The sequence below is a fragment of the Adiantum capillus-veneris genome, chromosome 6, assembly GCF_014529385.1.
Source record: "Adiantum capillus-veneris isolate H3 chromosome 6, ASM1452938v2, whole genome shotgun sequence".
Lineage (NCBI taxonomy): Eukaryota > Viridiplantae > Streptophyta > Polypodiopsida > Polypodiales > Pteridaceae > Adiantum > Adiantum capillus-veneris.
Window position 1 is genome coordinate 65,194,876 of NC_140936.1, and position 144,179 is coordinate 65,339,054.

Genomic DNA, 144,179 nt, shown 5'->3' on the forward strand with positions numbered 1-144,179 from the left:
GATTTTGTTGGGCCAATACAACCACTTGCAAGTTGTAGAACCCAAGCTCAATATATCATTGTAGATACGGACTATTTGACCAGGTGGGTACGTGTTCACAAGATGTGGACTGCCAATAGAAATAGTTAGTGATAGGGGAACTCATTTCCTCTATGAGGTAATGGAGTACCTGCTTAATGAATTTTTGGTCATCCATAACAAATCAGCTTATATCACCCATAAGCAAATGGACAAGCTAAGCATATGAATTAGATTCTTAGCTCGGTATTGACTAAAGTGGTTAGTTCAGGAAGGAAATATTGGGAAATGAATCTCCATGCTTCTCTGTGGGCTTATCAAGTTTCATTCAAAACAGCTTTAAATGCTACACCCTTTAACTTTGTTTATGGTCTTGATGCCATACTACCAATAGAATTTCTGTTGCTGACACTAAGGGTAGCAAAGAATCTTGAGTGGACTGGACATGAGTTGCCAGAGAGACTTGAAGATTTAGAAAAGCTAGATGAGCAAAGGCTAACTGCTCTAGCTCACATCTATGCACAAAAGCGAAAACAAAAACAGTTTTTTGATTCCCATCTAATTACAAAAATCTTCAAAAAAGGGGACTTAGTTTTAGTCTATTCCCTTGAGCAACACATTTCCAAGTTTAAGAAAAAGAGAAACGGACTGTTTATCATTGAAGATGTATCTCTAAGTGTAGCAGTTAAGTTGTCCACCCTAGATGGTGAACCAATGGCTAATTGGATTAGTGGATGTCAATTAAAGAAGTACAATTTTCCACTAACCAATGAATTTCTAGAAAGGATGCATGCAACTAAGCAAAGAAAGATGAAACGATAGCAGGTTATTGATGAAGCCCAAGAGGAAGCTCGGCTTCGAGTACTCAAAAGGAAAGATGCTCTCAAGAATCAACAAATACCTATTCCCATCAACACTCTAAAACCAGATGACCAACAATGGGAATTGTAGAAAGATGCACTGTCAACAGATGATGAATGGTTAGATGGAATGGACCTTCCCATCAAAGTATAACTGAACAATCATAGCACGAATGCATTGGCCGACACAGGAGCTCGAGTAAATGCAGTTAGTTATTGCACGTACAAGAAAGCAACAAATTAGCCTTTGCCAGCAGGAATAACGACTATCAAAGGATGCAACAAGAACCCAACACCAACATTGGGAGTAGTCAACTTAAATGTGATAGTACATGGATGTTTATTCCCTCATCAATTTGTATGCTTACCAAATGAACACATGAATGAGAAAATGATTCTTGGAATCTCATGGATGCAGACATACAGGGCAGTGCCAGATTGGGACTCCCAATCATCTCAAGCTATCACCTAAAGGCGGACAACTCATTGTTCCAATTGCACCAAGCAAAGAGGAATGGAAAGTAAGTTACCAGCAGAGAAAACCATGAAGCGATCAATCTTCTCCATCCTATCGACAAGAAAATGCTACAAGTAGCATGCAAGGAGTCAAGCAAAGTTGGGTACCAAAAGCACAGCTTAAGGACAAGTCGATTCAAATATGGGTGCCTAAAACATCATCTACTGTACCGGAGATGGTTCCAAGGTTCAAAACACAGAGAGGAGAATCTCCGAGCAAGCATCCTAACACAAAATGTATTTGGAAGAAAAAGGAGCACTTATCTTCTCTGCAAACTGTAAAACCGATCAAGCAATGGAGGGTTAAGCCTCAGAAAACTCAACCACACCATTTTGACCAAGACAAACCAAGATATCAATGGCGGATAAAATCTTGACAATAATCACTAGTGATACCAGCAGCTCAGGAAATCAGCATGCTAAAGCATCCTGATGGTACAATCAAGAAAAGAGCACACAAGCTACAAGATTTTCTCTTTGGAAGACAACATAATAAAAGCTCGACATCAGAAACCCTTGAGTTAATTACTCAAGACCCAACTCATGCACAACATAATGGTTTGAACTGCATTCATCTTCAAATCATGGTAGAGCCAACCAAGGCTATGCATAGACATGATTGTTCAACCCATGCACACAGTTGTTCCGGAGTACGCCATCTAGGAGGGGTGGAAGGGCACTAAGTAATTAAGGGCAATGTTTGAAGAGGAAGGAAAAAGTTTGATGTTAACGTGTGATTTTTTGCAAAATTACCTAATAATGCCCTTATAAATCATCAACATGGAAAATGTAACTGATAATATCTCCTCGGTGAGTGTAAATACTATCGGAAAATCATAAAAAATAGTCCTTTTTTGTTATTTTTAATCATCTACAAAAACAATAAAGATGTGTTTTTCAATGGATTTTCCTAATTATTGGATTTTTACTTTGCTTTTTTAGCATGTTTTGTTATTTTCTTTGATTTTTTCAATAAACATGTCAAAAATTAATAATAAATAGCAAACGAGCTTAGATGGAAAAACTGAAGACATGTTGATGATCAAAAAGACAAGGTGGACATACACAAAAAAATTCAATCAAATTGGCAGACGGAAGCGGGAAGCCTAAATTAAACGGCCATACCTACAAAATTCTTGCAGAATGAGCTACAGGAATCCGATTGGGAAATTTCTGACTCTAACATAGATTTCATGGCCTAGCAGGACTAACAAGGGAGTTTGGGGAAAAATGGTTTGGGAAGTCCGAGTATAGATACCCATGGTAGGCTAAAATCACCTTATTTCCACTTGTTGCCTTTGGAGAGAGAGCTTTTTGACCTTCTTTGCGCGCATTTTGTGGAGTCCACAGTCGCCTGTTTACAGTGTCGTCTCACAAAAGACATGAAGGGTAAGCTCTATACTTATCAATGATCCATTCTGTACGGGCGGTAGCTAGTTTAAACCCCTGGAAAAAACCCTAGAATCCGAGAAGTGCACGAAGACCTACGACCAAAAATTGACCATAGCGGCTTGTCAGCTCAGCCAAATCAGACGAGACTTGAACTATAGCATGCCCCTAGATGATAGAACACTTCTATATCAACAGTTGACCATTCGGCAAGGGTCAAGAGGGGTCCCGAGTAGAAAAGCTAAGTTTTTGGCAGATGCCAAAATTGGATTCTGACTCCATAGACAACTTATTGACTGGGTCTATACATAATGTATATGGTTGGTTTCATAAAATCAATCAAGGAAAGTCCTCAAAAAGCAAAAAATAGCTCGAAGCCTACAAAGCGTCAGATTTGAATACGAGGTAAAACTGACTCCAAATGGGCCAAAATTGGATGAGTTGCTTCAGGACTATGTAGCGGACAAGTCCATCGCCTCAAAAGTGACTAATCAACTCCACACGCCATGTAGTCACAAAAATCGATGATTTTAGAGTCGACAAAGCACGAAGTGATGCCGGCAAGACGAAACTTTACCTAATTCAATTTAGGACTTGTTTAGGTGTATAGAATATATTTGGGTCAAAATTTTCAAGTTTTGCAAAAAAGTGTTGACTGCTATAAATAATCGTGATTATTTACTTTTACAATTTTTTGACTTGAAAATGGTATCATCACCTCACCTATCACTTGCGCACACCTATTACATGCCACATTTCAAGCATGAGCCAAAATGATCAATGGTAACTTGGAAAATTGTCAAAAAACGCAAGAAGTCCTTTCAAACCAATTTCTGAGTTATGAGTCACATTTTTTGATCCAAGTCAGCTCATATCACATACACAAGGTCAACATCATGCCTAGAGCCAAGTTGCACCAAAAAATGCTCATTTTGATGAAAAAGTTAATAATCACGATTATTTACTTTTTTGCCAAGATGGGGGAAATTTGCAACTTTGCCCTCATGAGACCAAAGTACATGATGTCCAAAGCTCACTAACCAGTTCAGAGATCGAAAGACTAAATCTAGCACCATTTTCACCCTGTGTACTCAAATGAGCCCACACTTCACTCAGAGTATCTATTTGATATATATTTCAAGCCCATGATGCCAAAATTGCAAAAAGTTGAAAAAATTCATCAGTTGTAAATAATCGTGATTATTTACTTTTGTTGCATATTTTCGCTTGGAATTCATGATTTTGATCTTTACATATATGTTTTTATGCATCTATACATGTTCAAAAATTGATTTGAAGCAAATTGGACTCAATTTCTCAGCAATACAGACTGAAGGACATTTCAGAGCGGAACCTGCCAAATTTTCTAACCTTGGCACTCTATGCACTTAACAGGAGCAATGCAAGTTGCAGAGAAGGCCAAGAAGAGGGTATCCAAAAACGAGAAGCTGCAAGAGCTGCCACCATACCAATTGGACCCTAGTTCAGTAAAAACAGCCAAAACAACATATCTTTCAAAAGAACAGCTTGAGGAGAACAACACAATGGTTTTCACAGGCAGATTTAAAAGTGAAGAAGGACATTAGATAAAACTACAACTTCTGCCAAAAGAAGTCTATGATGTCGCGGCAAAGCTTGAAATGAAAGAAGCTAGCAGAAGGCTTGGACTCAGAGAATTCTACGACCAAGAGCCATGTGGTGTAGACTTCCAGAAAGCCTATGAGCTTTTGGCTACAATCAAGGAAGATGGAACAGCCCAGATTACTAACCAGCAAGGGCAAAAAGTAGAAGTGGTAATTACAAAAGAAATAGTGGTTGAAGCTCTCAAGTTACTGACAAAAGGGATGATGATGAGAGCTAGAGACAGAAAGACACTAGGTACCTTCACCAAGGAAACCACGGCGGCAACATTTGCTGATCTCATCCAGAAGCAAGTGGAAGAACCCACACAATAATATCACCAACACTTCCACTTTCTCGCAAAGAGACCACCAAGGTACACAACACCCAATCATGTAGTTGCGACTACATTTACACAAGTGTTAAAGTTGACAACCAGGCAACCCATCGATCACGGACAGTATGTGTTATCCACGCTGAAGGGTACCAAGAAAGAGGGCAAGATAATCTATCAGGGAGCACATGAGGTACTCACAAGAATAGCTTACCATGCTATTGACATTGCAGACAATTTGCCACATGCCCTAGATCAATACACATGGATAGTGTCAGCACAACCATCTCCAAGAACCACAAGGTCGACAAAAAGAGTTTACAAATCTAATGAGGAGTTGAAGAAAGCTCTGATAAAGCACATAGCAGCGAAAGCTCAGAAAATGAAGAGAAGAGAGCTTGAAGAGAGGAGATGAAGAAGAAGGTAGTGGCTGCACATTAGGAAGAACCACAACAAAAGAAATCAAGGTTCGAACGGAAAAAAGAGACATATGAAAGAAGTCGCCAAGCTGTAGGTGAGGACCCAACATGATGGGCTCCAAGGGATATAAAGGCCCCGGAACCAAGAATCCTGCCAGGAAGGAACGAGAATATTCCAAGGATTCCCTTAAATGCATGTACCAGGAAGCAGAAGCCATGAAGCAAAAAGAAGCTCAAGAAGAAGAAAGAAAAGCAAGGGAAGATGTGGCGGATCAGAAGAGACAAGCGAAAGAGGCAACAACACAAGGAGAGACCCAGCATGAACAAAGTGATATGTCTCCCAGACCATCCTCACCTGCTATCTATGGAGCAACACGACCGCCCCATGCCAAGCCCTCCACCATCACCAACAGATAGACCCACAGAGGGTGCACAAACTAAAGAAAAAGAGCCTATATAGAAAGAAGCAGCAAAATCTACACAACAGGCAGCAACTACTTCTGAGCAAGGCAAAGCAAAAGAGCCAGAACCAAAAAAAGCAGCAAGTCCTGAACCAAAGGAGGCAACAAGTTTTGAGCATCCAAAGACACAAGAAACAGAGGCCACACCGTCTACCACCACCCATCAAGAAACAATCGAAGCAACCACACAACCACAAAGCCCCGCAACCAATAACTGCCACAATCCCACCCAAGGAGCCATACAAAGAGACTATTGAATTATCTAAGCAATTCACAGAAATCATAATACTGGCAGACAAATGATGAGGTAATTCTCCAAGTTAATGAATACAAAGCATATACAGGAGATGATAGAAAAAATGCGATCAGTAGCACTTAGCCGCAGTGCTAAGGCTAGAGAGTTGGAAATGGTGATAGACGCTCTTTAAGAAGAGCTAGAGGACATATTAAATGTCATCACTGATTTGCAGAAACAAGTCCAAGAGTTGAAAGCTGAAGCTGAACAACACTAGTTAGGCAGAAAAAAGCAGCAACGGAAATTGAGAAGCTAGGTGAACTTCTCACGAAGTTGTCAAATGCCTGCAAGACCAAGGACAAATAGCTGACAGAAGCTACCAACGAACTCTTAACTAATACTCTGTTAGTTCAAAAGATCCAAGTACAGTTAGACGTAGCAAATGCTTCATTGCAATATTCAAAGCAGAGGATCAACGATCAGGCAACCTTCTTGCGACACATAAGAGAAAATCTCCACAGTTTCCTCGATCAAAGGTACAGACGAGTGTATAAAGAACTGGAAAAAAAGAATAAAGATCTTGAGCTAGAGCTAGAGCTAAATCTAAAGCAGCCACAATGCAGAGACCTTGCATTAATGTGGGTACAAAGAGAAGAAGAACTGCTCAAGGAGATAGCAGAGGTGAAGAGAATTAACCAGTTACTGTGAGATAGATAGCAAGAGACGTAGGAAGAAGCAGGTACATCAGAACAACCCCACATTGATATTCCCTTAGTCTCTTTTACTACGATGGAATCACAGTCGACAGAGGGGCTCGGGGGAGAAGAATAATTTCAAGTACCAATAACAGATGCCGATCAAGTGCCAATGGTCCAGCTGTCAAAAGCTGAAGAAGATGCACTTAAAGAGAAGGTTGTGTTGGGATTAAAGCCCAAGTGGCCTCTTATGCGGATATGGCCGCCCGCCCGCCTAACTCACTTACCTCTAACTCTTTGTATATACTAACTTATACTTTGTGAATACTAAGGATTTGGGAGATAACCCTTCTAACAGTTCTCTGCGTACTGTACTGTGTAAGCTCACTGTGTGTGTGTGAGAGAGTCGACCCACGCTCCGCTCCACGACTTCAATTGGTATCAGAGCCTTGGTTCAGTGCGGATTTGCGCAATCGCGCGCGCGCGCACTTTTCCGGCAGATTCTGGATCCGGAGTTCGAAAATTCACACTCGGCGTTCCGGGAGCGTTTCCATCAGGCGACCTGGGGTTTTACCCCCCTTTCGAAGCCGTTTATGCCCTCAGAATTTTGTTCTGAACACTACAGCAGAAGATAGATTTCAGCCGCAAAGAAATCTGTCTTGTGTAGATTGGCAAGCAGGAGGTGGTCGACTTTGACATACATCACTTATTAGTCTTCAGAGCATCATCTATAGACCAGGTACACATATATATCATCAGATATATATATTGCAGTCTGCATTGCTACTTCTTGTGCTTGCCAGGTTCCAGGGGAGGTGTGGCCATACGACGGCTTGACACCATTGGCATGTATTGCAGATTGATGTACTGTGATTGTGGGTCTGCTAGTTGTGAGTCACGCTAGCAGACAGACCGCCGCAGCGGTCATAGGACAGTGATTGGTCTATTATAGGATGTATGCTAGTTCTGGGCAGTTTGCTGAGCCATCTGAGAGGGTCGTGTGTGAGGTTTTTTGAAGCCAAGCACTGGGGGCTGGGTTACCCAGTGTGAGGTGGATTAGGTTGCTGGAGTTCCCCTCTACACGCATCTTCTTCAGCGACTTTTATCCCTTAGGATGTATGACTTTGTGTAGACACTGGATTGCATCTTATGCGTCAGGCCGTTGAGGCATTGTTCAGGGTTCAGTCTTGAGACAGATACAGGTTCTGTCATCGCCCAGAGAGGAGACAGTGTATGCTTACAGGATTTGTCACTGGTCAGCTATTTATGATTGTTTTTTGAGCTATCTTTTGGTTCCCAGAGCTCAATTTACAGGGGAGACTCTGTCAAAAATTTTCAAAATACTGACAGTTCCTGAGGAGAGGTGTTCAACTTGTTGATTACAGCTTGTTTACTGTGTACAGAGGCCAGTTTACAGGGGAAACTCTGCCGGATTTTTCTCAGGAGTAAGCAGTTTGGCAGATATGGCATCTTCTCAAAGTGAGACTCTTTACAACATAAAGAAGCTGGATGGCACAAACTTTCCATTCTGGAAGAAGCAGATTTGGCAGGTTTTGGTGCAGAAAAAACAAGTGAAGCCACTGAAGCTCAAAGGGGAGAGACCAGAATTTATGGTTGAAGATGAGTGGGAAGAGCTTGACGAGTTAGCTTGTTCCACAATCATGCTGACACTGGCAGAAAATGTTTACTTCAATGTAGCAGAAGAGACTACAGCGTATGGCGTATGGCAAAAGCTATGTGATATGTACGAGAAACAAAGTGCTGCTTCTCAGATTTACTGGCTCAAGAAATTGGTGGATTTGAAGATGAAGGAAGGGACAGCCATGTCAAATCATCTGAATGAATTTCACACAATTTTCAGCCAGTTAACAGCACAGGAGATAGTCTTTCCAGATTCAGTGAAGGCTATGTTTCTCTTAATCACTTTGCCAGACAGTTGGGATACTTTTCGTACAGCGTTAAGTAATTCTGTCGCGCCAGAAGGTCTTACAAGTGCCAATGTCGAAGGCAGCTTGCTCACAGAGGAAGTGAACAGGAAGAACATTGACAAAGGCAAAGGCAATAGTGCTTTGGTCGTTCGAGGGAGACAACAGTTTAAAGAGAAGAAGGGTAAGAAGGCACAAAACCGAAGTAAGTCTCGTGATTCGAAGTCAAAGGATGACATAGAATGCTACCATTGTGGCAAGAAGGGTCACATGAAGCGAGACTGTACGAAGTGGAAACAAGAAAAAGGCAAAACAAAGAGTTTTGAGCAAGATGAAAAGAAGAGTTCAATGAAGATTGAAGAGGTGAATGTCACAGGATCTGGTTCAGACAGTGATTCTGGTATAGCAGCTGGTGACATCTTCCTTACAAGCAATCTTGATTCTGTTTTCTTGACTGTAGAGGATGGACATGCTATGAGTGATTGGATTATCGACTCAGGGGCATCTTTACATGTTTCTCCGCACAAAGAGTGGTTTACATCATATGTGGCTACTAAAGATTATGTCAGACTTGGCAATGAGCAAGTTTGTGACATACTTGGAGTGGGAGATGTGCAATTGAAGTTTCAGAATGGCTCTTCTTTATGGCTCAAGAATGTCAGACATGTTCCAGCAATCCGAAAGAGCTTGATTAGTACAGGGAAGTTGGATGATGCGGGTTATGTGACAGTTTTTGGGAACAACGCTTGGAAGATCTCCAAAGGTTCGATGACTGTAGCACATGGCAGCAAGTCAGGAACTCTGTACACTTTACATGTTTCAGAGGTTAAAAACCATGTAAATAATGTGATTGAGCAGCCAAGTGTGTCACTGTGGCATCGTAGGTTGGGACATATGTCAAAAAGAGGAATGGAAATACTTTCTCATTATGGTTATTTGCCTGGCTTTTCATTTCAAGATTTTGAGTTTTGTGAGCATTGTGTTTATGGTAAGCAAACACAGGAACCGCACAGATCAAAGAGGAATCGTAGGGACGAACGGTTAGCTCTTGTACACAGTGATCTATGCGGACCAATGCCTAGTTTGTCACTAGGGGGAGCAACGTACTTTTGTACATTCATAGATGACTATTCTCGCAAAGTATGGGTTTACTTCTTCAAGCACAAGGATGAGGTGCTCAAGGTCTTTAAGACATTCTTGCAGCTGGTGGAGAATCAAAGTGGTCAGAACCTGAAGTGCTTGAGAACTGACAATGGTGGAGAGTACGTTTCCAAAGCTTTTCAAGACTTTTGTGAAGAAAAAGGGATTAAGCGGGAACTTACTACACCATATAATCCTTCACAGAATGGGGTTGCAGAACGTATGAATAGGACCATACAAGAGAAGGTCAGAAGCATGTTGTCAAATGCTGAGTTGCCTGATGGATTTTGGGCGGAAGCAGTGGCTACAGCAGTCCATTTGATCAACAGGTCTCCTAGTAGGGTTCTGGATAAGGGTTCTGGATAAGAGTGGAGTGGCCGAGATGCTATGGACAGGCAAGGCACCTTCGTATAAGCATCTCAGAGTCTTTGGTTGTGAAGCTTATAGCCATATTCCTAAGGAGTTCAGAAATAAGTTAGAACCAAAGAGCAAGAAGTGTATATTTCTTGGCTACGGAGAATCGGGCGAGATGGGTTACCGGCTTTGGGATCCTGAGTCGAGAAAGCTTATTCGTAGCAATGATGTGCATTTCAATGAAGCCAAGTTTCACGCTAAGCCAGAGAAGACAGAGGAGATCAGAAGAGTTGTTTTCAGGGAAGATGGACCTAGTGCTAGCACATCAAGACAGCATGGTCAGGCTCAGGAACAGCCTATAGTGGCTAGAGAGGCAGAATCAGTTGTGGTGAGACGTTCTGAGCGTGTCTCCAAACCACCTGATCGTTATGTGCCATCTCTAAATTATGTCATGCTCACAGATTGCGGAGAACCATCTTGTTACAAGGAAGCATTACAAGTGGTTGACTCGAAAAAATGGCAGTTGGCCATGCAGTCAGAGATGACAGCTCTGCATAAAAACCAGACATGGAAGTTGGTTAAATTACCACAGGGCAAAAAGGCTCTACCTTGTAAATGGGTTTACAGGTATAAGATCACCGCTCATGATAGTCAGCCAAAGTACAAAGCAAGGCTTGTTGCCAAGGGCTTTAAGCAAGAACAAGGCATTGACTTTGATGAAGTCTTCTCTCCAGTGGTCAAGATGACTACATTGAGATGCTTTCTTGCATTGGTTGCTATATTGGATTTGGTGTTGCACCAAATGGATGTCAAGACAGCGTTCTTGCATGGTGATTTAGATGTGGAAATTTACATGCAGCAGCCAGAAGGGTTTGTTGAGAAAGGCATGGAACATTTGGTATGCCAGTTGTTAAAGAGTCTTTATGGCTTAAAACAACCAGTTCCACCAGTTTATGCTTTCTCAAGGCTACAAACGTAGTGAGTTTGATCACTGTCTATATACAAAGAAGGCTAAGGATGGCAGTTGGCTGATCCTTATTTTGTATGTGGATGACATGTTGATTGCTGGCCAACACTTGGAAGAAATTTCAGCTTTGAAGTCAAAGATGGCAAAATCGTTTGACATGAAAGACATGGGTGAGGCAAGTCATATACTTGGTATGCGCATTGAGAGAGACAGATCAAAGAAGTTGATTTGGTTATCTCAAACAGAGTATATTGACAAGGTTTTGCAACGTTTCAATATGGAGAAGGGAAAGGCATTGAGTGTTCCATTGCCACCATATGTGAAACTTAGCAAACAAGATTGTCCTGTGTCTGAGGAAGAAAAGGCTGAAATGGATAAGATTCCATATGCGTCTGCAGTGGGTAGTTTGATGTATCCAATGATTGCTACACGTCCGGATATTGCATTTGCAGTGGGAGTGGTTAGCAGATATATGTCAAATCCCGGCAAGAAACATTGGGAGGCAGTGAAAGGTATCATGAGATACTTAAAACATACAAAGAGTATGCGCATATGCTATGGTAGTCAGGATTTGAGTGTCAGAGGATACACTGACTCAGATTATGCAGGAGACTTGGATAAGAGGAGATCTACATCAGGCTATGTCTTTACATTGGCTGGAGGTGCCATATCATGGCGATCTCGATTACAAGATTGTGTTACGCAGTCTACTACAGAAGCTGAGTATGTTGCAGCAAATGAGGCATGCAAAGAAGCTATTTGGCTTGGTAGATTGGTTGCAGACTTGGGAATCAATGCAGATATGCCAGAGTTATATTGTGATAGTCAAAGTGCTATACAATTGGCAAAGAATCCAGTGTTCCATTCGAAGACTAAGCATATTGATGTGAAATATCACTTCATTAGGGAAGTACTTGAAGACAAGCAGATACAACTGCTGAAGATCCACACCAAGGACAATCCTGCTGATCTACTCACAAAGGGACTTCCAGGAGAGGGCTTTGTGCATTGTCGTGAGTTATTGGGCATTGGATAGATGGCAGCCATGTAAATCTTTGTACATTTATGTTCATAGATTTACAGTTACTTAAAGTGCCACATTGGACTTTAAGTGGGAGGTTGTTGGGATTAAAGCCCAAGTGGCGTCTTATGCGGATATGGCCGGCCGCCCGCCTAACTCACTTACCTCTAACTCTTTGTATATACTAACTTATACTTTGTGAATACTAAGGATTTGGGAGATAACCCTTCTAACAGTTCTCTGCGTACTGTACTGTGTAAGCTCACTGTGTGTGTGTGAGAGAGTCGACCCACGCTCCGCTCCGCGACTTCAGGTTGCTTAGGAGATGGATGAGGAGTGGAAAGCAACGATGGATTGGGACTTGAGAATTCTTCATTTTGTCAATGTTACTCAACTCACTCCCAACCAAATCAATGCACAATGGCATCGGCAATCACTTCCATATCCCTTGATCAAGGTTGAGCTGTAGGTTAAGCATTAGGAGAAAGTTGGACTCACTTTTGGGCCTTTTAGTTCTACAGAGAGAGTGGTGCTCGACCAATGAGGAAGATGCTAATTTACATTGAGAATTGACATTTTTGAGCCAAGGCCTTTTAGAAAAAAGGGAAAAATTATTATTTTTGTTCATCAAATTGCAAAATTTCACGCTTTCAAGGCATAAATTCCATAAGTGTACTAACTCTGTATCGACAAATTTCAGACCTTTCATTGAAGACTCTATCTAGTATCTATGTTCCTGCCCAAATATGACTTTGAGTAGATCTACTTCCCTCTTAAAACTTCTTCCCTTTTTCATATTTGCGATAACCTTTCTATGTATTCTAGTGCACACCATGACTACTTCTCGAAGGCTTAGCACTACCATTGACTCTTCTAGCATTTTTAACAGTTATAATACATATGATCAAGCATGGATACCATCTCGAATAACTATCAGAAGTTGGGTTCTACTGCAAACTAGGAGGAGGAAGAGGAGGCAACGTAATGATTTTGTGGAGGCTTTCAAGGGACAGGTTAAAGAGTTATAAGTGTGTGCACAAATCAAGCGGGTGAAAGATGTCCTCATACAACATGCTTTCCAGCATGCAGAATTAAGGTTGCAAACATCTCCTCCAAGTTTTCCATGGCATCGACCCAATTGCAAGTTATTTTGAGCATCTCACTTAGTGCATGATTATATTCAAAGTTTAAGTGGTGGAAATCATCTTTGGTATGTTTAAGATATTTATCCATCGAATAGGAGGGATTGGAAACCAGTTGAGAGCATAGTTGGGATTTTTGATGCTTTCCATGCACTTATTGGTGAGCAAATGTACCGAGGAAGACAACACAAGAAACTTGCAGATAATGGAATATTCTTTTATGATATGTCATATTTGGAACCGAGAACTTCCTTTGGTTGGGGTCGTGTAGCTCCTATGTCACTTCCATCCTTTGATAGCAAGGATTGGTCTCTGCCAACTTCGCAAACTAGTCATGAAAGCTTTAGAAATAGGTTGTTTCAGGTTATACAAAAGTCCCTCAAGTATTTAATTGCCACAAAATAGTTCGGTTCGCACTATTTATGCCTCTTGAAGTGTTTGTAGATTTCTTCTTTGATGAGCAAATAAGAACTACCGCAACAATGTTCATTTGCAAGTTTGAGAGCTATTTGGACTTTTTAGATGATAATTGGGATAGGAAACAGTCACATGGCAAAATCTGTATTTTGCAAAAGAAGTCCATAATTTGCAAGTTCATTATAAGCTCTCAAAATTTCATAGTGTCGTTTTACTATTTTAGATATCATCTTCTTAGTGGGCAACTTATTCCACTCGACCAAGATATAGAGTCTAGCCTCAAGAATAAACCTTTATCAATGGAGCTCTACTTTAGAGATAACCTACTTATTATGATGGAGACAATGTCAAGCACAACTCTTGCACAACTCAGGGTAGATCTTACATGTGAAGAACTTCCACTTTTGCCGGAATTGTATGCATTCAGTCTCAACAATAGAAGGGTGCTTACTAAATGGATGAATTTTGATCGTCTTTCATACATTAAGACATAGAATCTAACTCTTTCTTCTTCTCAGATTCCAAGACGCAAGGAGAAAACAACATTGTGCAAGAAGTCACTCTCAAATACACTTCACTTAATTGCTTCCACCGGAAGCTAGGTCACATACCTTGTGAAGGCAATGAGCTTTGATGCCATATAGAGACATTTTGTGCCGCTCAAACAATGTTTAGAAAATGTACACTTTCATTGTCTCAAAACTTTACAAATTGTGTTGTTTCTGTCAAGATGTATACAAGTTATTGCTCCCTTCCCTGCTACTGCTCCCCTATCCTCTCCCATGGTTTGTGCCACTGGTCCCCTGTCCTCTCCCCCGGTTGCTGCCACTGGTCCCCTGCCCTCTCCCCGGGTTGTTTCCACTGCTCCCCTGCCCTCTTCCTCTGTTGCTGCTAATTCTGCCTCGGGGGATGGTGGTCTCGGGCATCCTTTTGCGTCGTTCAAAATCATGGGCCTCTTCCATGGCTTCCCATGCATCTTGCACCCGTGAAGCTTCCCTCTATTCTTGCTCTTGCCGTTGATGTGTAGCCCATTCCTCTACTTCTGTGACATCCGCATAATATTGATTTATTGCTTCTTGCATATTTCAAACCTCTTCTTGAGTCTGATTGTAGAGCTGCATCATTCGTCAATGCGATCCTGTTCAAACTCCTCAACTCTTGCCCCTTCCTCTCTTGTACCTCCATTTACCGAGATTATATATGCTGGATGGCCATTACAAAAAAATGTCGCACGTCGTTGGGTGTGTAGTTATGTAATTGAAGTTCCTATAGAAGCGTGATAATAGGAAAGTAAGTAAAGATGTGGCTTCCTTTAACACAAATGTTATAGCAAACAAACAATGAAACAACACGACTATTTACGTTTGGTACATCCAAAATTTGACGGAGGAGCAACAAGGCATTCAAACAATTTCTCCAGCTACAACTATAGTCATCAACCTACGTGGGCACGATTACCCGTTCGTGCCAGATGGCAGTCCCTAGATCATGTTCTAACAAAACATGCTCTACACAGCATACAAGTTTTTCCGCGGCACTACATAGGTAACCACTTGAGTCATTAACACATTACAAAGAGACACTACTTCCAAATGTACCTAGATGTGCCTTACGTTTTTACACAATCGTGAAACAACCTGCTTTGCCTGAAGTTTGTGTAGTAGATAATCTTATCTTCAATGTCAAATAACAACAGACTCCAATGATCACTACACCAAAACCATCAAAGACGAGGAGAAAGAAGAAAATCACAATTGATTGTATGCAGTGACTAGAAAATGCGCTATATCAAAATTGACTCTGCTAAACCAACCCATCGGCGCCAACAAGGAAACTCCGCTATTCTGCAGCATAAGCGAGATCAATGGATCTATTACGTATATTTAGATTTGAACCTCAGCGAGCAAAAGCGAGATAGTGTACCTAGCATGAATCAATGGCAGAGATTAGAATTAAGATATTTCAGTGGGTTGTCATTGCCACAAACCCATGACTCAATACCAAGCGATTAGTGCAGCTATCGAATTCCATAAGCACTGACTCACTTGGTATTGACCCATGTCTTAGCGATAGTGATCCATCTAATAAACCAAGCGTGACTTATAAAGAAACACTTGAGACGTTACACAACAATGTTGACGACTGCCGTGAAGACATGGGTCAATACCGAGCGAGTGGTATCACTATCCAATTCAATAAGCCACTGACTCGCTTGGTATTGACCCATGTCTTAGAGAAAGTGAGTCATTTAATGAACCAAGCATGACTTATAAAGAGCTTGAGAAGTACCACAAAGCAATGTTGACGATCGCATCCATTGCGTTGGAGTTGGAGAAACTGCACTTGCATAGGAAGTCTTGTTGATCAAGGTTGAAAATGCAGGCCTCCTCTGACCTTCTCAGCAGAAGTATCTGTGCATGCAGAGGCACTGAGCTGATCAAAACTTGCAACTCCTCTTTGTTCTCTTCGTTGATTTGCTCTAAAATAATCAACTCCTCTGATAAAGGCTCCTCATCGGATGGCCCTTGTGAAGCAGAGCCTTTCCCTTGCCTTTCTTGAGCTTTATCCGTGGCTGCCTCATTCTCCTTCCTTAATGGCACAGGCTCCTTCCTAACAGGCACAAGCTCCTCCCTAATAGGCAAGGGCTCCTCCCTTACAAGCACAGGCTCCAGATCCTCCATGCCTTGCTCATTTTCTTTCATAACTGGTTCCTCCACTGTCTCTGTTTCTTCAATGACCACCTTAGGGTCCACCCTGCCATGCTCATGCCCCTCATTGGTTGGCTCAGACTTCCCATTTGTGTCATTCCTCTTGACCCATGATCGTGTCCTTGTGCTATTTAATCCAACCCTAGAAGGCTCTCTCTGTTGTGCATGAGTATGGAGAGGGGGGATGTTAAGAATATCCATGGTTCTACTATCCCAGATAGGTACTAACTAAAGCAGCCCATCATAGCGAAAGCGCAGCCTCCGAAGAGTGTCAAAATCTCGTGGCATGATAGTAACGCGGTGTGCATGGCAGCCAGGGTATATCCATCATTGAAGAATTCAACAAGGTAGTCTTCTGCAATTTCTTGCAGTCAGAGAAGTGCACTGCTAGCCCATCGCATGCCGAATCTGCTCTGCTCACAAATCTCTCGTACTACTCGGTGGAAAGAAAGACATGGAATGGCCGGTTGCACGTGTCATTTGATCCTTCGCAGCTCTTGCAATACACCTCTATGTGCCTCATATCGGTGTCTTCTTGCTTGAGCATTCAAAGAGTCACCTGTTGCCCTTCTAGGCGTGGCCTTTGCACGAGAAATCTCTATAAATAGCATAACGAAAAATGACATGACATTTGTTGCACAAGGGACTGAAGATTTCTAGGGTCAGCACGAAGCGAAGAAGTGCACCACATACAGTTGTATTGCCTCTACTCGCTTGGTACTGACCTCAGAAAAGTATAATAGCAAACATCATAAATAAAGACGATGGTCAGTACCAAGTGAACAGGTGCAACAAACAGAGTTTACCTTCCCTTATTCGCTTGGTACTGACCTCAGAAAAGTGTAATAGAAAACATCATTTATATTTTTTGACGTCAGTACCAAGCGAACAGGTGCAACGAATAGAGTTTGTCTTCCCTTATTTGCTTGTTACTCACCTCAGAAAAGCGTAATAGCAAATAACATTTATATTTCTTGAGGTTAGTACCAAGAAAACAGGTGCAACGAACAGAGTTTGCCTTCCCTTATTCGCTTGGTACTGACCTCAGAAAAGTGTAATAGCAAACATCAATAATATTTTCTGAGGTCAGTACCAAGCGAACACGTGCGACAAACATGGTTTACCTTCCCTTTTTCGCTTGGTACTTCGTCATAAAAGTGTAATAGCAAACATCATTAATGAAGATGATAATCAATACCAAGTGAGCAGGTGCAACAAAGAGAGTTTGCCTTCCCTTATTCGCTTGGTACTCATCACACAAAATACAAGTGCACAAAAGTGTAGTAACATACCTCTTCATTGTGTGTAGAGTTCTCCGTCACTAAAGTAATGCAGAACAGGAGTAAGAGGAGGATGCACAAAAAGAACGAGCAGTAGAGAGTAAGAGGAGATGCGCAAAAAGGGTTGGGAGCACAAAAGAGATGGTTTTCTTACCGTGTAGCATCGACGGGGGCAGAGTTAAAACGCTGGGTAGTAGAGGATACAAAAAGAGACAGAAAAGCGCTCATCTGGGGCAAGGATATAGTTAAAATGTTTGGCGGGGGTACTGCCTCTAAACTTAGAATGCTTACCTCGACGAGGGTGACAACTTCACTTATGCACATGATTACACCCGAGATTTTGGTTGGTAGATTGTATTGCATGGGAATCTAAGCCCGTTTATTACTGGTTATCCTTGTGAGCACAACCCACGTGCCTTTTTAAGGTGTCCGTTTAGAGTCACACGCTGATCGCCATTGAAGTTGCCATCTCCATCTCTAAGTAGAACAAACAGATTGCCGTTGCCTTTGCCTTTTCTGCACTCTTCCCCATGGCCACCTCTCACGATCTTGCGTTGAGCGACCTCGACTAGTTTGAGTCCTTTGCTTCCGCGTCACCATCGCCCTGGCCTTTGCCTTTTGTTCCTCTTCCTCATGGCCACCTTCTGGTTCTTGCTCTCAGCAACCAACGACATCACCATCCAACTCCCTGCCATTGGATATTGCAGAGACAGGTTCTTTCTCCCTCTCTCTCTCTCTCTCTCTCTCTCTCTCTCTCTCTCTCTCTCTCTCTCTCTCCCCCCCCCCCCCCTGCCTGTGTGTTGTTAACTGTGTGCGCACCAAAGCCACTGCGTTACGGGGTTAGAGCACGAGGGGAACAACACTCCAAGGGCCAAGAGTGGTTGTTAGGGTAAGATTAGAAGTCTCGCACCACATGGTTGGAATAATTACTCCTTATGTGACCGTGCGTGAGTTGTTATTCAATGCTATGTTTGGGCATACTGAGTGAGTAGGCCTATATATCTTTTTGTGATAATATTAAATGCTCTGCTCCAATCCACTTGTTCAGAATGGACGTGTGTACAACGTAAATTCAACTTGGGTCAGAACCAAGAAAATAGGGCCCTTTGAAGATTCTTGGGGCCCCTATTCGCCTGGTTCTAAGTCAAGTGATGTCACCTATTCTTGGGGCCCCTATTCGCCTGGTTCTAAGTCAAGTGATGTCACCTATTATGAAATTAGCTCACATGACAGAACCAAGCAAATAGAGACCTTGAGGGATACTCAAGGCTCAATATTTGCTTGGTATGACACCAATTACAGACCAATTTTGAGTAGTAGTTTTGGCTTGCTTTTTCTTTCAATCATGGGGATCATAGTCCTGGAGACAGATGATGTGGGCAAGGATACAGAGAATTTACTAAAAACATTAAATGCTCTGTTCCAATCCACTTGTTCCCAATGTACGTTGGTACAACGTAAATTCAACTTGGGTCAAAACCAAGCGAATAGGGCCCTTCGGAGATTCTTGGGGCCCCTATTCACTTGGTTCTGACTCAAGTGACGTCACCTATTATGACATTAGCGCACGGGACAGAACCAAGCAAATAGAAACCTTGAGGGATTCTTGAGGCTCAATATTCGCTTGGTTATGACGCCAAATACATACCAATTTTGAATAGTAGTCTTGGCTTGCTTTTTCTTTGATTCATGGGGATCATAGTGCTGGAGATAGACGATGTGGGCGAGGATACATGTGCAGAAAAACAATTTACGTTCTTATACAACGCCTGTGCTCATCACCGTGCCCCACCACCAACATTGTCTTTAACCACTTTATGTAAGTGTTTCCATTTGTTAAACATGTTTCTCCTCTCTTCTCTATCTGAATCTTTGAGGCTAAACCCAAGAAACCTTCTGGCCTTCATGCCGCCTATTGATGCTTTCCTAGGTACCTTGTAACGACTTTGAAACATCTTAGGGTCCTCTTTGATTTTGACATTGCCTCCATGCAAACCAATGTCTGAGAACACTCCCTCTAATGCTTTGATCACTCTTTTCGACTCACTCTCTGGCTTTAATGTCCATGCAAAACATATGTACAAATGAACTACCATTTCATTTATTTGACAAAGTGCATGAAGTGTACAAACGTGAATTCTACTCAGAGGAATATCAAGCACTGGCCTAAAAGTTTTATCTTGAAGATGTTTGTTGGGAGCTGTATTCCATTGCACACTCTCAAGAGATTGTGCATCATCCATTCAATATAAGCATGGATTTTCCACAGCTGCTCCGTGTGTTATGTTGTACATACACTTAAGAGTCTTTAAGTCACCTGCCATGTGCCATTCCACTGTATAGTCACCAAATCCTTCCACTAAAAGAACGACTTTGTTTCTTTGTTCACTAATAATAGAAGGAATTTGGGTTTGACTAAAAACCCAATCGAGGATTTGAAATTTTTTCTTGTCAACCTATAGCGAACAACAAAAACAAAAAATCAACAAAAAAATAATCAATATTTTTGTTATTATAGAGTGAACTAAGTATACCTGAAATGATCCTAGAGTTAGAATGTTGCTTTCGGATTGCACGCTGAAGTATCGTGGATCCTCTTTCGTTACTGATGGATTCAGGGCTATGTTGATGAGGGTAATGGTGGCTCTCTCCAGCTTCTTGTTCTTCAGAACCTCTCACTCGTCGAGCTTCAAAACAAACTTGAGAACCCCACCGCACTCCTTTTGAACGATGTCAAAGAAGTGAACTGCATACATTTGCAATGCTTCAAGATCAACAAAGAGGTTGTTGTGCTCATTAAATTGTACCTCTCTACCGCCCTTGCCTAAGAACGCTGCTTCAATATGGAATGGTGATGAAAGTTTCTCAAACACCTCATTGTTTATGTGCCGGCGAGCAACCTTTACATGTGATGGCTTTGGCAGCAATGATCCTCACTTTAGTTTATTTTGAGACTTTTTAGCTAATGCTTTGAAGAGTGCCCTGTATCCCATCTGCGAGATGCCACTCTCATCAAGTATTGCTTGCACTTCCATCGGTTCAAATAGCTTCTCGTTCATGAAGGAGATAAGGAGCCTCCCTTTCAACTTACGAATTTTTTTTTGAGTTATCATCTCTTCAACTACTTCTTTTGGAACTAGACGACTGTAATGCACTCCAGCATTGAAGCCTATACCGTTCAAGTTTGGATGCAGTAAAGACCTACCAAAAAATCACCATGCGTTATGATCATGTATAGGAAAGTGTATCCGTTTCTTAGTGAAGCACATTGAAGATACAAAAGCAGAAACAAACTTCGAGTTACCTCAAAGCTCGTATTCGTTTTTCAGGCCACCACTACCACTCTTCATGTTCTCAATGTTGCACAAATGTTGTTTTCTTTTCCGACTACCAAGCACGGTGTCTTTCTCTCGCAAACTTGTGATCTTCTTCTCAAGGCCTTGGATTGTCTCTTTGTTTGATGAAATCTTCCGAGGGCATGCTTCATTAAGTTTCTTCAGCTGCATGTTCTCCATCGCCAGGAAGTTTCTTTGCCTTTCCGCATTCAATCCTCTCATTTCCAAATGTTCGGTGTATCCCAATAGCCCATCCTTGCCATCACCTGTGAAATGTAAGAGGTTAGTGATATAAGCAAAGGAAGGTGGCACATTTGTTGTAGGATCCTTTGGATAAATAGACCCATCAGTCCACAAATCCAAATGATGTTCCTTGTTTGTCCTTTTAAGTTCTTTCTCACATTGAGATAAGAAAGATTCCCTCCTATGTTTTTGCAACGGTGAATACTCTTGCAATAAATCAACATGAAGTGATGTGTGTTCTTTCTTTGGGTAAGTGTTAAAGATGAAAGGGTTGAGGATTGGAAGTTCAAATTGGTGTTTTCATCAGAAAAAGAAGCTTTCTCCATTCCTAGAGTTGAGAGAGAAATAGCAGACACTTGAAACTCATGAAATATCTCAGGTTTTGGGAGGGAAGGCCATATTCTCATGTTTAGAGTTGATAGAGTTTGTGTGGCTTATGTTTTTGGAGGGAATGCTTGTAAGTTGGAATTTCAAATCATTAGTTATACGGGTAGTTGGATTCCTAACAAGAGAACAAAGAATAAGAATGATAAAGACGGCGGCTACCTACCAAAGAATGTCATTTTGGCTTTTTGTTGGCGCAAAAAAGTATTACATAAAATACACAATTTAACATTTTTATTTTCTCTCTCTGAGCCGACGTGGAACTTCTTACAGGGCCCAAAAGTGAGTCCAACTTTCTCCTAATGGAACGACTATATAAAGACATGCAAGCAGAAGACGCAAATGAAGTCCACCCCAAGTGGAGAAAGAGCTGGATGAACAAGAGTCCTAGATACTTGATTTTGTTCACAAGAGCACCTGCGGTACTTTAAAAAGACTCAACTTTTTGTCCCGTACCAAGAGAAAGGACGTGGCAAGCACACGAGGCAATGACAAAGAAGCGGCCTACATGGCTAAATTATCTGAGATTGCCAGCTCCAGAGAAGGGAACGCCGATCGAGGAATACATGGTGAAAACTCTAACGGGTGCCATGGAATTCTTCAAATGCCTCCTTGATCTCTCATATGCTATGATCTACAAAATTTTCCGAATGCTAGTCATATGCATTGAAGCCTTTCATGAACCAAAGAAACCAGGAGCATTGTGGATATCCTTCCTCGAGGGAAATAAGGGTTTATGCTACGATCTTAGCGGCCAACCTTCCAAATAAGTCCTTTATGGATTCTATGTCCACTGCATGTTCTTGCCATGTCATAATATGTTGGCGTTTGAGGAAGCGTTCTACACAGGGTTCTTCACTTGGCAAACGAAGATTTTTGGGCCAGTGATCAGCAACCTGACTTCTAGATTTGTAGGCTACTCTGCTGTTGAGCGAAATAATAGAGTCACTATGCAATTTTTGTAGGTTCCATGCAAAGAAAGAAAGATCAAATATGAAAAAAGTTTACATGCACTTAAAGACGGCCTCGCTAGCCGTCAACTCAAAGATTATTTTAGCCCATAAAGTTGTGTCAAGGGATGACACAAGCCAGGAGGGGCCGAATGTTAGCAACAAGATAACTCGGATACCATTTTTCGGAGCTCTCATTGTAAAAACATTTACTATTTTGATGAATCGGGAATATTGTAACTCCTATTTTCCGGATAAACTTTGTAATTGATGAGCCGGGGCTACAAGCTTCTAGATTGTATAAACCTGTCTTTACCTTTCTTTAGTTAGAGTTCTCAGATTATTAGTTTTGACCACCAAAACCTTGGCTAAGGTATAAAAGACAATTTTTGTAAGTTATTACTAAGTTTTGGATAATGAAATATACAGTGTGAGCTAACAGCGCTCACTTCTCTCCTTCTGGCACTTCCTACTCTCTCCCTAGTTGTCACATTGCAGTTGCGTTTGTTGCGTTGCAACCGCAGGTAAGAGCTCTATGCATTGACATAAGCATTCAACAGTATTTTGTAGCTTTTGGCGTTGCCAACCCGCGGTCTAATTTCATCATAAGTAGAAATTTACACTTCAAAATAAAAAACTAAACATAGGCGGGGTATAGGGACATCGTTGTTAAGCATTTAGATGCATTCTGGGTCGAAAACGACTAGGTCAAAAATCCATTGCTGTTAATAACCCCGTAATATTTTCACTTGACCTAAAGTGGGATTTGCGACCATAAGTATGTGTGCTTAGGTCTTATAAACATGTCCTAGAAGTTTCATTACGTTTGGATGTCATTTGATGCTGTAACAGATGTGATTTGTTTGCCGATGAGAGATTGGATTTTGGTGATTTCATTCACTTGAGTGGCTTGAGTTAGATGCAAGTTGTTTGTTGTTTTCCAAGAGAATGACAATCTCTTGTAGCCTCTATGCACTAGTCGAGTCAGCTTCGACCCATGGATTGACAATTTAATCGTGGTTCTTGCTACGTCTACAATAAGATAGGAGTGAGGTTAGACACCCGTCCCACATAGATCTATCTCAACACGGGGCCAATGGTAAAGGGGCCCAAATGAGAGATGGTCTGTCAAAGAGAAAGGCTAACCAATGGAGCATAAATACCTTACGGTTAGCTTCATTGAAGACCTCCAATAGTTAGTAGTAAAAGTTCTTTGACCTTAGGTAAGCTAGGGTTGTGCATGAGGTGGGAAGCCGACCTAAGCTTGAGGTGCTTATCATGCCTCTGAGGTGCTCGATGATTGAGATGCTTGAGGTGCTTGTCATGCTTGAGATACTAGGGATGTACTTGAGGTGAGAACCCAGCCCGAGCTTGAGGGGCTTATGGACCAAGCTTGTGGTGAGAATTAGGCCCAAGGTTGAGGGGCTTGAGGTGGCAAAAGTCAAAGTGAATCCCTACAAGGAGGGGGTGAGCCATGCAAGAAGGGGGGGGTGGTTGCTTGACTATTGTCTCTCCCAAAGGGCACCCCTTGCCCAAGAGCCAAGTAGGACACATGTCACGCCTTATCTAGGTTACCCTCATGGTGTGTGGCCTATTGGTTGGCCTTCCAAGGGGTCCAATGATAATTTAGTGGAATTAATAAATTGTTTTAGCATTTATCAATCCCTCTCTCTCAAAGGGGAAAGGGGGACACTTGTTCCAAGGCTACCCTTGTTGCTTGGTATGACTCTTGCTTGTGATTGGCTAGACCTAGAGGGGTCCAATGAGATTTAAGAATGAGCTACAAGGGTTCGACCAAAGCAATTAGAGGGCTTGCTTAGGGGGTATACTCTCCCACACACACTCACACACACTCTCATTTCATGAAGTGCAAAGTGCAAGAACTCCCTCTCCTTCTCCAAGCAAGTAGAGTTTGAGAGCTTACACCATCACTCTTGGCTATGGAATGCAAATCCAACCAAGAGACATGCTTCAATGCTTAGGCTTTCCATCTTCTCCATCTTCATTACTATGCTATTATGTATGCTAGCAAGAAGAGTGATGATAAGTGAGGAATTAATTATTTCTCCTATGAAATGTTTCTTCTTCCTCCTCCCTACCCTCATTCCCTGCTAGCTCTCTCCACCTTCGAAGGTGTTTGAGGTCTTGGGACTGAGGCTTGGGATAGTTAATGCTTTCCACAAAGTTTATGTTATGTTTGTGATGCATGAAGCTTTTCATCTTAATTGCATCACCTAGGTCACAAGGCAGACAAAGATTGTATTGTAACAAGTCTCTCTTGATGGGAGAAATCATAATACAAATGCCTATTGGAGGGGGAACCGGCTCCACATAAATCAGGTCCTCAATTGTTTTCATGTTCTGTAAATTTTCTCTCTTGCAAAAGAATTATTCATTCCAAGTTAACTAAATGCTATGTTTATGTTTCTAACTTCATTTACATTCACCCGTTATGCTCACAAAGTGATTTTTTAAAAGTACTCTCTCTAATTTTCGCTACTCTCAAGTTAATAGGCCAATTTCACTACATTGGTATCCGAGCATTTGGTTTCTCTTTTCTTGCTTAAGAAGAGAGGTCCTTATGTAGCCTATAAATGGTTGATTTTGTTAATTATATTAGGGTAAGTGGGACTGCGATCTATTATCAATTTTGTTGAGCCCACTATGTGGGATATGGTGCACACCTCGGGAGCTTTGGACTTAATAATGGAGTGTTTTTAGACTTGCCTATGGCTTTACCATTATTGAGCCATAAGAAGTCCAAAAGGAGCTAGCCCTTGGCAACTCTGTAATATTAGACCCACTCCACTACTCTCTATAATTAACTGCTTTGAGCCGTGGGTGTAGATACTTAAGAGTCAATTTTCAAAGTCTAAGAAGAGTGGTAACTAAGGTTTTGAATTGACAAAGGATACAATAAGTACGTACACAAATTTTGTTAACATAGCTGACAATAACCAAGACAGTAGAATGAACATTGATAGATTTGATTTTTCACATGAAGGTGCTAATGATGATGCTTCCATGTTTGTCAATTATCTCGTTACTAGGTTGCAGCAAGCTATGGGCAACTTTGCTTTGCAAGACAAAGTTACTCAACAACTTCGCGCTTATGGGGTTTCCTTTCCTCTCCAAGAGGAGAGAGAGATTAGGAGGCCTCTTGAAGAGACCCCCAAAACAATACTCTCTCCTATATGAGAGGAGGAATTTAAAGAGCAAGAAAGCAATGAAACTTTAAGTTCCTCTGAAGATGTGGCTCCACGAAGATGACGGTCTACACGATTGCCAACTCCTCCCAAGAGGGAAAGATCAACACATAGTCCTTCTCCTTGTCACCTTGAAAGGGAAGAGAGGAAACAAAGGAAGAAAAGGGCAAGAAAAAGGTCACCCTCTTATCCTTCTTCTTCACCTTCCTCTTCTTTCGATGAAAGCTATGGCTATTCTCCTAGATAGTACAAGAGGGGAGGACATCGCAAATTATACCCTACATGGTGAAGGTCACAAAAGCAAAAGAAGTTCAAAGAGGGAGGAAAGAGTATCTCTTTTCTCACCTATGATGGCGCCTTTGGTGCTATTGACAAAGTGTTGGCCTTCATCCAATAATTTGATGCAGCCTTTGGAGACAAGGGCTTCACAGAGTCCTCCAAGCTATGACATGTAGCTATACACTTCCAAATTGGCTTGTCAATGGTGGGGTAGCCTTCATGGAAACGGAGAATCCCCAAATATCGACATGGAAAACTCTACGAGTTTCCATCATGAAGCAATTCCTTACAAGCGATGCAAAGGACAAAGTGCTTACAGAAGAGTGCAGCTTGAAGCTTCTCTCTCATGACTCTATCCACAAGTATGTAGACAGGTTTTGGGATTTACATCTCAGTGTTTCAAAAGATAGACTTTGCCGAACAAAAGCAACAGTTTTGTGCGGGATTACCTGAAGATATGTCCAAGTATGTCAACTCTCATTGGCTCTATCACTGAATTAATCCACCACACCATGGTTGCTTCACTCATCAACTTCCAACAAGGGGCTAGACGAAATGTCAAGCCCATGTAAAATAAAGACAAAGGTGATGCCAAGGGGAAAATCAATGCCCAAAATTCTTCCCAAGGCACCTTCAACAACAACAATTGGTCCAAGAAGAAGGGAGTTTACAAAGGCAAAAACAAACTCTGTCCTGAAGAGCTTGAAGCTTTTCACAAGGACCATAAGTGTTTAAAGTGTGGGCACCAAAGACATGGTTATCGTTTTTGCCCCAAGAAGAATGTTTGCAATGAGACTCCTAGAGATTTTTCGAAAGGTCTCTTTGAAAATCTAGGAACAAGATTGAATTTCTCTTCAACCTGTCACCCACAAATGGATGTCCAAAGCAAGATAGACAATCTTACGATACTCGATCTACTAAAGAGTTATGTTACAAAAGTAGATCAATGCTCACAATGGGAAAAGTACTTACCTCTTGTAGAGTATGCCTACAATAATATTGTACATACTTCTACAAGAAAATCACATTTTGAGATCATTGAGGGAGGGCCTAAAAGTCCCTTGCTACTCAAAGTACATGGGAAGATCTTCTCTGTATAGCCGTGACCTACAAGAATCTTTTCAAAAGATTAAGGAGGTTATATCCATCTCTCAACAAAGACAAAAAACTACTGCTGTTGCTGACAAGCATAGAAGGTCCTTAACATTCAAAGAAAATCATTGGTCTTTCTTAAGTTTCCTAAGGCTCAATTGAGGCAAACAACGGTCAAAAATCCTACGGGTCATCAAAAGTATTATGCTAAGCTAGCAAAAAGATACTATGGTCTTTTCCAAATCTTGAAGCCTATCAATGAGACAGCTTATCAACTCAAGTTGCCCAACCATTGGCTCATACACAATGATTTTCATGTGAGCCTACTGTTGGAATTAGGGTTGCAGAGAAATGCACCAGCTTGGAGAAGACGAAGGAAGCTCAAGGCAATCAATAGAGAGTGTGGTACTTAGTGTGCAATGGAAAAGATAGATAGCCCTAGAGTGATGGGCGTATATACAATGCACGGGGAAAAAAACCTCCTAAAGAGGGAAAAAATGCCTCGGTGTTCCTAGTGTGTTCACACACATCACTACCACATGTATATGGTAACAATTCCCCCCTGGAGTGATGCGGTGAACGAGAGCTGGAACATGAGTAAAGGGAAGTGCCATGCCCTGAGGACATGATCAATCCACAAAGGGCAGTAAGCCCAAAGCTTTGCGGAAATATTTGAGCTTCTCATGAGACAAAGCCATTGTGAAAAGATCTGCAAAGTTGTCATGTGTTGGCACATAATCCAAGCTGATCTCTCCTGCTGAGAGCCTCTCCCTGACATAGTGGTAATGCACCTCAATGTGATTTGTGCGAGCATGAAAATTGGGTTCCTTGCAACTTCCAATGCACTCTGATTTTCAGTGTAGATAGTGTTGGCAGTGTTCTGTCCAACACACAAATCAGCCATAAGGCGTTTGAACCATACACACTCAACCGTAGCTGTGAAGACTGTCCTGTACTCAGTCTCACAACTCGAAGTGGCCATAGTAGGTTGCTTCTTGCTCTACCATGATATACATGAACTACCAATCATGAAACAAAAACCACTTGTGGACACTCGCGTGTCAAAACAACAGCCCAATCTGAGTCGAAAAAAGCATGTAAGTCTGGCGGCAATGATCCCCCCTTGGGATAAAACAAGCCAAGATGTAAAGTGACACTGAGGTAGCAAAAAATCCTCTTGACAGCCTGCCAATGCTTAGACCCTGGGCTATGCATGCATCTCCTGACCTGTGAGACTGCAAACTAAATATCTGGCCTCGTGTTGCATACATAAATGAGGGAGCCAATCAACAGTTTGGTAAAGAGTGACCTCAGCAGGATTGCCAACATTGGTGCCTAATCTTCATCTTCACGCATAAAAAGTCTAGCAGTTTAGCTCTAAATCATGGCCCCTTATCCGAAAGTAGATCCAGTGGCACCCCAAACTTGCAACATATTTCATCGTACAAAATTTTTTCCACATCCTTTTTAGTGATTTGTTTTACTGCTATAGCCTCTACCCATCTAGAGAGATAGTCCACTGCAGTCAAAATATAGCTTTTGCCCCTACTTGTGATAGGTAACGGGCCTATTGCATCAATCCCCCACTTTTCCAACACATCAACGCTACTATGGTTTTTCATAGCTCTGGCTTCAACACTCTCTCCCCAAATGCTTGACACCTATTGCAAGACCTACACCAATGGTGAACATCCTTGTGCGAACTAGGCCATACATACCCCTCTTGCAAGATCTTATGCAAGGTGATCTTTAGAGCAAAATGTCCACCACATGCGCCTTCATAATTCTCTTCCAAAACTTTGTAAAGCTCATCCCGCCAAGGTACATGTGTCAACACTAGATCATCCTCTTTCATGTACAAGACATCACCAATCAATTTGTACATGTATGCTCTACGCACAAAACCATACTTCTTAGACTTATGAATGTCCTTCAGAATGATTCCTATTAGCAAAATCTCCTCTTCTTGAGCCAAACTTTCCCAGCCATGATAAAGAGGTAAATTGGTCCTCAACACAAATAGCGCCCCAATCATCCTTTGAGCTGCTACATGTGCCTCTCCATTTAGAGCATGTTCAATGTGTCTGATGCTCCATGCTTTGAAATTTTTGAATAGGCCTTTAATTTTGAAACACATTTCCTTCAATGAGGTGTCCTTGCTCTTCCACACACCCAACACTTGCTTCATAACTAACAAGGCATCACCTTTTATGTTCAACCTTCTAATCCCATGCTTCAAACAAATGTGTAATCTAGCTTCCAAAGTTGCATATTCAGCCTCATTGTTACTATGAGCATCCAATTTGAACCCTCTCTTGCATACTAACTCCCCCTCTGGATCGTAGAGTGCTATACCCCCTGAAGCTGCATCATGGCTCTTTCTATATGAGCCATCAAAGAACAACACATGTGCATTGCTGATCCGTGGCACTTCTTCAACTACCCTTTTCACCACCTCTTCCTTAACAAGAAGGGGATTCTCCTTGTAAGTCAACAAATCAGCTAGGGTCGCTCTTGTACTATCTTCCACTAAAAAAGAGAACTCAAACCCTTGCAGCTCAATTACCCATTTATTGACCACATTTGACATGTTAGTGCCATTAATTAATTGTGTCAAAAGGTTGTAACTCGTTAAGAAAACAAAAGGTCATGGTAACAAGTAATGACCAAATCGTCGACAAGCAAATATTACACTGGCCATCACTAGCTCTACTTTCGAGAATTTTCTCTCTGCTACCAACTTCACTCGGCTTGACAATACACTGGCCTCATATAATGGCTGCCCTTCCCCTTTTGCAATAGCATGGCTCCAATGGCATCATTCCCTACTGATGGATTTATGTAAAACACTTGCTCCCAATTAGGAGCCTGCATGGCTGACAACCCGCCTAACACCTCTTTCACCTCTTGAAAAACTTCTTCACACTTGTCATCCCATTGCAATGGGTCATGCTTTGACACTTGTTGTAATGGATAAAGAATCTGTGAAGACAATGGAATAAACCGTGCCATGTACTTTACTTTGTGTATAAAGTTGCCAATTTGCTTTGTACTCGTAGGTGATGGAAGAAGAATAATAGACTTAACCTTGTCTGGATCATCCTCAATGCCATTTTCTGACACCATATGGCCCAATAAATTCACCCTTGGTTGTGCTAAATGAAATTTATTTGGATTTAGTTGTCCTTCACATTCATCATATCGAGCCAATACCATCTGCAGCTTCTCATGGTGTTCAGCCCTACTACTGTAGACACAGAAGTCATCCATAAAAGCTTTAACACAACTACCAATGAATGGTTCCAATACCCAATTTGCTCTCTCTTGATAGAAAGATGGTCCATTTGACAACCCAAATGGCGATACCGTGTAGCAATAGAAACCCCATGGCGTAATGAAAGTTGTCTTTGTTCGGTCTTTAAGAGCAATCTTCAATTGAAAATAGCCTGAAAAACCATCACACACTGTACCTCTCATAACCTACCATTGAATCCAAGATCTGATCGATGAATGGAAGAGGATATGGGTTCATCCTAGTGGATCCATTCAAGGGTTTAAAATCTACACAAATCCTCCACTTCCATCCTTCTTTGGGATGACTACTACTGGACTCACCCATTCTGTGGTTTCCATTGGGACTATGAACCGTGCCTTCAATAACTTGTCCACCTCTTCCCACAAGGCTTCCATTTGCTCTTGACCCATTCTTCTTAGCCATTGTCTCACTGGCTTAGCAAACTTCTTTCAGCTCTATATGCATCTCTTCTCCTTTGAACCCTCTAATCTCTTCATATGAAGTAATGAACAGATCAGGAAAACTAGCCAGCATGTGCAAATATATGTCCTTCTCCATAGCTAAGAGGTCTCCACTGATCATTTGTGTCATCAATTCTTGCTTCTTTGACAATTCAACCTTGGTTTCACTACAAGAGGCTATTCATATTAGCGACGCTGACACAGCGACGCTCAAAAAAAAAAATTCCCGGCGTCGCTATGAGTGTCGCAAATTTACAAGTAAATTTGCGACGCTCATAGCGACGCCGGCTGGGCTAAAAAAAATAACAGAGAGCGCCCAAAAACTCAGATCTCAGATCTGAGTTTTTCGACGCCCTCAAGCAAGGAGCAGGTAACACTCTCCCTCTCTCTCTCTCTCTCTCTCTCTCTCTCTCTCTCTCTCTCTTTCTTCTTCACACACACACACACACACACACACACACACACACACACACACACACACACACACGAGGAGAGGAAGGAGAGCCAGGTATGCTCCTTCCTTCTCCTCACTCTCATGTTCCCTTCCCCTCTTTCTCTCTCCCTCTCTCTCTCTCTCTCTCTCTCTCACACACACACACACACACACATAGTGTTTTTGAGAGAGAGAGAGAGAGAGAGAGAGAGAGAGAGAGAGAGAGAGAGAGAGAGAGAGAGAGAGAGAGAGAGAGAGAGAGAAGAGTACAAACATAAACAAAAACGAACACACACATACATAAACAAAGAATGCACACACACATTGAGAGAGGAAAAGAGAGAGAGAGCATGCATAAACAAAAAACGCACACATTGAGAGAGGAAAAGAGAGAGAGAACATGCATAAACAAAAAACGCACACATTGAGAGAGGAAAAGAGAGAGAAAACACGCACACATGTATATATATTTATGTAAGTTTCAAGAACTTTAAATACCCTTTTGTTGAACTCACATGATAGGTTACATTTTTCTTAGGTGACCTCCCCGGGCTGTCCTTGTAGAAGACCTCAACCCAAAACATGACATGCGCAGTCTCCCAAGGCTGAACATGCCCAACAGATAGATACCTAGGACACACAGGCTGGTAGCCCGACAAAGACCAACAATTAGACAACTGAAGGTTGGCAACAGGTGCCTCGCCATCATTGACAGGGACAAGCTCGTCACACTGCTCCCCTTGGTGGCCGACCTTCCGCAGCCCAGAGACATTGGGTTTCAATTGGGAATCATTTTGACCCTCTACAGGAAGACCCCCTTGAGGAGCTCCCTCCACATTAGTTCTGCCTCCCACCCCCCACCCTCAGACGCCTCCGTTTTCCTCCTCCTCCTCCAGCTTCACCTCCTGCTCCTCCTATCTCCCTGATAGGGCCCTCAACCTCATCTCCCGACCCATCCCACTTTCCTCATGAGCTGGAGGAGACTGGGCACACATCTTTAGTGATATGATCTCTTGGTGGTGCTTTCTCTACGAGTCATATGGCTCGGGAGGGAAAACCCCATCTGAGGCCACCTATTTTGGTTTAGACCTCTCCTTTTGCAGTAGTCCCTCGGAGTTTGACTAGCTTTGACATTCACAGATGATGGGACTTCTTTGACTACAACTTCACACGCTTCCTAGGTGATTCTTCTCCTGACCTAGAGGAGGATTGCTTTTGAGTCCACATCCTCTTTCTAGCAGCCCGAGGCACTGGAACTCTGGATACAACGATAGGTCACTACAAGAGGCTATTCATATTAGCGACGCTCACACAGCGACGCTCAAAAAAAAAAAATCCCGGCGTCGCTATGAGCGTCGCAAATTTACTTGTAAATTTGCGACGCTCATAGCGACGCCGGCTGGGCTAAAAAAATAACAGAGAGCGCCCAAAAACTCAGATCTCAGATCTGAGTTTTTCGGCGCCCTCAAGCAAGAGCAGGTAACGCTCTCCCTCTCTCTCTCTCTCTCTCTCTCTCTTTCTTCTCCACACACACACACACACACACACGAGGAGAGGAAGGAGAGCCAGGTATGCTCCTTCCCTCTCCTCACTCTCATGTTCCCTTCCCCTCTTTCTCTCTCCCTCTCTCTCTCTCTCTCTCTCACACACACACACACACACATAGTGTTTTTGAGAGAGAGAGAGAGAGAGAGAGAGAGAGAGAGAGAGAGAGAGAGAGAGAGAGAGAAAGAGTACAAATAAAAACAAAAACGCACACACACATACATAAACAAAGAATGCACACACACATTGAGAGAGGAAAAGAGAGAGAGAGCATGCATAAACAAAAAACACACATTGAGAGAGGAAAAGAGAGAGAGAACATGCATAAACAAAAAACGCACACATTGAGAGAGGAAAAGAGAGAGAAAACATGCATAAACAAAAAAACGCACACACATTGAGAGAGAAAGAGAGAGAAACTAATTTAACGTCGTAGGAAACTAATTAAAATTAAAAGACCTAAAGATCTAGCCGACGAGGAGTTGATCTCAAGACCTATTATTCAAGAGGGAAATGGCATAACCAATCTATCATACTTGGCATGGGTGATAGAAAGGTTATACCATTTATCTTTTTTTATTGGCACACACATCCACACACGCGCACACACACAAGAAGAAGAGAGTTATAACGTCGTAGGAAACTATCCTAAAAGACGTTAAAGATTAGGTTAGATGTAGACTTACGTTAAATTAGATTTAGGTTTATTTAAGTTAAATTAGATTAGGTTTAGGTTTATTTTTAGTTAGATTTACGTTTATTTACGCTAGATTTAGATTTACGTTATATTAGATTAGATTTAGGTCTCCATAGACTACGATGCCTGCATGAAGCGGGTGAAGAAAGCCCTCAATGGAATATAGGGTATTGCTGCCTTCACTCATGGTGGGCTCTGTCGATCCAAAAGTACTGGTGAAATGTCTTCAGAAGATAGGGAAGAAGGTGGATCTTCAGGGCGGCAAGAGTCACTACATCCCCGACAATGACCATCTAGACAACCTCTAGTCATTCAACAGCAACTGCAAAGTTAGTAACAAGAGCAAGAACGGTCCAAAGGGCCAATTGCTGTCGTCAGATGTGGATGGAGATGAGGCAACGTCACCGCCGGAAGTTAACTCTCACATCTTTAGTGATGAGAATGCCAACTCTTGCCAAGTTATGTGAAAAATTATGTGTGAAATCAGTTTTAAGGTTCTTATAATCCCTGTTAGTTTAGTTCTTTGTTTTTAATATAACATAATTTACGTTAGATTTAGATTTATGTTATATTAGATTAGACTTAGGTTTATTTAGGTTTACCCACACACACACACACACACACACAAGAAGAAGAAAGTTTTAACGTCGTAGGAAACTATCCCAAAACACGTTAAAGATTAGGTTAGATGTAGACATACGTTAAATTAGATTTATGTTTATTTTTAGTTAGATTTACGTTTATTTAGATTTACGCTTATTTACGTTAGATCGAGTCCACGCAAGAATTACTTACGGTTTAGGGTTTAGAGTTAGACGAACAGTGAAAAGATCTACTGTGAAAAGATGTTAAGATGCTGTGAAGTGCTACAGCTAGAGAAGAGGCAAAGGGGTTTTGTCCACTACATGCAGTATCATGTAGACGTGGGTCTGTAGATTTCTTGTACCCACAAATATAGGTATTGACCAATAAAGACGAGATTATAACCCGGTGGTTTTGATCTCCGTGCACCTCTAGACCTAGGTGTGCGGGGATTGGACATGACTAGAGAATGTGAGGTAGAGAGAGAGAGAGAGAGAGAGAGAGAGAGAGAGAGAGAGAGAGAGAGAGAGAGAGAGAGAGATAAGACAAAGAATGCCAATAGAATATTAAATTTGTTGTCCAGGTTATAAGATTTTTATCCTCATTATGAGTAGTGACGAGGATGTGGGACCGTCCAACCGAAACACCTATCTCTCAACGAGGGTCTTATGTCCTTGTAATCTATGCAAGCATGCTGTGCGACGGACAAGACGTGTTTCTTTGCAGCACGTTCGCGAATTTTGCGAGTTCGATCCATCTATTATAGATCGAGTTGTTGCCAATTATAACTCATCGGACTCTGACGTTGGCCAACAAGCAGCAATCTTGCAACCCAATAGACGTGTTCGCAGGCGCGTTGGTCAAGCAGCATATGTGAGGCCACAAGATGTAGCCTCTGACAGCTCGGGGGATGATCATGCAGAGCACATTCCCAACGAGGCAATGTTTGAGCCCGAGATTGATGAAATGATCGAGACGATCATGGATTCAGAAAGGCTTATCTATGATGATATGAAAAGTGAAGCCGATACGCCATTGTATAATGGAGCACGTATGTCTAGATTGAAAGCACTCCTTGTTCTTCTCAACATGCAGGCAAAGTTTGGATGGAGTGACACTAGCGTCACAGCGCTTTTCAGGTGATCTATTACAATTAGTTTACTTTAATAAAACTCTAAATGTATAATGATCTGATAGATTTTTACACGACTGTATCGTATTTTTATGTTGTGTAGATTGCTTAAAGAGCACATACTACCAGCTGACAATGTGATGCCAGATTCCCGAGATGAAGCAAGAAAGATTTTCCGAAACTTGGGGATGGATTACAATTCTATCCACGCTTGTCCTAATGACTGCATTCTTTTCAGAGGGGAATACATAGACATGGAGAAGTGTCCGAAATGTGATTCCGAAAGATATCGAGTAGATCTCCACGGGACAAAAATTCCACAAAAGGTTTTGCGACATTTTCCTCTGCTTCCTCGCATCAAGCATTTCTTCGAATGTAAGTCCATGGCCGCCCTAGCATCATGGCATGAGGAGAATAAATCTTTGGATGGTGTGCTACGAATTCCTGCAGATTGCGCAGCCTGGAAAAATATAGATGGAACATGGTCGGATTTTGCCAGGGAAGCTCGAAATTTGCGCTTAGGCCTGGCTATGGATGGTGTAAATCCATTTGGTCAAAGATCAACATCTTACAGTGTATGGCCCGTTGTCATCGTCAACTACAACATTCCCCCGTGGTTGACTACGCAGAAGGGGCACCTATGGCTAAGCTTGATTGTGCCAGGGCGATATAAAGTGGAGAATATGGATGTGTATCTTCGTCCACTATTGGAAGAGCTATAACAATTGTGGATTGGCATAGAGGTGGTGGATATGAGCCGACGCACAGGACGACGGAATGCTTTGATCAGAGGCATTCTAATGTGGACCATGCATGACTATCCCGGGCTAACAGAATGCTCAGGTGATCTATTGACACTCCTTACTCAAACACTGTAAATCTTGTTTTTTCCCATGGTTGATCTATTGTCATGTGTATACATGCAGGGCTTCAAACAAGCGGATACAGAGCATGTTTCACATGTGGACCTAGACTGAATGCACGTAGGGCGCCCTCACTGAAGAAGCAAATCTACGAAGGTCATCAAGCGTATCTTCCAGAGAATCATGTGTTACGCGACGGCTTTTTGGGAAGAGAGCCACCAAGGATGTCTGCACAAGCATGGTTAGAGCAGAAGGAGATGTGCGATGACGGATTGCCTCCAGGGATGAAGAGACTATCTCTATGGTACGAGTTACCATACTGGCCCCGACTCATGATCAATCACTTGCTCGATCCAATGCACATATTCAAGAATGTGGGTAATCTACTATGGGACCATCTGACCAGCAAGAAAGATACTTTGGGAGCCAGAGTTGACCTTAGAAATGTGGATCGTATGGAGCAATATTTGCCGCAAACAGCGTCTGATGGATCGATAAAACTCCCTAAAGCACCATGGATTTTCACAGGAGCCCAAGAACGCAAAGTAAAAGAGACCATTCGATCTTTGCGGACCCCCACTGGCATAATGCACTCGCTCCGAACGTGTTTTACTAAAGAAGGAAAGCTTACCGGTTTGAAGTCACACGATTGGCATAAAATGTGTCAGGTACGTTCATAGTGGACTTTAATATCATTGCATAAAATGTGGACTTTAATATCATTGCTGCACATACTTTACAGTTTATTTTACCGGTTGCCATTGAGGGATGTTTGTCTCTCGACATCTGTAACACAATCTACAAACTTGCAAAGCTGGTGCAATGGATCTCACAAAAGGAGATCAACGTAGACTCCATACCATTCGCCAAACTAAATGCTGTGGAGCTTGTGTGCATGTTTGAGAAACATTTTCCTACTACCATGCTAACCATTCAGGTGCATCTTCTTGTTCACATAGTTGATGAGGTGGAAATAGCTGGCACAGTTCATTCCAGATGGATGTTCTTCTTAGAACGTTTCATGAAAACGCTTAAGGGATATGTGCGTCAAAAGGCACGTCCAGAGGGTAGCATGGCAGAAGGTTGGTTGGTATCAGAGTCCCTAGTGTACATTGGAGAGTGGCTAGATGGATTTGATAAAGCCCGGGACACGCTATGGCGAACCATAGATGATGAGCGCATATCTGGGATTGTCATGTGCAATCTCGGTGTTGAGAAGAAGATGACGGAAGATCTAGAGGCTAAAATCAACCGATTTTGCATGCTTCACAATCCAGTGATGCAAAAGTGGATTTCACAATATGAGGATGCAAAGCAAGAGCGACAAAGGGCACGAATCGAGTGGAGACGGGGAAGACGACCACCGATGGACTATCCGACGGGTCTGGAGAGCCTACCAACATTCATGAGCTTAAGATGGTTGCACAACCAATTGAAAAGCGCACAACAATGCGGTGACGAAGTGACTGAGGAAGAGTGGGAGTACTCTCGGGGTTGCGCGACCAAGGTAAGTTTGCAATGTACGACTAGCTAGTGACTTTATTTCTAAACGTTTGAACGGCCACTCATAATCTTTGTTCGTTGTAGTATAAGTCATACACAGCAGCATGGTGTAAAGGTCGACATTTTAGGGTGGAACGGATCGACAAAAAGCGTTTTACTCAAGATTGTGGAATCATGGCAAAATTTGAACAGTCTAGTTGACGATGTTCCTCTGATGCAGATCCTGTGGTGGCGGAACTCACTTACTTCAGCACGCTACAAGAGATTTTGAGGATCGATTACAGAGGATTTTTTGTCGACTTGTTCGACGTGCAATGGTTCAAGATAATCATGGAGGGTCGCAACGCTATTGTGCGTAGAGGAGAGTCTGGTTTTCTTGAGGTGGATTCTACTAAGAAATGGACTGACCTAAGAGACACTTTCGTACTACCCGAGCATTGTGAACAAGTAAGTATGTAAATAGTTAACATCCCCCTTTTACAAGTTATGTGCTTGAAAGCTCTCATGTAAGTTATGTGGCTCTGGCAGGTAATATTTCATCCTACAAAGTCTACATCAAACTAGTGGTACGTCATAGAGGTAGCCCCTCGTAGTGCAAGGACGTATGAAGGCTACCATGTGCCAATCACAACGGCATCAATGGAGGAGATCAGAGAAGATGCTCAATCAGAAGCCACTGCGGTGGTGCCAGACGAGCATCAAGATGCTACTACTCTATATGGGGTGCATGCAGAGGAGCTACAAAATGAAACAGAGGATATGTGTTTAAACGGAGAGCTCTATATAGATATAGGAAGTTATGCTGAGTTATGCGAGGATGAGAGAGAGATCTCTTAAAGCCACAAATATTGTATTTGAACAATTTTGCTCCGTGTTGTAAAAGCTCTGGCTCTCTAAGTACCTTCCATGGTGTATAACGCTCTTTTCTACTCGCACTCACATCTTTTGATTGAAAATTCTGAGTTTTCGACTTGCCTCTTCTATCACTCATTTCATTGCGTCATTGTATTTATATGCGTCATTACGTCATTGTATTTAATGGTCTTTGCGTCATTGTCTACTCTATTCATTCAATATTAAGTTTAAATATTCGTGTGTTTAATGCAGGTATGGATGATGAGGAGTTTCTTTCTTCTTTGTCACCGCAAAAGAGACACTGGTACGTCGAGCGTCATCGCTCTGGCGCATCATCGCGCATTTCTACTCCATCCGCATCTCCCTCTCTTTCGGAGCATTCGGCACGCTCCGAAGCTTCGGTGTCGACGAGACTATCTTCACACTCGTCTAGACACCGGCGCTCTAGTGGTGGCGGTGGCGGTTGTTGTGGGGATTCCGCCGTCGATGCCTCCACACCGCCTCGTGTTCGACGAGGCTCTTTACCCTCCCCTTCTTTGCCCGCCCCCACACCAGCCCCAGCATCGCCATCTACGCCAGGTTTTGCGCGGCTGACTGTTCCTAGCAGCTACACACCTCTACCTACTCCGCCAGGAGCCACCCCACTCGACACTCCTCGCTTCGGGGCCCAGATGCCGGTGGAGACACCTGACGTCCGTACCCCCATCGACACGCCGCTAGAGACCCCTGTCGGGACACCCAGGTTCACGCATCACCAGCCAGAGGGCTTGCCTTACTCCGTCGACTTCAGCGGCGGCATCATCATGGATGATGACGGCAAGAAGGTGATCTCGCGCATGCGTGGTCTTTGCTCTCAGCTTTTTAGACACTACAATCTAAACAAATGGAGTGAAGTACCAAGTGATTTAAAAGCCAGAGTCATCAGCATACTTCATGATTAGTTTCCCGTTCCAACACGGGATCAGCGCTTCAATGAAGACCTGATGAAGATTCGAACGCGCGAATACTGCAAACACAAGCGTTCCGAAGTGCAAAAAGCAATCAAGCATGGGTGGAACAGGCCAGATTGGCTGGCCAAAGAAGATTGGAAGAATGCGAAGAAAGCAGCGCGCGAGAACCCCGACAAGTGGAAGCAACAAAAGGATGCAGCCAGAGCGCGAGTAGAGGCAAGGAGCTCGCACCACTTGGGGAGCGGTGGATGGGCATCATTTGAGGCGGATTTTGTAAGTGTTTTCGCATTGCTCTTTATGTTCGATAGTTTAGGGTTTATGAGTTTTTTAATTCTAACATAATGAAATCTTTGTATGTTTTGACAGTGGTCGATGACAGGATGTGATCCCACACCGTACGAGCGCGAGTACGCAGGCAGGAAGGGCTTATACGCCCTGATGGACATTCTCAGTTCTCGCGGCGGCATGGTTAGTATTAGGGTTTACTCTTTTCTATTTTTTGTATTGTTTTATAAATGTCGTTATATGTTTATACTTACTGAAATCTGTCTTATTGTCTTTTTTTGCAGAATCCAACAGATACGCCGCTTGGACGCGATGAGACGTCTGACTAGACGACGTCAGTTTAGCCGTAGCTAGATAGCATTAGTTTAGGGTTTCTCATAGCTTATGTATCATGAGACGGATTTTATACGTCTTTTTGAACCATGTATATTATTACATTTGTCACCGCAGTTCTTTTTGCCAATCAATTCTTTATGCCTATAGATGTTGTACAATTGTCATTATTACATTTGCCAATCAATTCATTTTGCCTATGATGTGTACAATTGTCAATTTTACGCTTGTCAATTTTGCAAACAATGCGTCTTGTGGGTGACTATTTTGGGTCTATTATCTACCCTTGCACTTTTTTAAAAAAGTGAATCAAGTACAATATGGTTGATGGGTGGCAGGGCATTCAATGCCCTGTCACCAAAAAAAAATTCTCTCGGGCGTCGCTATAACCGTCGCTATTTATGGCTCTATAGCGTCTCTATGAGCGTCGTTATAGACTTCTGTGTAAACGTCACTATAACCGTCGCTATGACCGTCACTATGAGCGTCTCTATATAGCGACGCATATAGCGATGCATATAGCGACGCTCTCGTAGCGACGCTATTAGCGACGCCGGGGATTATAAAAACCCAATGTATTTCCGTCGCTAACAGCGTCACAAGAGCACACAACCTCTTGTAGTGTTTGCATTAGCCCTTCAATCACTTCATAAGGCCCTTCACTTTCATCTTCAATCTCATTTGCAAATGCAACTAAACCAGACTCCTAGATTTCTTTGTCCATCAAAATAAATGCAACATCAACATCCTCATCAGTCACTGTGGAATAGTCTTCATCACTCATCCTCATCTTCATAAAGATGTTCCAATACTTTCCTTGTGTCCATATTATATAGCTTCTTGGCACCTGTCTTTCCATAGAGGCTAATCGTACCACGTCTCCAATCTTGAATAGCTCCCACTGCATGTAACCATGGTCTACTCAGTATAATAGGATATGCTCCCAACCCCGCTGGCATCACATGAAAATCAACCACTGCCTTTGCATCATACACCTCCACTTCTAAGATTTTTACAACACCCAGAAATTTTACTTTTTGATGGTTTGCCAATCTGATCCGAAAGCTTGACACCCCAGTCACTGTAAGACCCATCTTCTCAACGCATGAGTGTGTTATGACACATATTTGGGCTCCAACATCCACATAACCTTGTCCCATATTTTTTTCTTTTGTGCCACATATCTACTAATGGGCAAATGTCTGGTAGCTCATCCATCACCAATACCTTAACTGAACCTCTCTTTGGTTCTTTCTCCATTGGGTTAACCATCCTCTTCCACTGTCGCTTTAGCTTAGGAACCATCTCTATACACTTCCCAAAAGTAACATCTGATTTCCTGCTTGTCAGATCCTCGTTCAAGTCATAGCTCAATTGCCCATCTCCTAGTGGAAAATCTGAAACATGAAACTTGCGACGAGCCCTTCTTTTCCTCTTGGCCTTGACATCTTCGCCTTCATGGCTCTTTCCCTTTTTCTTACTAGGACGTGGGGCACTTCTTCCTTCCTTGTCCTCTATGGTCCTCTTCCCAATAGGCACCACTAATGTATCCCCTAGCTTTGCTGCCTTCTCCAAGGTGACCACACTTATCACTTTTGTCTTTCCCTTTTGCTCTTGGGTTAATCCATTGGTTCCTTCTTCTCCCTTAATTTCAATGCCATAATCATTTGACCTAGCTAGCACCTGCCTTGGCAATGGATACATGTCTCCCCCCATCCTTGGTCGCTTATCACATTGCGGGTTGATGTGGCCCAACTCTCCACAATTATAACACATGGGCATCTGCCTCTTGAATCTACCATTGCTTTGTCCAACGCCATTCTTGGGTCTTTCCTCACCTCTTGACCGATTTGCAAACCTCCCCCGACCTCGATTATTTTCCACATTACCTAGCATGTTTAGGCTGAGATTCTTCATTAATCTACCACTTGCCTCATGTCTTGCCTTAGCCCATCATCTTGCATTGTTGTAGTGACCATTGCTGGCATAACTTGAGGAGTAACAAAAACCATTGGTTCATGATGAACCCATGGCATGCGACCTTGTAAAGAGTCCATAGGCTAAAACTCAGAACTCCTGGACAAAGACTCCACCCCTAGCTGGTTCATTTTCCTTAGCTTACACTCTTTGTTCCTTGCCACCTCCAATGCATCTTCATATGTTCTAGGCTTCTTTAGCTCCACTCTCCAACGTATATTCTCCCAAAGACCAGCCAAGAATCTGTCCTTTTTCATGATGTCAGGTGGGGGTACTTGTGGTGCTAATGCCTTGTACATCCGCTCCCATGACAATGAAAACTTACGTATGTAGGCATCTACTGGCTCACCTTTCTTTTGCATTAAACCTTGTACTTCTTGCCACACTTTGTCAGGATCTTTTGTCTTCACAAACTCCACTTTCAATCGATGCCGTAGATTATCCCAACTTAATCTCACAGGTGGATTGGCCACACGCTGTCGTGTTGTGGCACGTATATAGTGGGAACCATTAGAAAATTTTGGAGGTCATTTGGAGAGCCTTGTAAGAAATTGTATTTCTCTCTCTAGAAACTTTTTTTAAAATGCACTTGCACCTTGTGAGTACGTCCAAAAGGACAACCAGACACTCTAAAAAGTAGATTTATATTCCCAATCGTCCTTGAAAACGGTCACTTTTTTATTTAATGCAAGCGTCTTTTTCAGTAGGCAGGTGCGGCGCATTTAATGCAGCTTACGTCATCACTGAAAGTTGAAAAGTCACAAATTGTAAAATAGTGATAGATTTTGAGGATTTTGACACCACCAATGCATCCGGAACGCCAAAATACCCTAAAAACGAATGTCTACTTGTCTCATTCCGACATCCGGAGAGGCAAAAAATGTCAAAAAACCCCCAAAAATGGACTTTTTACTTGAGGCGCGCGAGGAGGCATTCTAAAATTTTAGAATGCCCCTCTGCGCGCCGTTAGTACAAAGCTCTTTTTAGTGATTTTTGGACACTTATCTTTCCAAAAAGCCCCTTTTTAGAGGTTTTTGGACATTTTCCTCTCAAAAAGCTCCCTAAAAAGAGGAAAAAAGGGCCTTTTTACTAACGGTAGAAGGCATTCCAAAATTTTGGAATGCCCCCTCGCGCGCCGTTAGTACAAAGCTCTTTTTAGTGATTTTTGGACACTTATCTTTCCAAAAAGCCCCTTTTTAGAGGTTTTTGGACATTTTCCTCTCAAAAAGCTCCCTAAAAAGAGGAAAAAAGAGCCTTTTTACTAACGGCGCGCGAGGAGGCATTCCAAAATTTTGGAATGCCCCCTCGTGCGCCGTTAGTACAAAGCTCCTTTTAGTGATTTTTGGACACTTATCTTTCCAAAAAGCCCCTTTTTAGAGGTTTTTGGACATTTTCCTCTCAAAAAGCTCCCTAAAAAGAGGAAAAAAGGGCCGTTTTACTAACGGCGCGCGAGGAGACATTCCAAAATTTTGGAATGTCCCCTCGCGCGCCGTTAGTAAAATGTTCTTTTAGGGGTTTTTGACATTTTTGGCCTCTTTGGATGTCTGAGCGAGGCAATTGGACATTCATTTCTAGGAGATATGTGCGTTCCGGACGCATTGACAGTATCAAAAGTTTCAAAATCTTCCACCACTTGATAGTTTTGTGACTTTTTGAGTTCTAGTGATGACGTAGTGCGTATCAAATGCACCGCATCTACCTTCTGAAAAAGGTGCTTGCATTAAATAAAAGAGAGTGCTCGTCTTCAAGGACCACTAGATTATTAAATGAGGAGAGGGACACCTTTTATATTTTTGTTAATATCAATCTATTTTTCTACGTAACGTAGACTCTTCTCTCATTGGAGGAGCTTATTTTCCTCTCTCTACCAAAAGGCCCTCCAAAAGACCTCTGAAATCTCCTAATGGGGCATTAAACGATTTATCTTGTGACTTTTTGACGCATAAGTATACTTCATATAATACTCATATGCATAAATAAAAGCTTTCTACCATACCTTAGTATTACCTTTGAAGTAATATAAATGTACATTACTATTAGAAAATACTGCAAGAGAAGTATCAATATTGTGTCTCTTTTTGTCTGGGGGAAAAGCATTTGTATATTTCTTCTAATATCTCAGCTATACCCTACCATATATAAATTATTTTCTTCTTTTCACATTTATGTAATAGTATAACCCTTCAATAATGCATACCTTCTTGGATACATACAAGAGGGAAGGGCCTACTAGAAGACTTTATGAAAAGGAAGATCCAAAGCTTCTTGGACCATCCCAATTTGAAAATCTCAACTTAAGGGCATGGAGAAAAGGCCAAAACCAAGTCAATCTCTTTTAGTAGGCCAATTTTTCCTTTTGAAGCATGTCAATCCGAATTACAGGTCAAAAGTTACAGGGAAACCAATGAAAAACCCTCTCACAACTACACTGCAAGAAGAGATGGTAAACAGGTGAATCAAGTGAAAAGAGGTAATCTTGGTCTTTTTCCATAAAATAAGGTATTTGGAGATAAAAGACACAAGCATGTGAATGTGACACCTCAAAGATGCCTTGAAGGACAAGATAAACAAGTTGGGACCCCCTGCTGGAGCCACACAGAAGATGCATAGGTGGGGCCCACATACATCATGCACCCACATGGAGCCTCAACGACCAAAAATGCTGAATTTCATGATATTTTGAGTCCTAATATTGCCCATTTTAAGAAATATCCAAAGAACATTTGATTTGGGCTAACTCTTTAGCCTAATCAAGTGATTATGTAAAACATGGCTCCCTCACCTATAAAAAGGGAAACCTTCTCTTCATTGAGGTAAGTTATGAGTGAGTGAGAATAGCTCAATTCCATAGTGACACACTCATCTTAGTGCCACACTTTCTCTTGAAGAAAGGCTGAAGTCTTGCCTCATCTTCTCTCTCCATTAAGGTGGTGGCGATTGCTCTCATGTAAGATATATGTTGCTAGTTTTACTTTCATTTGCATATCTAGTCCAATACTTGTCTCTAACTCTATCTCTATCTCTCATTATCTATCTTTAATACCACCACCACACTTAGATCTATCTCTAATTCTATCTTTACTCCTCCTTTCATCTCTCTTTTTGTGTCCTAATTGTTTCATTGGAAGGTATTCAAGCAGCAACCTTGTCAATGTAATGGGTACAACCTTCTTGCGGGAAACAATTATGTGCACAAGGTTAGTAACCATATCTTCATCTTCCACAAGCATCTCTCTCTCTTAAGGTTCTCATTCTCTTCCACAAACTCTATAATATCCTTGCTACAGGTACTTCTCTCCCCGTAGTATCCTTATTGTCTAAGGGCAACAATAGGGCTTGGGATAGAAACTCTCTTCTTCTTCTCCTTTCACTTATTTCACACCTTTATCTTTAAACATACTAAGTATATCATTGATGAATAACCATAATCCACATAGAGGTAATTTCTTTCAATTCCATTCAGTGCAATCTATTAGGGTCAACATTTGGATTAGTCGAAAGATTCACTTTCAGCAACGCATAGTGTTTCTATTTGGTCCTGAAAGGCTCAACGAAATACTTCTCTCACCAGATCCCATCATACTACCTATTATTGACTATGACTTCTCTTTTGATGTGAATGTGGTTATTTTATTATGAATCAAGAGGATTTGTACTCACAACTAATCCCAATCGCTAGACAAAACATATACATTATAGTAAGCACAAAGCTACAGTTCCAAAGAGAAATCCGCAGCTTATTTGGACAACAAGATTAAATATCATTAACTCATCCATTAACCCTTTTATCCTACCCATGATACGATATGATCGTAATCTCGATGTTTTCATTTTTGTTTTGTTTTGACTATCTTTCATGATTTCTCTCCATCACGTGTGTGTTTGTAAGGAAAAGTGAGCGGCTTCTTTGGCTACATTTCTTCTTTAGCTCTAGAAGCTATGTTATCTACATCTTAGCTCTTTCTCATAACCCTTGATCTTCCTCACAAACTCTCACAGCAAGAGGTCCGGGGCCTTCCTGGCAAGACCGCCTACTTCTTGACAACGCAACTCCTCTTCAAATGCTTTGGACCAAACTTGTGCATCACTCTTCAAACAAATCTGGAGAAGATGTAACATCTGTGCCGGGTCATGAATCTGGTTGATAATGCAAGCAACCTCCATCTTTTCCAAAAAGTCTTCCACATCTTCATCATTTCTTCCATGAAACTTCGAATAAGAGAAAGCCATGGCTACCCAAGTTTCAATGCTTTGAGAACCCCTTCTAACACACATGCAAGAACCCAAACTTTTTATTGACTCAATCCCTAGAAACTTCAATGGAGCTTGTCTTTAGATAAGGGAAAACACATGCACATCAAATGAGGTTTTATAGTTAATCATCAAAATTACAACATGCAAAGGGCATTCCAGTATCTCTCTTAATCTTCTTGGCTCAAACATAAAGACTATGCGCTGCTAGAAAAAAATCTTCCTGGACACATGAACATTTATTTGGATTCTTTGTGTTAAATGAAAAGGAGTGAATTGAGGTCCGTTCTAATCATCCATTAAAGCCAACCATGCATCTCCCAAGAAGGCACATCTGACTTATCCTCTGATTTTGCCAAAATTTCAGCAACATAACAGCATAAATGGCTTAAACGACCAAAAACCAGCCATCACAACTTGGAAAAATTTTGGCAGAGTTTCCCCAGAAGTAGATCAGTAAGAACCCAAAATATAGATTGTATATGTATGCATAACCTGCCAACAATAGAACCTGAGCATCAAGTAGGAATCACTAGTACATAGCCTATGATGAGGACATGAAAAGGGTGCTCTAGCCACCTGTATCACCGAAAGGATCTCACATTTGAGAATCCCCTAGCTCGATAAAACCTCAAGCTATCGACCCTCTCACGAAAGCTTATGCAAATCTTGTATAGTCAAGTCTTATAATTGACTATCTTTTAGACCAAGTCTCAGAAATGACTATCTTCTAGACCAAGTCTCACAAATGGCTGGGTCTGCCAAATAAAACCAAGTATGGCTCACAAAGGCGTACAATGTCAGCCGCCACAAGTAACGTACAATACAAGACAATGCGCTCAAACAGGCACCAATTGATGCATACCCACGACACTGCAAGTGAATCCCACTTGCTAGTGTATCACTCTACTCTAGCTACCTATACCTGTGTGAATCACCTGTATATGTACCTGTACCTGTCCCTGTAACCTGTAATCCCGAAGCTGAAGGTACTCCAAGAAGATCCTCTGTGGGGGAACCAAAATAATGTAAGCAGGTTGGAAACACACACAAGCCTCTATGATAAGCCGACACACAATCTTGGAATAACACACACACACATTATGGGGCACCACTCGGCTTACACAACCCGCCTGTCCGAGACAGGAAACACACAGATGGAGTGAGAAGAGAGAGATTTCCCACTTGCCCACTCAACACTGACACATACACACTCACACACACACACTATCAATTTAGCTCAAAGGAGGAAAATTTCTGTTGTTTAGACTCAATGAAGCTCAGCCCAACACCAATGGGGCAACTAGTTTACACAGATTGAGAAAATACACCACATACAACCACAAAGTTAAGTAGAGGCTTCACTCACCGGAGAAGATTACACCAAAAAACAACAAAAAATCTATGAGTAATTTGGAAAATGGATAGCACCATTGCATTTGGAATGGCCAAAAACCCCACCCTACAATGTCATAGTGCTCACACCTGACCTTGGATGAGCTGTTTAGGGCCAAAAAATGCTCCAAAATGAGCAAAAATTGAGCTGCGGGTATTGCTCCTCTTCTCCAAGTTTTTTCTGGTCTTTCTCTCAGGTTTTTTAGTTCCCACACTTAGATTTATTACTTGGGCACTTTTGGTCTGTTAGTTGACCTCAAACGGACCCCGAACAGGCCAAAAAGTGGCCTCGCAGTGTATAGTTGTCACCCTGCTGCATCCATCCGCACACGTGGCCCTCAACTATTCTCAATAAGGCCATAGATTTGGTCCTACAACCACATGAAGTAGCCCCAAAATATGGTCCTCATGATGACCTTTTGCATAATTCATCACAAGAAAACAGCCCTGCTGTGTCTTCACTTACCCACGTGCAAGACTTGATCCCATTTGACCTCTTGATGCCACTCAATGCCATCTAACGCACGTGTTTACCTCATGGCATGGGCTCGCCCATAGCTTCCTCGAGAAGGTTTACGCACTGTAAACTCCTCTTATTATAGAAAAACACACTGATACTCATGATAATGAAAATCGATGCAGTATGTACACCTTACCCTATTTGTACACATGTAGGCCCCACGTAACCACCCGGCTCTGAAGAATGGGCAATTCTTTAATTTATGCACCATGCATCTGTATATACATATGCTCAATCCCTTGCTCCAAAACCTCCTATCACCACCTCCAGTGTTAGGACCACAACCCCCACATTCAAGAATCACTTCTCTGAATCAAGTGGGTTGTGAGCCATCTATTGCTTGTTTGGAAGGCTGTGAGGAAGATATAGACCCCAATATTTCCTATGGCATTGATGCACTTGAAGAAAGTCCATAATACTACATGTAGGACTATTGGGGACAAGTCAAACATGTCTATCAGGTAGTTGCTCTTGTGGCAAGAGGCCAAAATATCAATTTCATTGCCAAGAGACCACCTCTTCAATGCTATGAGTGTGGGGGTCCACATCATGTAGCCGAGTGTCCTATTAGATTACAAAAGAATGCCACACTAATGCAAACCAGTCTAGCAAGCACATCTACAATGCTGATACTCATGTGTAATCGATGTGGCATAGATCATTTGATTTCCAAATGTCCTAATAATCCAAATGCACCAAAGATCACGCCATTTAATTTAATTGAGGTTATCGAGGAGCCATCACAAAGTACACATGTGGTACCAGTAAATATATTCACACGATCGATGCTCCAAAACCAAAATAATATTCTTGAAGAAAGAGACACAACATCAATTGCCTAATCTCAGAAGAAGAAGAAAACACAAAGGAAGAGATCACAAAAAGCAGTAAAGTCAAACCCTAGTTCAAAGACCAACATAGGTACTGGTGACAACCCCTTATATATGAACGACGATGAAGAGGATTCTGATTCAGGTGAGACCATGGAGACTAAAATGACCATTAGAAAAGAAAAAAACAAGGAAGATCAGCATGAGCCACAATGACCAGGACCCAAGGTACAAGAAGAAGATATGAACATACCCAAACACTATAGAGGAGATCAAGCGAGTCAAGCAATTAATGAGTTTGGTAGAAGAGACCCAAAGGGATCTAGAGCCAACACCTAGGCAGATCCAGATTACTGACACAGTGTTCCCTACACAAAATCAACCTCACAAAGACCATAGACCACTAGCCATACCTAGTGTCATCCAAGAAGAAAGTGAGTTTAAGTCATTGGAAAGTGGGCGTACTCCCTTCTTGTTGGAGAAAAGGTTTAAATAGGAATTACCTGAAGCCCAAAAAGTACCATCAAATATTGCCAAATTGATGATTTCATGGCTTCAGAAGTTAGAACCACCATCATGTCTAAACTATATGGAGACCCCGAGCTATCCTTAGCTCTTTGAGCTTTCCTCAATGGAGAACTGAAAGTCGGGCTACCAAATTTTCACATATGGATGGAGCTAGGGAGTTGCCAATAGAGGAGGAACACTTAGATACACAACCAACCTAGATGAGAACTCTGTTGTTGAAATACCTGTTAACAAGTTGGGACAATACTTTGAAGGAAATGAATCCAATGTGACCATACCAATCACTACCAAGGGTTTAATTGTGAAGGGAATCCTTGATGGTGGCATTGGGGTTAGCATTGTAACTAAGAATTTTTGGGAATCTATGGGAAGAACTCACCTTGGGACTAGAAACATAGTGGTAAAGATGGCCAATGGGACTATTGTTAAGCCTATTGGGATGCTAGAAGATCTCAAGATCAAAGTCTTTGGACACAAAATAAGGGATACCTTCATTGTTATGGATTTTTCCAAGCACACTATATCATTTGAGATCATCCTAGGACGTCCTTTCATGATGAAAGAAAAAATGATGCATGGTTGGTCTAAAAACCATGTAGTTCCAAGACTCTGTCATACATTCGAGTTGATCTTGTAACTGGTCGAGCACATCCTCTAGGAAACGGATTTATGAGTGATCATAGATCTAACACCACAATTGACTTGGCCCCATTGCAGTATTGTTACACATGTAAAAGGGACACTGATGTTGGGAGAGATTCCCCTTATATGGATGTTCTACTTGGGATAACTGAGTCTAAAAATGTGGATTGGGTCTACCTAGTAGCAACCATATACATTTGGGTAAATAAGGGGACAACCTAGGTAACACATGAGGGGGATGAAATGCCACCACTATACCTTTAAATATGATAGGAGCAATGCATATAGCTTCTGATGACCTACCAAATGAAGGATTGACTAACATTGGAAGGAGGAGCGCCACAAAAGACTATAGCCCACACGATTTGGAGTTAGAATCATCAAATAAAATTGACTCTAAGGACAAATAATTTGAGTTAAATCTTGATGCAAATGTAGGGACAAACCATTCAAGGTCCAGTGGAACCCTAGATGACAATCTATTCGGGAGAGGAGAAGACACAAATAGTGATTCATCTAGTGACTCCTCACAGAAGGAAGGTCGTAATCAAAAATTAGACAAGAGTAGTAAGAGATATAAGATGCAAGGATATCGAGCAAATGTGCATGTTAGAATAAATGAAAAGAAATCTATTGCAAAATGGATTAATTTTGTGGGGCATGTGATGCTCATTGGAAGTTGGTAGATAACTGGGGTGAATACCTTCAAAGCGTCATATGGTGTAGTCAACAATCCATTGAAAACTAGAAGCTACAGAGAAGCCAAAATTAAGCCGTACTGTAAGGACATTAAAAAATTGAGAGCTAGCTCAACAACAAAAGGAAGAAGAAGAGAAATCACAATCTGCAGAACAACAAGACCCCAGAGATTTACATCCTGCACCTAAGCATTTCAAATCCAACACCATAAAGGAGTGTAAGGTTGTGTATACAAAGGCCCAAAGAACACCTACTATTGATGGAAGTAATGGAGTCTATGATGGTCCAAGGATAGTTAAGAAAATAGAGTTAGCAGATCTAGGTGAGGAGTCCAAACATGTTTTAATTGCCCAAGATCTGATAGAGAATGAGGAATATGTAGTTAAGGAGATTCTCAATAAATTAAAGGATACATTCTCTTGGACATATCATGATATGAAAGGTGTTCCACCTTTCGTGGTGCAACACACAATTCCCATGAATAGCATGGATAAAATCGTCCAACAACGACCCTACCCAATGAATCCTAAGTGTGCAAAGATTTTTCAACAAGAGATTGAAAAGCTTGTCAAATGCGGATTCATATACCCTATTGAGAACTTAAAATGGGTGTTTCCAATAGTTATTGTGCCAAAAAAAAAATGGAAACTCAAAGTGTGTGTGGATCTCAAGAAGGTCAATGACGCCACTAGGAGAGACCATTACCCCTTGCCATATTTGGAACATGTGCTTGAAAGAGTTGCATGGAAGGAAGCTTATAGCTTTTTAGATCGGTACTATGGCTAGAATCAAATCACAATCTCACTAGAGGACCATGCTAAAACTGCTTTATAACCAAATTTGGAGTCTTTGCATTTTGTGTTATGGCTTTTGTCTTAACTAATGCCCCTGCTACCTTCCAAAGATTAATAAACACTACTTTTAGGGGATATTTGAGGGAGTTTTACGAAGCTTTCTTAAATGACCTTGTGTTTATTATTCTTGGAAAGAACATCTATCATGTTTATGGAAAGTGTTTGAAAAGTGCAGATTGTATCGCATCCCTTTCAAATGTCAATTTTGGGTTAAACATAGAGTCATTTTAGGAAATATAATGTCCAAAAGTGGGATTTCCACAAATAAGAGAAAAATTAAAGCCATTTCCAATTTGCCACCAGCTACAAACTATACAAGAGTGCAAAGGTTCATGGGCCATATTGGCTATTACCAATGGTTTATTTTAAACTTCGTCAAGATAGCTTGCCCATTGTACAAGCTTCTTATTGAGTTCCACTGAACCGCGGGGTGTGACCATGCTTATGAGATATTAAAAAGGGACTTAACAAGTGCTCCCATTCTACGAGTGCCCAATTGGAATGTAATTTTCCATGTGCATATTGATGCATCGAACATTGCTATCGGGTGTATTCTAACTCAACAAAGAGAACATAAATTGGACTACCCCATTAGCTTTGCAAGTCCTCAATTAAATGATGCTGAGAGAAACTACACCACTACACTGGGTAAGGTTTAGCCATGATTTATGCAGTGAAGAAATTTTGCTACTACCTTATCCTTATTGCCAACAATGTTTTTTTCTATGTGGATCATCAAGCATTGTTATATCTAGTAAATAAACCTTGTTGCACAGGAAGAACTATATGATGGTTATTAATTCTTCTTGAGTTTTATTTTACCATTGTAGTGAGGTCTAGTAAAAGACATGTCATGGTGGATCATTTGTCTCGTATACGCAATGGTGAATCCCCTACTGGAATTGATGATGAATTTCCCGATACTTCCTTATTCCTAGTCGAGACCATGCTTGAATGGAGTGAGAAGATTGTGAACTTTTTGTTAATGGTTTTCCACCCAAAGAGCTTCGTAAGAATATAGCTCAAAGGAATGTGAATCTTATTCTCTAATTGCAAGAGCTCTCTACAAGCTAGGGAAGGAAGAAATTCTCAAAAATTGTGCTCGTGAGGATAAGTATTTATGCATACACTAAGAAGACCACATGGGTATAGTCAGAGGTCATTTTTCAGGGGAACTAACTGCTAGAAAGGTGTTGGAATTAGGCTATTGGTGGCTTACCTTATTCAAGGATGTATCCCTTTTTGCAAAAGGGTGTGATGAATGCCAACATTACAAGATCACACAATAAAAGGATAAGATGCCCTTACATCCTATTCAAATGACTCAACCATTTGAAAAATGGGGTTTAGACTTTGTAGGCCCAGTTAGTCTGGTAGCTCATAACACTCAATCTCAATATATTATTGTTGTCACTGACTATGTAACAAAGTGGAAGGAAGCCAAGGAGACATGCAAGGCTCATGCAAGGTCAACCGCCAAGTTTCTCTTTGAGAACATTATTACGCAATTTGGTTGTCCCTTTGAGATTGTGAGTGACAAAATTCATGATAGACCATCATAAGTCTACACCTTATTATCCACAAGAAAATGGACAAGATAAGAGCACTAACAAGACCTTAATTTCTATCTTGACCAAAATAGTGGAAGCTCATCTCTCAGATTGGGATTTGAAGCTACCGTCAGCTATATGGGCTTATCGTTCTTCTTACAAAGTGGTTATTAATTGTACACCTTTCAAAATGGTATATGGCCAAGAAGCAGTTATGCCAAGAAGTTTGTAATTCCTAGTCTGCGGGAAGCTTCACAAGAAGGTTGGGATGGTAACCCTTTGGTTGAGCGTTTATATATCCTTGAGAGGTTAGATGAAGAAAGACAATTGGCTACAAAAAATGAACTTGTGGAGAAAGATAGGAGAAAGAAATGGTTTGATCAACATTTGGAGAACAAGGATATCAAGGTTGGGAATAAAGGCCTTATGTATGGAGTGTGTAACAAGAAGAAAAAGTTGAAATATACGAGAAAAGTGCCAAATAGAATATACAAAATCACCCCACAAGGTACCATTCATGTGGAAACTCTTGATGGAGTTGAAACCATTGGATTCCTTAATGGGAGTAAATTTAAAAGATACTACGATCCTTTTAGCCAAGAGGAGGTATGTGCCATCCATCAAAAAAAGGCAGCCAAGGCACAAGCAGAATTGAAAAAGATACAAGCTCAAGCTGAGGCTAAGGAGCAGCAAAAACGTATTAGATGCCAACGAGAGGCCAACCTTGGAGTCATACATGCATTTCAAGTTGGAACAGAGGATGAATTTTTTGGACTCTGACACACCTCTACAATACCCTATTGAGTTAAATAGCACCTATGGAAAAGTGCTATATAATGCCTTACTGGATATGGGTGCTAAATATAATCTACTATTATATGGAGTGTGGTGTCAATTATGAAATCCATCTCTATCTGAGAGTACCATCCAAGTCAAGGGTATCAACAAGAAAAAAACTACGATTTTTTGGAACCTGGCATACTTCTGTCAGTTATGACAACGGGGTCATAGCTCAAGAATTTTTGGACATGCCTACTGGAACTATGGATGACAATATAACCTAGGATTCAAGTGGATGCTAGTGACCAAATGCACTATTTATTGGGGGACTAGGAGTGTCACAACACATAAACTAACTCTTAGTCCTGCCACTCAAGAGATAGTCCTTGAGATAACACCTACTGAGGAAATACAACCCAAAACATTGCATGTCCAAGAAGTTGAACCATCTGTACCTATAGCCCAACCCTCTAGAGATTCAACATCTGTTGCTGAAATAAACATGAGACACACAAGACTCATCGTAATATAACAAAGAAAACATACAAATGGGTCTCTAAATCTTCTTTAGCGACTATTTTTTACGCTAAAAAACAGAAGCCTTGTAAGAGACGCCCCACTCGCTCCAAGAAATGTAAGAAAACATTGCGTTGGATTCCTAAACAACTATTGGAAGGCCAAGGCTACTGTGAAGGGAATGATCAAATTTGGGTGCCAAAACGTAAATTGTGTTCTTACCTATTACATACACACCCATGTGAGTCAAATCCTGTAACAATAAAGCCAATTGAAGATCGTGGGAAGGAAAATATTACAGAATATTATATACATGATCATGAGCTAGTTTGGGTACGCAAGTGAGAATGACTTGTAGCACTCATCTCAAACATAGAAAGGACAAATGATGCTTCTTGCTCTTCATGTAGTTCTTCTATAGAAACAGAAACTTCTTCACAACCTTGACCTACCATTGCAAATATCTATACTAACAAAAAAGAATTTGCACATCCCGTTGTAAGTTCACCAGCTACAACAACATTGCAGTTAAAATAATGGGAGAGTACCTTACCACCCTTGCAACTAGATGAAATGCCTAGGGTAGTGAAAAACTATTGGTCAAAGGCTTCACCCATTACAACTTGGAACAATTGGTTTCAAAAGGTGATAACATCATTCCAAAAGGTATGATCTACCCAAGGAAGGGGGGAGTGTTTGCTAACATCTATCATTCACTTGTTCCCCTCCCAACCTTCATCCTTGACCTCTTAATCTACCAATCTTAGGATATATATTTATATATATCCCTATACTCAAGAAAACAAAAATATAAAAGTGAAAGAGTAAGAGCCACCAAACAAAAAATTGGAAAACTATAAATTCTAGTAAATGACCCAAAAATCATAATAACACGCTATGCACAAGAACACGACCTTTTGACACGACCTTTATCATATTTTGACACTAACCAAAATGTATATGTGTATAAAGATATGGTTAGTATGCTAGAGTCATCCACTCCTACCTTGGGTGAGAGGTACCCTCTTTACTTTTCACAAGTGTTTCACATAGTCTACTCGGTGCTTGTTTGTGAATGGGATTTGGTAGATACTCTAGCGTGTGAGAAGAATTTTGAGGAATTAGAATAACTGATACGTCTCTTGACCACGACTGATAGAGAACGTCTCTCCGATTGCACAAGCTTACTCTTTTGAGAAAGATGACTATACATGCCTAGTGACATTCTTAGTGAACATATGTGGATCTAATGATGAAGAATATGTACATGATTGCATGAAAGGCATGTATGATCTCACAGATGATGACTTTATTTTTCTCGATGATGACAAGGATAGGGTTTAAACTTAGGACAAATTATTAGATTAGGGTTCTTTATGTTGTTTTAATTATGTTCAATAAAGGTTGGTGTCTCTTCCCACTGATGTGCCTCCTAGAGGTATTCCTTGTGTTTTCTAGTGTGTACAAGAACACATTGCAGTAGTTGGGATTTTGAACTTCATGCAATGTTTGTTTAGTTCACTTTGTGAATCGAGTGCAATCATCAACACGAACAGGTGTTTCTTGTCCATTATCATTGCCTTTTGTCTTTTTAGAATCCATGTTTGTCTGCTTTAACTGTGATTGGTAGCACAATATATTCAACATATCTACTTAGCATTAAATATTAGATTCAATATAATTTTATGTTAATAGTCTCTTGTCTAAGTTTATGAACCAAGCAGTCTGACTAAGCTAGATCCTCTTGACCTTTAGCTTAAGTATTATAAAGGGAGTTTACTATTGTGATGAGCCTGGGGAGGATAACAATGTCAATATGAACCCCAAAGTTACAAAATTAAAATGCAGTGAAAAACAAACAAACAAAAAAATAAAAGTACCAAAAAATATAAAATTTTAAGCTAGAAGAGAATCCCAGCTTGATTTGGTACTTCACTCACATGTATTTCCTTAGGCCTATGGTACTAGAGCCCTAGAGGTCCCCAATGTGGGCTGTAAGGACATGGGTCCTATGGGCAAGGCCAGATAGTGTGTACGCTAGGGGAAGGCTATAAGATAGCACGGTTGGGTGGAGACTAGCACACGCATTACCACCACCCTTTCACTGGTATCCGAGCTATTTCTGGGAAGAGGCGAAAAGCGGGTTGCATATACATGTGACACCATGCTTCTCCCCCACGTTCCGCAGACAACGACGTTTCTGCTGTGCAACAAAAGAAGACAGGCACGCTTTCCCCGGCCGTGTCCCCCCCACCTACGTCCCATCACTCACATGTATTGCCTTAGACCTATGGTACTAGAGCCCTAGAGGTTCCCAGTGTAGGCTGTAAGGACATGGGTCCTATGGGCAAGGTCGGACAGTGTGTACGCTAGGGGGAGGCTATAAGATAGCACGGTTGGGTGGACACTATAAGATAGCATGGTTGGATGGAGACTAGCACATGCATTACCACCACCCTTTCACTGGTATCCGAGCTATTTTTGAGAAGAGGCGAAAAGAGGGTTGCATGTGCGTGTGATGCTCTGCTTCTCCCCCACGTTCCACAGACAACGACGTTTCCACCGTGCAACAAAAGAAGACAGGCACACTTTCCGCGGCCGCGGCCCCCCCACCTATGCCATCCATAGCGGGCGACCAAGGCAAACTCAACCGACAACTCGATGGCACCGAGGCTTCGAAGGCTTCCACTGGCACCGTTGGTTGCGTGCATAGGAAGGTCCACTTAGCCCTTGCATGAAGGAGGGTTGAACCCACGCCATGAGGGTAAGAGGCCAACAATTTACCATCAAGCTATTGAACCTTGTTGTGTATAACAAGGAAAGATAGCCTATTTGTATTGAAAGGAAAACTAGATGGAAAGGGAAAGCTTCAAACTTCAAGGAAGTAACTTCACCCTTCCTTTTCACTTCTTGGAGAAAGGAAAGTTTTTCTCCAAAAATTATTTTTTCCTCAAGGAGGTAGTTCAAAGTGAAGAAAAGTTTTCACAAAAACGACGGGTTTTTGTGAAGAATCATCAAAGGTGTTCTTACAACAAACGACAAGTGAAGCGCTCAAATTCTAGCAAGGCGAGGTTCACATGCAACGCAAATCGTGGAGCATACAAAACACAAAGACTTCAATTTATCAAGGTACAAGTTGTCGTTTTCTTTTCTCTCTTTGCATTAGTGTGTGTTTACCATGGCCAGTGAGGATATCCCACCTACACACACGTTTGATTTTGAGCACGTAGATCAAATTAGGGTACCATGGGTTCTGCTGACACTAATTTATGCATGATGATGATGATCTAGGAGATCATGGGCTTGTAGATATGGCTTCTTTCAAGAATTTGTAACATCACCAAAGCGTACTTGAAAGCAACCTCTCTGTATTCAATGCAAATGTTACCAATCTTACGGAGCTACTTGTGAAATTTATGAATTCACAGACGAGTCAAGGAGCCACAAGTGTCACGGTTCAATGGGAACCAAGCTCGCACGACTCAAGGAGACCAAGAGACAAGTGATGTAGAAGATGCAGACTGTAGCAATGCATTACTTAAGAATATCACCATTCTTGAATTTCATGGGGAAGAGCGTGATCGCAACAAGGATGTGGTCAATACGTTCTTACACAAATGGAGTGATATTCATCGATTGAGACGCACCCCGGATATAAAGACGGCTGTGGAAACAAGTCTATCTCTTAAAGGACTATAAGTGGTGGATGATATTTCTAATAGATGCTCGTCCTCCGTCTTGGGCTGCATTTCAAGCTTCTTTCTCCAAAGAGTTTTTGGACTCCAATCAAGAAGATAAGAATTGGTTAGCATGGGATGCATGCCGCATGTCTGGCCTCTCTCTCACACAGTACCTTTCAAAGTATCGGGAAATCATATTAAAACTAGAAGGTCTAGATGAATTTTAAAAGATACGGGGTTTTAATAGGGGTCTTGACAAAGACTATCGTCTTCATGTCAAGACCCAACATCCAAAAACTTTGGAAGAAGCCATCAGTCATGCCCAAAGATATGATGATGACCAAGAGAGGAAAGAAAATGTTCCCTACACTAAGATTAATTTTGCTAAGAGCAATGTGGCTAAGAGCCAATGGTGAGGTAGATCTCCCACACGTTCCAAGAGAAATAAGATACAATCTACCTCTCCACACCCACAAGAGGATAATAAGCCTAAGCACTTACAAGATACTCCACGTGGGTCTCTCAGCACTACTGATTTTGAGTGTGCAAAGAAACACAATTTTTGTTTTAGATGTCTTTCGGACCAACATAACAAAAAAGATTGTACTCTTTTGCAAGGCAAATAAAAGGACATGCACATGGTGCAACGCCTCACATTAGATTCATCTCCTAAATATTGGGATGTAGAGGTTCTTCATATGGAAGAAAAGCAAAAGTGTTGTGTGCCCGCTTCAATGTGGCAGCCCACCTTTGGCCCCCATGATTTGATTCGCATGCATGTCACTATTAACGGACAATGTGTTCATATTTTAGTGGATGATGGTGCAACTCATAACTTCTTGAACTATAAGCTAGTCAAGAAATTGAAGCTTACATAGACTCCCTGCTCTCACAAATATGTGGTGGAGTAGATGTCTGGGAATGATAAAGAAGTATGGGACACGGTAGTTCAAGGGGTTGAGATTATTGTTTAAGATCATACGATGACCCTTGACTTTCAAGTTATGAACATGGACCGTGCTGATGTAGTTTTAGGATAGGAGTGGCTGCATGGTTTAGGAAACACATTGCACACTAGCTATGTACACAACTCCTTATCCTTTATGGCCAATGATAAACGTGTGCTTTTGATTGGTGAGAAAAATATACCATCTTCACCTCTTATATGTATAGCCGAGCTTTCTATTTTGCAGAAAGAAGATTTAATAGATGAAGTCTTTTTGTGTTACTGCTTGTCTCCAAGTCTTGTGAATTCTCAAGAGCAAAGTGCGGTGAATTCTAGTAGTGGTATGCAAAGTGCAATGAATTCTACTGATAAAAAAAGTGTTAACAAATCTAATGAGCAAAGTGCTCTCAATTTTAATTCTATAGAGCAACGTGCAGCTGCTGTAAAATAAAAATTACAGGAATTACAAGATTCTCCATCCCAGCATAACTCCAATTTACTTTCTCTTTTGCACAGCAAAAGTTGACTCACTTACTCATGGAGTATAGTGATGTGTTCTCAAGTGATTTACCACCGGGTTTAGCACCTACACGTGATGTGTAGCATGGCATAAATGTCTTGCTAGGAACTAAACCGGTGAGTTAACCACCTTATTGTATGAGTGCTAAAGAAGCGAAGGAGGTTGAGAGTCAGTTGGATGACTACCTGGCCCGTGGTTTCATTAGACCTAGCACTTTTCCTTGGGCATCACCAATTCTATTGGTAAAATGGAAAGATGGTACTATGCGCATGTGCGTAGATTATTGCGGATTAAACGCCATAATCATAAAGAAGAAGTATCCTCTTCCAAGAGTAGATGATTTGTTTGATCAACTCCATGGGGCAAGATACTATACAAAGATAGATCTTCATTTAGGATACCATCAGGTGCATATCCTTTTACAAGATATCTCCAAAACTACCTTTAGAACACGGTTCGGGTATTTTGAATTTTTGGTTATGCCTTTTGGTCTAACCAATGCTCCCGCTACATTTATGACACTCATGGATAGTGTCTTATGTATTTATCTTGGAAAATTTGTTGTGGTTTTCCTTGATGCCATTCTCATTTACAGTAAGACTGAAGATGAACACATAGAACACTTATGATTAGTGTTTGAACAGCTACGAGCTCACGTGCTATATGCTAAGCAAACCAAGTGCGATTTCTTTAAAACAGAGGTACATTACCTCAGTCATGTGATCTCTTATTCTGGCATCAAGATGGACACTGACAAGGTCGCTACCATTCTTCGATGGCCACATCCCAACACAGTTGAGGAGCTTCAAATATTTTTAGGCATGGCTGGATTTTATTAACGATATATTTGTGACTATGCCAAAATCAATGTTCCTATGACGGATCAACTTAAAGCAAAAGGTAAGGCCTTTTCTTGGGAAGAAGCTCAAAAGTGCAGTTTTGAACAGCTCAAGATAACTATAGCCACTGTTCCTATCCTAGCAATTGTCGACCCACTTAAGCCGTTTGTGGTAGAGACTGATGCTAGTGATAAAGTCATTGGTGTGGTACTTCTCCAGGAGGGAAGACCTATAGCCTTTGAAAGAAAAAAGTTAGATAGAGCTCAACAAAATTATTTTGTTTAAGCAAGAGCTCTATGCCATAGTTCACGCTTTATGAAAGTGGCGACACTATCTATATGGTGCCAAGTTTGAAGTAGTTTTTGACCATGAGAGTATCAAATGTTTTACTACTCAAACAAACTTGAAGGGCTGTAAAGCTAGATGGGGAAAAATCCTTCAAGATTATGATTGTAAGCTCTTAATTGGTAAATTCTTGACCTAGTAATTTCTTATTTGCCTATATAGGAATGATAACTTTTTCCACAACTTCCCTAAGGGTTTTCTAAGCTCTTCTAATTTTCTTGTAATTTTCTATATCTTTTTCCTAATTTTCCCATCGAATTTTTAAGCTTGGAATCTGCTTATTTTGAGCTTAATATTATTTCTATTTATTTTCTCTCAAAGATTTCATTTCCTCAACTTTATATCATATGTTTACACTTACTATATTTTTTCTAAAAACTTTTGACCGCAAACTTTATTTATTTGAATTAATCTTTTACTAAAAATAGGACTTTTGTTCAGTTATAATTTTTTTAACTCACTAATTAACTATGGTATAATTATCAAAAGTAGATAAAGATACTTTTGACCTTTTAATTATCTTTTAGTTTTCCAACTTATTTATCTAGTTTCTATCTTTAATTTTTAGCTAAAATTAGTATAATTTGACTTAGATAAATATTTATACTAATTTTTTGACCTTGACATAATTATCACAACCTCTTTATTATGTAATCTAACTCTAGTAAATAGAATGTAATTATATAACATGATTTACTAATTTCCCCCTTTAAATTTCAACTAGAATTAGTATAATTTGACTTACATAAATACCGATGCTAAGTTTCTAACCTTGACATAATTATCACGGCTTTTTCATGATGTAATATAGCTCTAAAAGATAGCATGTAATCATCAAACATGATTTACGAATTTCCCTCTTTACTTTTTCATCTAAAATTAGTATAATTTGACTCAAATAAATATCTATACTAATTTTCTAACCTTTACATAATTATCACAGCCTCTTTATCAAGTAATATAAGTCTGATAAATAGAGTGTAATCATATAACATGATTTACTAATTTTTCTCTTTAAATTTCAGTTAGAATTAGAATAATTTGACTTTGATAAATATCTATACTAAGTTTCTAACCTTGAAATAATTATCATGGCTTTTCCATGATGTAATATAGCTCAAAAAAATAGCATATAATCATTTAACATGATTTACTAATTTCTCCCTTTACTGTTTATCTAATATTAGTATAATTTGACTCAAATAAATATCTATACTAATTTTTCAACCTTGAATATCTATCACGGTCTTTTTATTATGTATTTTAACTCTGATAAATAGCATGTAATAATATAACATGATTTACTAATTTCTCCCTTTAATTTATCTTCAAAAATAGGGTCTTTTAACTAAGATAATTAGCTTAACTAACTTCATATGGTTTAACTAATTATCATAGGTCTTTGATGATTCAATTTAACTCTAAAAATTATCTCAAAGCTATTTAATCCAATTTGCTAATTTTTCCTTTCAGTTTACCCTAAAAAACAATGTTTTTCTACTAAGATAATTAGTTAAAGTAATTATCTATAACTAAAATAATTATCACGGGTTTCCTAAGATGTTTTTTATCTCTAAAAATTTTCTCAAAGGTTTTTAGTATAATTTTCTATTTCGCCCCCTTTAATTTTCTCTTAAAAATAGTGTTTTTCTACTAAGATAATTAGCTAAACTAATTATCTGTAGTTAAGATAATTATCACGAGCTCCCTAAGATGTATTTTACCTCTAAAAATTATCTCAAAGCTTTTTAGTTGAATTTGATTTTCCCTCCACTAATTTTTCCTTAAAAATAGTGTTTTTCTACTAAGATAATTATGTGGTTAAGATAATTATCACGGATTTTCTAAGATGTATTTTACCTCTAAAAATTATCTCAGGCTTTTTAGTCCAATTTAATATTTCCCCCCTTTAATTTTTCCTTAAAAATAGTGTTTTTCTACAAAGATAATTAGCTAAACTAAATATCTGTGGTTAAAATAATTATCATGGGATGCCTAAGATATGTGTTACCTCTAAAAATTATCTCAAAGCTTTTTAGTCTAATTTGCTATTTCCCCCCTTTGATTTACCCTTAGAAATAGTGCTTTTCTACTAAGATAATTAGCAAAACTATTATCTGTGGTTAAGATAATTATTACGGACTCCTTAAGATGTATTTTATCTTTCAAAATTATCTCAAATATTTTTAGTTTAATTTGCTAATTTCCCTCTTTACTTCTCTCTTGAAAACAATTTAATTCTATTGAAACAATTATAAAAATTATTCAAAAAATTAAGAGATAATTTTCCTAACATCTTGACAGTTTAGTACAGCATTGATAATTATGTTATCTCAATCTAAGTTTAATTAGTATAATTACCATTAATTTATGATAAAATTGATTAATTTCAATCCTAATATAGCATAACAATTAATTAGATTAGTATCCCTAAGCTTAACCTCAATAATCAGTAGAGAATTAAGAATTAAGAGAGAATTTTAAAGTGTAAGTAAGTTTAATCTTCTTAATTAATTGGATTAATTAAAAAAATATAAGTAGTTCAGCATAATTTTGCTAACTAAAATGGTTTAGTGCTAATTACCGTGGATTAACCAACTAGAGTTTTACTCTCTAGTGATTTCTGAGTAGAAATCTCTTTAGGTGAGAGAGAAATGGCTAGGACTCCAAGTCTATTCAAAATATGAAGCAAGGGGTCTTATTTATAGGTTTTTGGGCACTCATAAGCTCTTATAGGCTGAAAATGGTAGTTTCTTGCAACTCAAGAAGCCCTACAGCACAAGATACGTCCCCTACTGCTAATTGTGTCCCTGGTAGGTCAGTGATGACCCCTTCCATTACCTGCCAGCTTTAAAATATCAATTCTGCTATATTTTGACTTATTTTTTCTTAATTGTTAGATATCTAGGAGGCCTTTAGTAAAGTCTATGCTTAAATGATTATTACAACTATTCAATTTTTCTTAATAATTTAATTTACATTGAATCTTTCAGAAGGACTAGCGGGGTTAGTTTTTATCCGAATTTAAACCTGAAAATTTTTAGCCTGGGGTTTGCTGTGCTCAACCAACACACCTGTGTTAATGACATTATTATTTTGTTACCACCGCCCTTTCATGGGCTCTTTTCCTTGAGAAGCAAAAATCCCAAGGCATACAAAATAAGCACACACGTCAAAAATTTAATCAATGTAAAAACACTTTGGGCGATCAAACAAAGGAAATAATTTAGGTGATGATTTCTTAAGCAATTCCTTTTATCGTAGCTTAACTAGAAGGTCTTCTAGGTATAGCCTCTAGTCAACCCTCGGACATGAAATACTTTGCTCTTCCGATTAAACAGCTTAATTGACCAGGGATAATTGAGAAGCTTGCCCATGGCATTAATAGTTGACCTTTAGTGCCTCTCAACCATTAAATTAGCGACCCCAAACTTGTTTATTTTTTACCTTTATAACTGCGTATGTGTTTGATTATATTACAACCTTTAATGTTTATTGCTGCGGAAAATTGTTTAATATTCTGTTACCAATCAATTTGTGTGCCTACTCACTGCATATGCTTTTTGATTATATATGGGATGCAATTACTGTGCCATTTTTGGTTGATTTTGTAGTGTTTGAAGAAAGCTAAAGACATTCAATCTCAGATTCTCTTCCACCTTGACGAACGGGCTTCATCTCACTAGCTTTTGAGGACGGAATCTACATCAAGAAGGGGAACATGTTAACCACTTACGGACACCCTATCACCTTTGGCGGACATCTTATCACTTTATTTGTGTCATGGACCAAGCTAGTCAGTCCTATAGGTATGTAGGTGATCGTCGATGAGAGACACACCACTTATCTTATTTTTATAGTATTTTTGCAATGATCGGCCACTGTGGACACCCATGTGTGAATGGACCAGATTCTTAAAAAAGGTCCTTTTTGACCTAAAATCCTCATTCTCGGAGGTGCATGCTAAAGAAGTTCTCTTGCTCTACGTCTATCTTCTTCTCTATCGTGTGCTCACGTGTGTGTGTGTGTGTGTGTGTGTGTGTGTGTGTGTGTGTGTGTGTGTGTGTGTGTGTGTGTGTGTGTGTGTGTGTGTGTGTGTGTGTGTGTGTGTGTGTGTGTGTGTGTGTGTGTGTGTATGCTTGAGCGTGAGAGAGAGAGAGAGAGAGAGAGAGAGAGAGCATTGCGGCGGCGAGGCGGTTGAGTGCAACGATGGTTGCTCCCTCTTCTTCGTGGCATACTATCCTTCATGACGGAAAGCATTGAGCGGTGAGTGACACACCATAGCCCCTTTGAGCTTGCTAGGATAGTCTAGTTGTGTGCTTGCAGCCATTTGTGGCTCGCACACAGTGTTTCACAACTTCTTAGCCTGCGATATGTGTGGTAAAAGCGCATAGTGGATAATTGTGAGGAATATAAAGAAAAGGAATATAAGAGTCAAGAGGACGACACATTCTCTTAGCACAGTGATTCGCAGATGAATGAGTCGATTGCGAACCCAACGTCACCTATCGATCAAGAAAAGTTTATCAACGATAGTCAAGAGATTAACTGCTTTTGTAAGGTTGATTTGGGGGAGCCTAAGTGGTGCAAACCATATGAGGGTAGAGTTCTACCATAGCATGGAATATGCTAGGAAGAGGTATGTACAACCTATTCCACTAGCACGTCTACTCCACCTAGATATGTTACAGAGAATGCACCAGGTCGAGTAGGAGTTTCAAGGCCACAATATATCTTAGGACAACAACCTCCACTATCGAGTGCTAGAATTCCTATAGACATGAGATACACCGATGATGGAAGCATCTAATAAACAAGCGCTAGTACCAACTACAATGTATTATAAGAACCAGAGCGGGTACTTTCCTTCAAAGCCATAGAAGATGAGAGAAACACATGGAGTGGTGAGGCCGGTACAATCTCCAATTCTTGCGTTTGGACCTGAAGAAAGAAGGTACGAGATGGACAAAAGGACATTGCAATTCAGTGTGAATAGCGGCTTAGCTAGGTCACAGCATGTTTACAGCCAAGAGGAGATGCAAGAAGAAGCTCCTCAACCAAATAATCGAGATGGATTGTCACAAAAATTGTGACAACCACTTGGTCAAACAATGTTCTTAGACGGAGATCACTCAAGTAAATGCCTATTTTCTTGAATGTGGTGGCTTCCACCTAATCCCCAACTTCCCAAAAACCCCAAATTGAGTCAATAAGATCACAACGAATGTCTCAAGAATTGTTCAGCTACCTAGTAGCTTGAAAAACAAAATGTCATACCAGTTCAAGTAGTTACAAGAGTGTAAGCTCAAAAGGAAGCTACTGAGAACCCAGAGATAGAGAAAACAATAACTGATGCAAGTAGACCGATGTACCTAGTCAAAAAACCAAAAGCAAACGGAATAGTTGGAAATCTAGAAAGGCTACGATGAAAGCATGTAGGGAGCGAGAGCAAAAATCCCTAGCTGAGGAGCTTACCCAAGCTAAAGAGAAGATAATACAACATGCAAAAAGGGTTGCATCCTCTCTTACGGAGGCATCTCAACCTCCAAAAGAACCATCCATCAAAGAGAAATTGAGAAGTGTTCCTTCAGGAGGATCAATCTTGGTAAAAAAAAATTCAGTGAACCCAACTGCCAGCGGGCTGCCATATCCTATACCAAGAGAGAAATAGAATGTATGTTCCAAACCATAGAAATGCCCTCTTAAAATCCTTGGCACACGGATTAAAAACAATCAAACCCAAGAACAGAGGTGTATGACATATCCATATGAGGAACTAGAAAAGCAAAAGCAACCCAAGATTTACCAGAACCACCAATTGGAAAACCTGAGGATGTGATCCTTGCCCCACCAACACCAGTTCTCCCACCAAACTAGGAACAAATAAATCTAGATTCCAGTCACGAGCACGAAAGCTCAAGGACCCAAAATTAGAATCAAGAATAGTGCTGAATACCATGGATAACTCTTTTAAGAGTTTTCACCTAGCTATACCTGAGGGTTGTAAAGAAATAGATGGTCTTGACAAATTATGGAAACAAGTCAGAGCCAATGAAGCGAGTGAGCTAAACAGACAAGTAAACTAGACGGGTAATGAAAGAGGAGTGTCTCTTCCACCAATAGAGGAATTTGAGGCTGGATCTCAAATGAATCTAGAAGTGCAATCATATTGGGGAGACAAAGGATATGTACGGTCTATGGATAGTCAACCCCATTCGCTAAGAACACTATCGTCCCATACGAGAGATTCCGAGGCTAAGTCAAATGTTATTGCAGTCCCATCACAAAGACTGTCTTCCAACAAGATCATTGATTCAAAAGGGTTGAAAGACATTTTGTGAACACCTGTCACCCTGTATGATAACGTTAGCCGAGCTTCTCAAAATAAGACCAAACTTGTGGACTACTGTGGAAAAATGCCTCGAGAAGTTTTCTGTAAAAAACCCAATGACTCAAATCAAGGAAGGGATCAAAGAGCTTGAAATGCCTCAACTAAACACTAATTCAGTGCCATTAAACAAGGTAGGTGAGTACTATGAGGGAGAAGATGGGAACACCTCTCTTCCTATGGAATTCCAAGGTGTAAAAACCATGGCAATCCTTGACAGTGGATCTAGTGTTTCCAGTGCAACAACAGAGATCTAGAAACAATGGGGAAACCACCAGTGAGGGCTACCAGGATGAAAAAGCAACTTTCATACGAAAACATGGAAAAGCCCATAGGACTACTAGAAAAAGTAGTTGTTACTTCTTGTGGCGTTGAACATGAGAAAACCTTTGCTATTTTTGATTTCGGAAAGAAGAACAATTACGACATAATATTGGGAAGACCATTCTGAGGCAATTGAAAATGGTCCAAGGTTGGGATATGACCATATCTACTTGAGACGTATGGAAACCACACAAGGATAAACTTGAAGGACCATAGTTACAAGGACGTGAACCAAGCCACTGTGAAGGAGTTTGATTCCACTATGATAGCATGATCAAAACTTTTAGCATGGTTGGGTAAGCCTAAAGAACTATGGATGTGTGGAGCTTCGCAATGCAAAAGCTTAAAGCGAGAGGAATGCATCCTATAAAGGGCGATCAAAGATAAGGATTATATCCCAGAGTCTTTTTCTAAAGAAGCCTTAGTAGAACCACTCGAATGGGAACACATCTTGGCTACTCTGGATGTGTCCGCTATTCAAGACGCACCAACAACAAAGTTTTGTGATGAAAATGGATTTGACGTTGTTCCTTACTTTGCAATGAGTGTGATCTAGAAAAATGAAGAGAATCGGGCATCAATAGGTTCTCGAGATGAGAAAACAAAGGAATGTCAAAAATCAAAAGACAAAGAAGAAGACTAGTTCTATGACTTTGTAGAACACTTGGAGTTTCAGGAAGATGCCGACTATGGAAACCAGACAACACAACAAGTGACACTTTAACTAATGCACGGTTTTATGATTGTTCAAATCAAAGACCCAGTCAACGCTACAAGAATACAATGAATCAAAAGTGGATTCCAAAATCTATGATGGTGACGCAACCGCAACAAGCATCCTCATCCATGGCTCCTATATAGGAATAAAAGACTCAATCAAGATTTAAAAGATGTCCATGGAAACTAGCTAATAATGTGCTAATCCATTGTCCAGAAGGATTCTTCCAAAAAGTGCCATCCAAGAGCAAACAAATAGTAACTTTCCATAACCAACCAAACCACAAATGGAAAGTACATGAAGTCAACCCTGCTGAGGATAGTAGAAACAATGATGATTCTTATGATATCCCCTACCAAGAAATCAGGTCATCACCCTTACTAGTAGCTTCTGTAACCACCATAGAAGGCCAAAAGCAAAGAATAACAAGTCAGAGACAAAAAGTTCAACAAATCTGGATACCAAAGAGCCACCTCGGCCAAAAGCAGGTATGGATCAAGAAGATGAAGATATTTGATGAAAAATCACAAGATCCAACACCAAAAGGAAAAAAATCGAACTGTGAAAGAATGGCTAAGAAAATCACAAAGTTGCAAGATTTTGCAACTCAGATTTGGGTCCCAAACAAGTTGATTCAATCATTCAAGCACAAAGAGATCAAGAGTTTATTTGGATTCCAAAATGGTTAAATTATCAACCCCCAAAGTCTGAAGCCCATCCCCAACCAAGCATACAAGGGTAGAAGCAAAGACTAATACTGACTCACACAAAGACAAGTGGATCCCAATGAAGTCTCTTCAAACACAAATGAAGCAGGAACAAGTAATGGTTTCCAAATGCATTAGGAAAAATATGAACCCCAAGAGGGCCTTGTAAGAGCAACCAATCAGATTTCAGTCAACAATAGGACATGAGAGGGGGGGCATGGATAGCCCATATCTATGTACCTCAAAACTATATCATGCAACATATTTATGGAAAGATATTAACAATGTGATCCAAATGCACTATTGTTCGACAAATTTGAAGTTAATTTTCTGATGTAGAGAGTATATTCCAAGCATCTTTGACCCTAAAGGGCCCTTTTTAGGGTTCATATTTTTCCTAATGGAGCATCATCAATGAAACAGCCAACAATAAAAAATAAGTGGGTCCCAAAGTAAACCAATAAAACTATTGTCACTACATTGCTACTTAAATTCTTTCAATTCCTCCTACACTTACAATATAGTTAGAAGCAAGAAAGTCTCTTACTTCACAGAGGAAGTACAAATCTCTCTACAACCTTCAATCAAGCAAATGGCACATGAGCTTCAAAGACCATCACATTGCTTAGAATAGGAAGCCTTGCCAACAAATTGCTTATACCCACATCTTGCACAACATAAAGTTTTCCCATGCATTGATTGCGTATGCATAATAGGGCTACATTACAAGGCCTACAAAGGCACAATTTTTAATTTCCCAAGCACAACACATATCCTTGTTGATGATACCCTATCATCCAGGAGGACTCCAAATAGAAGGAGGGGAGTCATTCTAAATGCGAACCTAATATTATGAGTATTAGAGGGCAATGTTTTGTATTTACATTAACTTTTTGCAATTGATTGTAATAATTTTTTTACAAAATTCAGAGTATATGCCCTCATGATAGCGTTACAGCAGGAGTACATGGACAAAAGCCATAATTGAGCCCCTAGGGATATATGTACAGTGTACATAGCATTAAGATTCTATTTGAATGGTTATGCTTTTTATTGAGTTGATTTTTGGTTATATTTAGTTACTTTTTGAGATTTTTAATGAAAAAAAAGACATGAAAAAATCTATAATCCAGATGAAGAAAAGAATGAGGAGATGCCTGAGAAGTACAAAGAGAAGAAGGTACAAGAAAATGATGAAACTTCATGAGGTATGTCTCAGAAGCCATATGCACAAGGCTATAATGTCAAAAGTAAGAAAAGAATGCTGATCAATCTTCAACAACAATAAGAGGCCAAAAAATGACTAAGAATGGTCATAAGACTCTGGGATGGCCTACAAGGACAAAGGAGATTGGCAATGTGACTAATCAAAAGCACCCATCAAGTGCAAATTTTCCTATCAACCACTTCACACAGCTACAAGATAGTATACAAGAAGCAGATCTTTATACTGTAAACCTTCTATCTTGTATGTGACTTAATGAAGCCTTACAAACAAAAGGGTCTAGCAGTATTGACAAAAAAAGGGGGGGAAATCGACAATTTAGTCATCTATCGTGATCAATGTTTGCAAAAGCAACCAGGGGTCAAGCCAAATTTTGGTCATCATCATTGGTTCTACATGTGTTTGGCAACCAAAAGGTGCCAGAGATTCCCATCAGTCGTTTTCAAGACTAAAATCCAAAAAGTTAGCTTAGAAACCCAAATACAGATCCAAATCAAGCCAAACTTTGGCAGTGGGCTATGAATAGCGAATACCAGCTAAGGGTGAAAACAAAAGGGATAGAATTCTAACCCCTAGCTAGAGATACAATATTTCAAAATCAAATCCATGATAGCCATATGCATACCCTATACATCATGTATATGAGTTTTGGGGACAAATATCCAATGATAGCCCATAGATGGTCATCTACCATGAATGGTGCCAGATAAGCCCTTTTTGAAGCAAGTGACTAACTTGGGGAAATAATTGGGATTTGTCGAGCTTTAGTTAAGTCATGTATCAAGTAGAAGCCGTATGATGATTTCCACAACACACAAAATCTAATAGTGGCAAATACAACTTTGATCACCTTGATGCAGGAACATTGATATGCTCAATGGTAGATTGGCTTAGTTGATACATTCTATTTTAGTTTTAGTTTGGTAATCAAAGTGTTTGTCTTCTGATTTTTGTCCAGTGGCTTTGTGGTGCCACTGATGCCGGCTCTTGGTGTCCCCAACTCAACTTGTGCTACTGCTATTTTTGTACCATTTGTGGAAATTTCTAAGTCAGTACCCGTAGTAGTAGTCTCCTATTCATTTTGCTGGTCAGCAAAGCCCTATTGCACAGTAGCTCAACTGGTTTTGATTTTTTGAACCAGTTTCTTATCTTTGGATCTCCTTTTACCATAATGGTCTGTGTTAGCTTCCCAATAATTGTCCTTTTTATGTGTCCTCTGCCCTCTTCTTTGCTTGTTTGTGTCACAAATTATGACACATCTTGTTACCCTCGCTCTCATTAGTATGTTTTTGGCAATGCCGAGATCCACGAGACCAGTTCCTTGATACTGCTTGCTCTGCTTGTCTTTGCCTGGAATGAGTGCTAAGAATCCCTCAATTCATTAGTTGTTTCTGGCCCTAGAGAAACATCCGTCATCTCATTCCCATGGTCCCTCTCATTATTAGAGCCTCGCTCTGATTCTTGTTGGATTGAATTGATACACTCAAAATAATCCATGAATTTGGTAGTTGTCCTTCTACCTCATGTAACTCTTTTAGACGGCATGATTGATGTCTGATAACTCTAACACCAATTGGGAGGTAGTTCATCTATCAAGAGCAACTTAGCTTGTCCCACCGTGATCACCAAAATGGAATGAGATGGACACTTTTAGACAACTATTTTAGGTTGCTAGTTAGAGTTACTTCATATCAACATGAGACTTCATATCAAATGACACTAGAAATTAAACACAATAGTGAAACTAGAAATGACAATGAAGACTGGAACTAGAAAATCAAATGAATACTAGAACTGGAATTGTATATTCAGATCAATAGACAAGTACAATGATGAGTAGAGTATGCTCAGTGTGTGATTACGATTACAAGAGTGTAACAACTCCAAGGTACAAGATACAAGGATTAGGATCTAGGAATAGGCATCCCAAAAATGAAGTAGTGAGTCCTATTTATAGCTTTCCAACTAGGATTTGGCAGGTAGTGTATTGTACTAGCTACTATGGTAACAATCTCTAGAACTTTCCAAGTCCATCCACCATGGCTAAGCAATTGTTATGGCCATCTACATACAACACATCAAAAATGTGGCTTGGGATAGTGTCTGTGACTAGGAGGGTTCCCATCAGCTGCATTGGCCAAACACTATCCCTTCCTAGCCATTTGCAAAAGCTTTTCAATAATCAGATTGTCATTTTTCAAATAACTTTATTGAAATTTTCCACCCAAGCTATGATACCTGCTTTGGCTGATAAGTCTCTAAGTGGGTTGTTTAGGGGTGTGCTTTGATAAGCAATGCACTACACTTGTAGATCCTTCATCACTAGGTTGAACATGGTTGAGATGGTTGAATACATTCCAAAGAAGCTCGTCATGAATGCCTCCTCAAACATCTTCATGTGATGCAAAGGCAAGAACATTATCTTGGCATACATACACATAATCACATTCTTTGAGGGTGCCTCTGTCTCTACGTTCTAGCTGATGCTGTCGATCCCTTGAAGAAGTACTTCCCAGGGGTGTTCTGCTTTGTCTAATCATCAAAGACTTAAATACAAGCAAGAATCATCTTTGCAATCTTGCAAGTCATTTGGCATGTCAAGTCAAGCATATCTCTCAATAGTTTGATGGTAGCCCTAAGTGTATGATGTAACGTATAAGCTTTAGTGGGCTTGTGGTTGTGTGCAAGTTTGGAAATGACAAGGTAATTTAGCACTAATTGTCTTCTTCTTTTCCACACTAAATACGTCTCCCAAGATCACCTTCTTGGGAGAGGGCAATAGGTTGGCTCAATCCGTAGGTGCTGGGGAGAATTTCTATAAGTGGTCTCATCTTGGGGCCACTTTCTGAACCACTTCGTTTTCCATAAAGGTTGGCTCTCTATGATGAGTACCACTTTCTCTTTGGTAATTGAGAGTCCTTTGTAATTTCCATATGCATTAGGTTCTAAGGACGTCAATAGCTTTTTCTTCCATAGATTGGCGTCTTGCATCTCATTGCCAAAGGTCTTTATATGTTCATCTGGCTTGATCAGGAAGGGATGATGACTCCAAAACTTTAAGCTCATATAGAATATAGTCTTTTGTTACTCCTTCTAGATTGTTGATTAGCCACTATCCAAGCTCTCTGGCATCCACTATTTTATTTTCTTCTTCTAGATCTTGCGTGCCTTCAAAGGTTGAAGTGCTAGGTAGGTCTAATGGTGGTTGATTCACACTTTTGTACTCACATGTACTATTTATGGGTGACTAGTATATGTGCCTGTGTTTGTGAGATACGAATCAGATCCACAACGTTATCTTGTAGCTCTTTTTCATGCATTTTCTCTTATGCCGTCAGATGAGCTTTGGCCTTGGCTTGTTGCTCTTGCAATTCCTTGATTTGCCGCTCTTTTGTGAATTTGTCATTGGTAGGTGTTGTTGAAGTGCTTCCCGTATCTTTAACAATGTGCTTTGACTTGTGGACGAGATCCAACTACAACTCTACCCTTGTTAGATCTTCGATCATGCCCAAGACCTCATAGGCAATGTGTGTGAGCATGGGATAGGCATACATGTGAATCTTATTTTTCTCATTTCTCTTCAAGTGGGCTTTGACCAGATTTTAAAGGATATAGCCATCGAGGTCACATATGATGAACCAATGCTTTGACATGCCATTTTCCATGACCACCGCTAAGTGCAATAAGGACTCATCGTGTATAGGTGGCTTTTGCACTTAAGATGCCGTGAGATCAAGGATAATGGAAACTCTACTTTGAGTAGATTAGATCTTTGTTGGTCCATTTCTATTCCTCTTTCTTGATGAAAGCCTTGCCGTTATTGTCAATGGCCTTGGTCTTTAGTAGCAAGTTTCTCACTACTCTTCAAGTTGGATTTGACCAAATTTTGAAGGATATAGCCACCGAGGTCACATTTGATGACCCGATGCTTTGACAAGCCAATTTCCATGACCATTGCTAAGTGCAACAAGAGCTCATTGTATTTAGGTGTCTTTTGCAACTTTCAGACACTGGAGGGGGGGAATGGGGGAACACGCCTGGCACAAACACAAGGGCCTCTCTATAGCTCAGGGTATCCACAGCACCCCTATTCTCTCAGAAAACACCTCCAAAGAGACACTTTACACTAGCAGACTACCGCCTGCTCAATTTCCATTGTTCACACACTCCACAAGTCCACCACACAAGGCACACCTGCTACCACGGCTTGTCTCCACCCTTACACATACTCACAGCTGATCAATCTCATTCTCTCGCACAAAACACCGTCGGTCTGGGGGGGCACACACATCCACATAGCTGGCACCGAGGGGAAACTTGAAAGCAGGAGAAAGAGAAGGGGAGAAGGGGAAACAACAGCAAGAGGGGGCAACGGTGGCTTGATTTCGCTTCAAAAAACATGTACACTGGCTTGCACTACCATCACCATGGCCATTTTTAAGAAAAAGTTACCAAGGGGCTAGCTTGCTAGAGAACTCCACTTTGCAGGCTTCAAACGGCATCCAAAAGACCTGGAAAAAAGGCCCTAATTTGATGCAATTTTGACTTTTATAGGGGGGCCTTTAATTTGGGAATTTACACTTTAATTGGTCCACCTGGCACCTCGATTTGGCATTGTTTGGAAGGGGGGAACTGCTTTACTCTATCTGCTCTCTTCTTCTCTCTTTTGCACTTGGTGGGAGGGGGGGGGGGGGGGGGGGGGTCCATTAGCGATATCGCTATTGCCCCTTGGCTTTTTTCCATTTATTATTTTTTTTAATCTTTCATTTTTTACCCCTTTGTGGGATTACCTTGCACTGCCCTATTGGCTTGACTTTGACTCTCTATCCGACTCCTCTATCACCTCTCTCTTCTTTTCTCTCTCCTCCTTTGCTCCCTCTTTGGTCCAGCTTCCACCTCGCCCTCTGCTTTGGCTTGTCCCTGCTCTTAGCTCGGATTGCCTTCTCTCTTTGACCTTGGCCTTGATGTGGCCCTTGCTTTTGTTTGGCCAACCCTTCACCTTTATACTCATGGTGGCCTTCGAGGCCTTTATCTCTCTCTCCCCATGCTCATTGTTCGCACCATGGGACCCTCCCCTTTTGATAGCAATAGCGAGGTCGCTATTGGGGCGGGGGGGGGGGGGTGATCCCTCCTCATAAAAATCAAGGCCGCGGGAATGGCCCCCTACGCACCTGCCATGTCATCAGTGGACCGTCTGCCCATCCTCCTCACGTGCGGGCACGCTCTTGAAGCCACCCTTCACAGCCAAAAACCCGCCATGCGCCACTCTGTAGGGCTTCCGCCACCAACGCCACACCCGCAAGGGCCCACCATAGCCAACGAGAGGGAGATATCCCCTCTCTCTTCCTCTTTGTGTTGAATAGAGAGCTCACAACCCAGATCATATGCCCTCCCTTCGTGCGCCTCGAATGCCCATGTGGGATTTTTCCCTGGCACGTGGCAACCCACGGGGCGCTTACCTTTGGAGCTCTCGAAGCTCCTCCAGAAACCTCCATTTTAATTTTTAGAAGATCTTCTTTTTTTCCTTCTTCTCCAGGCTTTACTTTACTGCCCCGGGGTAGAATCTTCAAACTGCAAATCCATGTCAGGTCTCCGCTGTATTGGCCCCCGAGCGGTGCAAACCTCACCACATTCTGACTCCCTTGAGTTCGTTATCCAAGGCCACAAAAAATGGAAAAAATCATCTACAAACCTTTCACTACCCACGGCTCCCAACTTCATCTTCCTGTATCTAGCCGACCAAGCATCCGATGGATGCGTTGTCGGGGGATATGTGTTCGCTATGTGAGCCGGACAGGCGCCGGGCCTTTGGCTGTGGGAGGTGTGAAAGAGAGAGAACAAGAGACACTGACAGCTCTGGCAACCACCACAATCATCAATTAAATCGATTAATATGTTTGAGTACAACTTAATCTTTAGCCAGGATGGGCTATTAACATCACCGTCACTTGGATTATTTGCTAACTAGGAGTTTAAGCTCCCACTTTACAGAATTAATTGGGCCGTTAACGACACCGGGCTTAACAGAATGATTAATCAAACATTAGTTGATGACGGTGAAGTAAATTCTCCAAACTTTATCTCGACTCATTGTCTCAATCTTCAGGCTTCAGAAATGATATGCAGCTTCCTACTCTGTTTGCATGCACTGCCTCAACTCCCAAAGTTTGATCCCCTTTCAACTCGAATCCCTTTACTTCTGCTCCCTTGTTTTGTATTGCTCAATCTCGGCTTATGTAGGCTCAAAGCTTATGCTTGCTTCTTGGTTCTGCTCACCTCGTCGTGCTCTAGACTTCCCAAGTTTCCTTCATGCTCGGCTTGCTCAAGCTTCTAGTTCGAGCTCGAGAGGGAGAGAGAGAGAGAGAGAGAGAGAGAGAGAGAGAGAGAGAGAGAGAGAGAGAGAGAGAGAGAGAGAGAAAAGCTTTTCCTTATTATCAAGCTTTGGATGTCCCGAGCCCTCTCTTCCCCAAGCTTATTTTCCTGCTTCTGCTCCTTGGTTCCTCTCCTCGTTTTTGCTTGCTTCGAGGATGAGAGGGAGTGAGAGAGAGAGAGAGAGAGAGAGAGAGAGAGAGAGAGAGAGAGAGAGAGAGAGAGAGAGAGAGAGAGAGAGAGAGAGAGAGAGAGAGAGAGAGTAAGAGAAAGCCTTCCTTTGCTTGCTTCGTTCAAGCTCGAGAGGGAGAGAAAGCATTGCTTGCCTCGAGGACCAAAGCGAGAGAGAGGGAGCTTTTCTTGCTCCGAGCCCTCACTTCCCCAAGCTTCTCCTCCTTGCAATCCTCGTTACCTCCTCTTCGTTTTTCCTTGCCAATCTATTCTTCCCCTTGGAGTCCTCCTCGTTCTGCCCTTTGTTGATAGCCCTAAAAGAAGTCTCTCCAGAAAAATTTCCCCCACCACGCAGTCACGGCGCCATGACTGAAGTGGCGCGGGAGAAGCGGCTCAGTGACGTGGCAGGTGCGAATTTTTACCAGCGCCGTTCATGGCAAAATCGGGCCTAAAAACATGCGCCATTCCAAGCTGAGACACTTTCTTCCTCGCTGCGATCTTGTCCGAGCCTCATATAGGTCAGCGGGACCTCCTTTCCCTACGTGTGCCTCTATTCGCTACTTGCCTGCCATGTCCACGGTTTTTCTTCCCTTTTTACACACTAAAGCCCTTTAGTGGGTAGCCCTTAATTGTTTGCATTGGTCGGACTTTATTCAATTGGGCGGACATAATCCTTAAACCAACATGCGGCCATATTATTTATCTCCTTATTGGGTGGGCGGCCTTCGGGCACCACATTAGTCATACATATTGCCCAAGCCACATGCACTCAATGCACTCCATGAGTCGTCATTTCGCACAATGAGATCATGAAGATCTTTTTGTGCTTTCGTAACTAATGGCACACATAACCACAATTGGCATGCATATGATGCTTCCGTAAAGGCGCCACTCTGTTACAATGTCAGGCAAGGCATTGGTAAGCGTAACATCTTTCCGTAGTAGCCCCTGTCGAGCAACCTCATCATGACATCTATTGCCTGTATCAAGAGACAACCTTAAAAGAGATTCCACTCAAGCAATTATTGTGCTCTCTGAAGTGCATCACATCCAGCATATATCTCAACCAAAGCACTATTATCTCAAGCACTTATTCTACTGCATTCAAAACCCTGGCTCCTGCTCAAAATTCCAAAATAGCACACCGATCGAGCGGATCGGGGCAGACTGGTACGGAACCGGCTCCTGATGAATTGGGGCGGACTGGTATGGAACCGGCTCCTGATGAATCTTTATGGGCTAATATCTTGGCGATCAAAACTCCGATCATTGATCTGAAAAGACCGACATGCTCCACAAAGTGAGCACTTCAATTCCATGCATTCATTTCAACTTTGTCCCCTCAGCTGCAGTTGCCCTATCCGGTATAGATCTGTAATCGACTTGAACTTTAAACTGCCATAACTTCTTCACCGTAGCTCCAATCAACGAGCTGTAAAGACAGGCCGGTAGAGCGCTTCAAGCACTGCAGTTTTAGATCTTAATATCCCATCTGTGCGTACTTCAAGAATAGTCCTTTTTAGCATCATTAAGGAATCAATTGGCACTTTTAAGGCGCATCTGGCATACATTAATCATTAAACTTGGCCTATTAACAAGCCCTGATCACTAACCATTCAATGTGTAGGCTTCAAATAATCTTAGCTTGCATTTCTCTGCTCTCTTTCTCTTCATGGTAGCAGAGTTGCACGACAATTACCCTTTCTGAACCTGCACAGCCTCCGGTCTGTGCCAACAACACTTCAATCTGCATCTGCTACAGGTACATTAAGCTCTTTACCATCATCAGACTCACGTAATTGGTAAACTTACAAAAAATGAAATAAGGCTTATACACTATCATCAATGTTCTAGCTTACTCATTAGGTAGCTGCCCATCCAAAATCTTTGAGCTGTATCTGCCGTATCTTCAAAGCATTCAATTATGGATAACTTGTTTAGTGAACCTCGTCAGACTCAAGTGCTTCAGTTAATGTTGCACACGGATTGACCATTAAGCTTGCTTTAGGGAACCCTGTCAAGCTCAAGTATGCCTTACTCTTTCTGCACACAGAATGGTCGTCAAGTCCTTTACCTCAGGTTCTGGTAGCAGAACCAACTCGAAAGATGTAAAGATACTTCAGCAATTGTCCAAAGAAGTCAGTTGGAAGCCAACCATATAATCTTATTGAATGCCTAACCAAAACTCTCCTGACTCAGCATAAATCTAGAAAACAAAAATTTGTACCATGCAACCTGCTACATCAGATAGCTGGTACTCTTCAAATCAGCAACTTGCACTTTAGTAGCCCCTAGGATTAAACGGGGGCCCCATTGTGAGCATTCCTTTAAAAAATTTGCACCATCCTCCAGGATCATAGGGAAAATACAAGAATTTCCAAGCATTATAGCATAAACATAAATTAGTCGACAAACCTTCATACAAACCGCCTGGATCATATGGGCATAAAAGTCAATTTCCTAGGATCATGCATATACCTGTCACCTCCTGGGTCAAAATCTAGCTCAAAATCCCCCACATCATAACATCAGATTCCATATAGCATCAAGTAGCACCAGATACTGCCATATCCCCTGTGCAACTGGCTCATTCAATTGTTGATAATCAATCATAGGTAAAAGAATTGGCAGTGCACCTTCACCCTCACCCGTATTGGAATCCCAATCTTGCATATCTCGTAGAGGCTCAAAATAAAGTAGTGCATCATCTAACAACTGCATCAGATCATCATCGACTGCATCTGAACAAACTTTCTCATGCATGAATATAGATTGATTGGTATCCTTAGCATCTGTATTTGAGAACCCTTCCAAATCTTCTTCTAGTAAGAACATAAGATCTAGGTCCACCGCTTGAGAAGGTTTCTCAATCCTGTACATCTCCCGTTGCTGCAATAAACGAGGATTTTCACATATGACATGCATACTAAACCCATCTGCAGTAAACTGCTCTTCAAGTCTTTAGCCCTCAGCCAGATATCTTTGCACTTCTGTAGCACAAAGTTCGGCATGCACATTGAAAATTTCATCTACTGCCCTGTCTGTATCATCGGCACAATGAAACCAATCATATTCAACATCAAGAGATTGCACTTCACTATGCACCCCCTCTGAATCAGCATCATCAAGTTCATGCTCATCTTGACATAGTGTGAGCCTTGTGTCACAAATTCTCGATAGAGAAAAAGTTTTCTCCCTCTCTAAATCACCATCATCAAATTCAAGATCAGTCTTCCAGATCGGTAACTCTAGGTCACAAAAGCGTGTCAAAAGAGTCTGCACCCCCTCTGAATCATCATAATCACGTTCAAGATCACTTTTCCAATTTGGTAGGTGTGCTTCACAAAAGCTTGTCAATGAAGGATTCTGCACCCCCTCTGAATCAAGCACATACTCTTGCTTAACCAAGTCCTCAAAATCTGGTACATCCAAATTCGATAAATCTTGTATATCAAAAACCATGGTCTTGCTGCTCTCAACAGCAGCTCTGCTTTGACCTATAACATCTGTATCATTAATCAACTCTTTGACAGAACTTGTACCAGTATCTTCAATCACCTCTATGGTAGAATCTGTACCAAAAAAATCTTGCTCTAATTCTGGTTCAATAGCAAAAGTATCAGCTATAACTGAATCTTCCTGCATGTCTACCTGAATATGGCTGCACTCATTCACCTGCACAATTTCTTCCTGAGCTTTAGTCACCACTTCGTTGTTTTGATCCCCTGATTTCTTTTCCTCTCGTACTACACGCATAGTTTCTTTGCAAAATTCATTCTGTGTATCCCGAACTGCATGTGTAGATTCTTTGAAAAATTCACCCTGCGTATCCTGAAGCTGTAAAGCCTCACCCTCAAAGACTTCTACTTCATGCACAACATCTACAAAACCCAACTTTTCATACACAGCTTCAAATATATCTTCATCATTAGCCTATAAGAAATTAGCAACCTGCATAATAAACTCATCAATCACAGCTTCTAACTTTGATCGTACTTGTCCTCGAATATCTGCGTAGTCTGGTAGACTTGAACTCTGTTCTTGATAACCTTCATACTGCTTATAACGTACTTACACAATAGCTTCTTTGAAATACTCCCAGTCATCGTTGCAAGCTTTGATAACTTCTTGAATCTACTCCTTCACATCTGAACTCACTAACTGCTCAACAGATTTGATCATCAATTCTTCTGGTATCCCTCTTACCTTGGTCTCCAGCTCATAGCACTCTAGGTATCCCTCTGGATCGTATCCATCAAAGAGCCGTCTCTCGTCGTATACTACATCTAAAGCTACATCCAAAGCTTCATCCATTTGCATTTTCTTCTTTACGGTCTCTATTTCAAGCAGAGATCCTTGAACCAACTGAAGGATCTTTGAAAAATCTGGAACTATTGACTTATCATCAAAACCATTTGCACTTAATTCTGCAATCATCTTCATCATCTGCTCTAAATTCTCCATCTTTACCTCCCACCCTGGCTCGTTTCACGTCGGGTTCACCAAAGATGTCGGGGGATATGTGTTCGCTACGTGAGCCGGGCAAGCGTCGGGCCTCTGGTTGTGAGAGGTGTGAAAGAGAGAGAACAAGAACAACAGATGCAACTGAAGTTGGCAAGCCCCGTAATCATTAATTAATCGATTAATACATTTGAGTACAACTTAATCTTTAGCCAAGGCGGGCTGTTAACAGCACCGTCACTTGGATCATCTAATAACTAGGAGTTTAAGCTCCCGCTTACAGGATTAACCGGGCCGTTAACGACATCGAACCTAACAAAATGCTTAATCAACTTCGGATTGATGATGGTGCCGGAAATTTTCTTATATCGCTTTATCTGCTTCAATTGTCAATGCTTTGGACCGACTTAATTGTCATTCTCTAGTTGTAACTTCCTCCTGCTTCTTACCTTGCTTCATTTACCGTGCATGTCTTCTCCTGCTTTCTTCTCTTGCTTTGGTTACCGTGCATGCCTTTTCCTGCTTCGATCGAGCTCGCCTTCTCAAGCCTGCTTACTTACTTCAACAGGTTTCTCGTCTTGGTCGCTTTGGAAAAAGCTTCAAGCTCCTTCCTCCTCTTGCTTTCCTTACCCTCGTTATCTCTCTTCTTAATTGCCTTCCCTTCGAATCCCTTTTTCAAGAGAGAGAGAAAAAAAAAACTTGCTTCCCGCTCCTGGGTCCGAGCCCTCCTCGTTCTTCTCCTTCGCTAAGCTTGCCTTTGTTCAAACTTGAGAGCACCAGAACTTGGAGCTATAGTCTTCCTTTGATCGATTGAGCACGAGGGAGAGAGAGAAAGATTGGTCCTTGTGAAAACTGGAGAGAGTTCGTTCGTTCGTGCTTAAGCCGAGAGAGAGAAGCTTTGCCTTGTTTACCTTGCCGAGCATGAGAGCGAGAGAAAGGGAGCTTGCTCCTTGCTACGACCCCTCTCCGCCTTCCTCTTCTTCGCCTTTCGACTCCCCTTGAGCTCTTCTGCCTCTTTCATGTTTTTCTTCCCTCCTTTATCTTGCTCTCATTGATTCCTTGTCTATCACTTCCTCGTTACCTCCTTGCCTTGCCTTTTTTCCTTGCTATATTTTCCCCCAAAAATAAGGCCCCACCACACAGTCACGGCGCTGTGACTGACGTGGCATGGGAGTGACTACCATGACATGGCAAGCCGAGTTGTGGACAGCACCATTTGACACGATCCCAATACCAAACATGGTCGCCTTTGCATGTTGAGCATTTGTTTCTCCATGCTCGTCCTCGTCCGAGCCTCATGCAAGCCGCCACGAGCTTCTTTTCCTCCTCTCTGCGCTCGCCTACGGTGCCTACACGTTTTTTCTCCATTCTTTTCTTCTTATTCACACTCACTTAACCCCTTAATTGGGTGGCCATGCTTTTTGGTCTTTGGTGCGCGGCCAGATTCGCTTTAAGCTTGGGTCCTTGGTTAATATGGGCGGCCTTTAGGTTTATGAGCGGCCACCACATCTCTTAATGGGAATCATATTTGACATATGTATCAACCAAGGCTCCGCCTCGCACTCGATGAAAATAGTCAAGGGAGCTCCTTGCCGTAGCTTTGGGCATATCTCGAAACTAATGCTCTTTAAAGGCGCTTTCTTAACTGAATGCTCATCAAAAACATCGTGCTTTTGTAAAGGCATCATAGTTGGTATACGCATCGGCCAAATCATTGTTCAGAGTGACATACTAGCCAAAGCATCCCTTGAATAGCAATATCATCCGGATTCCAAAATTCATCCTGCTCAGCTGTGCCGGTAGCTAACACTGGCCTCAAGCCATATTATCTCATGAGCCTCAACTCGGTTTGACAATCCATTAATTCCTTTAGACTTCTCAAACTACATAGAGCGCATACAAAACCTGTTGGGCTGTAAAATTCCCAGATGGCACACTGTCCAAGCCGACTTGACTGGTACGGAGCCGAGGCCCGCGGTGAATCGTTAACGGCTCATATCTTAGCAACCAGGACCCTGATCAATGATCTGAAAAGACCAAAGCGCTCCATAGAGTGACCACTTCAGCCATGCAATCATTTCATTTCTATCACCTCAGCTGCAGTTGCCCAATCCGGTACAGATCTGCAATCGACTTAAACTTCAAACTGCCATAACTTCTTCATCGTAGCTCCAATTGATGAGCTGTAAAGACAGGCCAGTAGAGTGCTTCAAGCACTACAGTTCTAGATCATAATATTCCATTTGTGCTCACTTCAAGAATACTCATTTTTGGCATCATTAAGGCATATGTTGGCCCTTTTAAGCCGTATCTGGCACACATTAATCATTAAACTCGGCCTGTTAACAAGCCCTGATCACTACTCAATAAATGTGTAGGCTTCAAAGAAGCTTAGCTTGCATTTCTCTGCTCTTTTTCTCTTCATGGCAGCAGAGCTCCACGACATCCACCCCCTCTCAACTTGCACAGCCTCCGGTCTGTGCCAACAGTACTTCAATCTGCATCTGCTATAGGTACCTTAATCTCTTTGCCATCATCAGACTCACGTAACTGGTAAACATATGAAAAAATGAAATAAGGCTTATACCCTATCATCAATCTTTTAGCTTAATCATTAGGTAGATGTCCATAAAAAATCTATGAACTGTATACGCCGTATCTTCAAAGCATTTAATTATGGATATCCGGTTTAGTGAACCCCGCCAGACTCAAGTGCTCTAGTTAATGATGCACACGGCTCGACCATTAAGCTCTCTTAAGGGAACCCTGTCAAGCTCAAGTATGCCTTACTCTGTTTGCACACGGAATGGTCATCAAGTCCTTTACCTCAAGTTCTGGTAGCAAAACCAACTCAAAAGATGTGAAGATACTTCATCAATTATCCAAAGAAGTCAACTGGAAGCTAGCCATGTAACCTTATTGACCGCATAACAAAAAAAAAACTCTTCTAACGTAGCATAGATCTAGGAAACAAAACCTTGTACCATGCAACCTGCTACAACAGATAACTGGTACTCTTCAAATCTGCAACTTTGCACTTTAGTAGCCCCCGAGATCAAACGGAAAACTAATCATTTGTCCCACTATGAGCATTCCTTTAAAAATTTTGTACCATCCTCCAGGATCATAGGGAAAATACAAGAATTTCCAATCATTACAGCATAAACATAGATTAGCCCACAAATCTGCATACAATCCGCCTAGATCATATGGCTCATAAGTCAATTTCCCACGACCATGCATATAATGGTCACCTCTTGGGTCAAAAGCTAGTTCAAAATCCCCTACATCATAGGGTAGTATCAAATTCCATATAGCATCAGGTAGCATCAGATACTGCCATATCCCCTGTGCAACTAGCTCATCCAATTGTCGATCATCAATCACAGGTTCACTCTCACTAGTATTGGAATCCCAATCACGCATACCTGAATACATCAAGTCTTTGGTAAAACTTTCTTCATTAGGCTCAAAAGATGCATCTGAAAACAATCCTCTATCTCGTAGAGGCTCAAAATCAAGTAGTGCATCATCTAACAGCTGCATAAGTTTATCATCTGCTGAATCTGAACAAATTGGCTCATGCATGATTCTGGATTGATTGGTATCCTTACCATCTGTATTTGAGAACACTTCCAAAGCTTCGTCTAGTAAGAACATAAGTTCTAGGTCCACCGCTTGAGAAGGTTTCTCATCAATCCTGTACATCTCAGGTTGCTACACTAAATGAGGATTTTCACTTGTGACATGCATACTAAACGCATCTGCAGTAAACTGATCTTCAAGTCTTTCACCCTCATCCAAATATCTCTGCACTTCTGAAGCACAAAGTTTGGCATGCACATTGAAATTTCATTTACTACCCTGTCTGTATCATCAGCACGATGAAACCAATCATATTCATCAACAAGAGATTGCACTTCACTATGCACCCCCTCTGAATCAGCATCATCAAGTTCATGATCATTCTGCCATAGTGTAAGTCCTGTCTCACAAATTCTCGATAGAGAAGAAGTTTGCTCCCTTTCTAAATCACCATCATCAAGTTCTGGATCAGTCTACCAGATCGGTAGCTCTAGGTCACAGAAGCGTGTCAAAGGAGTCTGCACCCCCTTTGAATCATCATAATCACGTTCAAGATTAGTTTTCCAATTTGGTAGTTGTGCTTCACAAAAACTTGTCAATGAAGGAGTCAACACCCCCTCCGAATCAAGCACATACTCTTGCTTAGCCAAGTCCTCAAAATCTAGTACATCCAAATTCGATAAATCTGGTATACCAAAATCCATGGTCTTGCTGCTATCAACAATATCCCTACTTTGACCTATGACATTTGTATGACAAAACCTATACCAGTATCTTCAATCACCTCTATGGTAGAATCTGTACCAAAAAAAATTTTCTCTAATTCTAAGTCAGTAGAAAAAGTATCAGTTGTAACTAAATCTTCCCGCATGTCTACCTGAATACGACTGCACTCATTCACTTGCACATCTTCCTGAGCTTTAGCCAATTCATTGTCTTGATCCCATGATTTCTTTCCCTCTTGTACTACAGGTACATGTTCTTTGAAAAATTCACCCTGTGTATCCTCAAGCTGTAAAGCCTCACCCTCAAAGACTTCTACTTCATGCACAACATCTGCAAAACCCAAGTTTGCATACACAGCTTCAACTATTTATTCATCATTAGCCTGTAAGAAGGTAGCATCCTGCACAATAAACTCATCAATCACAGCTTCTAACTTTGATTGTACTTGTCCTCGGATATCTGCGTAGCTCGGTAGACTTGCGCTCTGATCTTGATAGCTTTCATACTGCTCATAACTTACTTGCATAATGGCTTCTTTGAAATACTCCCAGTTGCCGTTGCAGACTCTAGTAACCTCTTGAATCTGCTCCTTCACATCTGAACTCACTAACTGCTCAAAAGATTTGATCAGCAATTCTTATGGTATCCCTCTTACATTGGTCTCCAGCTCATAGCACTCTAGTTAGCCCTCTGGATCATATCCATCAAAGAGTCGTCTCTTGTCGTATACTATATCTAAAGCTGCATCCAAAGCTTCATCCATTTGATTTTTCTTCTATACGGTCTCTATTTCAAGCAGAGATCCTTGAACCAATTGAAGCATCTTTGAAAAATCTGGAACTGTTGACTTGTCATCAAAATCGTTTGCAATTAATTCTACAATCATCTTCATCATCTACACCCCGGCTCGTTTCGCGTCGGGTTCACCAAAGATGTCAGGGGATATGTGTTCGCTACGTGAGCCGGACAGGCGCCGGGCCTCTGGCTGTGGGAGGTGTGAAAGAGAGAGAAAAAGAGACACTGACATCTCTCGCAAGCACCACAATCATCAATTAAATTGATTATTATGTTTGAGTACAACTTAATCTTTAGCCAGGACGGGCTGTTAATAGCACCGTCACTTGGATCATCTGCTAACTAGGAGTTTAAGCTCCCGCTTTACAGAATTAACCGGGCCATTAATGACACCGGGCTTAACAAAATGATTAATCAAACATTAGCTGATGACAGTGAAGTAACTTCTGCAAACTTTATCTCGACTCATTGTCTCAATCTTCAGGCTTTAGAAATGATATGCAACTTCCTACTCTGTTTGCATGCATTGCCTCAACTCCCAAAGTTCGATCCCCTTTCAACTCAAATCCCTTTACTTATGCTCCCTTGTTTAATACTTGCTCAATCTCGGCTTATGTAGGCTCAAAGCTTATGCTTGCTTCTTGGTTCTTCTCGCCTCGTCGTGCTCTAGACTTCCCAATTTTCCTTCATGCTCGGCTTGCTCAAGCTTCTAGTTTGAGCTCGAGGGGGAGAGAGAGAGAAAAGCTTTGCCTTCTTATCAAGCTTTGGATGTCCCGAGCCCTCTCTTCCCCAACCTTATCTTCCTGCTTCGTCTCCTTGGTTCCTCTCCTCGTTTTTGCTGGCTTCGAGGATGAGAGAGAGAGAGAGAGAGAGAGAGAGAGAGAGAGAGAGAGGAGGAGGAGGAGAAAGTCTTCCTTTGCTTGCTTCGTTCAAGATCGAGAGGGAGAGAAAGCCTTGCTTGCTTTGAGGACCAAAGCGAGAGAGAGGGAGCTTTTCTTGCTTCGAGCCCTCACTTCCCCAAGCTTCTCCTCCTTGCAATCCTCGTTACCTCCTCCCTGCAATCCTCGTTACCTCCTCTTCGTTTTTCCTTGCCAATATTTTCTTCCCCTTGGAGTCCTCCGCGTTCTTCCCTTTGTTGATAGCCCTAAAAGAAGTCTCTCCAAAATAATTGCACCACGCAGCCACGGTGCCGTGACTGACGTGGCACAGGAAAAGCAGCTCACTGACGTGGCAATTGCGAATTTTTACCGGCGCCGTTCGTGGAAAAATCGGGCCTAAAAACATGTGCCATGCCAAGCTAAGACTCTTTCTTCCTTGTTGTTGCGAGCTCGTCCGAGCCTCATACATGTCAGCGCGACCTCCTTTCCCTGCGCGTGCCTCTATTCGCTGCTTTCCCGCCATGTCCATAATTTTTCTTCCCTTTTTACACACTAAAGCCCTTTAGTGGGTAGCCCTTAATTGTTTGCATTGGTCAGCCTTTATTCAATTGGGCGGACATAATCCTTAAACTCATGGGTGGTGTTTGGAGGTGATAACAACATACAAGTGCCCACCTAGCCAAGGCGCCCGTTGGGTCAGCCGGCCAAAGTTTTGATGTGGTCACATTATTTTTCCGATGTTTAATACATCAAACCCTGTAAAAGCCTAATGACAATCGTCTATGTCAAGTCTAAGTCAAAGATGTAATTTTTCCAATGATGTATGTAAAGGTCCGTGAGAAGTTGACCGCCGGCCACTTTAGAAAGCCATAGGTATATAATACACTAAGGTTAGTGGGAAAGGGGGATTATTTTTTGAAGATAAGTGACTATTGCGTTATGGACAGAGAGCTACCTCTTTGCCCCAACTTGTAATCATTGCATTTGTGGCTACTGTAATCCAAATTCAGTTTTGTTTCTTGCATTGTGTTCCTCTTACTCTGCTCTTTCATTCAAGTGTAAGTCTTCAAGATTCGGTGAAGTTTTCAAACGCATCCGTTTAGGCCTTAAATCGTTGTTTTGAGTGTTTGTATGCGTATTTTATGTTGTTTTGACCCTAGGAGAGGCTTTAGGGACCCAAAAACGACCCCTTAGGATCATCCATTTACTGTTTTTGTATACTTTGGGACGAACGATCGCGATCCATGTAACTTCCCAGAATGTTGTGACAGTGATAGGATATGTTTTTGATAGTCCCATGTAGCTTCCCTTCAAGTTTCGTGCGATTCCGATATGATTTGCATGGTGAACGGGCGTGATGACTGTAGAGCTATGTAGAAGGACATAGGCAGATTACTTGGCTTTAGTGCGATTGATTTGCTTGTAGAGTTAGTAGTTGCATCTCTTCGAGTTCACTTCATTAGGGTTGACATCCTAGTGAGTTTCCATGCCTCATCCTAGTCGCTTTCCCTGTATCAATAATTTTATGTTGATGCTTGAGAGCTAAGCTATGGACGTCCGTCGCGACGACCCACAAAGATTGGTGCCGTTGCCGGGGAATGAATCTTTGGTGATGAGTGAATGCGTGCGTATTCAGAGTTTCTTATTGTTCCAAAAGATAATTTCCATTCCATTTACATTTCAATGAAGCATCTAGATAGGGGTTCAGTGCTTAGTGGAGTCTAGGGTCGGTGGACTGGCTGGATCTACTCTTGAGAGATATATGGAGTTGTGAGTGAGGTTTCTTTAAGCATTTTTTCTCATCAAATTTCTTTGTATTGATTGAGTACTGATCCATCATCCATTTTTTTATCCTGTTTGTTTTGTTTGATTCATTTTCTTATGTTCTTTCATTTCTGTACTTAGGAGTAGGATAAGTAAATCACATTCCACTCAGATTTGGGACAAAAGATAAAGTCAAAAACACCAGAAAACCATAACTTTGGCAAAAGGGCCATAAGACTCTGAAATTCGAAAATATGACCAAACAGAGCTGAAATTGATTCAAATCACAAAGTGGTAGCACCAAACACTGGGAAATACTTGTCAGAGAGAGCATGTAAAATTTCATCAGATTTGGCTTTGGTACTACAATCGCGATCGGTGTACCTCAATGTCAGAACTGTACAAGATTTGACATGTGCCTTCCTGATAAGATTCTAGACAAGTTTGTCTAAAGCAACCACACTCAAAAACATCAAAAATCAAGGAAATCAAGCCACTTGGGTAAAACTAGCCTGACAGACCCAGAAACTGTAAAATCTTGACTTTTGGTGATCCAAATGCAAAAAGAATTGGGGGATAGCCTTAAAACATCAGAGTCTACAAGCATGCCAAATTTGGTTGAATTTGGGCTCAAAACTACGATCGCAATCGGTGTACCTAAACCTCAGATTTGTACCAGATTTGATTAGTAGACTCTTCAAGGGTATACAAACATAAAAGTATAAAGGACCTAGAGTCAAAAACCACAAAAAACTGGTCAAAACCACTGAATACAGATCCAAGTCAAAAACTGCTAAACTGGCATAGAAATTGACTTTCAGTAGAACAAAACACATCAAAACTGGGAAGAAACCATGCAGAGGGATAGCCTGTGCATAGGACAAGCCTGGGTATCTCTCAAATCCCAAATCAAACATCAAAATCAATCAAACCTGATAAAATTGAAAAATTAGGCACTTCAGACTAAGAAACTGTAAACTTCTTGACTTTTTTTGAGTCCAAATACAAAAGTGTATGGCAGGTAGTCTTAAAATAGCATAGTAAACAAGCTGGTGAAGTTTCATCCAATTTGGGCTCCAAACTACGATCACGATCGGTGTACCTCAATGCCAGGTTTTGACCAGACTTTACCCACACATACACCTAGGTTATATAAGATACCACGAGTTTTCAAAATTCAAAAAAGTCACCAAAATAGCCAAAAACAGCAGACAGTCAGAAAACCACTGCAGCAAACCCAGATCTGGTGAAAACTTGACTTTTTCTTGTCCAAATTCAAAAAGATTTGGGGAGTAGACTCTACACATCATTGTCTACCATATCCACAAGTTTCACCTGAAAAGGAGCTGGTACTACAATCGCGATGGGTGTAACATAGTGACATTTTGAGTTGAGACTTGGTGAGTAGGTAGCTGATAACTAGACAAACTACTTTCTCAAAAGAACCAGGGTCAAAAAACCAAAAGACAGTTGTCAAATAGGGCAAACACTGATCATTGATCCTTCATACCAAAATTTTGAGAAAATTCAAGTTTTTGTGATCCAAATGCAAAATGGGATTGGGAATAAACTAATCATACCCATGTCTATCAACTCCTAAAATTTCATGCAAAAAGGAGCTGGAACTACGATCGCGATCGGTGTACCCCAGTGACATTTTGGATTGAAAATTTATGAGTAAGTAGCTGACATCTAGTGTAACATATTTTCCAAAAGGAGCAAGGTCAAAAAAGCAAAAGAAAGTGGTCAAAAGTCCCAGTTACACAATCAGGCCAATAACCGCAAAACCACTTGGGATTTGGATTTTCATTGGTCAAAACATCTCCAAATTCAAAAATACAAAGACACTTGGTATCAAGACATCAAGGGCTAGCTACTATGCAAAAATCTTCCAAATTTGTGACATGGGGTCAACGATTGCGATCAGTGTACCTCTACATAGTGAGGGTATTTGACTTCATAAGTTTGTAGATCTACTTGAGTACATCCCAAATCTCAAGTTTGAGTGAAAAGTACCCTCTGGAAGCCAAGATACAAGCCAAAGCTCCTGTGTTCTGGTCCTGAGACTGTTTTGAGTGTTGTTTCAAGTACAGTTCACTAAAAGTGCTCTAGCTTTTGATAGGCAACTCCAAATTGAGTCAGGTATAGCTAGGAAGAAAGCTTGCGGGCATTAGCAACACCTAGACTGAATTTGGTTTTAGAGCTGAATTTTTCTAGGTTTCCTAATTCCAAACTTTTAGGGTACCCAAAACCAATTTCCAGAGACTAAAAAAGTCACAAATTCCTGACTTTTTAGAGACTTGACCAAGGGCAAAAAGGGATTGTGTGCACTAAGCCAAGTTATTCTTATCAAGGACCATCTTGAGATTATTGAGTGAGTCTTAAACATGACAACCCATCAATAATTAGGGTTTCCCACTCAACTCAGAGCTATGCCACCTACACAAACAGCCAGAAATACTACAACACCTATAACAAGAGGGTTGAGACAAGACCATGAGGATTATCAATCATATCAATCCAAACCTCAAGGCATGGCTCATGGATATTTTTCAAGTGATCATGTATCTCACTGGAAGCCAAACCAATCAACTAAAATGCGGGAGTTTGGAAGAGAAAAAGTGGAAATTGCTGGAAACTTAGAGGAGAAGCATCCTCTAATCAACAAACCCAACGTGAGGTTCATCAAAACCAATGAAGCCACAAAAGTTCTAATGGATTACACTTATGATGGCCTTTATTGGTTACCTATTGGGGATCAAAAAAACTTATATAGATGTTTAAATTCCATCATTGAAGAGTTGACAGACTACATTGTTGGAATTAGGGTTGCAGAGAAACACACACAGCTTGGAGAAGACAAAGGAAGCTCAAGGCACACAATAGAGAGTGTGTTACTTAGTGTGCAATGGAAAGATAGATAGCCCTAGAGTGATGGGCATATATACAATGCACGGGGGAAAAAACCTCCTAAAGAGGGAAAAAATGCACCGGCGGTCCTAGTGTGTTCACACACATCACTACCACATGTATATGGTAACAAATCCCTCCTGGAGTGATGCGGTGAACGAGAGCTGGCACATGAGTAAAGGAAAGTGCCATGCCCTGAGGACAGGATCAGTCCACAAAGGGAAGTAAGCCCAAAGCTTTGCGGAAAGCTTCAAGCTTCTCACGAGACAATGCCTTTGTGAAAAGATCTGCAAGGTTGTCCTATGTTGGCACATAAGCCAAGCTGATCTCTCCTGCTGAGAGCCTCTCCCTGACATAGTGGTAATGCACCTCAATGTGCTTTGTGCGAGCATGAAAAACTGGGTTCCTCGCAACTGCCAATGCACTCTGACTGTCAGTGTAGATAGTGTTGGCCGTGTCCTGTCCAAAACCCAAATCAGCCATAAGGCGTCTGAGCCATACACACTCAACCATAGCTGTGAAGACTGCCCTGTACTCAGCCTCACAACTCGAAGTGGCCACAGTAGTTTGCTTCTTGCTCAACCATGATATACATGAACTTCCAAGCATGAAACAAAAACCACTTGTGGATACTCGCATGTCAAAACAACCAGCCGAATCTAAGTCCGAAAAAGCATGTAAGTCTGGCGGCAATGATCCCCCCTTGGGATAAAACAAGCCAAGATGTAAAGTGCCACTAAGGTAGCGGAAAATCCTCTTGACAGCCTGCAAATGCTTAGACCCTGGGCTATGCATAAATCTGCTGACCTGTGAGACTGCAAACTGAATATCCGGCCTCGTGTTGCAGACATAAATGAGGCAGCCAACAGCAGTTTGGTAAAGAGTGACATCAGCAGGATCGCCAGCATCATGTAGACTCAACTTCAAACCTGTTTCCATGGGAGTGGCAATAGGTTTGCAATCCTCAAGTCCAAACTTACATAGCAATGTCTCTATGTAACTTTTCTGACACAAGGCAATACCACCATCACACTGCTTAAACTGTAAACCCAAATAATGATGCAACAGCCCCAAATCTTTCATCTTGAAAGTAGCATTCAAATCAGCCTTAAATTCAGCAATATGTCTCTCATTTGGTCCAGTGATCAGCAAATCATCAACATAAAGAACCACGATGAGAAATACATCACCCTCACGCTTTACATACAATGTGCTTTCTGTTGGACTGTTACGAAAGCCTTGTTTGACCAAATGAGTGTCAGCTTTCTCATACCAAGCACGAGGAGATTGCTTCAACCCATACAAAGCCTTGTTACATTTGCACACTTTGTCCTCTTGTCCTTTTATGACAAAACCACGAGGCTGCGTTACATAAACTTCCTCAAATATGTCACCATTCAAGAAAGCAGTAACAATGTCTGATTGATGTACATCCCAACCAAAATGAGCTGCCAATGCACATAGAAAACGTACAATAGTCATACGACAAGTGGGAGAAAAATTCTCTTAATAATCTATGCCTTTTTGGTGTGCATAACCCTTTGCAACAAGTCGAGCCTTATGGCGATAGATCTCACCATCCGGCTTGCGTTTCAACTTGTAAACCCACTTCGTACCAATGGCCTTTTTTCCAGGAGGCAAATCACATAAAGTCCATGTGTCATTTTCTATAAGTGCATCATATTCTGATTGCATGGCAGCCATCCAATTTTCTGAATTCTGTGCTTCATCAAAAGACAAAGGCTCCTCAACATCATGTAAACTAGACACAGCCAAAGCATAACAATGTGATGCATAAGATGCATGGCGAGAGCCTGAACGAGTATGACTAGACAAAGGTGCATCCAATTTACTGTCACGCAAAGTGTGCACCAGCCATTTTGGCATACCTCTAGCCTGCTCATTTTCAGCCCTTTCCTCATCAAGTACATCATGTACATCTGCATCAGTAATAGGCTGATCTAAAACATTTTCAGAAACCCCCATAGGCTATACATTTGCCTCATTGGAACTTACATTTGTATTTCCACCACTAAAAAGAGGCAACAAAGTGTCATAAATGTCCTGTGAGCTTACATTATTGTCTCTAGTACATGACAGCAAGGGCTGAACAGAATCTTCCACAAACACTACATCCCGAGAAACCAGAATACGTTTTGTTTGAGGATGATACAACCTGTGACCTTTGCTTTCAGCACTATAACCAACAAAAATACATTTGACAGCCTTATCATCCAATTTTCTGCGCTGCACTTGTGGCACCAAAGCATATGCCAAACAGCCAAAAACACGCATGTGCTCAATAGAAGGCTTTCTATCATGCCATGCTTCATATGGAGTAATAGACTGCAAAGCTTTTGTAGGACACCTGTTAAGTACATAAGTGGCACACATGATGACCTCAAGCCAAAAAGAATGCGGTAAATCTTGACTTTTGACCATACATCGTGCCATTTCCGTCAGTGACCTGTTAATCCTCTCAGCAACACCATTTTGCTGAAGTGTATAAGGCACTGTACATTGGTGTTTTATCCCACGACTAGCCAGAAATGCATTAAAATCATGAGACATATACTCCCCCCCTCGATCTGAACGGAGGGTGCCCATAGTACATTTCGAGACATTTTCAACCATAGCCAGAAATTGTTTGAAGCACATAAAGACTTCGGACTTCGCTCTAAGCGGAAATACCCATGCATGCCTGGAGTAATCATCAATGAAAGTCACGAAGTACAGGTAATTGCCCAAGGACGGAGTTTGCATGGGCCCACAAACATCACTATGCACAAGCTGCAACCTGCATGTGGCCCGAACTGAACCATCCTTTGGAAACTTAGAACGCTGCATCTTACCCAAAATACAGCCTTCACAAACATGTTTGACAAGTGCTTCAAGAGGTGGCAAAGAAGCAACCATGTCAGATTTCTGCAAATGCAGCAAACTGGAAAAATTCAGATGACCAAAACGTGCATGCCAAATTTTTGCATCTGAAATAGCCCTTGAATCTGCAACAGCATTTGCAAAGTTTTGTCCACACTTGTCATACAAAGTGAGCTTATACAGCCCACGGCACAAAAGGCAAGATGCAACAATTTCATCACCAAAACTGAGATCATGAACATCCGTCATCCACAAATTTGACTACAAGTCAAAGTCTAGCAAGTGCGGATACAAACAAGAGATTCTTCTTGATCCCAGGTACATACAGTGCATCAACAAGTGTGAAGGAACTGCCATTAGCAGTAGTGAGCACAATCTTTCCAACTCCCTGAACTGGATAAGAGGCGTTGTTGGCACAAGTGACTGAATTCCCATGAGGGACAGACTCGAGAGAGGTAAACAATTCACGATGTGAGGTAATGTGCTTTGTAGCACCACTGTCGAAATACCACACATGTGAATCTACAGCAACTGACAAGCATGCATCATGGACAACAGGATTGTAAGTGCACTCTGCGCTAAAAGCTCATTCTGCATCAACATCAGCAACACAGTCTCCTTTCACAGAAGACTCAACAATGGCTGCATTTGTAGTGGAACCAGCATTTGCAGTGGAACCACCCTCTTTCTTCTTAGCCTCTTTGGCCTTCAACTTAGGACACGACTTGATCAAGTGATCATTGGCTTTATAATAATGGCAACGCATCTTCTTTTTGCCCTTATCACCAGAATTGCCAGACGAAGTACTGTCAGCAAAAGCATTAGGAACATAATTTTTGCCACTCGCAGCACAACCATAAGAAGTGGCTGCATTACTGTTACCACCCTTTCTTTGAGAAGCAATAAAAGCCTGTTCAACTGCATGCTGCCTATCCTATTTTTTCTGGAAAGTGACTCTTGCAACAGCAATGTGCATAATGCATCAAACTTGACAACTTCAGGATTTCCTTGGGTCATCAGTCTCCAAGTACTAGCAAAAGTCTGGTAGGAATCTAGTAAGGCATCAAGAACAGTCTGCACAAGGGAACTATCTGAAATGACTTCATCTGCAGAAATAAGCTGCTCATTGATATCCTTGACACTAGCAAGGAAAGTGTCCATATCATCTTTCTCATGCATAATCTTCGACTCCAGCTCTTTACGCAGCAAAGAAATTTTAGCCTCATTGCGGCTTGCATAAAGACCTGCTAGAATATCCCAAGCCTGTTTTGCAGATTTTGCTGAACGGATGTGAGGAACAATGGTGCGCTTCACAGACAACGCAATCAATGCATGAGCCTGCGCATCCTTAACATCCCAACGAGCTTGTTCTATCGTAGGCAAAACAACTTTAACAGCTGCAATCCTTGCAGCAAGACCTGCAACATCCTCAACATCGCCTACATCCTCAGAACCAGGACGTACATCAATGCCCTGCACAATGTTCCAGACACCTTTTGACAAAAGAACATGTTGCATCATATAAGCCCACATAGGGTAGTTGTCCCCATCCAACCTGCCCTCACCAGCAAACATCTTGAACACATCTGTGTTGTTGTTGTCAGCCATGGTAAATGTTGCACCTGATGTGAAAACTGCCCGAAAATTGGAGAAATGGAGCGGGAACAACCTGTTCTATATAGCACAAACCGTAGAAGACTATAAGGCACCTGTTATGCAGAAAACGGCACTGACAGAAATTCTGCACAAAATGACGAAATAGCCTGTGCAGTACTACCTGTAGTGGAAACGGAGGCCGAAATGAGCCCAAATCAAAATTCTGAGCAGACCCAGCTCTCCGAGCTGTCCCAAAATTTTTGTCGACCTGCGAACGCTCGCCAAAGCTCACTGAAATCGAAGAAAGTGAGCAGGCGTGTGCTGGAGCAGCTGGCGACTAAGCCTGGGAGGACGTGACCTGCTCTAATACCAATTGTTGGAATTAGGGTTGCAGAGAAACACACACAGCTTGGAGAAGACAAAGGAAGCTCAAGGCACACAATAGAGAGTGTGTTACTTAGTGTGCAATGGAAAGATAGATAGCCCTAGAGTGATGGGCGTATATACAATGCACGGGGGGAAAAACCTCCTAAAGAGGGAAAAAATTCCCCGGCGGTCCTAGTGTGTTCACACACATCACTACCACATGTATATGGTAACATACATGAACCTCTATGCCTTCACATACACAGATGACCAGGGAGTACAAGTTCTAATGGTAGATAAGTATGGACGAGAGTACAAACTTATCAGCCCAATTGAGCTAGAAAGATATACATACATGGGTAATCCAATCTTTTCTTACTACTTTCAACCGAGTCTAAGCATACCAGGGTTTTTTTAGACTGATTTGCAAGAAGCTAACATTGAAACTATGGGATCAAATGGACCTCAAACATCCAAAATAGCTATTCATAGGAGTGTAGCTCCTACCTCATTGAGTGGAACCAAGAGACCACCAATTAGACTTACAAATCCATCAACATTTCCAAAACATGTCTCAAAGGGGATTCCACGAGGATTTGCTCCAAGACGAGAAGAAGGAGGATTGCATCCTAGAACGATCAATGGACGATGAAGCTTACATACCGGAACCCTTTCCAAAGCAATTATTTGAGCCATTTGGATGGACTCAAATACTGGCAACATTGGATGTGTCTGTAAATGAGGTAACTCCAACCAAGTTTTGTGATGAAGAAGGCTACGACCTAGTTTCATGTTTTATGTTGAAAGTGATGAGACATGCTAATGAGAATTGTGAGAATGAAAATAGAGGGACAAATAGCTATGTCAAGGAGGATGATGCACAAACACAAACTAGGAGAGCAATACAACCAGGTGGAGATGTCATCATTGACATACTTGAAGAGTCAACATCTACTCCAAAGAAACTAACTCCCAATGATGCAGAGTTGAAAGTACAAAAAGAATCAGATGTGCAAAGCTCCACGTCGACAGATGTTCTACAAACTCAAGATCAAAAGAAGAATGAGGAAGAAGCCAAAGATGAAAAATATCCCACATTGATCAAATTCAATTTATGCGGACAAAGAGGGCTCAAGGTTACATGATTGGCCGCAATTGATCCTTATGCTACTAAGAATATAATGTCATATGGCACTTGGATAATGATGGGAAAACCGACAATTAAAGAAGTGGAGGAAAGAGTATACACCAGTGCCAAAACACCAATCCCAAGTTTTGGCATAGCGGAGGCAATACTCAAGTTGAGTCATGGGGAGTTCAAAGACAACTTCAACATAGTTGATTCACATCACATCAAAGAAAGTCTAGTCCTAACAAAGAGTTGGAAGAATATCTTCTTTGGGCAACAACAAAAAGCATCAACAACAACAACAACAAAGACGGTCCAAGAGACATCAACAAAAAAGACACAACCATCTGCAGCAGAAAAAGGTAAGGCCAAACTAAACATTGAAGAAAATCATCCTTGCAAGTCAGTTTTACCTTCGACAAGCCCACATCAAAGCTTGAGCAAAGCCTCTACGTCAAGAACCAAATCTTCAACAATGCAATGGATCCCTAAACAAAAGGTTTTGCAACCTAAATCTCCATCGCAGCAAAGTCTCCAAAAGAAGCAAAGAAATGTCAAGCAAGTGTTGGTATCCAAGGAACACATTAAAGTCAAAGATCCAATTTGGATACACTCTCAAGAACAATCTCAACAACAAAAGGCGACAAGGTGTGTGGCCTCAAAGACCAACCAAGTAGCAAAGGACCCCACACAAAGACAATCAAAAACAACAAAGAGCCAATGGAGACCAAGCACAACCAAGGGTGAAACAACCTCAAAATGGATTCCTCGTCTTCTACTACAAAAGCAAGGCTTTCACAATGGTAATCACCAAGTATGGATACAAAAGCCTAGTATCCATCAAGTCAAGGGAGAAACTCATGGAGCAAGAACAAAGTGGGTCCCAAAACCACTGTTGAAAACTCAGGCTCCTCGCAAAGAAGAAAAAGTAAAGGTACAACAGTGCGGCCTCCTTACGGAACATCCCATGCAACAAAAGAAGCTAGAGGAGTCAAAGTATGCCAACTTACTTGAAAAGATGGTGGCATCCAAAGACCAAAGCAATGATAGAGGCCTAAACCTCAATAACATTTGGAATTGGATTTTAGGACGTGATCAGGTAAGTCCAAGTCGCCATTAAAAATACATGGCATAAAAGTCAAGAGTCGGGCAACTGAGCCACTAAATGAGCAAGGCATTAGTCCCAAAGCTTCAAGTAATATTCTATGTGGTCTAAGAGTGTTAGCTATTGTAGGTACTGCTCAAGGTGGAGGAGTTGAGCATATTTATGTTGTGTCGCTCATGCTGGTATAGGTGAGCATAAGAGTCCAAGTCTATGTATTTTAAGTTTGGTAAAGTGAATAAGAGAGTCCAAAAGACACTCACGCACTATGCATAGTGAGTAAGAGAGTCCAAAAGACACTCACGCACTATGCATAGTGAGTAATGAGTGGAGAAGCTTCAACATCAAAAACCCTTCTTGGAAATGTGGAAGCTATTGAGATGTCCTTGGATATCACATGTGCTACATTTGTTTCTTGAAGCACCCAACAACTCATTTTTCACACCGCATGATTTTCTTGAAAGAACTCTTGTGTGCATATAGAGTGTCCCACAATTGGCACTTGCATTACGCACTCTTACTTTATTTCTCCCAAGCACTCACCTTGCATGAACAGGTACTCAACTTCCAAGTGTTCAACCCCAATAAGAGCATATACCAAAGGCATTTTTTCCCACTTGGGTTTTTCCCTTTGGTCATTCAGGTTCTAGACCCTAATTTAGAAACACCCATCACTATTCTATTGTATATATTCCTTCCATCAAATGAAACCAATAAAGAATTTGTTACACAATCTTCAAAGAGATAAAGTGGGGCCACATTGTTCTCAAGTACACTTTGACAAGAGCAGCTCTTATCTTCAAAGATACCAACAAAGCTCTATTAACAAAGTGGCAAAGAAAATCAAATTGGAGATGCCAGTGCAAACATTTCAAAGTCTCAAACATTTTGAGATATGAGCTCCAATAAAAGGTCAACTACACCAGGAGGCAAAGTAACCAAAGAAGCAGGTATCATGGACCAACTGCACAAATGGAAAGGTAAAGCAGGATGTTCAACAACATGCACAAACGCCTCGTCCACAATATCCAAATCACAAAGAACACATGTTCATCAATCAAAGGCAAATGGGCACCCCATTTGAACAAGCAAAACATGCCAGATATAACTCAATCAAGGAAGGGGGGAGTCTCATCAACAAGAAGACCAGACTACAAATGGTCGTGTCAAGGGACGACACAAGCTAGGAAGGGGGGAGTGTTTGGAGGTGATAACAACATACAAGTGTCCACCTAGCCAAGGTGCCCGTTGGGTCAGCCGGCCAAAGTTTTGATGTGGTCACATTATTTTTCCGATGTTTAATACATCAAACCCTGTAAAAGCCTAATGACAATCGTCTATGTCAAGTCTAAGTCAAAGATGTAAATTTTCCAATGATGTATGTAAAGGTCCGTGAGAAGTTGGCCGCCGGCCACTTTAGAAAGCCCTAGGTATATAATACACTAAGGTTAGTGGGAAAGAGCGATTATTTTTTGAAGATAAGTGACTATTGCGTTACGCACAGAGAGCTACCACTTTGCTCTAACTTGTAATCATTGCATCTGTGGCTACGGTAATCCAAATTTAGTTTTGTTTCTTGCATTGTGTTCCTCTTCTCTGCACTTTCATTCAAGTGTAAGCATTCAAGATTTGGTGAAGGTTTCAAACGCATCCGTTTAGGCCTTAAATCGCTATTTTGAGTATTTATATGCCAATTTTATGTTGTTTTGACCCTAGGAGAGGCTTTAGGGACCCAAAAACAACCCCTTAGGGTCATCCGTTTACTGTTTTTACGTACTTTGGGATGAACGATCACGATCCTTGTACCTTCCCAGAATGTTATGACAGTGATAGGCCCTATGTTCCTGATAGTCCCCTATAGCTTCCCTTCAAGTTTCGTGCGATTTCGATATGATTTGCATGGTGAACGGGCGTGATGACTGTAGAGCTGTGTACAAGGACGTAGGCAGACTACTTGACTTTATTGCAATTGATTTTCTTGTAGAGTTAGTAGTTGCATCTCTTTGAGTTCACTTCATTAGGGTTGACATCCTAGTGAGTTTCCATGCCTCATCCTAGTCAATTCCCTTGTATCGATAATTTTATGTTGATGCTTGAGAGCTATGCTATGGACGTCCGTCGCGGCGACCCGCAAACAGGAGGCCATATTATATAGCTCCTTATTGGGTGGGCGGCCTTCGGGCACCACATTAGGTATACATATTGCCCAAGCCACATGCACTCAATGCACTCCATGAGTCATCATTTTGCACAATGAGCTCATCAAGATCTTTTGTGCTTTCGTAACTAATCGCACACATAACCACATTTGGCATGCATATGATGCTTCCGTAAAGGTGCCACTCTATTACAATAACGGGCAAGGAATTGGTAAGCGTACATCTTTCCCTAGTAGCCCCCGTCGAGCAACCTCATCATGAAATTTGTTGCCCATATCAAGAGACGACCTCTCTGAAGTGCATCACATCCAGCATATATCTCAACCAAAGCACTGTTACCTCGAGCACTTATTCTACTGCGTTCAAAATCCTGGCTACTGCTCAAAATTCCAAAATAGCACACCGGGGCCGACTGGTAGGGAACCTGCCCCCGGTGAATCTTTATGGGCTAATATCTTGGCGATCGAAACTCCGATCATTGATCTGAAAAGACCGACACACTCCACAAAGTGAGCACTTCAAGTCCATGCATTCATTTCAACTCTATCCCCTTAGTTGCAGTTGCCCTATCCGGTATAGATCTACAATCGACTTGAACTTTAAACTGCCATAACTTCTTCACTGTAGCTCCAATCGACGAGCCGTAAAGATAGGCTGGTAGAGCACTTCAAGCACTGTAGTTTTAGATCTTAATATCCCATATGTGATGACTTCAAGCATAGTCCTTTTTAGCATCATTAAGGCATCAGTTGGCCCTTTTAAGCCGCATCTGGCATACATTAATCATTAAACTTGGCCTATTGACAAGCCTTGATCACTGACATTAAATGTGTAGGCTTCAAAGAAGCTTAGCTTGCATTTCTCTGCTCTTTTTCTCTTCATGGCAGTAGAGCTGCACGACATCGCCGTTGATTTGTGCTAACTCCACATGATGCACACTATCATTGGGAACCTTGGAGAGGCCAAAACAATGCAAGATGGTGCATTCTCCAGTGCGGTCAAATGGGCTCAGACCCGGCCCTCGAAAAATTTTCAATTGACCTTAACTTGCTATCTAGAGCTTCGATTTGCATTCCAAGAAGACAGGCATGCTTCATAACTCGAGCACTACATCTGTATATACCGACATCAGCTTGGGCCACCCGTCCCCAGCTACCCTGTCCGTCGAGGATCTGCTACACACTCCAGCTTTAAACTTCAGTATCTTGCTCACCGGGGCTCCGTTTGATGAGACGTTTGGACTGGGTCCTAGAGCACACTGAACACTACATTCTAGAACCTTGACTTGGCATTTTGGACACCTTCATCTGCCATCCCATCTGGACCATCCCGCAGCACTTTTGGCCTAAAAAGTGACTTTAAGCATACATTCCTACTACCCTTTGGCTGCCAAGGGCCTTCGTACCTGCCCTAGCATTCTGCACTGCACTTGCCTGCTGCCTTTGCCTGGCATAGACCATTTCCTAGCTTAGACCAAATTTGGTTGTACCATCATTGCCCAGCCCTCTCGTCAAACATTTATGTTCTACCAAAAGCATATGTACAAAACTTTGAAACTGGCACACCAACTGATGATTTAAAGCACTCGCAAAACCATAACTGTATATACAATCTATGTACAAAAGATTCATCTCCTTTCTCTTGCACACCGCATGCTTTAGGTGGGTTGCCCACCTCCCTTGACTATAATTTGCTGCACTTCAGGCACTAGATCCCTCTCGAAATACAATTTGAGCCACACACCATTTACCTTGTTCCTAAGAAGCTTGCCATTTGCTCTTACCAGCTGATAGGTCCCATTCGGAAAGGCCCTCCGCACCTTATATGGACCCGTCCACTTCTTCTTGAACTTCTTTTGGAATGTGAAATCCAGGTAGCTTTCGTAATTTATGACGAGGTCTCCTTCCTCTATCTTCTTGTCCGGCAGGTTTTGATTGAACTTGGCAGCCCGCTTCTCTCTCTACTTCACATAGTAGTTTGCCGCTGCCTCTTTGTCCATCTACAAAGCCTCCAAACTGTCTATCTGATCCTGTAGAACTCCTTGTTGGATGGCATTGACATGCCACATACCCTTCAAAGCACCTAGTTGCACATGTATTGGCAACACAGCCTCCTTACCATAGACTAGCTCGAATGGAGTGAAGTTTGTAGCCACTTTATAGGATGTTCTATATGCCCATAGACACTTCTCTAGATTTGCTTCCCACTCAGATTCCTGCTTATACACGTCCTTCGTTAACATCTTGATGATTTGACCATTAGCACTCTCGACTAGACCATTGCTTTGGGGGTGATAGGGCGAGGAAAACCGATGTTGAATATTTAACTTCTCCACTAATGCACTCATAAGCTTGCTTCTAAACCCCTGACCCCTATCAGAAACTAACACCCATGGAACACCAAAACGGCAACAGATGTTATCAAACACAAACTGAGCCACCACATTAGCATCTACTTCCTTCACTGCTTTGGCCTCGACCCACCTTGTAAGGGAGTCAATGGCTACCACCACATACTTCTTGCCACTTGTAGACTTTGGGAGAGGGCCTATGGCATCCAGACCCCACTTCTTGAAAGCACTTTGTGCGATGATGGCGCCCTGTGACTCCGCTACCAGTCGTCTTTCACCTATAGTTCGACACTCGTGGCACGTCTTGCACCAATAATGCACGTCCTTCACAATGGAAGGCCACCAAAATCTTGCTCTAAGCACTCAAAATATAACCTAATCTTTGCCCTGGTGCCCGCCTCTCTTCGTGGCATTGCTCCAACACCATTCCTATTTCTTCTTTGTACAACACCCTTCTAAGCACTCCGTCGCGCCCATAGTTCATAAGATCCTCACCTACCAGTGTGAATTTGCGGGCCTTTTGCACCACTCTTCTCTTTTGCATCTTGGACAAACCCTCTGAACATTGCCCTGTACCCAAAAAACCTTCAATCTCCTTTAGAGTCTCCCTACCTGCATAAGTGGTTGGGGCCACATATAAACCTGCAACATGTACCTGCACTTTGCTACTTGCTAGCTGATCTACCTCTTGGTTTTGCTCCGTTATCACATGCTTGAATTGGACCCACATGATTGAATTGGACCTCTTCAAAGACTTCAACATCTTCTTGATGGAAAAAACCAATGCTTCAAAGAATCGCGCTTTACCTGCCATTGGCCTAGTAGTTGCTTGATGACTAGCAAAGCATCTTCCTTCACTACCAACCTTGAAATGCCAAACCCTATATACTATTTAAGACCCAAATGCAGAGTGAGATACTCCGCCTCATTATTGGTGTGGACACCCTCCAGATCATACGCCTTCAAAAATATAGCTTTGCTGTGTGGGTCGTGTATCCCCACACCTCCTCTTGCCTTCTGCACTACCCTTCGATATGCTCTGTCGAACCACATTGTAAAAGCATCCTCCAAGTGGGGTTCCTCCTTAGCTTCATCTTGCACCACTCTTGGATAGGCCGGCAAATCGATGGCCTTGCTGACAAGAATGTCTACCAGGTGAGACCGACTTGTGTGATCTACCTTGAACTCGAACTCTAACTCTTGTAGCTCCAACACCCACTTCATAATCCTCCTTCCTGGCTTCAAATGTAGCACTACCTCTGGCAATATATTATTAGCCATCAACACAAAAAACTTACGCACAATCAAATGCACCTTGAACTTCCTACAAGCAAAGACCAAAGCCATCACCCACTGCTCTACTTCGGTGTAGGTAGCCTCTCCTCGGCTAATCACCCTGCTCTCGAAGTATATTGGCTTGTAGCTTTTCCCTACCTTTTGCAGTAGAACCGCTCCAATAGAAAATGTGCCCACCGTCATAGACACATAGAAGTCATCCACTTGATTGGGAGGACATATTGCTGGCAACTGACACAAAATCTCTTTGACTCTATCAAAAGCCTCCTGAGCTTCCCCATCCCATTCATAACCATGCACTTGTTGAGCCCTCTTTTGAAGAGGATGCACATATTGCGACAGCATCCAAAAGAAATGTGATAGATACTTCATTTTATGAACAAATGAATCCAAACCTTGAGCATCTAGCGGTGGCTCCATCAACACCAACACCTTCACCTTCTCGGGATCAGCCTCTATACCGTTTTGTGATACCACATGACCTAACAGCTACGCTCGAGACTATGCTAGCTTGCACTTCTTGGGATTGAGCTGACCTCCTTCTTCATCAAGCCTTTGAAAGCATAATTGTAGCTTTGATAGGTGCTCCAATCTTGAACTGTAACAGACGATATCATCCATGAAGAGCTCAATAAAACAGCCCAGGTATGGACCAAACACCCTATTCATCCAATCTTGTAAGGTGGCATATGCATTTACTAATCCGAATGGAATCCTGCGATAAGCGAAGCAACCCCATGGAGATATGAATGTGGTCTTCAGCTAGTCTTCAAGTGCAATCCCTATTTGAAAATACTCTGAAAATCCATCCATAATTGAGTATCTTTCATGTCCAGCCACCTGGTTTAGGATTTCATCTTGAAATGGTAAGGGATAGTGATTCCTCTTGGTCATGGCATTCGGTGGCTTGTACTCCATTTCCCGTTCTTCTTAGGGGTTATAACCACTGGTGACACCCACTCTGACTCTTTCACATGGAATATGACGCCAGCATCTAGTAGCTTATTGATCTCCTGCCAAAGGGCTTCCTTTTGGATTTCCCCTAGTATTCTCAGCTTTTGTGCTTTAGGCTTATGCCCTTCTTTAAGAACAATCTTGTGCTCCACCCCCTTTGCACCTCACAAATGCTTGTACTCCATCGCAAATAGATTTGAATAGGACTCACACAGTTGAACATAACCCTCCTTTTCACCTTTGGTTAAATATTCACTTATCATACTTGAAACCTCCTCTATGCTTAGACCATGAGCTTGAGGCTGCATACCTTCTTCTTTAGATGGGGAGTTGTCTATAGTGACCCTAAATAAGTCTGCATCTATCTTCAGCATGTCATCCTCTCTCTCATCTTCCTCTGTGCTAGTATAGCCTTCATCATAGCCCGTTTCTGTCTCATACTTGTAGCTCATTGTGTCGCCCTCATCTTTAACTACCATAGGACAATAACTGCTCTCCTTGGTCTTCAAATCAAGCACAATTTGTCTGCCTTTCTCTTTGTCAAGCAAGGTAAACACTTTGCTCTTCCAATCCTGCTTTGCTCCTATCGTCAAAAGCCATCGCCTACCCAAGATGATCGGATAAGCATTATCTCTTGCCTTCATCAAAAAGAAGTCTATCAGGCACTCTATGCCCATCACCTTGACCTTCAGATCCTGAGCCACACCCAGACACCTGGCTTTAGTATGGTTAGCCATTCTCATGCGCACATTTGACTTGACTACTGCCTTGACTCCCGTCTCTTTCATGGCTGCTTCCGTCACAACACAAACCTGCACTCCACCATCTATGTAGGCTTGTACCTGCATCCTCTTCTCTATAATCGCATCCACAAGTGGAAGAACATCAGTGGGGCTACCTACCCTCAAAGCCATGTTTTGTACTGCTTGCACATTCCCCTTAGCTCTTGGCAGCTTGGTGCTAACACTTGTGGACCACTGCCTTCTTAACTTTGGATTTAAAGCTAACAAACTTACCAAAAGTAATATTTGCCTTTTGATTTTGAACATCACTCACCAGATTGTACTTGGGATAGCCATGTCCAAGCTGGAAATCTGCTTGTTTGATTTTGCAATGCCTCCTTCTTTTGCTAGGCTCAGGCTGCTCTCTACCTTCGTACACCTTCTCTTTGCCTTTGCGAGCTCTGTTTTCCTCTTTGTCTCTGTCTCCCTCTCAGCTCTTGCTCTCTTATTGGCCAAAATTTTGACATCCTGCTTATCCACCCCTATGATGTTTACTCTTGGGACCTCACCTCCGGTTTGCGGAGCCGGCTGCACGGGATTCTCTATCGCTTGCTCTCTTGGACCATTGAATTGCCCTTGACCTCGACCTCTACCAAAAAGCGGGTAAATACCTCCTCTCTCTCTCTGGTTGAGGACAATCAAGTGCATAGTGCCATTCTTCTCCACAATTATAACACCTACCTAGTAGTGGCCTTGCCCTGCCCCTTGCTCCTCTTGGTTGTCCTCTATCCATCACACTGAACCGCAACTCCTGCATTTGCTCGGACAACAACTACACCTCGGTTTCCATGATTTTTTTCATGCATAGCCTCTCTCGGACTCTGCGGTGGAACATGGGCCATCGTCTCGTAGCCTGACACACCCTGCTCTATCTTCTTCTTTATCTTTCTGCTCTTTGATCGAGCAATCGCTACCGCACCATTGTAATTTTATGGGCTCTCAAATCGACTTTCTCTCTCACCTTGGGATGCAGACATGCCATGAACTTATCTAGCTTGAAGTAGTCTCCATTAGCCAATTGCATGGATGTCGCTAGCTCTACCCAACACTCTTCAAAATGACCCAAAAACAGACTGAATTCCTCACTCACATCTTGCTTAAGCGCCTTCATCTTTGCATCCATCTCTACTGAGGATGCCTCCTTGCAAAAATCGTGAAGAAACCTCACTCATAGAGCCAGCCATGCTTGCTTCGGCTTGCCTTCCAACGCTTCATACCATGATTTAGCTCTACCACGCATCACCAAAGGAAAAGTCTACATTTATCTATCCTCATTTGGCATACGCAACGATAGCATATACAGCTCAAAATCCGACATCATCTTATCAGGGCTCTCTTCGCCTATGAAAATCGGTCAATAGCTTCTAGTTGCCATGACTTCCAATGCGAAAAACCACTTCTTTTTTATTAACTAGGAGCAATCAGTGTGCTCCTCATTGGGGGCACCAGAAGATGGAGAGGGGGAATGGGGGAACATGCCCGGCACAAACACAAGGGCCTCTCTATAGCTTGGGGTATCCACAACACCCCTATCCTCTCAGAAAACACCTCCAAGAAACACTTTACACTAGCAGACCACCGCCTGCTCAATTTCGACTGTTCACACACTCCACAAGTCCACCACACAAGGCACACCTGCTACCATGGCCTGTCTCCACCCTTACACATACTCACAGCCGCTCAATCTCACTCTCTCACACAAAATACCGTCAATCTGGGGGGGCACACACATCCACACAGCCAGCACCGAGGGGAAACGTGAAAGCAGGAGAGAGAGAGAGAGAGAGAGAGAGAGAGAGAGAGAGAGAGAGAGAGAGAGAGAGAGAGAGAGAGAGAGAGAGAGAGAGAGAGAGAGAGAGAGAGAGAAGGGGGGGAGGGGAAACAACAGCAAGAGGGGGCAACGGTGTGTTGATTGCACTTCAAAAAACATATACACTGGCTTGGACTGCCATCACCATGGCCATTTTTAAGAAAAAGTTACAAAGGGGCTAGCTTGCTAGAGAACTCCACTTTAAAGGCTTCAAACAGGACCCAAAAGACCTGGAAAAAAGCCCCTAATTTGATCCAATTTTGACTTTTATAGGGGGGCCTTTAATTTGGGAATTTACACTTTAATTGGTCCCCCTAGCACCTTGATTTGGCATTTTTTGGAAGGGGGGAACCGCTTTACTCTATCTGCTCTCTTCTTCTCTCTTTTGCACTTGGTGGGGGGGGGGGGGGGGGGGGGTATTAGCGATGTCAGTATTGCCCCTTGGCATTTCCATTTATTATTTTTTTTATCTTTCATTTTTTACCCCTTTGTGGGCTTAGCCTTGCACTCCCCTATTTGCTTGACTTTGACTCTCTATCACCTCTCTCTTCTTTTCTTTTTCCTCCTTTGCTCCCTCTTTGGTCCGACTTCCACCTCACCCTCTGCTTTGGTTTGTCCCTGCTCTTAGCTCGGATTTCCTTCTCTCTTTGACCTTGGCATTGATGTGGCCCTTGCTTTTGTTTGGCCAACCCTTCACCTTTATACTCATGGTGACCTTCGAGGCCTTTATCTCTCTCTCCCCATGCTCATTGTCTGCACCATGGGACCCTCCCCTTTTGATAGCAATAGCGAGGTCACTATTGGGGGGGGGGGGAGGGGGTTGATCCCTTCTCATAAAAATGAGGGCCGCGAGAATGGCCCCCTACGCGCCTGCCACATCATCAGTGGATCGCCTGCCCATCCTCCTCATGCATGGGTGCGTGCTTGAAGCCGCCCTTCACAGCCAAAAACCCGCCATGTGCCACTCTACAAGGCCGCCGCCACCAACGCCGCGCCCGCAAGGGCCGGCCATAGCCAACGGGTGGGAGAGTTCCCCTCTCTCTTCCCCTTTGTGTTGAATAGAGGGCTCACGGCCCAACTCATATGCCCTCCCTTCGTGCGCGTCGAATGCCCATGTGAGATTTTTCCTTGGCACGTGGCAGCCCATGGGGCGCTTACCTTTGGAGCTCTCCAAGCTCCTCAAAAAATCTCCCATTTTAATTTTTAGAAAATCTCCATTTTTTGCCTTCTTCTCGAGGCTTTACTTTACTGCCTTGGGGTTGGATCTTCAAACCGCAAAGCCATGCCAGGTCTCCGCTGTATTGGCCCCCGAGCCATGCAAACCTCACCACATTCCGACTCCCCTGAGTTCGCTATCCAAGGCCACAAAAAACGGGAAAAATCATCTGCAAACCTTTCACTACCCACCGCTCCCAACTTCATCTTCTCGTATCTAGCCGACCAAGCATCTGATTGATGCGTCGTCAAGTTGTGCTAGCTCCACATGATGCACACTATCACTGGGAACCTTGGCAAGCCCAAAACGATGCCAGATGTTGCATTCTCCAGTGTGGTCAAATGGGATCAGACCCGGTCCCCGAAAAAAATTCAACTGACCTTAACTTGCTATCCAGAGCTTCGATTCGCATTCCGAGAAGACATGCATGCTTCATAACTCGAGCACTACATCTGTATATACAGACATCAGCCCAAGCCACCTGTCCCCAGCTGCTGTGTCTGTCGGGGATCTGCTACACACTCCAGCTTTAAACTTCAGTATCTTGCTCATCGGGGCTCCGTTTGACGAGCCATTTGAACCGGCTCCTAGAGCACACTGAACACTACATTCTAGAACCCTAGATTGGCATTTTGAACACCTTCATCTTCCATCCCATCTGGACCATCCCGCAACACTTTTGGCCTAAAAATCTGCCTTAAGCATAAATCTCCGCTACCCTTTGGCTACCAAGGGCCCTGGCACCTGCCCTAGCCTTCTGCACTGTGCTTGCCTGTTGCCTTTGCCTGGCATAGGCCATTTCCTAGCTTAGAACAACTTTGGTTGTACCAATGCCGTGAGATCAAGCAAAATGAAAACTCTGTCTATAAGTAGATTAGATCTTTGTAGGTCAATTTTTGTCCCTCTTGCTTGATGAAAGCCTTATCATTGTCAATGGAATTGGTCTTTAGTAGGTTGTGGCTACCCACTAGTAGATGCGGTAGATAGAGTGCTTGATATATAGCATCACAGGTTATCTTTATTTGTATAGTGTCTCCACTTTTATTTGTGAGTATTGCTTTGCCATTGTATTGAATGTTCCTGATAAGATGGGGTAGTCAAAACAGACTATCCAACTGCAAGCAGCGAGCACAATCCATCACCTATGACTTCTAATGTAGGGTGCACAACATCCTGAGAATGATTGTAGCTTTGACTTTGGTTCCGTCTTATACCTAAACTTCATGGTGAAAATATTTGCTGGAATTTGTTCGAATTCCCAATCTGTGACATGGACTTTTTCATTGGACGAGATGTCAACAATCTCGTATGGAGCTACTTCCCATTCCTTTTGTGCACATCAACGAGGCATCCTGCTAACAAAATTTAGCCTTTTAGTGCCCAAAAATTGGTCAAAAAGTTGTCGAAAAAGTCGCTTTAGCACAAACTGGACCATAAAATGAAAAATGAGCATACCTTAAGCAAAAGAGATCCAGATTTGACAAAACTTCACTAGTGTGTCCAAGACAGCTATAAGCACTAGGTTTAACTAGTTCAGGTCATTTTTGGGCTAGAGGTACATGGATTGTGATCCATGTTGGAACACATGTTTGAGCCAAGTCTTGGCACCATTTGATTCAGCATGATGAAAGGATGATGTGGGTGCAACTTTTTGTGATTTGGATCTGTCATTTGATCATCAATTCAATTTTGGCAATTTTTCACAGACTTACAGAATTTTGGGATTCTCACAAGGATTTTGGTTTTCAAAATGACTTGAAAATTTAGGGATGGACTACAAATGGAATGTGGGTCATGAGTGCTTGGTTCTGATCTAGAAATCCAAAAAAGGTACATGGATTGCAATCCATGTTGGGTCATAGTTTGGGCCAAGACTTTGGGGGTATGTTATTATGGCTATGACTAGCACACTAGTGGAATCTTTATTTACCAAGTTAACCCAATTTATGGTCTTGTTTTTTTTACTTTGACCATATCTACTTTTTGGAGTCCACTTTGATACATTCCTTTGGTGAATAGGTGTTAGCTTTTGGATAGCTCAAACTGAAGTGCCGGGTCCATGAGAGTGGACCAAGCAGCTGCCCCCCAAGTGTACTGTCGTGCCATCAAAAGAGAAGACATCAACCGAAGGACATCATAGCCAGACCTACTGGGACAAAGGACAATCCCAAAGATAATGGCACTAACTCTCGATTGAATGGTCACAAGCTATGCATGCTACCAAAAGACCACAATGTACAAGCCATCTCCCAATTGTTGTAGCTTGATGTGCAACCACCCACTGGAACAAAGTGACTCACCATGGCTGTCTGAAGTCCCACAACCTCTCCCAAAAATTTTCCAAGAACTCAATTGTGAGAGCCTCTTCCTACCAATGAAGTGTTGCAACAGGACAAGCCTTTCTCCGTGTTTCCAGTATGTGACGTCCCAATTGAAAGGTGTAATGAAATAAAGGGACACCTGGATGGTCGACTAAGGAGAAAGGGTCCCTCCAAAACCACTCTCCAAGATCCCACTGCACTCGTGCCATTGGACAACACTCCCAAGCCCACATCCTCTAGTGGCCAGTCTCAAGAACTACAGGGTCAGGATCGAAGACACAAGTCCTCCCACAGATGTTCACAATTTGGATCCTCTGAAAGCAGCACTCTACCACCTGTGGGGACTCTACTGAAACTTGGTGTAAGTGACCCTCACCTGTAGATCAAAGAACACGGAGGGTACCGTCTCTGAGCAGGCCCGAACTGCGATGAGAACCTCCAGTTGCGTGAAGGCCCCATCCATCTAGGCAATGTTGACTTGAGAGGCATGAGCCACTCAATTGGTACTACCTCTGTGATGTCTTGACACATGCTCTGCACTGCTCTCATGCCCTGTAGTTGGATGCTCTAAAGCTCCTCTAATAAGCTTGAAAACTGTAGACAGTCCCGTAAAGTGTGTGTTGGCCCCTCTGCCATGGGAGGCCAAGAAACATGAGGCTTACTACCAACAAAGTGGCCTCCCTAAGTGCTAACCATGGGGTTCCAAACAAGGGACTGTCTCAAGTGCTTCTCCATGCAAGTAGGATGATGCTGCTCCAAGCCTCTCCGTAGCCTGCTGCTCCCAGGAATAGAGTAGACTCACAGCAAAACATCCTTGAGTCTCCTACTCATGCCAACTCTGTGCATCTCTATGAAAATCCATCTGGTCGAAGGTCGCCAAGGGCCTCCAGCATGAGGTACTCTAGCACTAAGCCGCTGAAGCAAAAGTTCCTTCCAGGGCTCCTCCTTTAGAAGTAATTCTCTGAAGAAAAACTTTCCAAGAAGGTCTCTACTCTGCTGTGCTGGGTCTATGATCCCCAACTCTCCCTGAAGACAAGGAAGAGTGGTGACCTGCCATGCCACTTTGGCCCGGGCTATCTGAGTGTCACACCTTGACCAAAGGAATTTCCTGATCAGCATCTCTACTTGGCTGATATCGGAACTCAAAAAGATCCAACAAGAAGTGATGTACCACATAGTAGCCAACAACACCTAGTTGGCCACTACAACTTTGCTTGCGAGAGGAAGTTGTGTGGAACTCCAATGTAACAACTTCCTTCTGAGGGACAAGAGGAGGGGAGAAAGCTGTTGCTCAAGAGACAAGTCCAAGCCAACTTGATAGCCCAAGTATTGAACAACAGTCCTTGGGGGGATCCATCTGAAGCCCTCACCTAGCATCCAATCACATGGAGGAGCACTACCAACTAAGAAAGACACTGCCTTTCTCCACTTGATCATCGGTGTGCTGATGTGCAACAAAAGGTCTCGAGAGCTTGCTCACACTTGTGAAGGTTGGCCTCTTGGCCCTCCAAGTAAAATGCTGAGTCGTCTGCAAACTCATCATCCAGTAGCTCATCTCCCCGAATAGTGAGTGCTAAGCCACGTAGACCAACCTGCTGTGAGACCAAAAACCTTCTCATCACCTCAGCATAGAACTGAAAAAGGAAGGGGGCAAGAGGGCAACCTTGTCTGCCCAAACATGTGAGCATGAAAAGATCTCCTCTACCACCTGACAAAAGTACCTGACTGTGTGCCCATGTATAAAGAGCTGACACACCTTCAATCCATGCATTTGAGAATCCCATTCTGTGTAGAGTGCCCTCCAAAAAGTCCCAGTCAACTCTATCGTAGGCCTTCTCAAAATCGAGAAGAAGTATCACCAGATCATCACCACAGAGGTGCACGAGGGCAGAAGCCTCCCAAAAATTGAAGATGATGTCAAGGATACTACGTTCCTGGACAAAACCTGTATGTGTTGAATCCTCAAACCGAGAGCCTTGGCGAGGATTTTGTAGGCTGAGTTGAGGATGGTGATGGGACGCCACTATCGAATCTCATCCAAGGAGACACCCTCCTTGGGAATAAGGTAAATCAGGCCCTCACTCATGTTGCTAGGCATCTCTTCTTTGTGTAGGATGTACTGAAAAGTGCTACAGAGATCAAAGCCAAGCAGGTCCCAATACTCTAAGAAAAAGCTGGAAGTCAAACCATCCTCACCAGGACAACTACCATGGGGAAGTGCTTTGAGGGCCACATGGAGCTCCTCTAGCTAAAGAGGCAGCTCAAGCCATTGGTGCATCTCCTCAGTCACAAGACAAGGCATCTATGCCCACACCTACTCTCTGCATGCATCCTGACGCTCTCACTGAGGCTCTACTGATAGTAGGTCATGGTAAAAATCCGTGGCAGCTGCACGTATGTCCTCTGGCTTTGAAGCAATTGACCCGTCAGGTCTTCTCAACTGGATGACCCTCGCATACACCTATCAGGGCCCTACTGCCTCAAAGAAATCCTTTGTCACTCTGTCACCCACCTGAGTCCACTAAGATGCCTGTCAATGAAAAGAAAACTCTTAGCGCCTCTTCTCTGTGATCCTGGCGAGCCTATTGCAAGTGAACCTCCAACCAAGGACTATCTAGATGCTGCTCTTGCATCCTTTACAAGGAAGCAACACCCCGTCAGAGACGCTCCTCCTCCTCTCTCGCTGCAGCAGCCAAGCGGGTCGCAGACTCCTGGAGAAATAGCCGCCTAAGTTGAGCAAGTCTAGAGACCACTCTGTCAGTAGGAGAGTCCTACAAGTATAAGACCTGTGTCCAAAGAGCCACCACTCACTCTCTTAGCATAGAGTCTAGCAAACACTCTCAGGGATGCAAACCATCATGCTCTCCCTCCTCTGTCTATTTGTTACTATGAGGATCACTTGTGCATGGTTTGAAACAGAGGTCACAGCACTAGAATGCAAATTGACCCATCCAAGCATAGGAAAGGTCACTAGTGTAGAAGAGATTTAAACGGGATATATTCACTCCTCCCACTCTGCAATCTAAACAAGAGAAGGCCACACTGTCTGGAGGCCTCACAAAGCTAGAATTCTACCACACATCTGAGACCCGTAGAGTCGTACATAACCTCTCCCAATCTACCAACTCAACTCCATGCACAGAACTATGGCTACCTCCAATCCTGTCAGAAGGGTCCTCCAATATGTTGAAGTCACCCCCAATGCACCATTGCTCTACGTGCGGTAGAGACTCTATAATTATGGACCAAAACTCTGCACGTGTTTTTGTCACATTCGGTGCACAGATATTCAGGAAGCCCATGAGGCAACCTTGAACCTTCATAGTAATCCGTTGAGCCCTGCCTAGCACAATAATCCCTCTACCCACAATGGCGTGCTGCAAAGAATCCACAATAGTTATACATACCCCACCCTGGATACCTCCAAGTCCAAATGCAGCAGACCAAACTGTCTCATAGCAACCACACAAAATCTAAACACACCGTCAAATGCGACCCTCACAAAGATGGTGCTCCTACAACATAAGAATGTCAATATCACCAACCACAAGGCATCTCTGAAGCTCTTGATGCAGCCGACCCCATTGAAACTGAAACTGGGGACCTCTTAATCCCTACACATTCCATGAGAAGATCCTCATGGAGTCAGTGGGAGAAATCAGATGCTGCCATAGCAGCCAACCTTCCTATCTTTGTGGCCGGTTTGGATAGGGAGTAATCTGCATTTGAGAGACCTCTCGACAAGCGCAAAAGAAGTGATTGTCCTGCCCAATCTTAAGACAAGCATGCAGTCCGAAGGGCTACATCCTCTGTCCAAGAATCCTCATGTACAAATACATAACATGGAGGGCTCTGAGTGTCAACAACCAAATGCACCACAATGTGTCCACAACCCACTGTATCCGGAGGCGTCATGTTGAACTTGGCCAGAGGCCAAAGTGTTTGCACCAGATCTGTCACCCCTAAGTCCCCTGTGTGGTGTGAGAACTCAGTAGCCTGAGATTGGAGTCAGTCAAGAACTGTGTGCTGGGTCCACTCAGTGAGATCCCTAACACAAAACAAAAAGGAGAAACCCATTGATGTGTCAAGAGCCTCAGTGCCTCTAGCTACAAGAAAGAGGACATGTACTCCAAAGCAATACTCTTCTAGGTCAGGAGAAGAGTTACCCAAGAACCAAGTGAAACTCTGGTTGAAGAAGTCCCAGTGTCTGCGAATATCAAAGTTAGTCAAACCTCTAGGGACTGTTGAAAAGGAGAAGTCTGCACCAAAAAAGGTGGCCTCAAGTGGGGCTATCCCTCTTGAGCCACACGGCTAGTGAAAGCACTACCAAGAGAATGCCTCACGACAAATGCATGTCCAATCCTCTGCGTCTGAGGAGGAGTGAAGGAGGGGTTGGGAAATGAGGCTGTGGGCCCCATCGAGGATAGAGGAGGGACGGGAGGTGAAGGTGGAGGTGGGGGAGGGGGAGGAGGAGTAGATGCATCTGAGGGATGAGCGGGTGGGGAAGGAGGAACTAAAGTGGATGGGGCCTCCTCAGGTGGGTTCTGTTGAAGGGGGTCAAAATGGTTCCCAGCTGGAACCCAATGCTGCTAAGCTACAAAAGGTCGACCACCAGGGGGAGGGGTTCGACGGTAGCTAGGCACCTACTACCAAACGTCATTTGTCTGATCGTTGGTCTCAGTCAAGGTACAAGACTGTGCGTTCTGTGTGTCTAGCTGCTAGGCTTGCTTAGCCTTGGGAGGTTGCACATGCGTTGTGGGTCGAGGTCTCCTGCATAGATAGGCCTTTGCCAAATGGCCCAACTGTTTGCAAATGAATCACTGAATCGGGAGGGAGCAGGCGTGATGGCAAAGGCAAGTGAGGGGTGTGCAGTAGTAGCGAGTATGAATATGGCTATCTTTGTTTCCTTGCATCCTATATTGATTTCCATAGCTTTGAAGCACCTCCTTCACAGTGCAACCAAAGGGGGCACGTCAAATTAAAAGCTCTATAGTTTTTTGAAAGTGCCAAATTTTTCGATGTTGCAGAGGTTGTCTTGGAGGCACTTGCACATTTGCTAGTTGGCGGTGTTTGGGCTTCTTGAAAAACTTAGATTTGTGCCTGTTTACATGCTTTGGTGTTGGATCTTTCGCCTCTTTTGAGTCATCCTCTTCCCTTAACTCCCGATCTTGTGATGTGGGGAGAGCTCCTTGACCACAAGGTAGTGTCTTCCCCCCAAATGACACCCGGTGTGTGCACGGTATCTGAGCTCGCTGCCATGGTGGCTTTGTTTTTTTAATTCAATATCTCTATGAACCACCTGAGCTCTGGATGGTCGTGCTTGCAATTGGTGGCACATCAACTCCTCTCTATTAGACTCTGATGTTTGTTGGACCTCCTCTTCTCACCTGCGTTGGGCGTGTTGCTTCACTCTACGTCGAGGTGTTTATTGTTGTGCACACAAAGAATCTTCTGCCCACGATGACTCCTGGGCCCGACTAACATGCCCACTGTTTGAAGAGTGCCTAGAACGGCCAGGTGTTTGCGACAATTTTCTTGTGTCTTTAAGCCATGCCGGCTTCTCACATCCTTGGAAGGTGTTTCTTGTGGGAGGCGGATGCTCTTTGGTGGTTTGTTTGGTGTGCGCCATTGGGTATGGTAAGAGCTCACATGTGCTTAAGGAATGAGTGGTTTATGAGAGCATGCAATATTTATAAGGGCCCATTTTAAAAGGGTCCTGTTTACACTACTTTTTATAAAAAACTATTAATTTTTAAATGAATGCACTAAACTCTATTAAAAAAATATGTAAACAGGAGTTGGACCCTGCGTTCATGTATAGTCACTCGTGCAAAATCCACTTTGACCCTTGTCACACTTTGCATTGACACCATATAGCATGCTTGGTGGGGCCTTGCAACATTAACCACTCGTTGTTGTGCTCTTGAAGACTCCATTTCCACACTTCCCTAGCAATCTTGAACTGTCGCGCATGCTCCACTGTAAGCTTATGAGCAAATGTTGTGAAAAAACACCAGTTGATCATATCCTCTAAATAAATGGATTGCACCATTCCATCCCCATGTCGATTATTTTTGAAGTACACCCCCCTTGCTTGATAATGGGACTTCTCCATACCTTGAGTGCTAAAAATCTCAACCGAACCATATTTTTGCATTAAAAATGCACCATGCGCAAACAAGATATGTTGTTCACATAAGAAAACAATGCACATTATTTAATGACAACAATCCCTAATAATAATTTCACTACATAAGATGGCTTACCATGTAATGTGTGATGTTATTTTCACCCCAAAAAAGGGTGAAGACCTTGGTGAAATCTGCCAAGGCTTCTTCAAACGATTGGCATTGTTCTTCTATTGCGTCGGTAAGGCCCATAAGCTTGACCATTTTATCAAAATGTACCCAAACTTTCTTATGCTTGTTTCCAAGCTCGTCGTTTGAATCATTGTCAGTAGTAGCTTTGCATAACTCCTTCCAAAGTTTCCAAAGGTTACCTGTCTTGTGGTTGGAGCTGTTTTGAGCATCATATTGACCTGGCTTTCCTTGGGTTACTTTCTTCAAAAAGAGTCTGGCATTTTGTCCACTCATTGAAACTTGTTGGGAAATTTCATGGGCCTCCCCTATGTTCTTTGTAGCAAAGATAGACACATTTCCACCATGACAGTCAATGGAACATAACCAGAAGAAAGAAGTATAGTATGTCACCTTCTTCGGGTAACTCGTAAAATCTAAGCATGGATTGTTGAATCCATCTAAGGTCCACAAAAATATCTCTACATTGTGTAAGGTAAGCCCTTCTCCGAAGGTCTTGTGGAGTGTTTCTTACCTTTTCTCCTTGCCTTTGTTGTGCACGAAGCATAAAGCAAAGTTGGCATTGTGTCCTCAATGTGTAGATATGTCCCAATGCAGGAGAACACATCTTTGTTTGTGGCCTTCTTTGCAAGGTTGACCTTGTGAAAAATGAGAAATAGGTTTTCAACAATGCCACGCACTTGAGGGAATCCTTTAGGAGTTGAGAAATAGACTGATAGGCTCTGGTGTTGATGCCAGCCTCACCACAAGCTTGTTGCATGTAATCTTCACTAACCACCCTTTCCTCAATTTGCGCATAAGGTCCTTGATGATTGCATCCTTAATGTGATTCCCCCAGGTGATTGTAAGATAGAAATCACATCATGGGTATTGAGAAAACTAGTGACAAGGTTGACTCGAGCATCTTGGCTTGTTCCACCGCATGCCTCCAAGGTGAACTTTCTAGCAACCAATAAGATAAATGTTAGAAAATAGTGTGAAGTAAGAATGTATCTTGCAATTAAAGAACAAATCACCTTGTGTCTGTCACTCATCGTTTGCATGTGAAGGAGTACGAGCGGAAGTGCGACGCGAGAGAGAGTGCGAGAAGAAGAGCACGACGATATGGTGAACTCGCTCTACTGTAATGTGTAGAGCATAGTGAGTTCTTATTTGGTTTTTACAAAAGAATATGTGTACATATCTGGCGGCCTTCCCACTTACCTGGGCGACCACATTGGGCTTTATACCCCAACAACCTCCCACTTAAAGTCCAATGTGGTACTTTAAGTGTGAGAGAAGCTACTATACAAGCTAATATACAAGAGATGTAGAGAAGTGATGTACTACCCTACACCTAACTGCTTGCGAAAATGCGCAAAGCTCTCTGAGGGAAGTCCTTTTGTAAGTAGATCAGCAAGATTTTCTGTGGTGTGAACTTTGACAAGCTGAAGTTGCTTATCCTCGAGCATTTCCGTGATGAAATGATACTTCACATCCACATGCTTTGTCTTTGAGTGATAAACTGGATTGCGAGCCAATTGTATAGCACTTTGACTATCACAATATAACACAGGCATCTCTTCTTTGATTCCCAAATCTGTTACTAGTCGATTAAGCCAAATTGATTCTTTGCATGCCTCTGATGCTGCAACATATTCAGCCTCTGTAGTAGACTGAGTAACACAATCTTGTAATCTAGAACGCCATGATACTGCTCCACCAGCCAATGTAAAGACATACCCTGACGTAGACCTTCGGTTGTCTAAGTCACCTGCATAATCTGAGTCTGTAAATCCCTTTACACTTAGCTCTTGACTCCCATAGCACATACGCATACTCTTTGTAGCTTTCAGGTATCTCAATATTCCTTTCACTGCCTCCCAATGTTTCTTGCCTGGGTTTGACATGTATCGACTTACTACTCCCACTGCAAATGCAATGTCTGGGCGAGTAGCAGTCATTGCATACATCAAACTACCCACTGCAGACGCATATGGAATCTTATCCATTTCAGCATGTTCTTCCTCAGACATGGGACAATCTTGTTTGCTAAGTTTCACATATGGTGGCAATGGAACACTCAATGCCTTTCCCTTCTCCATATTGAAACGTTGCAAAACCTTGTCAATATACTCTGTTTGAGATAACCAAATCAACTTCTTTGATCTGTCTCTCTCAATGCGCATACCAAGTATATGACTTGCCTCACCCATGTCTTTCATGCCAAACGATTTTTCCATCTTTGACTTCAAAGCTGAAATTTCTTCCAAGTGCTTGCCAGCAATCAACATGTCATCCACATACAAAATAAGGATCAGCCAACTACCATCCTTAGCCTTCTTTGTATATAGACAGTGATCGAACTCACTACGTTTGTAGCCTTGAGAAAGCATAAACTTGTGGAATTTATGGTACCATGCCCTCGGTGATTGTTTTAAGCCATAAAGACTCTTTAACAACTGGCATACCCAATCTTCCTTGCCTTTCTCAACAAACCCTTCTGGCTGCTGCATGTAAATTTCCACATCTAAATCACCATGCAAGAACATTGTCTTGACATCCATTTGGTGCAACACCAAATCTAATATGGCAACCAATGCAAGAAAGCATCTCAATGTAGTCATGTTGACCACCGGAGAGAAGACTTCATCAAAGTCAATGCCTTGTTCTTGCTTAAAGCCCTTGGCAACAAGCCTTGCTTTGTACGTTGGCTGACTATCATGAGCGGTGATCTTATACGTGTAAACCCATTTACAAGGTAGAGCCTTTTTGCCCTCTGGTAATTTAACTAGCTTCCATGTCTTGTTTATATGCAGAGCTGTCATCTCTGACTGCATGGCCAATTGCCAATTCCCGGAGTCCTTCATTTGCACTGCTTCCTTGTAACATGAAGGCTCATTGCAATCAGTCAACATGACATAGTTCATAGATGGAACAAACCTATCAGGAGGTCGCGTGACACGTCTAGATCTACGCACAATAGGTGGCTCAGGCTCAACCACAACCTATGGTTCCACTCTATCCTGTCCTTGCTCCTCTTGGGCTCTGACATTTTGTCTTGCACGTGCAGGTCCATCTTCTTGGAAGACAACTCTTCTAATCTCCTCAACCCTCTCTGGTTTAGAATGATATTTGGATTCATTAAAGTGAACATCATTGCTGCGGACAACCTTTCTGGATTCGGGATCCCAAAGTCTGTACCCCATCTCACCAGAATTACCATAGCCTAGAAAGATGCACTTTCTACTCTTTGGCTCAAGTTTGTTCCTAAATTCCTTTGGAACGTGAGTATATGCCTCACAGCCAAAGACTCTGAGATGCTTGTATGAGGGCATTTTGCCTAACCATACCATCTCTGGCACTGAATCCTTCTACAAAACCTTGCTAGGAGATCTATTTACAAGATGAACAGCTGTTGATACAGCTTCAGCCCAAAACCCATTTGGCAGCTATGCATTAGACAACATACTTCTGACCTTCTCTTGTATGGTCCTATTCATCCTCTCAGCAACACCATTTTGAGGAGGATTGTAAGGAGCAGTAAGTTCACGTTTTATACCTTTTGACTCACAAAAGTCCTGAAAGGCCTTTGAAACATACTCTCCACCATTGTCAGTGCGTAAGCATTTAAGCTTCTTGCCACTCTGATTCTCCACAAGTGTCACAAAAGTTTTGAAAACACTAAACGCTTCATCTTTGTGCTAAACCCATACTTTCCTCGAGTAATCATCTATAAATGTCATAAAGTAAGAAGCTCCCCCTAGAGATAGGTTAGGCATAGGTCCACACAAATCACTATGAACAAGTGCCAACTGTGTATCTCTTCTACTGCTTCTATGCTTATGTGGCTGCTGTGTTTGCTTACCATACAGACAATGTTCACAGAATTCAAAATCATTAAATGAAAAGCCAGGAAAATAACCAGAACGAGACAAGATTTCCATTCCCATCTTGGACATATGTCCTAACCGGCTATGCCACAAAGAAACGTTCGGCTACTCGGTTACATTGATTACATTTTTAGAGACATTTGATACATAAATCATGTAAAGTCCTCCAGACTTTACTCCATGTGCTACTGTCATAGAACCCTTGGATATCTTCCACATGTTCTGTCCAAAAGTGGTGACTTAGCCAGCATCATCAAGTAAACCTGTGCTGATCAAGATCTTTGTAATTGCGGGAACATGTCTCACATTCTTCAGCGTGAAAGAAGAGACATTCTGAAACTTCAATTGAACATCTCCAACACCTAAGATCTCACATGTCTGCCCATTGCCTAGCCGAACATGATCTTTAGTGGTCACATAAGAGGTAAACCACTCCTTGTTTGAAGACACATGAAGTGATGCCCCTAAGTCTATAATCCAGTCACTCAGTGCATTTCCATCAGATGGTGTAAGAAGTGATGAGTCCATTGTATTCTTCAAGCAGTAGATGTCTCCTGACACTAGACTGTCATCCACTGCAACAGTGTTTGTCACATTTATTTCTTGAATCTTCACTGAGGACTTGTTCTTCTCACCATGGTCTTCAGCTTTCTATTTGCCTTTTCTGCTTTCCATTCTCTGCAGTCTCTTTTCATGTGACCCTTCTTGCCACAATGGTAGCATTCTATGTCACTCTTGCCTTTAGCACTGCGGGACTTGCTACGAGACTGATTCCTCTTTCCACCTTTGTACTTTTCTTTGGTCCTTCCCCTGACAACTAAGGCTGTTCCTTTGCCTTTGTCCATTGTCTTTCTATTGGTTTCTTCAGTAAGCAGACTTCCTTCTACACCTGCTATGTTCAAACCATCTGGAGGTGCAGAATTACTCAAAGCTGTGAGAAAAGTGTCCCAACTTTCCGGCAATGTGATCAACAGGAACATAGCTCTAACAGGTTCATCAAACTTGACACCTTGAGCTGACAACTGACTGTAGATTGTGTTGAATTCATTCAGATAATTGGACATAGGTGTCCCTTCTTTCATCTTCAAGTCAACAAGCTTCTTAAGCCAGTATACCTGTGAAGCTGCACTCTGCTTCTCATAAAGATCACTCAGCTTTAACCATGCTTGATAAGCCGACATCTCGTCTGCTACATTGAAGTAAACGCTTTCTGCCAAAGTCAGCATAATGGTAGAAAGTGCCAATTCATCCATTTCACTCCATTCATCTTCGTCCATATCTTCTCGTTTTATCCCCTTGAGCTTTATAGGTTTTATCTGCTTCTTTTGTACCAACACGTGCCAAATCTGCTTCTTCCAAAATGGGAAATTGGTTCCATCCAGCTTCTTGATATTGTAAAGAGCAGTGTCCTGTGATCCAGCCATAGCTACACTTCACAGTAGTTTACTTTCCTGGGAAAAATTCGACAGAGTTTCCCCTGTAAACTGACCTCTGAACCAATATCAACCTGTCAAATGAACCAAGAAAGCTTCAGATTCTGCAGAAATTTTGGCAGAGTCTCCTTTGTAAAATGGATCTGGTGTACTAAAAACAGACCAAAAAACAGCTCAAAAAACCACTGTCTCTCTAACACTGTAAGCTGTGGGTAAACCTGTCCTGCACCTGTACTGTCCTGTCACTGTCCTGTAAGCATAGACTGCGAAAATGCCTCAACGGCAGTAAAACAAAGATGCAATCCCAACTGTCTAACTCACAGTCAATACATCCTAGCTGCCTATCTAAGGGTGCTCGAGGGATCGCTCCAAGACCTGTATCACCGAAAGGATCTCAACATTCGAGAATCCCCCAGCTCAATAAAACCTCACTCGACCCTCAACAAAGGCTGCAGTAAATCTGACAGTACATAGACTTCCCACAAAGTCATACATCCACAAATTTCTCACTATATGCTGTAACCGCTGCGGCGGTTGTTTGCTGCGTGACTCACAGCCAGCAAACCCTCAACAGACATACATCATCTCTGACAATACATCCCATGTGGAAGTACCTGCAATGTCAGGATGAAATCTGGAATATCAAGCAGCAAACACAAGTTACCTGATGAACTAGTGGATGTCGCCTAGAGTCTGTGTGTAGATGCGCCCGTGTCGTATGTGACACGTCTCCAAGAACTGTGAGCCATCCTTCGATGTGTAGACAGCCACAAACCAGCACTCTGGGAGTGCCGATATCCTCAGCACCTGCAGTCGTAAGCCGAAACCCCAAATTTGTAGAGTCAGATCTGCACCCGCCGAGACCACGTAGTCGAAAATGGCCTGCACAGACCTTTGTCAAAGCCGAACGGTGGCCGAGATGACCTCAGAATGAAATTCTGAGAACACCTAGCCCTTCGGCCTTTCCCACAAGATTTGGGGCCGTGTCTTCGCCTGTCGAATTTCACTCCAATCTGAGCTGGTGACTCTAGCCTCCTGCAGTGCTGTCCCGAGCCTCGATCTGAGCTCTGATACCAGTTGAAGGAGTACGAGCGGAAGTGCGACGTGAGAGAGAGTGCGAGAAGAAGAGCACGACGATATGGTGAACTCGCTCTACTGTAATGTGTAGAGCATAGTGAGTTCTTATTAGGTTTTTACAAAAGAATATGTGTACATACCTGGCGGCCGGCCCACTTACCTGGGCGACCACATTGGGCTTTATATCCCAACAGCATGCTCCACCCAAATGTGCAAGGGTTTTAGGTGTTTCTTTCACATATGTGATGGTGTTGGCAAGCTTCATAATGTGGGCATCCTTTTCCTACATTTTTTGTTGAAGAGTTTCAACCTCCCTCTCCGAAGAGGCAACAATTTTTATAATATCATTGTCTTGAGTTAAAGAGCTTGGCATTTGTGCATCCACATATGCAAAGAATCACCTACACCCATACACAACCGCTTGCAATAGCTTAACAAGCTTACTTCTCCCCTCCCAAGATATTGAAGAAATATCAAAAGGCTATTAAAGGATGGATGGAAGCAGCTTATAGAATTGTAAGGGTACAAATGGCCATCCACCCAAATGTCAACATTTGTTTTATCGACGGCACGACGTTCCGATGATGACCTTTGATCACCCTCACATACGGCCTTCGATGCAAACGCCGTGGGCAAGCGAATACGTACGCTTTTGGTGTGTGGGGTACGTGGTGGTGAAAGAAAACAATTTGTGATATCCATAAGCACCATGGCAGCTGTTATGTGAGGAAGCAAAGGATGAAAAGAGAGAGGGAGAGGGAGAGGGAGGAGAGAAGGGGGAGGTGGGGGGAGGGAGAGAGAGGGGAGGAGGAGGAAGGTAGGGGCAAGGAGGGAGAGGAGAGGGAGAAAGGAGAGGGGAGGGAGGAGGGAGGAGAGAGGAGGAGGAGAGAACAAAGTGTTTTTTTTTTTGGAAAAAGATTTTGAAAAACTAGACTTTCAAAGCTTGTAGGTAAAAAAAGAGGGTCAAAAAATGATATTTGGATATGTATATATGTTGGGAGGGAGTTTTAAGTCAAAAATAAGTAAAAATGAGTTTTTGAAAAAAAATCAAATTTTGGCTCTTAGTGACCCACGTTTTTGCTGATGTAGCCACACCCCTTTACTCCCTTCACCTTCAAAAAGCTAGAGAGACAAAGTAGCCTCTTAGGTCACATCCTACATTTGTCTAAAAAGAAGGCTAGAAAAGCCTACTCAAAATTACCTTCTTGAATGCCCTTGTCCCCTTAACCCTACACAACATTAACTTTAATCCCTAAAAATTAGGATTCCTTACAAGGCGTATGCAAAATCCATATTTCTCATAATGGCATAATCGAAGGGTGAATTTAGGAAATGAAAGACCATGAAAGTGAAAAGTCAAAAGAATTATTGTCTCCATATCAAGAAGACAAGTTCGAATGCACATTCATACATTTGTGATCTTCTTTTTCTTATTTTCCCTTTAGAGTTTTCTTCTCTTTAAGAGTGTCCTTGCACTATTTAAGTTTTTTTTTTTAAGCCATTAGGAATACCTTATAATATTACTTTACATTTCAAAAAGAGTGTAGCATTAGTTAGATGATTAAATATCATGTATGAGTACTGATTAGAAAGTGGGGATTGACTTATGTTGCTGCTCATGGATGCGTGGACCTGATCAATTGGCTAACTATCCATTCTCATTGCATAAATAGGCTTTCCCATTGGAATGGGAGTCCAAGAAAGGTTGTTATAGATACTACTATATATATAAAGACTAGCCTCTCAAGTAAGGGGAGGGCATGTGGGACAAGTCCTTCAAGTCCTCCACCCTACCCTTCACACTTACCCCTTGAACTTACTAATTTTAGTCTTCTTCTCAGCTAGTAAAAGCTTGTTTTTAGAATTTTCAGGGCTTTGAATAACCAAATTGGGGACTGTAAATCACGAATCGTCCCTCTAACAAAGATGCTCATCCCTCTATCAGTGGTGGGAACCCAAGGTAGTACCACTCAAGACCCACATATTATATCTAGTGACTCTTCCTCTGACTACGACGTCGTTGAAGGTTACCCGATGCCCAATCCCAATAGTTCAAGACAAGACATGCATGCCATGGACCCATGGTCCAAGCCGAGCATGTTTAGCTGCTTGAAGAGACTTTGAGTAGAGCCACTCGCTCCGAACATGGAGCTAGCTATGTAAATGAAGGGGGTGGGAAATTAAATTCACCATTCATGACCAACATAGACCCCATTCTCTTGGAAAGTGTGCATGCATGTGAATATTGTGTTCACCGCACTCCATGACTCTTCTGAGCTATTCCTTTCCAAGGTTATATTACCTGATGGTAGAAGCCTTGCCAAAGAAGGAAATTGAGAGCTTATGCAAGGCAAAGCAACGGAGAGAGCTAAAGGCAAAGGCCCCTATGTCAACATCCATGCTAGTCGAGCAATCAAGTTCTCTTGAATTAGCAACCACTAAGGGTCAACCCATAGAGAGCCACATTGCATCTAATTCAAAAGACAACCCTAGCACCTCAATCCTAGATGGAGCGTTTCTAAATAAAAATTGGGATTATGAACTACAAACGAAAACTTTAACCGACCTATCACGTGCGTTTGGTTGGATGTCTTACAATCCACATCGGGTTCTACTAGCGTAGAGGTGCAACAACAAAGAGTTTGTAATGTCATCCATAGGGTTATTGAGTTGGTAAGGCAGAACAAAGGGATCCACATGTCTTCAACGCGTCTGATGAGATTCTTGGATATAGGGAAGGCTAAGCAACCAAATTTATCACAAATACAGACTCCCTAACCCCATATTATTTTTTATAGCTCCTATATTTAAGTCTTCATAATTTGGCGCTAAGTATATGGTCAATTATGGTTAAAATTTGAGAAAAAGCGCAAAAAATAGACCAATAATGACTTAAGTAATATTGTATCTAGAAAAATCTTACTTTCTTGGTCGAGAATAATTTATCTACTTTTTTGGATTTTTCTGTCTATTTATCGTAATTTTTAAGTACCTTTTTGGAATTTTCTTTTTAAAAATCTACTAGAAAATCCAAAGAAGCAATTGAAAATCTGAAACCAAATGACGGAATTTCATACCAGGAAGAACTCCCACATAAAGTTTGGAAGCAAATTGAAGATGTCAAATTTGACCTAAATGGGACGGTGACCCAAAAGGTAAACTTGATGTATCTGGGGCATACAAAGGCCAAATGCAAAAATTGAGAAAAGTATAGCATATGCAACAAAGGTGATGGGTCCAAAAGCCAAATTCGTTGTATGAGAGCACTAGGCACATATACTAACATAGGGGAAAACTTTAGCTCTTTTTCTTGCGCACGCGCGCGAGAGAGAGAGAGAGAGAGAGAGAGAGAGAGAGAGAGAGAGAGAGAGAGAGAGAGAGAGAGAGAGAGAGAGAGAGAGAGAGAATACCTACCAACAGGCTGAATTTTCAGCTTCCATATGCACAACACGATGATCACCATGGAAAGAAGAGCTAGCGGTAAGTCTCTAACTCTATCTACAGCATGTCTATGTAAGCAAAACACTAACACACCCACCATATGGAGAGATCGGGGTCTAGACACCGTGCTTAGAGACAATTTTATTACCACCACATAGAACCATAAAAAATATGCATGCATAGTATCAAAATGACCAACAAGAGGTAAGGAATGCATATGTACCATCCAATCAAGCCCAGCTACCAGGTGTCAGTTAGTGCGGTTATTGCTATCTGGTCCCAAATCAAGCACAGGATAAACCTACAGGTGCATCTTGTCATAATAATCAATATCTAATTCTCCTAAATGATTTTCTCATGTTAAACTGATCATTTAATATGGGGAAGTGCCAGGGGAGAAAAAGTTAGAATATTGGTTAAGCTAGCAGACTGGCCACAGTAGGGATCCAAAGGAGGGAATATAGGGATCCAAAGGGGGGGGCATCTGCAAAAGATCCATGTGCAACAATGGGCTAAAAAGACCCTAAGGTTCAGCCCATTAAGACTTCCAAAATGCTAAGGTTCCAAAATTCAAAGGTTATGTCCAAAGGTCAACCTTAAGGGAATTGGATGCTTTGTGTGTGTACCAAAACAGTCTTTGCAATCCCTACTTCGGAGGGGGCGAATGAGCCTTACATGTAGGGGATGAGAGAGAAAGCCACACACACACACACACACACAAGCTCCCTTTACACAAAGGGAATGAGGGACACATGTCAGCTCCCTAGGCCAGATGCCCACAAGGTGTACCCAGTTCCTATTGGATGGCCTTGGAGGTGGACCAGTGAAAATTAAGCTAGAGTAAATCTAGTTTAATTAATTTAAAAACACTTAATAAAAGAACCAATGAGAATTAAGTCCTCTAGAAGACTATTGGACAGTCTCCCAAGTGGTCCAATGAGCATTCAGCAGCCCAATGACTTGCTTGATTCCTATTGGCCACGGGCAAAGGGGTCCAATGAGAGTTTAGATAAATTATTAAATTACCTAAAGCTCTCACAAAAGGGGAAAGGGGGACACATGTCAGAAGGCTATCACTTATGCTACTTAATAGTCATTGGCTTGACTTGGGGAGGACCAATAGGGGTAGAGCAAGAGCAAATAGCAAGAGGGCTCTCCCAAGAGAGAGAGGGGGCTGATTTTTGCAAGGCATTATCACACACACACTCTCACACAATCTATGTGAGAAGTAAAGAAGACTATCTCTTCCCAATCTTTTATGGAGAGCTCATCACCTACTCCAAGCTTGTGAGATAGAAGCCTCCATCGACGTACTCTTGGCATGTGGATGCAAATCCAACCAAGAGCCAAGCTTCAATGCATGCTCATCTCCTCTACCAAGCTAATTACTAAGCTAAGCTATGCTAATATGAGTGATTATGTGAGGAGATGTACATCTTTCTCATAAAATACTCTTTCTTCCTCTCAATCTACTCTCATACCCTGCTAGCTCTCACCATCTTCGAAGGTGTGTGAGGTCTTGGGTCTCAGACCGGGGATAATTGATGTTGTGTTTGCTAAGTGTTTTGCTTAGTGCATGAAGCTTCCATCTTCATTGCACTAGCTAGTCTTGAAGGAACACAAAGAATTGTATTGTACAATGTCTCTCTTGATGGGAGAAACCATAATACAAAGCATTTTGGAGGGGGGACCGGCTCCATGAAAATCCGGTCCTCTACTATTGTCAATAGCTTAATTTCTCTCTCTTTTGAAAGTATTGCTCATGCTATCTAACTAGGTGTTATGCTTTTGTTGCTCTCTCCACCCAAGCACTCTTGTAATTCTCATTAGGAATCTATTCTAATGAAATGCCCACTATGTTCATGCTCATTTCCGCTACACACGAGTTATTAGGCCATTAAATGTTACATTGGTATCAGAGCCCAAGGTTTCTCTTTTCTTGCTCAAGAAGGGAGGTCCTCAAGCTAGCTATAAATGGTTGGTATTATTAATTGCCTGTGAGTAAGTAGAATAGGGATTTTTTAGCCTTGCAGTGCACCTGCCTTCGTGCAGTTAACTGGGCATCACCGTCGAGAGCTATGGTCTTAATAGTGGAGTCCTACGGGGCTTGCCTACGGCTTAACCACTATTGAGCTATTAGAAGCTTGACAAGAGCCGGTGTTGTTTTGGTGTTGAAAGACCCTCTCTTCTATTCCTTGCAATTAATGGTATTCGAGCCACGGGTACAGTATCTTGAGTGCTTTTTCTAAAGGGGTAAAGAGGAGTAGCAACTAGGGCTTGAAGTTCCAAAGTACACCTAAAAGTTGTTAGAATGGCTGACAATAGTAAAGAGAGTGAAATTAATGTTGATAACTTTGATTTTTCTCATGAGCAAGCTACTAATGATGCTCCAATGCTTGTTAACTATCTTGTTTCTAGGCTTCAACAAGCCATGGGCAATCCATCTCTCCAAATTGAAGTGCAACGGTAGCTCCGTGCCCACTGGATTCTCCAAGCTCAACACCATGACGAGAGAACACCTAGGAAGCCTCCTTGTGAGACTACCAAAAGAGGTCTCTCTCCGATTCGGGAAGAAGAAGAGAATCCATATGAAGGGCTCAAGAATTTACTTCTTGATGATGCATCTCCTTCCCAAAGGAGAACTCAAGAGCCTCCACCGAAGGAACGAGAAAGAAGTGAGTCTCCCGCCACCTCGGTGGAGATGGCTCCACGAAGACGGCGGGCTAAATTCTCTCCATCACCACCAAATTGGAGAAGATCATCGCACCCTTCTCCACACCATAATTCAAAGAGGGATGATATAAAGCAAGAGAAGAAAAAGGAAAGAAAGAGGACACCTTCTTCTCCATCTTCTTCATCCTCTTCCTCTTATGAAAGTGATGGTGAAGACGACGAAGATCAAGACAAGAAAAAGGCGAGAAAGAGGTCACCCTCTTCTCCACCTTCTGAAGAAAGTGATGGTGCAACCTTTGAACCATCAAAAAGAAGAGGCCATAGGAAATCCTATGCCGCATGGAAGAGGTCATCCAAGCTAAAGAAGTTCAAAGAGGGAGGGAAGAGCATCTCTTTCCTTACCTATGATGGCACCTTTGGTGCTACGGACAAAGTCTTGGCCTTTATCCAACAGTTCGATGCGGAGTTTGGAGATGAGGGCTTCACGGAGTCCTCTAAGCTACGCCATGTAGCTATGCACTTTCAAAAGTTCGCCAAGCAATGGTGGTCTACCCTACAAGCCAACGGTGAAGCTCCACGAACATGGAAAGCTTTAAGAGCTTCCATTATGAAGCAGTTTTTGGCCACCGATGCCAAAGACAAAGTACTCACCGAATGTTGAAGCTTAAACCTCTCTCCTTATGAATCCATCCACAAATATGTAGACAAGTTTTGGGACTTACAACTCAAAGCCACTGACTTCAAAAAGTTGGATTTTGGAGAGCAAAAGCAACAATTTTGTGTAGGCTTAACCGAAGAAATGGCGGAGTATGTCAACTCCCAAAGGCCACGTACCATATCGGCGGTAATACACCATACTATGGTGGCCTCTCGGATCAATTTCCAAACAGGGGCTAAAAGAAATAATAAGCCCACGGAAAACAAGGGTTCCAATGAGTCTAAGGGAAAGAACAATGTCCAAAATTCTCCTAAGGGCAACTCCAACAAAGCTAAAGAGAAGGGAGTTTACAAAGGTAAAAACAAACTCTCTCCTGAAGAGCTTGAGCGTTATCGTAAGGATAACCGGTGTTTCAAGTGCGGCGAACAAGGGCATGCGTACCGCGCTTGTCCCCAAAAGAACAACCACCAAGATCCTCCTAGAGCTTCCTTGGTTGAAATCCAAGAGGAGGAGACTCACCAAACTCACCACAAAGGATCTCCTCTATGTCATGCTTAGGGAAAGGTAAGAGAACATGATGCTTTTATTCTCTTTGACCCTGGTTCTACTCACAATTTTATATCTATAGAGTTGGCCACCAAGCTAGGCATACAAGCTTTATGAGATGGGAGATGTCCTACCCACAGACATTGCTTTCAAGGAGCAAGAAGCTTCAGTCACTCCCTTAATCGGGAAATTGAGGCTTCATGTTCAAAGCTATGTGGACAAAGAGGATTTCTTTATCTCTCCTCTCAAGAATGAGGATGTAATCCTAGGGGCACCATGGTTTGATCGCCTGGCTGCCAATGTTAAATTTCCTAAAAGGAGAATATCCTTTAAGTTCAGGGAAAAAGACATGTATAAAGGAAATGGGTAACACTATCCCCATTGTACATACACCAGCTTTCAACAAGTCAATAAAGAGCTCTATTTCTGTGTACATGATTTTTGTTAAAGATTCTCAAAATGAACCTAATGCTTTAGCAAAAGAAAATAAAAGTAACCAAAAGGAATTAGAGTTATCCAATTTTCTCAAGGGGTTTCAAGATGTTTTTATTGACGACATGCCTTGTGAGCTACCTCCTAAACGAGGTAATGATGACCATGCAATTGAACTTCTTCCAGGAAGTTCACCGCCTAACAAACCTCCTTATAGAGTTTCTCAAGCTCAACAAGAGGAGATTATGTGGCAAGTGCATGAGTTAGTTGAGAAGGGCATGGTTAGGCCTAGCTCATCTCCATTTTGCTCACCGGTGCTATTAGTGCAAAAGAAAGACGGCACATATCGTATGTGTGTCGACTATAGAGCACTAAATAGGATCACTATCAAGAATAAGTTTCCCGTTCCACGGGTAGAAGACCTATTTGATAAGCTACAAGGATCGACCTACTTCAGTAGGATTGACCTAAAAAGTGGCTATCATCAAATAAGGATAGTTGATCAAGACATTGTAAAGACCGCATTTTGCACCACATTTGGTCTTTACGAATACATTGTCATGCCTTTTGGCTTGACTAATGCACCAGCCACATTCAACCGCTTGATGGAGAAGTTGTTCAGGCCTCATCGAACCTTCACTGGAGTGTTCTTTGATGATATTATCATCTACTCTAATTCATTAGACGAACACAAGCAACAACTCCAGGTAATATTTCAAGTTTTGAGAGAGAATAAACTTTATGTTAATCGAAAGAAAAGTGAATTTTTCTTGCAAGAGATTCAGTATTTAGGTCACATTATCTCTCAAGATGGCATCCAAATGGATCCATCAAAGTTAAAGGTAATAAAAGGATGGCCTAAACCAAGGAATCTTCATGAACTAAGAAGCTTTATAGGTATGTGTGCATACTATAGATGCTTCATAGAAAAGTTCTCACAAATTGTGGGACCATTACATGACCTAACAAAGAAAAGAGTTAGGTATACATGGTCTCCTAAGGAGAACAATGCTTTCGAAAAGCTTATCTTTCAACCTGTGCTTACACTACCGGATCTCTCAAAACCATTTGAGGTCCAATGTGATACTTGTGGTGATTGCCTGGAGCTGTTTTGCTCCAAGAAGGGCATGCCATAGGCTATGAGAGTCGAAGGCTCGACCCTGTTGAGCAAGCTCTAGGCATATATGAAAAGGAACTCCTTGCAGTTCTACATGCCTTAGAATCATGGAAGCACTATTTATTGGGGACTCCTTTCATTCTGCGAACGGATCACCAAAGTCTTAAGTACTTCATGACGCAGACCAAGCTCTCCGACAAACAAATGAGGTGGGCAAATTTCCTTTCACAATTTCATTTTCATATTGCTCACATTGCTGGCAAGCATAATCAAGTAGCTGATGCACTCTCAAGACGACCGAGAGTGAATGCGGTTTCCATAGCCACTCACAATGATCTATCTTCAATGATAGATGAGTACGCTATTGATCCCGATTTTAGAGATGTGATTTCAGCCCTTGCATTAGGGAAGAAATAAGAACCATTTACTTTACAAGATGGTTATCTTCTCTATGGCAATAGACTATGTGTTACTAACTCACTACATGAGAAAGTAATGTATGAATCTCATGCTCCACCTTATGCGGGGCATAGAGGGATTCAGTCTACCTTAAGGGAATTGAAACATATTTCTATTGGCCTACCATGAAAGTGAACATACAAGAGTATGTTTCTAAATGTGTGGTATGCCAAAAGAAAAAATTTGATAGAGGGAAGCAACTTGGATTGCTTCAACCCTTGCCAATCCCTAATTCACCATGGGAGAGCATATCCATGGATTTTATCTTTGGATTGCCTAAGTCTATCCATGGGAATACGGCAATATGGACGATAGTAGACACATTCAGTAAACAAGCTCATTTTATACATGTCAAAAAGACTATCAAAGCCCATCAAATGGCAACCCTCTTCATTTCCCAAATTTTCAAGTACCATGGCTTGCCAATGTCCATAGTGTCGGATAGGGATCCTAGAATGATCAGTAATTTCTGGAAGGGTCTCTTTGAGAATTTAGGGACAAGGCTAAACTTCTCTTCGGCCTATCATCCACAAACGGATGGCCAAAGTGAAATAGCTAATCTAACAATTCTCGATCTACTAAAATCCTATGTAACGGAAATAGATCAAAGATCCCAATGGGAGAAGTACTTACCCTTAGTGGAGTATGCTTACAATGACACTGTACATACTTCCACGGAAAAAGCACCTTTCGAGGTAATTGAGGGAAGATCAAAAAGTCCCATGCTACTTAAGGTACATGGGAAGATTGCAGATGAGTATAGCCAAGACCTACAAGAATCTTTTCAAACGATTAAGGATGCTATCTCTATCTCACAGCAAAGGCAAAAGGCTGCTGCTGACAAGCACAGAAGCGCCCAAGCCTTTAAAGAAAATGATTGGGTCTTATTAAAGTTTTCCAAGGTTCAATTAAGGCACACGACGGACAAGAATCCTATGGGCCACCAAAAGTACTATGCTAAACTAGCAAAAAGATACTATGGTCCCTTCCAGATTCTTAGGCCAATCAATGAGATGGCCTATCAACTCAAGCTGCCCAATCATTGGCTCATACACAATGCTTTCCATGTGAGCCTATTAAAGCCTTACAAAGGAGAGCCACCTCAAGAACCAACTATTGAAGACCCACCGGAGATCGAGGACCAAGAGGAGGTGCTGCAGCCCGAGTCCATTCTCCGACATGAAGACAAGGTATTAAGAGGCGGTAAGACTATCCGACGATATCTTATTAAGTTTAATAATTATCCTTTTGAAGATGCTAGATGGATGCAAGGCATACAATTAAAGGATAACCTAAACCTTGTCAATGCTTACAATGCTTCCCAAGAGTAATCAAATGTACAAAATGTTAAAAATGAACAAAGTTTTTGTCTTATAAGACTCTCTTTTTCTTTATTGTGCACAAAAATGAAGTAGTATGCATGCTTAGATCAAGTTTGCGGAGACGACGTCTCCCAAACACCAAGTAGAGCTTGTCACTCTACTATGGAAGATTGATAGGACTAATGTGCAGACATGCTTGCGGCAGCCTCAGGCTCTCAAGTGCCAAATGGACTAGTTATCCATTGTGGAATGATGTCGTAGGGTAACATAGGGATCCTCTACCCGCTAAGAAAAGGACTCATGAATATGCTTTATCTTCTCTACACCATAGTCGAGGACGACTATGATTTCAAGAGAGAGGTAATGTCATAATAATCAATATCTAATTCTCCTAAATGATTTTCTCATGTTAAACTGATCATTTAATATGGGGAAGTGCCAGGGGAGAAAAAGTTAGAATATTGGTTAAGCTAGCAGACCGGCCACAGTAGAGATCCAAAGGAGGGAAAATAGGGATCCAAAGGGGGGGGCATCTGCAAAAGATCCATGTGCAACAATGGGCTAAAAAGACCCTAAGGTTCAGCCCATTAAGACTTCCAAAATGCTAAGGTTCCAAAATTCAAAGGTTGTGTCCAAAAGTCAACCTTAAGGGAATTGGATGCTTTGTGTGTGTACCAAAAAAGTCTTTGCAATCCCTACTTGGGAGGGGGCGAGCCTTGCATGTAGGGGATGAGAGAGAAAGCCACACACACACACACACACATACAAGCTCCCTTTACACAAAGGGAATGAGGAACACATGTCAGTTCCCTAGGCTAGATGCCCACAAGGTGTACCTAGTTCCTATTGTATGGCCTTGGAGGTGGACCAATGAAAATTAGGCTAGAGTAAATCTAGTTTAATTAATTTAAAAACACTTAATAAAAGAACCAATAAGAATTAAGTCCTCTAGAAGACCATTGGACAGTCTCCCAAGTGGTCCAATGAGCATTCAGCAGCCCAATGGCTTGTCTGATTCCTATTGGCCAGAAGGCAAAGGGGTCCAATGAGGGTTTAGATGAATTATTAAATTACCTAAATCTCTCACAAAAGGGGAAAGGGGGACACATGTCAGAAGGCTATCACTTATGCTGCTTAATAGTCATTGGCTTGACTTGGGGAGGTCCAATGGGGGTAGAGCAAGAGCAAATAGCAAGAGGGATCGCCCAAGAGAGAGAGGGGGCTGATTTTTGCAAGGCATTATCACACACACACTCTCATACAATCTATGTGAGAATTAAAGAAGATTATCTCTTCCCACGCTTTAATGGAGATCTCATCACCTACTCCAAGCTTGTGAGATAGAATCCTACATCGACATACTCTTCGCATGTGGATGCAAATCCAACCAAGAGCCAAGATTCAATGCATGCTCATCTCCTCTACCAAGCTAATTACTAAGCTAAGCTATGCTAATATGAGTGATTATGTGAGGAGATGTACATCTTTCTCGTAAGATACTCTTTCTTCCTCTCAATCTACTCTCATACCCTGCTAGCTCTCACCATCTTCGAAGGTGTGTGAGGTCTTGGATCTGAGACCGGGGATAATTGATGTTGTGTTTGCTAAGTGTTCTGCTTAGTGCATGAAGCTTTCATCTTCATTGCACTAGCTAGTCTTGAAGGAACACAAAGAATTGTATTGTACAATGTCTCTCTTGATGGGAGAAACCATAATACAAAGCCTTTTGGAGGGGGGACCGGCTCCATGCAAATCCGGTCCTCAACTTTTGTCAATAGCTTAATTTCTCTCTCTTTTGAAATTATTGTTCATGCTATCTAACTAGGTGTTATGCTTTTTGTTGCTCTCTCCACCCCAACACTCTTGTAATTCTCATTAGGAATCTATTCTAATGAAATGCCCACTATGTTCATGCTCATTTCCGCTACACACAAGTTATTAGGCCATTAAATGTTACACATCTCAACCAGAGGAATCCAAGGATGCCACCCCCATCCAAAATGGACCATCAAATCCTTTGAGAAAAGTGAAAGTGTAAAAAGAAAAAAAAAAAAGCAAATCCACTATCAAACTACAAGTCTAGATAACATGTGCATTGTGCTAGAATGACCACCAAGCCATGGGGAAGCCACCCATGAAATTATCATCAAAAATAGGTCCAGGTGTCAGTGACCACGATTGCTTCTATCCCACTCCAAACTAGCAAGAAAAATGCCCAACAGAATCCTCTAGCCAATACAAGTTCGCATGCATAAACCAAAGAGGTTTTGACCACCAGATTCTCACATAGAGATAGATCTGGGCAGATCAATTTGAAAAGGAAAAAATAGGTCATAAATTTGCAAAGAATAGTGCAAAGTTGGTAATTTTGACACCAAAATCTCCAACACCCTTAGTAGAATGGCCACAACTTGGAAGACACCAAGGGGAAGTCAAGAATTTTGGTACCTAAAGCTTACCTACTCTTATACAAAGCAACAATAGCTAGAAATAGGGAAAAATTTTACAAAGAATTCAACTTGAAATAAAATGTGTATTTTTTCCAAACGAATTTCTAGCAAATAGCCATGATAGAAAAATCCAAGGTGTAACCTTTAGAAAGCTCATGAGAAGTCCCAGGAAGATGTAGGAGGAACTTGAAGATGATCAAAAAAACATAAGTAAAAGAAATAGTGCAAAAGGACTCACTAGCAAAGTAAAGCCCTAAGTATGGGTCAAAACATCTAGCCAATTGGGGCATATAGTACATGTTTGCAAAGGACATAGCTAAAAGAACTAGATGGTACCACTTTTGCCCAGATTGGACACACAAGTTAGCTACCATGCTTATTGCCATAAGATCGGTTTTTGAGAATTGAAGCACCAAATGAGCTCATAAGCATATCAAGTGGGTTGTCCAAAGAACCAGAAAGAAAAAAAGAATCTAGATATGGATTCACACAATAGGTCAAGTGAAAGATGGCAGTTTTAGTGACCAAGGATGCTACCATACTAATAAATTTGGAAACTAAAGAAGACTATCAAAATGTGCTCACTTAGAAGGCTCCATAGACACCATGATTGCACAAATCGGACCTCATAACACATAGATACTGACATAATTGACAAGGAGGGAAAAATTGACCATAGGGACTTATCATAACTAAAAATCATGCACTAAACCATAAGATTTTTCTTTTGATGCATAGGTTCAAGCACTCCAAAAAAGATGAGGCACCAAAGCATTTACGAACTGGAAGATAGGGATAGCTACCAAGTTGATATGGAAAATATCCCTAGATCAAGGGCATGCTTTGTTGACGAGTCCATCCAGTAGCAACATGGCCTTAGATGAAAGGACAGGGGAACTGAACATGCTCATCACCACCCAGCCATGCCCTATATAGGCCCTTGGCCTCTAAATATAGGGACCCCCTTGACTGCATGTCCGTCCTGGCCCTTAGCCCTGGCCCTTGGCCCGGACTGGTCCTACCCTTGTCCTGACATTACTCCCCCCTTGGAGAAGCGTTTTCGTCCGCGAAAACACAAGTGATGGTATCTTCATAAGAACACTAATGTTTTCCACCGTAACATCCCACATGGATCCAATGGTTCATTTGAACGGAACCCGGTTCATTAGGAGGTTCAATGAAACCAAGAGTAACATCTTGATTTTCTACATTGTTGTCCATTTGTAACCATCTGATGTTACCGGTTCCTATCCAGACGTAGTGTGTAGACTCTATTTAGAACTTTTCATGAGCATGGTAAACGAGTTTATCACAACATAGGTGTACCAAAAAGAGTACCTCTTGTCACTTTCCATGAAAGTAACTTGCTGACACAACTCATCAACCAATTTTAAGTCCTTGACTTGGCCTCAATTTTCATCATCAGTAAACAACCCCACCCTAACGAGTGTTCAAGGTTGAGAACCTGAGTTATACATGAAGGGACTACCTAGTCGCAACATGCGGTAACTGATAGTAAGTAAACTCCAAAAAGAGCAATAAATGCTTATGAATTTGATTGCTTGGTGCTAATGTATGCACTTTGCATATCCTTTAGCCCAAGATTACACTTTGTAATCTCTCAATCCCCTTGGATACTGACAATACTGAGGTGTGTTTCCCCCACGGTTTACAAATAGTCTTCCCAGACGACTGGTAAACGGGAAATCACAATAGCGTATAACATTGTTGAGGAATCAACAATGTGGGAAATAACCATCGTGGTTAACTTAAAAAATCCACAAACACCCAAACCGAGCCATGACCTCTATTGGTGATTAGTAGACTCAAAAGTAATCTCATGGAGATAGTGCACATAGAGTGAAAAATGCTTCATAAGCAACAACCTGAGGAATATGCATGCCGTTCCAAATCAGCCTTTGCTAAACACTAGGGCCCATAACACCGAGTGTGCATGCATTTAGCAAAAAATAGATCCGAACCTGTATTTCCATGGTAATTCTTGCCGATACTTATGGCAAATGTGATGCGCCTAGCACACATTAACAGGAATGTAAATAGTTCTGAAAAGAAACTAAATACTTTCAGTTGCAATCTTTTGCAAGGCTTGCTGAAATGTCTGAACCATAATAGAAGGTGAAACAGTGATCACGTCTAGGTACAAACAATGAAACTTTTTCATTTACTATATGTAAAAACAACCATCTGTAATGTTGTTTAGCAATACTTGTACCTTAACAAGTCATTCGAAGTATCCGGACAATTTTTTGCCACGAAATTTCTCCTGATACGTCGTGTTAAAAATGGTCTAGAAAACAGATGTGACCAGCACTTAGGGACTTTGTCGTGAGACATATTGGAAATAGGGGGCGCCAGTGTCAGTCCCAAAGACTCATATTCGCCACATGTGGAATATGTCTCAACTAAGGATGTCTGAAAAAGAACATCCTACAAGTACAAGATGTACTTGTGTGTGGAGGTATCTCTAAACACTTTACCACAAGAGTGAGAGGGACCCTCATTCATTGCTCCACACTGGCTAAACCAAACTCCTTGAGTTCCTAGACCATGTTGTATCCCATGTGACAACATGTGCCAAATTGAACCCTACAAGTAGGTTCGTAACAGCATAAGGCAGAAAGATAGTTTGGATACTTGGCCAAAAATACTTTGTGCCGACATGCCCTTGGCATGACTCTGTAACATTCAAGCGTACTTATACGTCTTGAAAAACCAAGCAAAGCATACTAAATATGGAATAACACCAAATCAATAGATGCATACCTGGAGATTTGAACGTAACGTTCACTTATTCGTATTCAAATGGAGAGGAGCACGTCCCCTACCTGAAAAAAGAAACAGCATTGCACTGGGAAGCCTGGGTGTTGCCTTTGCAATCCAAGCTCTTGGATTAGAATCTACGTAGTCAAACCCCTTGATAAGACTCTTTGTAGAAACTGCTCAACTAGCAGATAACGGTAACCAACATAGTCAACCGTGTACAAGTTGATTGGAATCAACTTGAAAAGTGTGTTCATCTGCTACCGTATGGTAGATTGCGGAATTATTTCCTTGAAAGTATAGCTGGGAGAGATCAATGGTGATCCTCAATGCAGATCAAACTGATCCTTAATGCCTATGGGGTGATGTAGCAATCACCCGTCGGGTCTTACCCCAAAACAGTATGTCCATAGACACTCTGTAGTGCTATAGAGAGAGCAGGAAATCCACACAAGTGAACTGCCGAGCTCTTATGGACAACCATGTTGTCTCAACTGATTGATGCATCTATACTTCCTTGTAGATATTAGCTACTGTGAGTTGAAGATTATCAAAAACTAACTTGAGTGTCACACGGAAAACATGTAGTGAAGAAAGGGCACCCTAACCATTCGTAATGAGCTGGAGAACAATCTCCCAAGGAATACCAACAGTTGGGTCGTACCCGAGATCTGACAATGACTCTTAGCCAGTGTTTGTGGCTCATAGCCCTTGTGGCAATTAGTGTTCAATCGAGGAACCGATGAAGACTAATTTAGATGGCGTCTTGCCCAATTTCTAGCTGAGAGTTAGAATACCTTGTCTCAGGCTGACTCACCAGCAAAACATGTATTAAAAGCTTCGTAGAAAGTTTGCATTATTCTTTGAGAGAAGAAGAAAGAGGGACCAGAAGAGCATGCTGGGCTGAGGAACTTTCCTTAAACGACTATGACGTGTATAGTTGATTGCACTGCTCTTGTGCATCTTATGCCTAACTTGCAGCTTATCCTATAAGCATTCCACGGTTTGCTAGTATGACTCTCTCATCGAGAGAGGTAACAGAAAAACACAAACATATCCTGACTTACCTTTCTTGCAGGGGTCGTGATTGTCTGATAATGACTTAGCATTGGCACTTTGCCTGTGAATTAAGTCCAAATTTTAGGTTCCTTTTAGTGTTGTTGTGTGTTGATAGCAACCAGCAAGCATGTTAAACAATCCATTACTCAGCTTGTCCTTGACAGAGTGGCTCGGTAACATGCCTTGCATACAAAAGTGGAAGCCCTTTGGCTACCGTGAAGGCCTTAAACATAAAAACCAACACATAAGTTCCGTGTAGGAGCGAAACTGGGAGGGGTTCGGTGAGATGGCAACATGATTAACATAACCTCGGTCCCCTTCATGTCAGCAAGCAACAGGTTATGCCAATCTCCTTAAGATTCTAGACCTTGGCGTTGCCATAGCAAGCAATCACATCCGAATCAAAAATGTAAAACAATTGCATACCTCATGAATTGCGTGACGACGTGGAGTAACATGGTGTCAATCTCCAGCAGCATGCATGAGCACTCATGCCAAGATATGGCGTGCCTTGACGTCTTGCTTCCATGCCGTCATAACTTACCCGCACAACTTTTGTTGTCCTCGGACATGTTGTGGTAACATAAATTCCTCAAATTTGATTGCTACTGCTCTTGACGCCAAGTCAATCGTAGCACAAGTGGAAGCCTGGTCATCCAACAGTTGTTTGGAGATGTCGGAAGAAAAGCTCGTTCAAATGTAGTTCGTAGCCATTTGTGTTGCACTAGAGAGAGTTGGCGTATGTATCATAAAAAGTTCAATGCAAGATTCCAAAATGGAAGTCATACTTCCGATAAGTACTTTAGCGTCCTTGTAGACTGAGGTGTATGTGAGAAACTGGAGCCCTTTTGGATCATAGCCATGGCTTCCAATAGAGAATGAATGCCCCTTTGCTTCACGCATACTGAAAGATCCTCCATAAATACTTGCAAAGTGCCGTCATGTCAGCACTTTGAAAATCAATATGTGAGAGATCGGGAATCACCTCTATCGTCGGCTCTTGCAAGTGGTGACAAATAGTCGGCCATGCGGAACATATTTGGTGTCATCAATCAAGTCTAGACGTGAGGAAAAGAGCTTTGTCGAATCTACAAAGAAGCAGCCATGCCAAACAACTTTGTACCCTCGAGTAGTAAGAGTTATCGGCCGTGCTGATCCCTATAAGTATCAAGTACTTTTGCATGGCTTGAATATTGTGTAGTCAAGCCGGGCTCTTTGCAAACAAAGCAATGGAAAGACATTGACTACGTATGGAACTTGTCACAAGCTGTGCTTGTGCCTGCATGCAAGAGCTACATAGCATGTTTGAAAAGGTAATCAAACCAAAACAAAAGCGATTGCATACCTTGGCGATGATCTATGTTGACTCTTGATTCTGCTTGAGGACTTGTTGTAGCCCTAACCATGGTCCTTACCATGGTATGGTATATCCTTGTCGATTTGCCGCCCTGCCGAGTGTTGTATAAACTTTGCTCACACAAAATTGTGCTCCATGCTGGAAGACATGGCCTTTCCATTGGCTTCCCAAATGCAAATTCTAGCATGAGTTTTATCCGCCTTGATCCTGATATCATTCGTTCAAAACTGAAAGTCCCTTGATATGTTTGAAAGCTTATGTTTGGGCCACCATGTCAAAACCCTGCACCATTGATGCCTTGCCAAGCCTATGACGGTGGTCTTTGCTGCATGATGACATGCAAGGGTCGAATGCAACCTCTGCTACTTGGATGTCATCATGAAATTCGGTAGCTCCTCGGCCTCGGATCTCCGAGCTTGGCATAATCAAGGGCCAAAATCTTGAGGGGTGTGTGCCCGGGGTGGGCATGCACCCTTGCTTAGGTTTTAATGTAAAAAAATGAAATAAATAAAACTTGTAGAAAACCTGCACAGCAGCTATGACGGCCGCCTGTGTGCGCCCATGAATAAGAGGAGAGACCCGTCGCTGCAGGCCCAATCAGGGTGAGCCCCTGTGTCGAAAATTTACCGGCAGGGCCGGGCGACCTCAACGATCCCGACACCCGCCGTTTCTCAGAGTCCAAAATTCCTCTTCCTCTCGACATAGTGGTCGTTTCCTGCGGCCTGTGCCCTCTGTTCTTTGTCGGCTTCCATGTGGTTCTCATGCAAGGGCTCGGTCCCGCGACCCCTGTCCTCTATCGACCGCCATAGCCTCGATTGAGAGCAGCATGAAAGCGTGCATACAATACCTCTGGCCATCTGCTTTCCTCAAGGCTAACGAGAGAGAGAGAGAGAGAGAGAGAGAGAGAGAGAGAGGTTGCCTTCTTCTTCCCAAGGCTCTTGCCCACGCTTGTCTCCATGGAACTTTGAGAGAGAGAGAGAGAGAGAGAGAGAGAGAGAGAGAGAGAGAATAAACCGACATGAGACCGTGCTTCCATGCCCTCCACCCTTCTTCTCCTTCCTCCCCCTGAGCTCTGATACCAGTGAAAGGACAGGGGAACTGAACATGCTCATCACCACCCAACCATGCCCTATATAGGCCCTTGGCCTTCTAAATATAGGGACCCCCTTGACTGCATGGCCGTCCTGGCCCTTGGCCCTGGCCCTTGGCCCGAACTAGTCCTACCCTTGTCCTGACATTACAGTGCTCAACAGTGTTTGGAAGGAGGAGCAAGGAAGAAGATGGGAGGCACCACAAATGCCCAAGGACTTCAACGCAATTGCTTACATAGCCCAAAATGAAGACAGGGAAATCTCTAGGATAGGAGTTGAGGACTTCCTATCAAAACCCATAGTCCAAGCTGACTAC